This window comes from Muscardinus avellanarius (genome assembly GCF_963383645.1).
Source record: "Muscardinus avellanarius genome assembly, chromosome: 16".
NCBI lineage: Eukaryota > Metazoa > Chordata > Mammalia > Rodentia > Gliridae > Muscardinus > Muscardinus avellanarius.
In genome coordinates this window covers 68,426,096-68,566,427 of record NC_137802.1, presented here as the reverse complement: position 1 = coordinate 68,566,427, position 140,332 = coordinate 68,426,096, and the positions used below count along the sequence as shown (strand labels likewise).

The window sequence follows — 140,332 nt, the reverse complement described above, 5'->3', positions numbered from 1 at the left end:
TTCCTAGCTGGTTGGGCGGTGACCCTCTCCTCTCCCTTTAAGCCACATCATGAACACAGATCTCTGTGACCTCAAAAGGCGTGGGGCCTTCTCCCCACTGAGAGATAAGCCGGCAGTTCTGCAGCAGTGGACACCAGCTCCATGTCCTGTCGCCCTTCCAGTGTGACTCTAGGGACCTGGTGACGGTGTCAGGTCCACACATGGAGGACTTAGTCCCCAGCACTGCCCCTCTCACCTCAGATCGCAGGGTTTCTTGTGGTACTAGGGATTGAACCCAGGGGAGTTCTACTCCTGGTTACAACCCCGGCCCTTTTATTTTTTGTTTTGAAAGAGGGTCTCCCTAAATCGCTGAGTCTTGCTATGCTGCTGAGGCTGTCCTTGAACCTGTCTCAGCCTCCCCAGCACTGGGATTTACAGGCGTGTGCCAGCACACCGTGTGCTTCCGGGTGACTGGACAGAAGTCAGGGTTCCCACAACTGCCCCTGGTTTGATTAATTTCCTTAGAAAAGATCACGAGACTCAGGAAAACTCTGACTTACATTTGCTGGCTTATTATGAAGGCTCCTCCAAAGGTACAGATGAAGAGGTGCTGCGGGCGCGGCATGGGAGAAGGGGTGCTGAGCCTCGGTCCTCCTAGGGCCTGCCCTCCCCCGCGGGGACCTCCAGGGTTTCAGCTCTGGGAGCTTGCTGAACTGCCCTGTTTGGTTTCATGGAGATGTCGTCGCAAAGCCATGATTGATGCGTGGACAGCTGGGTTAAAATGTGAATGGACAAAACAGGTTTCGTCTAATGCTCGAAGCCTGTCTACTTCAGCAGGTTTTTGTGTGTGTGTTGGTGTATGGTACTGGGGATCGAACCCAGGGGGATTCTACCACCAAGCTACACCCCCTGCCCTATATATATATTTTTTTTTTTTTTTTTTTTTTGCGGGTCTGGGGATGGAACCCAGGGGCATTTGACCTTCGAGCTACACCCCCTGCCCTATTTTTTATTTTTTATTTTGAAACCAGGTCTCACTGAGTTGCAGAGGGCCCCACTAAGTAGCTAAGGCTGTTTGACAACCCTAATCCTCCTGTCTCAGCTTCCCGAATGCTGGGATTACAAGCATGTGTCACCACGCCCGGCTCCTGCCGTATTTTTTGTTCTTTATTTTGAAACAGGGTCTCACTAAGTTGCGGAGGGCCTCACTAAGCAGCTGAGGCTGTCTGCGAACCACGATCCTCTGGTCTCAGCCTCCCAAATGCTGGGATTACAAGCGTGCGCCACCACGCCCGGCTTAGTATATGGTATCTTAACCTCCTGCTTTGAATGTATACCAGGAGGAGGTCCTTGCCCTTTCCCATCGGCCCCTGTCTTTGGGGTGGGGGAGGGGAGCGTGAGTGGATGAACAAAATGAAATGAAGGGGGTTGGAAGGTATTTCATCTAGGCAGTGTTGTGTGATCTGAAATGGACCTTTGGCCATTATTTCTAGGGTCTTGCGGCCTCCGGGTGGTGGATCCAATTTTTCCTTAGGCTTCGATGAACCCACAGAGCAGCCTGTGAGGAAGAATAAAATGGCCTCGACCATCTTTGGGACACCTGAAGAGAACCCCCCCTCCTGGGCCAAGTCAGCAGGTACTGCTTCCCCTGGTCCCCTGGTCCCCGCTCCGCACGGGCTGGGCCCCGCAGACGCGCAGGCGCACACCAGCACAGCTGGCTCCGCGCTGCCTAAGTGCAACCAAGGAAATAAGGCAAGGGAGACGGGACAGGCGTCTACATGGTGGCTCCGAACAGGGACCCAAGGTCAACTGGGATTTTAGGGCCCTTTGAAGAACTTCCCAGTGTCTTGCTTTAGGCATTTCTGTTCAGCTCCTCGAGAACGTATGTTTTGGTTTCTAGGTGCCAAATCCAGTGGTGGCAGGGAAGATTCGGAGTCCTCTGGCCCACAGAGACTGAACTCCTCCGAAGCAAGCTCCGGCGACTTCTTGGATCTGAAGGTCAGCGTGGCCGCCAGGAGAGGCAGGCCGAGGGCTGGGTGGTTGGCGGTTAAACTGCCCGCGTCTAAACTGCCCGCGTCTATTCGGAGTTTCAGTTCAGCCGCTGGAATCTCACATCTCAGTACTTAAGGAAGAGACTGAAGCCGGGCTTGGAGGCGCACTCCTGTAATCTCAGGGCTCAGGAGGCTGAGACGGGGCGGGGGGGGGGGGGTGGCAGGTTCAAGGCCAGCCTCAGCAATTTATCAAAATCCTGTTTCAGATTCAGAGGGGCGGAGCCGGGCATGGTGGTTCATACATTCTATCCCAGTACTTGAGAGGCTGAGACAGGAGACTGGGATTCTCTGCCAGCCTCAGCTACTTAGTGAGGCCCTCTGCAACTTAGTAAGACTCTGTTTCAAAATAAAGAATTAAAAATAGGGCTGAGGGGTGTATCTTGGAGGTAGAGTGCCCCTAGATTCAGATTCAGTCCTTGGTAGAGCTGGGCATGGTGGCGCACGCTTGTAATCCCCGCGCTTGGGAGGCTGAGACAAGAGGATCGCACAGGTTCGAAGCCAGCCTCAGCTACTTAGTGAGGCTCTCAGCAACTCAGTGGGACCCTGTTTCCAAATAAAGTATAAAATAGGCCTGGAAGTATAGCCCGGAGGTAGAAAAGCCCCTGGGTGCTACCCCCAGTACCACAAAAATAAATAGACCTCTGTCGTTGTCTGGGGGGGGGGGGCCTTGATTACGAGTAGAGAATGGAAAAATAGATTTGTCCATTCTCTATTGTAAGGAAAGACCCTTTAACATGTTAATTGCTTTAGGTCATCACAGTGTGTTTTGGTTGGTTCGGGCACTGGAGTGATTATTGATTGATTGATTGATTGATTGATTTGGTGGTACTGGGGATGGAACCCTTCTACCTCCGGGCTACACTCCCAGACCTATTTTTATACTTTTTTATTTGGAAACAGAGTCTCCTAAGCCAGCGCGGCTGGCTTGGAACCTGCGCAATCCTCCTGTCTCCGCCTCCCGAGCGCGGGGATGACAAGCGTGCGCCACCACGCCCGGCCTGGGGTCATTTTTTATAGCAGTGTTGTACGGCGTTACCCCACGTTGGATAGTGAGTACTCCCTGCCCCCCAGCACCTGAGTGTACCAGAAGGCAATTTTACATTTAATTTCAAATAGCTGGTAGCCACTCAGCACTGTGACTGTTTCTGTGTGTTGCACAATTACAACAGGAAGTCAGTAAATGTATAATTTCTTTCTTTTTCAGGGCGAAGGCGACATTCATGGTGAGTACGTCTGAGGCTGGATTGCTGGCTCTGTAAGTGCTGTTAGGACAGAACCGGAATTTTAATTCACAGCAGCATGTCTTGGTGCAAGAGTCCTGGCTGGGCCCCGAGCACCAGCATTCTCTGAGTGGAAAGAGAAAGAGAAAGAAAAGTGAAAGTAGGAAGTTACTAAATGTGGCCACATTTTAAATATCCCAGCAATGCCGTGAATGTCAGAAATGCATTGGAAAGGAAACCGAAGAATCTTAAAAATAATCACGAGCCGGGCGTGGGGGCGCACGCTTGTAATTCCCGTGCTTGGGAGGCTGAGACAGGAGGATCGCGCAGGTTCGAAGCCAGCCTCAGCTACTTAGTGAGGCTCTCGGCAACTCAGTGAGACCCTGTTTCCAAATAAAATATAAAATAGGTCTGGGAGTGTAGCCCGGAAGCAGGAGCCCCCTGGGTTCCATTCCCAGGACCACCCAAAAAAAAAAAAAAAATAATAATAATCACGATCAGCCCAGCATTTGGGAGGGTGACCAGATGGTTTGCAGGCAGCCTCAGCACTATGTGAGGCCCTGTGCAACTCAGTGAGACCCTGTTTCAAAATAAAGAATGAAAGTTAGGGCTGGGGTGCACGCAGCTCAGAGGTAGAATGCCCTGGGTTCTAGCCCTAGTTCCACAAAAAAACCAAAAACCAAGAAAACCAACTCTGTGTGTCCATGAACGTGCGATCCTTCTGTGTCAGCCTCCACACTAAGGTTACAGGAGCGTGCCACTGTACCCAGGTTAATTTTAATTTTCTTTTCAAGGGGGTTCTTGGCTTCACCCCGGGCGCGCTCCCTCTGAGCTAGAGCCCAGGTCTGTTTTGTTTTATTATTCTGAAGCAGGGTCTCAGGGCATCGCGGAGGGTCTCGCTCAGTTACTGAGACCACCTTCAAACCCGCGGCCTCCAGTGTCAGCCTCCCAAGTCCTGGGAGTGCAGGCGTGGCCCCATGCCTGGCCAGCCCTTCTTTATTTTTATTTATTTATTCATTTACTTATTTATTTATTTTGTAGTACTAGGGGTGGGACCCAGAGGCTCTTCTACCTCCGGGCTATACTCCCAGACCTATTTTATATTTTACTTGGAAACAGGGTCTCACTAAGTTGCCGAGAGCCTCACTAAGTAGCCGAGGCTGGCTTAGAACCCGTGCGATCCTCCTGTCTCAGCCTCCCAAGCGCGGGGATTACAAGCGTGCGCCACCACACCTGGCTCTTATTTTATTTTTTGTATCGGGGATTGAATGAACCCAGAGGCATTCTATCTATGAGCTACACCCCCAGCCCTTCAAATTTTTATTTTGAAACAGGGTCTCACTAAATTGGGAGGCCGGCTTCAAACCTGTGATCCTCCTGTCTCAGCCCCTCAAGTGCTGGAATTACAGGTGTTCACCACTGCACCTGGCTATTGAGAGGTTTTTAATAATAGGCCCTGGTGTTTCGTGCTTAGCTCCCAGCATTCAACTTACAAAGTTCATTTGATTTTTATACTGTAGCGCTCATAAGACACTGGCTAACCCTCTGGGTGATTTTGTAAACAATTTCGAGGGCAGCTGTAAATTTCCAGTTAGCCATCCACATTGCCAATTAGAGGTGGAAATGAGCTGTAATCATTTACTTAATTATTTTAAATCACTGAAGTATTTATTGGCACTTCTTTCAACAAGTGCCAGAGACGTGCTGCTGAGCACAGTGCGTGGCTTGGCCAGGAGTCTCGGGCCTGGTAGCAGGCAGCCGTCAGACCCTGCAGCCTGGAGGGCAGAGGCTGCTTCCTCGGAGCTTTGCGTGTGGTGCCGGGGCTGACCCCAGGGCCATTCTACCTCCCAGCTGCACCCCCAGCCCTATTTTATAGTTGGGTTTGAAACAGGGTCTCCATAAACTTCTGAGTCTGGTCTCAAACCCGCAGTCCTCCTTTCTCGGCCTCTCCAGTGCTGGATTAACTGGAGTGCGCCCCTGCGCCTGGCCGCTCATAGCCCTTTCTTACCATTCTGCTTAATGATACCCAGTGCGTAAGAAATCAGATGTGTTCTGCCCTCTGACTTTCCAGACGGGATGTGGTGGGAGGAGACGGAGACGCCCCAGCGCTGGCTGGGCACAACTCAGGGTTTACCAGGCTGCAGACGTCCTAATTACCGTTTGTGGCCAGTTTGCGCCATTCAGAAAGGCTGTTCTGGAGGTGAGTTCTCGTAGGCTTTTATCTCCCCAGTACGTCCGCTGCTGCATTGTATTTAACAGAATCACCTCATCTCTTCCCCTTGTTTTGTTGTAGTGTTGGGGATGGAAGCCAGGCGTGCTCGGCAGGCACTCCATCACCGAGCTGGCCCTCCGCCTCAGAGTCAGCCGGTCCTTATTCACATCCTTATTCACGGGCTTAAGTCCATGGTTGTAATTAAAGATTTGAGGCTTGCCATGGCGATGCATTCCTGTAATCCCAGCTGCTCTGCAGGCTGAGACAGGAGGGTCACAAGTTCAAGGCCGGCCTGGGAAACTTAAGATCCTGTCTGTCTTAAAGTTTACCAAAAAAAGGCTGAGGATGTAGCACTGGGGCGGAGAGCTGACCGGCATGTGTGCGGGATTCAGTCCCCACTATGGGGACAGAAAACATCTGGGGAAAGTGGACAAGGGAGGGAGCCCTCAGGAAGACCCAAGCGATGTGTGTTATTAGTCTCACTGGAGGGTTAGTAATTGTCTTTGCTGGGCTCTCTTCCCCAGCTCAGTATATTATAGATTCTTGAGGTAAATTACATATTGAATTTGTGCTATGAGAAATCCTTCCATTCTTTTTCTTTTTAAAATGATCACCAGTAAGCCGAGCGTGGTGGCACACGCTTGTAATCCCAGCATTCGGGAGGCTGAGACTAGAGGACCGCGGTTCGCGGACAGCCTCAGCTACTTAGTGAGGCTCTCTGCAACTCAGTGAGACCCTGTTTCAAAATAAAGAATAAAAAATAGGGCGGGGGTGTAGCTCAGAGGTCAAATGTCTCTGGGTTCTATCCCCAGACCCGCAAAAAGAAAAAGGGCTGGGAGTGTAGCTCAGAGATAGAATACTCCTGGGTTCCTCCCCAGGACCGCCAAAAAAAAAAAAAAAAAAAAAAGTGGTCACCATTAGCCAGGCATAGTGGCACATTCCTATAATCCCAGTACTTGGGAGGCTGAGACAGGGAGGATCACGGGTTGGAGGACAGCCTCAGCAAGTAGTGAAACTTTCACCAACCTAGCAAGACTGTGTTTCAAAATAAAAAATAAAATAGGGCTGGAGGTGTAGCTCGAAGGTAGAATGCCCTGGTTTCCAGCCTTAGCAACACACACACACACACGTCACTGTTACTGTGACCTGTTAGCCTGCGTTCCTGATTGCTCTGACTTTTAGCTCATTTGTCATAGAGTGACAGAGGCACGATAATCCAAGATGCATGTGGTGGGTTAAAGGTCAACCCCGGGCGGGGTGCGGTGGGAGGGACGGGCTGTGCGCACGGACGTCCCCATCACATCTCCATCACGCTGAACTACTTTATGATGTGAGCTTGCAAGGCACCAGTAAACGTATATTAAGAAACAGCTGGGTGTGGTTGGGGCACGCCTACAATCCCGGCATCTGGGAGGCTAAGATAGGAGGACCGTGATTTGTGGACAGGCTCAACTTTCAAAAAAGAAAGCCGGGCATGGTGGTGCATGCTTGTAATCTCAGTACTTGGCTGACTGAGACAGGATCTGGGTTCGAGGCCAGCCTCAGCTACTACTTAGTGAGGCCCTTTGCAACTCAGTGAGACCCTGTTTCAAAGTAAAGAATATAGGGTAGGGGTGTAGCTCAGAGGTGGAAAGCCCTGGGTTCCATCCCTAGTACTGCAAAAAAAAAAAAAAAAAAAAAGCATCCTTTACCTTTATTTTTTTATTCTACCCCTGAGCCACACCCCCAGCCCATTTTTATTTTTATTTGGAAACAGGGTCTTCCTAGGTCGATGAGAGTCAGTACTAGCTGGTTCCGGCTGCAGAACTGTGATCCTCCTGCCTCAGGTTCCCATGGGCTGGGATCACAGGAGTAGCCACCGGCCTAGCTACCTTCACCTTTTGCTTAATGAAACATAGGAATGGTTACGTGAAGGATCGAAGAAATCTCTAAGACAAATGAGAGACAAAATCTAGGAATTTAGCAGAAGTCTGTCTGTCCCTGTTATCAAGCAAGCTAGATGCTGTGCTATATTTGTTACTTTATGATTCTTTGATCCTTACAATGAATCACTTTTTCTGTTCAGACATAGGTGTCTTTGTTCAGTTATCTCTTTTTTTTTTTTTTTTTTTTTGTGGCACTGGGGGTGGAACCCAGAGGCTTTCTTTCTACCTCCGGGCTATATTCCCAGACCTTTTTTAATATTTTATTTGGAAACAGGGTCTTCCTAAGTTGCTGAGAGCCTCACTGAGTAGCTGAGGCTGGCTTTGAACCCGTGCGATCCTCCTGTCTCAGCCTCCCAAGCGCGGGGATTGCAAGCGTGTGCCACCATGCCCGGCTCAGTTATCTCGTTTTATTTTGGAGTCAGGATTGAGGCGTGGGCCTGGTACATGCTGGCCAAGTAACCTCTGAGCTATATTCCTGGCCCTTTTTTTTTTTTTTTTTTTGCTGTTCTCTGAATGGAACCCAGAGACACTTGACCTCGGAGCTACATCCCCTGACTAATATTTTATTCTTTATTTCGAAACAGGGTCTCACTGAGTTGCAGAGGGCCTCATTAAGTAGCTGAGGCTGTCCGCGAACCGCGATCCTCCCGTCTGAGCTTCCCGAATGCTGGGATTACAAGCGTGCCCACCATGCCCGGCTCCCTTTTATTTTGGTATAGGGTCTCACTACGTTGACCACCCTGGCTTCAAACTTGAAATCCTTTTGTTTCTGCCTCCAACGTAGCTATGATTACAGGTGTGTGCCACTATACTTGGTTCAGTTACCATATTAATGTGCCCAAAAAAAGACAAATCAGGAGTATATAAGCTGAATGTCAAGCCAGGCATGGTGGCGCATGCCTATAATCCCAGTACTTGGGAGGCTGAAACAGGAGGATCGCAGGTTTAACGACAGCCTCAGCAAGTAGTGAGACCCTGTTTTAAATAAATTAAGAAAAAAATAGGGCTGGGGTGAAGCTGAGAGGTCGAATTCCTCTGGGTTCAATCCCTAATACAACATAAATAAACTTCATCTATTCAGGGAAGGAAATGTTACCAAATAATGTTATATGCATATTTGAGTGGATTGCTATGAGACTCGCCATCATGTACAGTTACAATACACCAATAAAAATTAAACTGTAGCCGAGCGTGGTGGCGCACGCTTGTAATCCCGGTACTCGGGAGGCTGAGACGAGGATCTGGGCTTGTGGCCAGCCTCAGCTCTCAGTGAGGCCCTTGGCAACTTAGTGAGACCATGTTTCAAAAGAATAAAAAAGAGGGCTGTGGATGCTGCTCAGAGGTAGATACCCCTGGGTTCAATCTATAGTACCACACACACGCACACACACACACAATTATATATTTTGATGATCAAGGCTCTGGGTATTATCCCGGGCACTGTAATCAGTCAATAGGATGTGTAATAGGGAAAATGTATTTTCCTTTGTCTATATATAGTTTTTGGCCCGGGCGTGGTGACGTACACTTGTCATCCCAGCATTTGGGAGGCTGAGACAGGAGGATCACGGTTCAAGGACAGCCTCAGATACTTAGGCACTTTGCAACTCAGTGAGACCTTGTTCCAAAGTAAAGAATAAAAAATAGAGCTGGGGGTGTCTTAAAGTCTGTGTTTTAATATTAAAATGATTAGATTCAGCCGGGCGTGGTAGCACAAGCTTGTAATCCCAATACTTGGGAGGGGGAGACAGGAGGGAGGAGGATCACAAGCGTGTGTCCAGCCTCAGCTACCTAATGAGACCCTGTTTCTAGATAAAGGCTGTAGCTCCGAGGTAGAATGCAGCCGAGTTCCATCCTCAGGTCCGCAAAAACAAAACCAGATTAGATTGAACAGACCCAAGCAATCTCTATCAACTGGATGTACGTACAAGTGTCTAAAGCTTACTCTCAGTTCCTGTATTTACAGACTAACAAGCCGGCGGCCGCGGCCACCGCCATCCGACCCGGCAAGCCCTGGGATGAGGCCGCTGCTCTTGTTCCGCCTCCGCGGGGCCTTTATCTCGGTTTCTGTTTTACCATGTTGTTACCTGTGTGAAATGGTTCATTAATGCTGTAAGACACAATTACAAGATTTGTGAGGAATGCGCTGGATTCCTCTGAAGAATATTTGATGAAAATTCCCTGTGTCGCTAGAGCCATGGAATAACTACTGTTCAGCCAGACAGTGGGAAACCTGATGGATCCTGTGTCTCTAGAGGCCGGGGCTGAGCGCAGGGGTGAAGCAGCCTGAGTTTATCGACTGCTTCAGGCTGAGTTTATGGTCTGGCACTCACTGTCTTCCTCCCTCTCAGTCTCTCTTTCTCTCTCTCTCTCTCTCTCTCTCTCTCTCTCTCTCTCTCTCTCTCTCTCTTTCCTTTCCTTTCCTTTTTTTCTTCTTCTTTTGCGGTACTGGGAATGGGACCCAGAGACGTTTCTGCCTCTGAGCTACACCCCCAGCCCTAATTTTTATTCTTTATTTAGAAGCAGGGTCTCACTGAGTTGCAAAGGGCCTCACTAAGTAGCGGAGGCTGCAAATCCGGATCTTCCTGCTTCCTGTCCCACTATGTCTGGCTTCTCTCTCTTTCTCTTTTCTTTTTCTTTTCTTGTTTTTGGTGGTGCTGGGATTGAACCCAGGAGCACCATTCTGTTTTATTTACCATTTGGAAACAGAGTCTTGCTAAGCTGCTGGGAGCCTCAGTAAGTTTCCGAGGCTGGCTTCGAACCTGCCATTCTCTTGTCTCAGCCTCCCAAGTCCTGGTGCCAAGTTTGTTTGTTTGTTTGTTTGTTTGTTTGTTCTTGGTACCAGGACACTCTACTCTTAGCTACACCCCAGCTCTTTGTGTGTTAGTGTGTTACTAGGGATTAAATCTGTAGGCATTCTACCTCTGAGCCACACCCAACCCCTATTTTTTTATTTTGAAACAAGGTTTTGCTAAATTTTAAATTGCTGGGGCGGGCTTTGAAACCTCCTTCCTCCCGAGCAAGTGCTTTAGCATCTATTCTGTTACTACTGCCACTCAGTCTGGACTCTGGGCACGCCCTACATGCAGTTATCTAAATGTTAGATTGCTGGGCATCGTGGCACATACGTATAATCCCAGTACTTGGGAGGCCAAGACAGAAGGATGGTGCGGCCCAAGATCAGCCTCAGGAATTTTTTTTTTTTTTTTTTTCAGTACTGAGGACGGGAACCAGGGACATTCTACCTCCAAGCTCCACCCCCAGCCCTATTGTTTATTCTTTGTTTTGAAACAGGGTCTCACTGAATTGCAGAGGGCCTCACTAAGTAGCTGAGGCTGTCCGCGAACCACGGTCCTCCTGTCTCGGCCTCCCAAATGCTGGGATTGCAAGTGTGTGCCACCACGCCCAGCTAGCTTCAGCAATTTAATGAAACCCTCAGCAATTTAGCAAGATTGTATTTCAAAAAACAACAACAAAAATGTCTGCTGTTGGTGTGTCTTTAAGGTAGAATGCCCCTGGGTTGGATCCTTGGTACCATAAAAACAAACTTCAGGGATTAACTAAAAGTAAAAATTCACTTGCATGCCGGGCGTTGTGGCGCACACTTGTAATCCCAGCATTGGGGAGGCTGAGACCGGAGGATCACGGTTCGCGGACAGCCTCAGCTACTTAGGCCCTCTGCAACTCAGTGAGACCCGGTTTCAAAAAATGAAGAGAGCCGGGCGTGGTGGCGCACGCTTGTAATCCCCGCGCTTGGGAGGCGGAGACAGGAGGATGGCGCAGGTTCAAAGCCAGCCGCGTGCGCTGGCTTAGGAGACCCTGTTTCCAAATAAAAACGTAAGAATAGGTCTGAGAGTGTAGCCTGGAGGTAGAAGGGCTTCCAGGAACCCCAGTACCACCCAAAAAAAAAAAAGAAGAAGAAGAGAATAAGAAATAGGGCTGGGGTGTAGCTCGGAGGCACAATGCCCCTGGTTTCCATCCCCAGTTCTGCAACAACAACAAAAAAATATGTTCACTTGCACTGGCCACACTTCATGGGTCCTGCAGCCACGTGTGCCGGGAGCTACCATGTTGGGCTGCAGGGAAGGTTATAGTCTGATAAGCCTGTCATCGTATGTGGAAAATAGAACTTGAGAATGAGCCTAACCTACCGGACACATCGCTTAGCAGCAGAACACACTGTGGTGCCGGTTTACCCTAACAATGGCGTCTCCCTGGGAGCCACGGCGCATCAGGAAGCATGACACAAGCCGGGCGCGATGGCGCACTCCTGGAGTCCCAGAACTTGGGAGGCTGAGACAGGAGGATCCCAGGCGTGAGGATGCCTCCGCAAGTACTGAGGCTCTTCTCCACCTAGCGAGACTGTTTCCAAAGAAAAAAAATAAAGTCCAGCTCAAATATAGGATGCCTGTGGGTTCAGTCACCAGTACCACACCAAAAACAGCAGCAGCAGCAGCGGGGGATGTAGCCAGCACCACTAAAGCAGAGATAAGGCGAAACATGAACAGTAGTTGGCTTTGGGCAGTGGGAACATGATTGGTCATATTTTTTTTTTCTTCCAGTTCTGGGGATGAAGCCCAGGGGCATTCTACCTCCTAGCAACAGCCCCAGCCCTGGGGGCATTCTACCTCCTAGCAACAGCCCCAGCCCTGATTTTTATTCTTTATTTTGAAACCAGGTCTCACTGAGTTGCAAAGGGCCTCACTAAGTAGCCGAGGCTGGCCGCAAACCTGCTATCCTCCTGTTTCAGCCTCCCTAGTCCTGGGATTACAAGCGTGCACCACCACTCCTGGCTTCCCAGTTCTATTTTTTATTTTGAACCAGGCTCTCACTAAGTTGTGGAAGGCCTCACTGTGTTCGCTACTGTGAACCTGCGATCCTCCTGTCTCAACCTCCCAAGTCCTGGGATTGCAAGCATGTGCCACCATGCCCAGCTTTTTTTTTTTTTTTTTTTTGTGGTACTGGGGGTGGAACCCAGAGGCTTCCTACCTCCGGGCTATACTCCCAGACCTTTTTTATATTTTATTTGGAAACAGGGTCTCACTAAGTTGCTGAGAGCCTCACTAAGTAGCTGAGGCTGGCTTCGAACCCATGCTCCTGTCTCAGCCTCCCAAGCATGGGGATTACAAGCGTGCGCCACGACGCCCAGCTCCATGCCCAGCTTTAACACTTGTTTTTTTTGTACTAGGGATGGAACCCAGAGGCATTCTACCTCTGAGTTATAGCCTCAGTCCTACTTTTTATTTCATTTAGTTTTCTGCGGGTTTGGGGATGGAAACCAGGGGCATTCAACCTCCAAGCTACACCCCCTGCCCTATTTTTTATTCTTTACTTTGAAACAGGGGCTCACTAAGTAGCTGAGGCTGTCCGCGAACTATGATCCTCCTGTCTCATGAGGCCTCCCAAGTCCTGGGATGACAAGCGTGCGCCACCACGCCCGGCCCAACACTCTTAATCTTAAGCAGAAAGAGTTAGCAGGTCATTTCTATTCTGTCTTCCTAGAAAACGTGGACACAGACTTGCAAGCCAGCCTGGGGCAGAACGAGGAGAAGCCGGTGCCCGCCGCGCCCGTGCCCAGCCCCGTGGCCCCGGCCCCCGTGCCATCCAGAAGAAACCCTCCCGGCGGCAAGTCCAGCCTGGTGCTGGGCTAGCTCTGCCGCCCGCTGTCGTTTTGTTCGTTTGTGTGTTCTCTCTGCTTGTGAGCTGCACAACTTGAGCCTGACTGTACATCTTTGGGATTTGTTTCATTAAAAAAGAAGCACTTTATGTACTGCTGTCTTTTTTCCCCCCCTTTTTCTTCCTCTGTTTTTGTTTTTAAAGAACAGGTTTCTTTCTCTGCCTCCGGGGTTGGTTTGTGGGCTGTGGCATGAGTGTGCCCTAGTACTAGGCCGGAGGGAAAGCTTTGTGACACTTAGTACCGTGTTTCCAGAACAGACGACTTGGTTCCCGATGTGTCCGGCTCCTTTGTACTGAGGTTTTGACACTGTACGTGGGTTTCCCGGGATTGGACGGCACCAGGCTGTTCTCATGCAAAGCTCCTCCCCTATCCTTGGCGATCCTTGGCGGTGTCTCTGCTAAGCACACCTTCCTGTGCGGCACAGAACAGCCGCCTGCAGAGAGAGCCGGCCTTTGATTTCATCTCAAGTGCACCGGGCGCCGTCCTGACTGGCCACCGATGCGCAGGGAAGGACCCGGAGGCCCCGTCGAGCCGGCTGGAATTGCAGCGCGGCCAGCCGGAGGTGAGCCGCCGGGGCCATCCTCGAGCCCGTCCCACGGGGCACTGTTCTTACTCAGTAACGTGACGCTGTGTGCATGATGCCGGTGCTTGACCACGAAGGGGAGCCTCATCTCTGAAATGTGTGTTGTACTTCCGTCCTGGACCCTTGCTTAAAGTAAACAATACCCACATTTTGAAACACGTGTCCTGTGTCTTCTTTTCTTGACATTGTTTCAGTGCTCTCCCTGTGGCTTTTTTTTTTTTAATTACTTTATCTATTTATTCTTTTTTTTGCGGATCTGGGGATGGAACCCAGGGGCAACTGACCTCTGAGCTACACCCCCTGCCCTATTTTTTATTATTTTAGTTTGTAACAGGGTCTCTCTAAGTTGCAGAGGGCCTAAGTAGCTGAGGCTGGGCGATCCTCCTGTCTCAGCCTCCCGAATGCTGGGATTACAAGCGTGCGCCACCACACCCGGCTCCCCAGCTCCTGTTTCTAAATAAAAAATTTAAAAATAGGGCTGAGGATGTAGCCTGGAGCTAAGATGCCCCTGGTTCAATCCCCAGTTTAAAAATAAAAAGAGGGCCTGGATAAATTACTGAGTGTGTTGCAAAGTTGCTGAGCCTGTCTCCTCCTCCCAAGTATTGAAATTACAGGCCCCCCCATGCCCAGCTCTTCATTCTGAGACATTGCCCTACACTGCTAAGGCTGGCCCCAGATAAATGGTCAATGCTGCCTCTAACTTCCCAAATCACTGGGATTATGGGAATACATCACCATACCCAGGAAACGTAGAATACCGTTTACTCTTTTTATATTGGGCAGTTACATTTAAAATTTTTAAGTTTTAGGTGGGCATGGTGGCTTATAAGCCTGTAACCCCGGTATTTGGGAGTCTAAGATGAGAATTGCAGATCTGAGGCCAGCCTCGGTGAGAGAGAAGTCACACTCAGCAACGGAGTGAGACTTTAAAAATAATAACCCGAGTGTGGTGGTGCATGCCTGTAATCCAGTGCTTGGGAGGCTGAGACAGGAGGCTCCCCAGTTCCAATCCAGCCTCAGCAATTTAGTGAGGCTCTCCACCTAGGGAGAACCTGTTTTCAAATAAAACTGGTCTGGGTGCCGGGCGTGGTAGCACATGCTTGTAGTCCTGGTACTTTGGGAGGCTCTGGGAGAAGAATTACAGGTTTGAGGACAGCCTCAGCAAGTAGTGAGACTCCCAGCAACCTAGTGAGATCCCGTTTCAAAGCAAAAAACTAAATAAAGGGCTGGAGGTATAGCTTGGAGGCCGAATCCCTTTGGGTTCAATCTCTAGTACTGTTAGGATCCGAGAGTTGCCCCCTTACCCAAATAACGAAGAACTCACCAAGGATGTAAATCACACGCAGGGTTTATGTGCTGCAGCTCCTACTGGCAAGCCAGTGGTCGGAACTCTTTCACAAGCCTAACTGTCCTTAAAGGAACTGGCCGAGCCAATGTCCAGCCTTACTGACAGAAGGATGTGGTCAGAGTCCGCCCAGAGCTTACTTCAGGGTCCAAATTTATAGCCCCAGAAGGGAGTGGTCACACATGTCACGGCCCGCCCAAATTAGGATACAACCAATCAAATAAGAAGGTAAACAAGTACAACCAATGATTTTAAAAGCAAGCACACACACACTTGAATCACAGCAAATGGTTTTAAAGGACAGCCGGTCTACCAGGAATGACCATCTCCCTCGTGCAGGGTGTGTGCGCAGTTACTATGGTAACCTCTAGCCCAGGCTACGAACCCGCCAGATGTTTGCTTGCAGATAAAACTGTGGCAGGCTCAGAACTTATTTCCAAGAAAACTAGCTTTACGTTCTAAAACATTTTTAAAATACATCAGAAATATTTCAAACTTTAAAGAAACGGCTAACTTAACATCAAGACAAGAATCTTAAAAGACAGGTTTAACCTTAAAACAATACTTAACAGCAAACCAGGCTCTTAGATTAAAACTACTTTTAACATTAAGGTAAATGGGGCATAAGCAAGCAGTTTTACAGAGGCCAGAACTCGAGCAGGCAGTTATCAGAAGCAGGAACTTGCAAGTTTATTCTAACTAAATTCTAAATCCAAACATCTTAATTCTCAAAAACAACTCTTAACATTACTAACATTACTCCATCTTCATTCTGTATCTTAACTCTATGTCCTAATATCTTAATTCGATAAGGGGAGAGGGATTCCCCTAACAATTCTATAAAGGGAGGGGGATGTCTTTCACAGCATTCTTACAGTACCCCTCCCCACAAATATCTAAATAGAACTAAACATTTACTTATTTATAAAGGGCTGGGGGGCAACAGTTAAGAGTGTCCCTGGGCCCAGTCCCCAGTATGCCCCCCCTACACGCACAGTTGAAGCAGCTGTTCCGTGAATCCTCCCAATGTTACTGAAACAGCTTTGCCCTATAAATAGCCACACGGGTTCTACTGGCCTGAGTTATGGTCTCTACCAAGCATGTCGTGGGAGGGGACAGGTACCTTTTCAGCCTGTTAGCAAGGTGGGGATCCTGCAGGAAGGAAGGCCGTGGTTTGTGTCACTACTTGGTAGTTGGTGCTTATACTTGTCTGAAGGTAAGTGCCTAATTGAAATGAAAGCTGTTGTCATTTTGTCATTGAAGCAAAGTTTAGAAACGTGCTGAAGGATGGGTTTGCAAATACTAGAGGCAGATAACCCGGGATCTCACGGGCATGGTGGCCCAGGTCCCTAGTTCCAAGCTTGTAATCCCAGCACTTGGGCGGCTGAGACAGGAGGAAGGCGGTGTGCGGACGGCCTCAGCTACTACTTACGTAAGACCCTTTTCAACTCAGTGAGACCCTGTTTCAAAATAAAGAATAAGCCGGGCGTGGTGGCGCATGCACGCTGTAATCCCCGCGCTTGGGAGGCTGAGACAGGAAGTTCGCACAGGTTCGAAGCCAGCTTCAGTTCCTTAGTGAGGCTCTCAGCAACTTAGACCCTGTTTTCAAATAAAGTATAAAACAGGTCTGGGAGTTTAGCCCAGAGGCAGAAAAGGCCCTGGGTTCCATCCCCAATACCACCAACAAAACGAAAACCCAGAAAATAAACAAAAAATAAAATAAAAAATAGGTCAGCCGGGTGAGGTGGCGCACGCTTGTAATCCCCGCGCTTGGGAGGCTGAGACAGGAGGATCGCGCGGGTTCGAAGCCAGCCTCAGCTACTTAGGCTCTCAGCAACTTAGTGAGACCCTGTTTCCAAATAAATATAAAATAGGTCTAGGAGTATAGCCCGGAGGTAGAAAGCCTCTGGGTTCCACCCCCAGTACCACCAAAAAATAAATAATTAAATAAATAATAAAAAATAGGTCTAGGGTTGTAGCTCGGAGGTAGAATGCCCCTGGGTTCCATCTCCAGTACAGCAAAACAAAAATAAAAACAAAAACCAGCCCCACAAGTTTATTTGAAGAGCCTTGACCCCCGAGATGCTCCCCAGTATTTTAGATCGTCCCCTTGCAGGGCCCCTGGAAGGCCGGCCTCCTGGTAACTCCTGGTACATCTGAGCCCAAGCGGCCGCAGCTGGGAAGCGCAGGGTGGGTCCCGAGGAAGCAGAGACCACGCCCCTCGCCCCGCCCACCAGCACGCCGGCCCCGCTCCGGAAGCCGCGCCTCCGCTTCCGCCCCGCTTCCGCCCGCGCCGCTCCCGACCGCGGCCGCCATCCATGGGCGCGCGGCGCGTGCGCGTGCTGGTGGACGTGGACGGCGTGCTGGCCGACTTCGAGGCCGGCCTCCTGCGGGGCTTCCGCCGCCGCTTCCCCGCGGAGCCGCACGTGCCGCTGGAGCAGCGCCGCGGCTTCCTGGCCCGGGAGCAGTACGGCGCCCTGCGGCCCGACCTGGCGGTAGGAGGCGGGGGCCCCCGGCGCCCGGGCTCCCCCTGCCGGGGGCGCCGGCCGGGACCCAGAACTCTGCCTTGCAGGACAAGGTGGCCAGTGTGTACGAAGCCCCGGGCTTTTTCCTGGACCTGGAGCCCATCCCGGGAGCCCTGGAAGCCGTGCGGGAGATGAGCGCCATGGAGGGGTGAGGGGCGCGGCGGCCGGGCCGGGCGGGGCGGGGGGCGGCGGGGCGCGCCCCTCTCACTGGCCCCTTTCTCCGCAGCGTCGAGGTCTTCATCTGCTCCAGCCCTCTGCTCAAGTACGACCATTGTGTGGGTGAGAAGGTGTGGCCACCTGAGCAAATTTAGCTTTCCAGGTCGTGCTTTTAAAAAAATCACAAAGATAATCCCAGCTTTCGGGAGGCTGAGACCCGAGGTTCGCGGACAGCCTCAGCTACTTAGTGAGGCCCTCCTTCAAAATAAAGAATAAAAAATAGGGCAGGGGGTGTAGCTCGGAGGTAGAATGCCCCTGGGTTCCATCCCCAGACCCGCAATAAATAAATAAATAAATTTAAAAATCACAAAGAAACACAGAAAGTAGGGGTTGAAGGAAGGGAACACGGCGTCCGCGGACTCCCGCTGCCCCTGCACTGACAGGCCGGGTCTCTTGCGCAGTACCGCTGGGTCGAGCGGCACCTGGGGCCCCAGTTTGTGGAACGCATTATCCTGACCAGGGACAAGACGCTGGTCTTGGGGGACCTGCTCATTGACGACAAGGACACCATTCAAGGTGGGACCCGTTATGCTTGGCGACCGCCGGGCACCTGCGCCCGGGATTAGGCAGAGTAAAAATAAGCTGATTACAGATTACATGCCTCGTGCCTTTCCTGTCCTAGGCCGAGAGGAGACCCCGAGCTGGGAGCACATCTTGTTCACCTGCTGCCACAATCGCCACCTGGCCCTGCGCCCGCCTCGCAGGCGGCTGCTGTCCTGGAGTGACAACTGGAGGGGGATCCTGGAGAGCAAGCGGGCCGCGGGGCTGGCCGAGTGAGCGCCGCTGGCTGGGGACCCGCCCGGTGTCAGGAGCCTCTGCACAGCCAGCCATCTGGCACCTCTACAGGTGGCTGTACCCTGAGTGTGGCTGGCATGAAGTCCAGAGTGTCAGGACCTTTTAATAAACAGCTGTGGCGTTCAGTCTTTAACACCCTTTATTCAGGAAAGGAAAGAGACAGGAGCCTTCCCTCCCCACCTTTCTTAGCCCTGTGGCCCGCAGTCTTCTAGTACTACGGCCTTTCTTTGGGAATCTAAGGGGCCATCCTTAAGGTAGGCCGTGAGCCTCCCCCCCCCAATTTTCCATCAGGTCCCACACTTGTTTGTAGTTCTGGGAATTGAACCCAGAGGCATTCTACCTTTGAGCTACAACCCCAGCCCCATTTTCTTATGTGGAAACAGGGCCTCCCTAGGTTGGTGAGTCTCTACTTGCTGAGGCTGGCCTTGAAGCTGTGATCCTCCTGTTTCTCCCTCCCAAGTACTGGGACTAAAGGCCTGCGCCCCTCTCCCGGCTCCACCTTCATTTCCTCAGGTCAGACACCTCGGGAGCCTGAGTCCCAGCTCTGCTCACAGCATGCCTTTGTGCTGTGTCTAGATACGGGACCGGCACTCTGACACCAGGGTGTGAGGTGCCGTGTGCTGAGCGCCAGCCCCAAAAGCGGCTCCAGCTGGCTTGCTCCTCCACGGTTCCTGGAGGCTGGCTTCCTGGCCTAACGCCTTTCCATCACAGCACGACACCTGTAGCGCTGAGAACGCTCACTGTAAGCCAGCCCAAGCACCACTTCGAAGTGTCCCTCTGCCTCCCCATGGTGGGGGTCTCCGGCAGTGAGCGTGCCAGGCCTGGGAGTCTCCTGGCTCAGGGCTGCTGGGGGGCCTCGGTCGGCGGCAGCGGGATGCCCAGGGCAGAGTGGGCCTGCCGGCTGCGGGCTTCAGCCACCTGCCCCGGGGAACAGAAGTCCTCCAGGAAGATGTGGGCCAGGTTCCGGAGCCGGGCGCTGGCGGACAGGGAGAAGCGTAGCATGCACTGCACCACGGGCGAGGGCTGCGGGGCGGGCCGGCGGCCGGGGCTGGGCCAGCTCAGGTACATAAGCGTGGTGACTGCGGACAGCACGGTCTCCTCGTTGGGGCTGGACAGGCAGCTGGTGATGAGCGGGAGGCCCCCCGCCTGTAGGATGTACTCCTTGTTGGTCCTGTCTGCGCACAGGTTACAGAGTCCCCCTGTGGGGAGAAGCCCCATGGGCCTTCAAGCGCAGCCCTGGCTCCGCCCCACTCCCAGGAAGACCTGGAGCCATCAGGACAGGGGTGCAAGGTGCAGTGTGACCCCAGCCCCCTCAAGGTTCCAGAAAGGCCCACGTGCTTGCTATTGCCTGGACTTCCAGAAGTGAGCACAAACCCCTCTCCCTCTTGGTGCAACCAGTTTAAGAATTTAAGGGCTGCTTCATTATTTTTCTCTTTTTTTGTGGTACTAGGTATTGAACCCTGGGGAATTCTACCACTGCTACACCCCAGCTCTATTTTTTTTTTTTTTTGTGGTACTGGAGATGGAACCTAGGGGCATTCTACCTCCGAGCTACACCCCCAGCCCAATTTTGGAACAGAGTCTAAGTTGCAGAGGGCATCGCTAACTAGGTGAGGCTGCCTATGAGGCTGGGACCTTCCTGTCTCAGCCTCCCAAGTACACGGATTACAAGCGTGCGCCCCTGTACCTGGGTTTATTTTTGTTTGTTTTTTTGGTGGTACTGGGGGTGGAACCCTTCTACCTCTGGGCTACATTCCCAGATCTATTTTTCTATTTTTTAATATGGAAACAGGGTCTCTTAAGCCAGCGAGGCTGGCTTTGAACCTACGCGATCCTCCTGTCTCCGCCTCCCAAGCACCGGGATTACAAGTGTGTGCCACCACGCCCGGCTATTTTTTTATTTTGTAACAGGCTCTCAGTAGGTTGCTGAGTCTTGCTATTGCTGAGGCTGGCCTCAAACTTGTGATCTTGTCTCAGTTTCCCAAGTACTGGGACTACAGGCTTACACCACTACGCCCGGCATCACCCCTGTTGTGGGCAGCTGCCAGGCTCCCTGCGGGGACAAGTGGAAAGGCTCTGCGGGCCTCTGGTTCTCAGACACACCTGTGCTACCTCTGCACCTAGTGGTGACCCAGCCTGCTGCTGCACTGAGGACTGAAGTGGGTAGGGCCCTGCGGCTTATCTCAGTGAAGAGACTGATTAGACCAGGCCTGAGTCCTCCAGTTGGGCGAGTCCTCCTCACACCCAGGCGTGCCTGGGCAGAGACAAGCAGGCGCCAGTGCTGGAGGGTGGGGCCGAGGCCGCAGGGCAGGGCTGCACTGCTCCCCACGGAGGCCTGGGGAAGCTCCTGGGTGGGCAGGTGCCCTCCGGAGCTGACCAGCTGCTTGCACCCAACGTGGCGAACTCTGCCTGGTGGGTAGCACGTCCTGGTGTTGAAGAGGGGAGAAAAGACTGGGAAGGAGAGAGCTTGGGGGCGAGAAGGCTGGGCTGGAGCAGCAGGCAGGCGGCAGAGGGCCCAGGAGAGGCCGTCCTCAGTCCACTCTGAACCTGACTGGAAAGCCTGAGGCGGCTGGGGGCCAGAGGACGCAGCACGGGGTGTAGCTCGGTGGGAGAGGGCTTGCCTAGCCTAGGTGAGGCCCTGGGGTCAACCCCCAGGACAAGAAGAAAAGGACAGGAAGTGGGCATGGCGGGTAATCCTAGTATTTGGGAGGCTGGGACAGGAGGATCCCAGGTTCGCGGCCAGCCTCAGCTACCTAAGTGAGACCCTGTTTCAAAACAATGAATAAAAAAATAGAGCCGGGCATGGTGGCGCACGCTTGTAATCCCTGCACTTGGGAGGCTGAGACAGGAGGATCGCACAGGTTCGAAGCCAGCCTCAGCTACTTAGTGAGGCTCTCAGGAACTTAGTGAGACCCTGTTTCCAAATAAAATATTAAAAAAAGGTCTGGGAGTATAGCCCGGAGGTAGAAAGCCTCCGGGTTCCACTCCCAGTACCACAAAAAAAAAAAAAAAAAAAAAAAAAAAAAAGAGCCGGGTGTGGAGGCGCACACTTGTAATCTCAGTGCTTGGGAGACTGAGACAGGAGGATGGGGGTTACAGAACAGCCTCAGCTACTTAGGCCCTCCACAACTTAGATCCTGTTTCCAAATAAAGAATAAAAAATAGGGCTGGGGGTGTAGCTTGGAGAGAGAATGCCTCTGGGTTCCATCCCCAGTACCGCCACACACTCGCGCATGTCACCTGCCTAGAACTGAGGGGATGGGCCATCGGTGTCTGTGTCACACGGGGACGGCCGAGGAAGCCTTCCGAGCTGGCAAAGGAGGCTGGAGACAAGCGGGGGAGAGGAATGGAGAGACACATCAACTTCCACTTTTCTATGAACACTGGGTTTTCCAAACCGATCCATCGTGGAGGGCGGTTACGTAGCAGCCTATATTTAAGCACTGCTACCACCTGGTGGCGGTAGCACGTATCACAGGAAGTGGGACACGGGAAAGCCATTTAACCTGGATCCTGGGAGGCCGCTCAAGTCCTGCTTCAGTAACAAAACTGCCAGGTATTCTGTAATGTTCTAGGATTCGGTTTATATACTGGGAGAAAAGATTTCTCTCCTGATTCCCTTGTGTCTGCAGATAGCATCGCGGGTGCTTTAGGTGTGTAGGGCACCTGAGTGCCAACCAGCGGAGCTCTGAGCAAACATTCCCAAATTAACACCAAAAGGCACCAATGTTTTTAATTAGGCCTTCTGCTCAGAAGTCTTTCATTCAACAAGTTATTTATTTTTGGTACTGGGGACTAAACCTAGGGGCATTCTACCTCTGAAACAGGGTCTCACTAAGTTGTGGAGGGCCTCACTAAACTGCTAAGGCTGTCTGCAGCCCTATGATCCTTCTGCCTCAGCCTCCCAAGTACTAAGATTACAGGGGTACACCACTACTTCAGGCTAGCATACCTACTTTTAAAAAATTGTGATCTGCGATGCATGGTGGTGCATGCCTGTAATCTCAGTACTTGGTCTGAGAAAGGAGGATCTCAGGTTCGAGGACAGCCTCAGCATGTAGTGAGACTCTCACCCACCTAGGGAAACCCTGTTTCAAAATAAAAATAGAGCCGGGCGTGGTGGCGCACGCTTGTAATCCCAGCATTCGGGAGGCTGAGACCAGAGGATCGCTGTTCGCGGACAGCCTCAGCTACTTAGTGAGGCCCTCTGCAACTCAGTGAGACCCGGTTTCAAATAAAGAATAAAAAATAGGTCAGGAGGTGTAGCTTGGAGGTCAAATGTCCCTGGGTTCCATCCCCAGACCCCCCCCCCAAAAAAAAAGAATAAAATATAGGGCTGGGGTTGCAGCTTGGAAGTAGAATGCCCTTGGGTTCCATCCCCAGTACTGGGGGGGGGGGCAGAGCTGGGGGTATAGCTCAGAAGTAAAATGACTTTGGGTTCAATTCCTCAGTAATACACACAAAATCAAAATTAAAATATATTAATAGCCGGGCGTGGTGGCGTACGCTTGTAATCCCCGCACTTGGGAGGCTGAGACAGGAGGATCACACAGGTTCTAAGCCAGCCTCAGCTACTTAGTGAGGCTCTCAGCAACTTAGTGAGACCCTGTTTCCAAATAAAGTATAAAATAGGTCTGGGAGTATAGCCCGGAGGTAGAAAGCCTCTGGGTTCCACCCCAGTACCACCAAAAAAATAAAACAAAATATATTAATAATAATTATTATTTGGTACTGGGTCTGCCCTTGCAGCCCAGGGATTGTCTAAGAGCTTCCTTTGCCAAGGGCTTTTCTCACCCAGCTCCTCTGGGATCTGAGGGACCAGTCCCACTCTTACCCATGGCGAACTCCACCAGGGTCTCATTCTCTTCCGACAGCGAGTCGAGGAACAAATCCAGAACCTGCAGTTGCCGCAGGTACTGGTAGTTGCCCGGGTCGTAGGCGAAGTTGGCAAGGTTGGCGAGAACTTGCTCCTTGGCGTCTGCAACGGGAAAGCGGCCCTGGAGCCAGGTTCGGGATCGGTCGCCGCCGCAGCCCGGTCGGGTCCCCTCGCCCACTCCAAGCACCTCACCTCGGCTCTCGGTCTCCTGGAATTCCGTGACCAGCGCCTGCAGATACCCCAGCCGCCCGACGTGGGGGTCTACCTTCGGCTTCTGGGCCATGGTCGTGGCGGCAGGGGGCTTCTGGGAGACAGGTGGGAGAGAGGGCCAGGAGAGCAGGGAAAGAACCCCAACTGGCCCTCGACCTGTCCAGGCCGGGAAGCACGGGCGGCAAACCCAGAATCCCAAGGTTCAGAATCTGCAGTAATTTGTAGCTGGGAATTGGACGTGGGGGTTGAAGATGGACCTCAGGATCGAAAATCCAAATTGGGGCGCTGCAGTAACCGGGGCGCGCAGTGCAGCCCGAGGCGAGGTGCAGCCACCAGCCAGCGACTTCCGGGAGCGCGCGGAAGCCGCCCTCGCCCCGCCCCTACAGAGCGGAAGGGGCGTGGCTGGGAAATGGCTTATATGTGTGGGCGTGGCTTGAGCGGGGCGGGGCCGTCGCTGAGCTCGGCGCCCTGCGCATGCGCGGCGTACTTTCCGCTCCAGCGTGGTCCGTGCAGTGGTTGCTGCCTGGGGCAGGGATGGAGGACTTCTCCAGGGGAACTTGGGGGCCTCAGAGGAGTCGCGGGGAGCCCAGGTGGAGAGCCGTGGCGGCATGAGCACCTCCAGACGTCCTCTCTCTGAACCCCATGTCTTCTGCTCCTACTGTTTGGATGGTCCAACTTTCCCCCAAACTGGGCTACTCCGACACCCCTTCCACCCTAATCCCGAGCTAGACCCTCTCCCTATCTCTGGTCCGAAATCCCGGAGATTAGTTAGGCGTGGTGGCGCAGCCGGTAATCCCAGTAGTATGTGGGAGGCTGAGACAGGACGATCGCAGGTTCTAGGACAGCCTTCACAAGTAGTAAGACTCATCAACCTAGCAATGTTCTGTTTAAAAATAAAATAGGGGCCGAGCGTGGTGGCGCACGCTTGTAATCCCAGCATCAGGGAGGCTGAGACAGGAGGATCGCACAGGTTGGAAGCCAGCCTCAGCTACTTAGTGAGGCCCTCAGCAATTTAGTGAGACCCTGTTTCCAAATAAAGTATAAAAAATAGGTCTGGGAGTATAGCCCTGAGGTAGAAAGCCTCTGGGTTCCATCCCCAGTATCACACACACACACACACACACACACTAGGGCTGGGGGTGTAACTCAGATAGAATATCCCTTAGTTCAATCCCTTGTACCTCCCTCAACCTCCCCACCAAATACAAAAAGAAGACAGAAATCCCAGGGCCCGAGTCAGTGGCTCTGGAGGTCCCCAGGCAGCAGCGATGCGCCTCAGTTGCCGCGGGGTACTGCCCAGGGGCTTCCTGGATCGCAGAGCCCTGGATGCTGCAGGCCCTCATCCTGATCCTTGGCGGGGCCTCAGGGACCCAGCTTGTTGGGGAAGAATTCTCGGTCCTTGGTTTTGTGCCGAGAACATAACTAGGTCTCACTCTTCTCTCTGCCCAGCCCCTGGCACATGATAGATTCTCAATAAATATTCGTTGCAGGAATTCTACCCATAGATCCCACACACCCCTGCTGAGGGCAAATAAGGTCAACATTTCTCATGCTAAAGATTCACCAAGCCAGGTGTGGTGGTGCACACCTGTAATCCCAGGATTATTTGGGAGGCTGAGACAGAAGGATCACAGGTTCGTGACCAGCCTCAGCTACTTAGTGAGGTACTCAGCAACGTACTGAGACCCTGTTTCAAAAACAATAAATAGGGCTGGGGGGTCACCCAGACGTAGAATGCCCCTGGGTTCCATCCCCAGTACCACACACACACACACACACACACACGAATAAAAAATAGGGCTGGGGATTTAGCTCAGAGGTAGAATGCTCCTGGGTTTAATCCCAGTACCAGAAATAAATAAATAAATAAATAAATAAATAAATAAATAAATAAATAAATAGGTTCACCAACATCTTGTTCCTTAAGTATTTTCAAAGAAGTGGGTCATTTTATTTTTATTTACTTATTTATTTTTTGCAGTACTAGGGATGGAACCCAGGGGCATTCTACCTCTGAGCTGCGCTCCCAGCCCTATTTTTTATTCTTTGTTTTATTTATTTATTTATTTATTTATTTATTTATTTATTTGGGTGGTACTGGGTGTAGAACCCAGAGGCTTTCTACTTCCAGGCTATACTCTCAGACCTATTTTTTATACTTTATTTGGAAACAGGGTCTCACTAAGTTGCTGAAAGCCTCATTAAGTAGCTGAGGCTGGCTTCGAACCTTTGTGATCCTCCTGTCTCAGCCTCCCAAGCGTGGGGATTACAAGCGTGCGCCACCACGCCGGGCTTTTATTCTTTATTTTGAAACCGGGTCTCACTGAGTCGCAAAGGAGCTCACTAAGTAGCTGAGGCTGGCCGCGAACCGCGACCCTCCTGTGTCAGCCTCCCATATGCTGGGGTTACAAGCATGCGCCACCACGCCCGGCTCGAAGTGGGACACTTTAGAGGGTTCACAGCATCTCAAAGCCTGGTGGATACCAGCACCCAAAGCATGGTCCTACCAGCCCCATGGCTTCCTTTTTCATTCAGTTGAGATGGGGAAATGGTGTCCGCCGTTTTTCCTTGAGAACACCTGAGCTCCTGGCCAGCTCAGGTCTGGGTAGAAAACAAAAAGACATGGAGTAATGGGTGTCTTCAGGATACTCAAGAGACTTTTCAAAGTGGAAGAGACTTGAGCTCATCCCATACACGCATGGTTCAGGGATGAAGCGATTTGCCCAAAGCCACACTGCAGTGTGGCAGTCAACTCAGGTTGTCTTCACCCCAGCCCAGAGCCCTTTGGCTGCCCTCTGCACTGCCTAGTTTTGCCATAAGGGGGCGCTCGTGGCCGGATCCTGGAGGAAACAGCACCAGGGATGCTTAGTCAACCAGCGGGAGGAGGGGAGGCTGGCATCAGGTCATGAAAATAAAATCATTCCCCCGATAAGGTTTTCTTGCTGGAGCCTGGTTTGAGCCTGAATCAGCAAACAAGGTCCCGAGCCTGAGCAGCCCCTGGCAAACTGGGAGGGAGGAAGAGGGAGGGGGAAACTTACCCCAGACCTGTTTTCTGCCTTTATTAGTTCAGAGTTTATGACCCGCTGCAGGGAATGTTTTTTGTGTATAATTCAACAAACTGTTTTGCTACTCCCTGGGGTTCTCTGCTGGGACAAGCCTAGGCTGATGACGGCCAGTCCGGCCGATGACCTCAGAGAAGGGCACCAAGGGAGCGTGCGAGGTGGGCTGGAGAGCAGGGGCTTCCCGTGAGAGTGCAGCCCACGATGGCTCTCAGGCTGCCCAGCGCGCGGTCCCCTCCCCAGCCAGTCGGGTGTCCACTGAGGATGACCTCAGCACTAATCTTCCCCACCGGGGATACAGGGTGGGGCAAAGGGTCGAGGAAGGCCCTTTCCTGATTCTGGCATCCACAGCAGGGGCTCCGCTCTTGACTTCCGTACAGGTGTCTGGATGGAGTCCATCCAACCTTTTTATTTTTTGTACTGGAGATTGAAACTCAGGGGCATTCTACCTCTAGACTACAGTCCCAGCCCTATTTTAGTTTTTATTTGGAAATAGGGTCTCGCTAGGTTGATGAGAATGTCATTACTTGCTGCGGTTGTCCTCAAACCTGCGATCCTCCTGTCTCAGCCTCCCAAGTACTGAGATTACAGGTGTGCACCACCACGCCCAGCTTTTTTTTTTTTTTTTTGCGGGTCTGGGGATGGAGCCCAGAGGCATTTGACCTCCGAGCTACACCCTCTACCCAATTTTTTATTCTTTGTTTTGAAACAGGGTCTCACTGAGTTGCGGAGGGCCTCACGTAGTAGCTGAGGCTGTCCGCGAACCGCGTCCACCGGTCTCAGCCTCCCAAATGCTGGGATTACAGGTGTGCGCCGCCATGCCCGACTCCCAGCTTAATTTCTTTGGTTTTGAAACAGGGTCTCACTAGGTTGCTGAGAGTCTTGGTAAATTGTCGAGGTTGGTCTTGAACCTGTGATCCTTCTGTCTCAACTTCTCAAGTACTGGAATTAAAGGTGTGCATCACCACTCCTGGTTTGTTTGTTTGTTTATTTATTTATACCGGGGATAGAATCCAGGGCATTCTACCTCTGAGCTATACCCCTAATCACATTTTATTTTTTTATTTGGAAACAGTGTCTCACTAAGAGGCTGAAGGCCTCACAAAGTTGCTGAGGCTGACCTTGTACCTGTGATCCTCCTCTATCAGCCTCCCAAGTACTGCGATTACAGGTGTTCGCCACCGTGCCCAGCTTAGTTTTCATTCTGAGAGCCTTGCTCAGTTGCTGAGGCTGGCCTTGAGCCTGAGCGCCTCCAATTTAGCCTCCCAAGCACTGGGCTTACAGGCATGCGGCAGTGCAGCTGGCTTCCACCGAAACTTTCATCTGTCCGCATCCTGCATCTCGGTCAGCTCCTTGGCCTGACTCTCCACAGTCTTCTCCCCCAGGGTTCCAGTTACGTTGAGGCCCAGGTGGTCATGGGGAGGCAGCCACTCCTCATTCCTAGCGTCTCTGGATTCTCCTGGCTGGAAGGAACTTTGAATCTTCAGAGGCTAGCCTCCAGTGGAGTCCCAACATTAGAGCCTAAACAGCCTTTGGCGCCAGCTTCTCGAACTGCCGTGACGAGTCCCCGTGGAAGCGGCTGGGGGTCCTATTGTCGGCCTGAGAAAGTGCTCACTCGCTGAGCTCAGGGCTCAGACGCTGGCTACACAGGCGACTCCTGGGGCTCAGACGCTGGTCACATACATGACCTCCACCGACAGATTCTTCTTGAAACCATCCTTGCCTTCCAGCATAAGACTCTGTACCAGGGAGGGGTCTGCGCCGGCCCCTTCTGCCTGGGCCGGCCTGTCGCCCTTCTCCTTCTTCTGCAGGACATAGAAGCTGCCACCCATGAAGAGGGCAGCTGAGATGAGGAAGAAGCTTGACATATAGAAAACATAGACGAAGCTGTCGGTGGTGTCCAGGAGGAACCCTGGGGATAGAGAGCGGGTTAGGGCAACCGGGCTTTGCCCCGTAACGGCAGAGATTTTATTTCTCACTCTGAGTGACATGGCTCGCACCCAATAGGCAGCCAGTAGATATTTATCTACTATTTATTTTGTGGTACTGGGAATTGAACCCAGGGAGGCTTTACCAGTGAGCTAATTCCCCGGCTCTTTTTTCTTTTTCTTTTTCTATTTTTAAGGGTCTGTGGATGGAACCCAGAGGGCATTTGACCTCCAAGCTACATCCCCTGCCCAATATATATATATATATATATTTATTTATTTATTTATTTATTTATTTATTTATTTATTTATTTTGCGGGTCTGGGGGTGGAAGCCAGCCTCAGCTACTTAGTGAGGCTCTCAGCAACTTAGTGAGACCCTGTTTCCAAATAAAAAATATAAAATGGGTCTGGGAGTATAGCCCGGAGGTAGAAAGCCTCTGGGTTCCACCCCCAGTGCCACCCACCCCCCCAAAAAAAAATGATCAGGAGGAGAAGGAAGCCAAAGAGAAAGGCAGCTGGGTTCTGCTGAAGCGCCAGCCTGCTTCCCTCGAGAGGCACGCTGTGAGAGCCAACGGGAAGGAGCCTGAGCTTCTGGAACCTATTTCCTATGAGTTGGTGGCATAATAAGTGTAAAATAAATAAATACATAATTCCGGGTGTGGTGGCACATGCTTGTAATCCCAGCATTCAGGAGGCTGAGACCGAAGGATGGCGGTTCGTGGCCAGCCTCAGCTACTTAGTGAGGCCCTCTGCGACTCAGTGAGACCCGGTTTCCAAATAAAAACAAGCTGGGCGTGGTGGCGCACGCTTGTAATCTCCACGCTTGGGAGGCTGAGACAGGAGGATCGCTCAGGTTCGAAGTCAGACTCAGCTACTTACTGAGGCCCTCCGGAACTCAGTGAGATCCTGTTACCAAATTAAAAAAATATATAAAATAGGTCTGGAGTATAGCCCAGAGGTAGAAAGCCCCTGGGTTCCACCTCCAGTACCACCAAACACACACACACACACACACACACACACACACACACACACACACAATAGGGCAGGGGGTGTAGCTTGGAGGTCAAATGCCTCTGGGTTCCATCCCCAGACCCACAAAAATAAATAAATACATAATACCCCTGGGCTGTAAAAATGAAGAAAAAAAAAAAAGAAATATGGAGCGGGGGTTGGTGGCACACAACTGTAATCCTAGTACTTGGGAGGCTGAGACAGGAGGATCTGGGTTCACAGCCAGCCTCAGCTACTTAGTGAGGCCCTCTTTAAGTTGGTGAGACCCTGTTTCAAAATAAAGAATAAAAGCCGGATGTGGTGGTACACGCTTGTAATCCCAGGCTGACAGGAGGATCACACAGGTTCAAAGCCAGCCTCAGTTACTTAGTGAGGCTTTCAGCAACTTAGTGAGACCCTGTTTCCAAATATAAAATATGTCTGGGATTATAGTCTGGAGATAGAAAGCCCCTGGGTTCCACCCCCGGTACCACCAAAATAAAGAATAAAAAATCGGGCTGGGAGTGGAGCTCAGAGGTAGAAGTCCCCGGGTTCTATCCCCGGTAACACACACACATACACACACACACACACACACACACACACACACACACACACACAAATACAGTTTCGCTAGGTTGCTGAGGCTGGTCTCGAACCTGCAATCCTCTTGTCTTAGCCTCCCAAGAACTGGGGTTACAGGTGTGTGCCACCACACCCTGCTCCGCGTTGGTTTTGAGACCAGCCTGGCTGAGTTGTGCTTCCGGGTCCTCAGTAGATGTTACAGGACTGCTCTGGCCTGGGCAGGAGTCCTCAGACTGGAAGAGAACGTAGTCGTGACTCCCTTACCCTTGAGCGGGGACAAGGCGCCAGAGCCAGCAGAGCCCAAGGTATTTGCTTAGTCATCTCCTGCGTCCCACCCCGGCTTCCTCCACAGGACTCTCTGCGCCTATGTGCAGGGAGAACTCCCTGGGAAGCTGAGACCTTCACTGTGTTCACAAAGGTCCTGCTGGGCTGGAGTTGACTTCCTAGGCTTTTTTTTTTGCACTGGGGATTGAATCCAGAGGCATTTGACCTCCGAGCTACACCCCCTGCCCTATTTTTTATTCTTTATTTTGAAACTGGGTCTCACTGAGTTGCAGAGGGCCTAAGTAGCTGAGGCTGTCCACGAACCGCGATCCTCTGGTCTCAGCCTCCTGGATGCTGGGATTACAAGCGTGCGCCACCACGCCCGGCTTATTCTCTCTTTTGATACCAGTCTCACTGAGTTGCAAAGGGTCTCACTAAGTAGCTGAGACTGTCTGCAAACCATGATCCTACTGTCTCAGCCTCTCAAATGCTGGGATTATAAGTGTGTGCCAAAGAAGAAATAAAATCAGGTGGGGAGTGAAACTCAGAGGTAGAATGACCTTGACTTCAATTGCCAGTACCACAAATAAGAAAACAGAGGAAGCCGGGCCTGGTGGCGCACTCTTGTAATCCCAGCACTTGGGAGGCTGAGACAGGAGGATCGCGCAGGTTTGAAGCCAGCCTCAGCTACTTAGTGAGGCTCTCAGCAACTTAGTGAGACCCTGTTCCCAAGTAAATTGAAAATAGGTCTGGGAGTATAGCCCAGAAGTAGAAAGCCTCTGGGTTCCATCCCCAGGACCAAAAAAAAAAAAAAAAAAAAAAAAAAAAAGAAAAGAAAACAGAGAGATACAAACTGGAGGATGAAGGACTGAGGAAGGTCTGGTGTGCAGACCCCTATTTTGCGCCCTGAGTGCTAGGTGAGGGACCGGCATTAGCACAGTCCCTGGGGTACCTGGGAAAATCATGGCTTCTGAGTCCCTACCCCTGGACAGGACACTGGACAAGGTCCCAGTCTGTCTGTTCCCTTCCCTTCCCCCTACCCCCTGCTCACCAGGCCCCACCGGGCGGCTCCCGGCCCTCCTCGGCAGAGACTCACCAGCCAGTGGCGGGGAGATGAGAGACACGACCCCATTCAAGATGGAGAAGAGGCCCAGGGCCCTGGAGAACTGCTCCATGGGGACGATGTCCATGAGGATCTGGAAAATGAGGGTGCCGATTCCGCACATGGACACGCTGTACACCAGGCAGTAGCCCACCAGCACCCAGAAGTCGGCCGACAGCGTGCACACCAGGTTGGTGAGCCCGTTCAGCAGGATGGCCAGGCTGAACAGGTACTTCCGAGAGCTGGCAAGGCTCGGCCGGCTGCTCACCAGCCCCGCCACCGGCCGCAGGAAGATGTTGCAAAAGCCCACGATGGACATGAGCAGGGCCGCCCGATGCTCCTCGACGCCATGACGCCTGGCGTAGGGCACCAGGAAGAAGTGCGGTATTGAGAAGCCCAGGGCCATCCACGACACGCCCAGCGTGTACACGCAGTAGCCCAGGTTGTGCCACAGGATGTCAAAGGCCAGGTGGTGGCGGATGGAGCGGAAGCACGTTGCTAGGCAACCGCGGGCAGGTGTCTTGGAAGGCGCGGCCGGGGCCTGACTGGTCTCAGGGGCCGGGCTGGTGGCCACGGGCCTCAGGATGGCCCCGGAGACACAGCAGTGGAGGAGCACCCCGCCGAACACAAGGAAGGTACCCCGCCAGCCCAGCTTCTCCAGGAGGTACTGGGACAAGAATGGCCAGAGCGTGACGCCCAGGGAGACGCCCATGGAGGACAGCGCGTTGGCCAGCACCCGCCGGCGGATGAAGTAGAAGCCCAGCACCGTGAGGCTCGACTGGAAGGCGAAACACATGCCCAGACCTGCGGCGAGAGGGGAGAGAGCAGCTCAGGACGTTCTGGGGCCTCGCAGCTGCGCCCGAGGCCTGGCCATGCCAGCCTCCTTTCGCTGTAGGCCAGGCCCACCTCCAATTCCTCATGAATCCAAGATGGCGTCTTCCCTAGCCCCCACTGCCATCCCTCCCCTCAGATCTGCCCTCCCCAGGCTGCCAGGGGCACCCAGAGCCCCTGGGCACAGTGCCAGAATGACATTTTTTTTTTTTTTTTTTTTGGTGTTACTGGAGGTGGAACCCAGAGGCTTTCTACCTCCGGGCTATACTCCCAGACCTATTATTTTATTTGCAAACAGGGTCTCACTAAGTTGCTGAGAGCCTCACTAAGCAGCTGAGGCTGGCTTCCAACCTGTGCGATCTTCCTGTCTCAGCCTCCGAAGCGCGGGGATTACAAGCGTGCACCACCATGCCTGGATGACATTTTTCATTTTTTTCTTTTCTTGTGGTACTGGGGATGGAACCCAAGGGCATTCTACCCCCAAGCTTCCTCCCTCTGCCCTATTTTTTATTCTTTAGTTTAAAACAGAGTCTCACTGAGTTGCAAAGGGCCTCACTAAGTAGCTGAGGCTGTCCATGAACTGCGATCCTCCCATCTCAGCCTTCCAAATGCTGGGATTACAAGCGTGCATCACCAGGCCCAGCTCAGAGTGACCTTTAAAACCCCACTTTAGCCGGGCGTGGTGGTGCACGCTTGTAATCTTTTATAAAAATAAAAACCAGGTGTGGCGGTGCACGCTTGTAATCCCAGTACTTGGGAGGCTAAGACAGGAGGATCACAGGTTCAAGGACAGCCTCAGAAAGAAAGGGGACTCATCAACCTATCGAGACCCTGTTTCCAATAAAAAATAAAATTGGGCCAGGCGTGGTGGCGCACATTTGTAATCCCAGCATTTGGGAGGCTGAGACTGGAGGATCGCAGTTCGTGGAAGCCTCAACTATTTAGTGAGACCCTCCAAACTTAGACCCTGTTTCAAAATAAAGAATAAAAAATAGGGCAGGGGGTGTAGCTTGGAGGTAGAATGCCCCTGGGTTCCATCCCCAGACCTGCAAAAAATAAAATAAAATAAAATAAAATTGGGTTAGGGATGCACCTCGGAGGGAGAATGCTTCTGGGTTCAGTCCCCAGTCTACACACACACACAAAGGGTTGGGGGTGTAGCTCAGAGGTAGAATGTTCCTGGGCTCAATCTCCAGGACCAAAAAAATAAAACAACCTTTTACGCTTTCCGAGAGCTTCCTGTCACACTTGGGCAACATCCAAGCATTTGGAGGACTCTGTACACTGTGCCCTGCCCACCTCGCCGATGCCGCCTCTGGCCACACCAGGGTTCAGCCTGGTGAGCTTGCCTCTCTCCCTCTGCCCAAGCTGTCCCTACCGCAGGACCCTTGCAGGTGCCCTTTCCTCTGCCTGGAGCATGCTTTACTCAGACCATCCACTCTCGCCCCACTTTCCAAGCTCCTGACCCATCCTGCACCTGCTCAGGAGGACAAAGGAATGTCGCCCGGCCCCGTGGACCCCTCGGGCTGCCTCTGGTGCCTCCACGGACCCCTTGGCCCTCCGCTGGCCTGCTCCCTCGTGGCCATCCAGGCACCCCAACACCTCTTCCCTGTCCTCAGCTCAGCTGCCCACCTGGGTGCTGGCTCCGCCCATGCACACAGAGGCTCCTGTACTTTTTTTGCGGGTCTGGGGATGGAACCCAGGGGCATTCTACCTCCAACTACACCCCAAGCCCTATTTTTTATTCTTTATTTTGAAACAGGGTCTCACTGAGTTGCGGAGGTCCTCACCTAAGGAGCTGAGGCTGTCTGCAAACCCAAAGCCTCCTGTCTCAGCCTCCCAAATGCTGGGATTACAAGTGTGTGCCACCACGCCCGGCTTAGCTCCTTTACGTCTTCTTTCATTTTTTTTAGTGCTCGTGATCCAGCACCAAAATAACCCAGGGACATCCTACCTCCAAGCTTTTTTTGGTACTGGGGATTGGCACCAGGGGCATTCTACTTCCAAGCTATACCCAGCCCCATTTGATTTTGTTTTATTCTTTCTTTTCTTTCTTTGCAGTACTGGGGATAGAACCCAGGAGCATTCTATCTCTGAGCTACACCTCCAGACCTATTTTATGTTTTATTTGGAAACAGGGTCTCACTAAGTTGCTGAGAGCCTCACTAAGCTACTGAGGCTGGCTTCGAACCTGTGATACCCCTGTCAACCCCCTCTCCCAAGTACTGGGATTAGAAGCGTGCACCACCACACCTGGCTGTTTTATTTTTATTATTATTTATTTATTTATTTTTTTGGTGGTACTGGGGGTGGCACCCAGAGGTTTTCTATCTCCGGGCTATACTCCCAGGCCCATTTTTTATATTTTATTTGGAAACAGGGTCTCACTAAGTTGCTGAGAGCCTCACTAAGTAGCTGAGGCTGGCTTCGAACCCGCGCGATCCTCCTGTCTCAGCCTCCCAAGTGCGGGAATTACAAGCGTGCACCACCACGCCCGGCTTGGCTGTTTTATTTTTGAAACAGGGTCATGCTAGGTTGATGAGAAGTCTCACTATCATTGAGGCTGTTCTTGAACCTGTGATCTTCCCGTCTCAGCCTCCCAAATTCTGGGATTACAGGCATGTGCCACCATGCTCTGCAGACCAGCTCTTATTTGCCGAGGCCACACTGTTAAGGGACGAACCTGAACCTGGCCCTCATCTCTCCTGATCCGTCAGCAGCAGCTAGACCATTTATAACTCTTTCTTTTCTTCCTTTTTTTTTCTTTTTTGGTGGTCCTGGGGGTGGAACCCAGAGGCTTTCTACCTCCAGGCTATACTCCCAGACCTATTATATACTTTATTTGGAAACAGGGTCTCACTAAGTTGCTGAGAGCCTCACTCAGTAGCTGAGGCTGGCTTCGAGCCTGTGCGATCCTCCTGTCTCAGCTTCCCTAGCGTTGGGATTACAGGCATGCGCCACCACGCCTGGCACTATTCTTTATTTTGAAACAGGGTCTCACTGAGTTGCAGAGGGCCTCACTAAGTAGCTGAGGCTGTCTGGGAACTGTGATCCTCCTGTTTCAGTCTCCCAAGTACTGGGATTACAAGCGTGTGCCACCACGCCTGGCTTATCATTCTTTCTTGAGAGACTCTGCTGGTTCTCCAACCTCTCAGGCCTCTTCCTCTGGTCCAGACCTCTGACCCTGGCGTCGCCAGATTCAGCCCCTTCAGCCGCCACTCTTACGCCCTCGGCGACACCAGGGCGATTCCTCAGCTCGACTGCTCCCAACATCTCGTGACTCCTGACCTGCCTGCTCCAGCTCAGGGTCTGCCCCTGCACCCCAGACTGGATTCACCCAAACCTGGCCTTCCCACCCTCCCCTCCCAGTCTCCCAGATAGCAGATAGCCTTCCAGTGGCTCAAGGCAAAACCTCCCGATGTCACCCTCTTGACTCTTGGAACCGCAAGTCACCCTGGACTTCTTTCTGCACCTCACAAGCAACCTAAGCCTCCTCCTTCCTCATCAGTTCATCTGCCTGGAATACTCCTCCCCAGAGAGCCTCTGACCAGATGTCCTCACCTCCATTAAGTCTCTGCTTGTCTTGCTCTGGATAAGTGTTTCCCCAAAGGCTCATGTGTTAAAGGCTGGTCCCCAGCTATTGGGGATGGTGGGACCTTTAAGAGGCGGGGCTTGGTGGGAGGGCTTTGGGTAATTGGGAGCCTGCCCTCAAAGGTGATAAGTGGTTCCCAGCCCCTTCCTGTTTCTCTGTTTCTCCCTGACCACGAGGTGTGTGGTTTTGCTCTGCCACATGCTGCCTCACCAAGAGGCCTCAAAGCAACAGGGCCCACTGATCATGGACTAAAATCTCTGAAAATGTGAGCCCAAACGAGCTTTTCCTCTTTGTTTTTTTGTTTTGTTTTGTTTTTGGTGTGGTACTAGGGATGGAACCCAGGGAGATTCTACCTCTGAGCTACACCTCCAGCCTTATTTATTTATTTATTTATTTATTTATTTATTTATTGGTGGTACTGGGGTTCCCAGAAGCCCTTTTACCTCTGGGCTACACTCCCAGACCTGTTTTATTTTTGGAAACAGGGTCTCTTATGCCAGCGGGGTTGGCTTCGAACCTGCGCGATCCTCCTGTCTCCACCTCCCAAGCGCGGGGATTACAAGTGTGCGCCACCACGCCCGGCTATTTTATAGTTTTTTAAAATTTGGAAACGGTCTTTTAAGCCAGCAAGGCTGGCTTTGAACCTGTGCGATCCTCCTGTCTCCGTCTCCCAAGCACGGGGATTACAAGCGTGCGCCACCACACCTGGCTCCAGCCTTATTTTTTATTTTGAGACAGGGATCTCAGTAAGTTGCAAAGGGCCTCACAAGTTCCTGAAGCTGGCCACAAACCTGCAATCTTCCTGTTTCAGCCTCCCAAGTACTGAGGTTACAAGTGTGTGTCACCACACCCAGCTCCCAATCCTATTTCCTTCCTTCCTTCCTTCCTTCCTTCCTTCCTTCCTTCCTTCCTTTCTCCCTCCCTCCCTCCCTCCCTCCCTCCCTCCCTCCCCCCTCCTCCCTCCCTCCCTCCCCCCCTCTCTGTCTCTCTCTCTCTGTCTCTCTCTCTCTTTTCTTTTATGGTAGTAAGAATAGAACTCAGAGGCATTCTACCCCCCAATCTCCACCCTCAGCCCTATTTTTTATTCTTTATTTTGAAATAGGGTCTCATTGAGTTGCAAAGGGCCTCACTAAGTAGCTGAGGCTGGCCACGAACTGCGATCCTCTTGTCTCAGCCTCCCAAATGCTGGGATTACAAGTGTGTACCCAGCTATTTTATTTTTCTTATTTGGAAACAGGGTCTCACAAAGTTGCTGACAGCTTCACTAAGTTCCCGAGACTGGCTTTGAACCTGCAACTCTCCTGTCTCAGCCTCCCAAATACTGGGATAATAAGCATAGGCCACTACTCCTGGTTTGAACCTTTCCTCTTAATAAGTTATCTCAGGTATTTGTTATAGTAATGGAAAGCTGACTAATATTCTAAATAAACATCACCTTCTCTCTGAGGCCCTTCCTGGCTGCCCTAGCCAGAGAAGCAAATTCCCCCAGGCCAGTTTCATTTTTACTGAGTGTCCTAGGTATTTACTTGTGTGTGTGTGCGTGTGTGTGTGTGTGTGTGTGTGTGTGTGTGTGGTACTAGGGATTGAACCCAGGAGTATTCTACCTCTGAGCTACATTCCAAGCCCTTTTTATTTTTTGTTTTGAAACAGGGTCTCCCTAGGTCGCTCAGAGTCTCGCTAAGTAACCGAAGCTGTCCTCGAACCTGCGACCCTCCTGTCTCAGCCTCCCAAGTCTGGGATTCTAGGCACGCGCCACCACACTCAGCTCCTGCCTGCCACTTCAGATGGAATGACAGTTACCTGTGATCAGTCCCGCCGTGAGGTAGAGCTGGCTGAGGGTGCGGGAGAAGGAGCCGGCCACCATGCCCAGGCTGGCCAGCACGCCCCCCAGCATCATGGTCACGCGGCAGCCGAAGTGTCCCACCAGCATGCTGCACAGGGGTCCTGCGGGGGGTGTGGGGAACCGTCAACAGGTTGCAGCTGAGCAAGGAGGCCTGGGGGTGGGGTGGGGGTGGGATGGGGGTGGGGGAGCTTTCCAGCAGGGTCGAGCTGGGGGGCTCCAAGTGCCTGCCCGAGTTCCCTGGCCTAGGATCCGCCAATGATCCATCGATCCTGTGGCCCGAGCGAGGCTTGATCTTTCTCCATGCCTCAGCTTCCTTCCCCACAGAGTGAGGGTCAGATTAGATGATGTTTAGCCCCCACCAGAATCCCCAGAGGGGTCAACCGAGTCCCTGCGGTGCTTTGTTGAACGGAGGCCGATTCCATCTGGGGAAATAAAACTGATTAAAGGTCTGTGTCGACACCCTCACTTAGGGGCTGCTCTGGGGGGGCCCAGGGCCTCTAAGTCATGGTAAGCACCCCCAGCCCTCCATTCGACCCTTCCCCATCCTCCCTCCACTTTCCAACCTGTACAGCTGGGTAGGGCCCTGGACCACCTGGTACCTCTTTGCTCTGGTCTCTAGAATATTCTGGAGAAAAATCAGGCCAGGTTCTTTCTCCCCTCTCTCATCATTTTCGACCAGCTCCAAAAATCTACACCAGGGCTAGGGGTATGGTTCAGGGAGAGTGTGTTTAGCGTGCAGGAGACCCGGGGTCCAGTTTCCAGCACCAAAACCCTCCACCTTTCCAGTTGGGCGTGGTGGTGCACACTTGTAATCCTAGTATGTGGGGAGCTGAGACAGGAGGATTGCAGGTTCAGGGCCAGCTTTAGCAATGTAGCGAGACTCAGTAACTTAGCAAGACCCTGTAATAAAATTTTAAAAAAGCCGAGCATGGTGGCTTATGCTTGTAATCCCCGCGCTTGGGAGGCTGAGATAGGAGGATCGCACAGGTTCGAAGCCAGTCTCAGCTACTTAGTGAGGGGCTCTCAGCAATTTAGTGAGACCCTGTTTCCAAATAAAATATAAAATAGGTCTGGGAGTGTAGCCCAGAGGTAGAAAGTCCCTGGGCTCCAAACTCAGCACCGCAAAAATAAATAAATAAATTAATTAAAAATATAAAAAATTAAATTAAAATTAAATAAAAATAAATAAATTAAATAAAATAAAAATAAAATAGGGGTGTAGCTTGGAGATAGAATGCCCCTGAGTTCAGTCTCCAGTAACACACACACACACACACACACACACACACACACACACACCCCTTTCCTAATCCACACCTAGACCTTTGTGGGTGAAGAAGGGCCTGCTGCTCTCTTGCCAGCCCACAGTTTGACAAGGAGAAACCAGCTTGTCCAGCCAGTTGCTCCTGGACACCAGGCAGGAGCCACGTTTAACTGAGTGCCCTGCCCCCAGCCACACAGAATGGGGCTTCTCCAAGTATCAGTCCCTGCAGCCGGAGGGAGAGGGAGCGAGTGCTGCGTGTGCCTGTGCGTGCCTGCGGTGGAAAGCCGAGCCGAGCACATAAGAAGCTCTGCGGAGGGAGTGAGCAGCCCATCCGCAGAGGCCATCAAGCTGAAGCTGAGGAGGGTCATTCCAGCTGCCGTGGGAGAGGCAGGGCTTTGGGTGGGGTGTGGCTGCTGGTCCACGCTTTCCCCACCCCAGAGACTTCGGCCTGACAGGGGAAAGGTGGTGTTGGGGAAAAGCCTGACTCACGGAGTTGGGCCGGGTGGGGCTGCGGAGGCTGGGCTTCCTGCTGCGGAGGCTGTCCCGGGCTCGGCAGGCTGTAAGCTCACTCTCCTTGGCTGCTTGACGGGATCAATGGTGCTTTCTTTTTTTATGTGCACAGCACCGGGGAGGGACCCCAGGGGCGTTGTACCTGGCCGAGCCTGCCATCCTCCTGTCTCAGCCTCCCACATACTGGGATTGCAAGCGTGCGCCACCGCGCCCAGCTCTAAGCAATGCTTTCAAGTTTAAATTTTCTACACTACTCTGAATGAGCTTGCGCTAAAAGCAGGGCAGAGAGAGAGAGAGAGAGAGAGAGAGAGAGAGAGAGGGAGGAGTCTCACACTGATGGAGATGTTGTGTGCCTGCTCTGATGGACATGTTGTGTGCCTGCTCTGGAGCGGAGCACCCAAGGCTGGCTTGTGTGTGGGGGTCCCCATGGGCTGCTCCATTCCAGCCCCGGGCCCAGGCCCCTCTGGCTGCATGAGAGAGATTCCCACTGTCCGCCCCACTGAACACTTAGCAAAGAAACCAGACAACCTGGACCCTTTCCCCTGAGCCCAAGCCCATGGCCACAGATTCAAGAGTGATCCCAGTGAGTAGAAAACTCTCCCAGTCTCCTTCACCGCGCGAGGGAGAGGGAGGGATCTGGAATAACAAGCTGGCTGCTGTGCCCATGGAGACAGTGTCAGAGAGGCAGCCAGAGAGCCGCTGGGAGCGCCAACATGCTCTGTGGCGGCTCAGGTCTGGCCCAGTGTCCCCGGAGGGCACAGTGGGTGGCGTCTCCCCAAGAGATCCCAGGAGCTGAGGGTGGTACCCGCACCATGGCCTGACCCCATCGCCCGGGGTCAAGGTGAGGCAGGCACATTCCTGGAGGTGCCAACCAGGTGCCAGGCAAGAGGTAAGACAGCGAGGAGAGGAGGAGACTGGCCGTCTTCCCTCCGCCCCAGTAGGATGGGTTCTTGTCCTGCCATGTCTAGTTCCTTCCTTCCCCACCCTACAGCCCTGATGAGGTCTCTAACGCCTCTAATACATACATTTGTGTGGTGCTGGAGATTGAACCCAGGGGCATCCTGCTTCCGAGCTGTACCCCAGCCCTTTTTTTTTTTTTTTTTGAAACAGGGTCTCGATAGGTTGCTAAGAGTCTCAGTAAGTTGCTGAGGCTGCCCTCGAACCTGTGATCCTCTTGTCTCAGCCCCTCAAGTACTGGGATTATAGTCGTGGACCACCACGCCTGTTTTCCTCAGCCCTATTTTATTTTATTTTATTTAGTTTTGGAGGTACTGGGGATTGAACTCATGAACCTTTTACCTCTGGGCTACTCCCCCAGGCTTATTTTATTGTTTTGTGGTACTTGGGATGGAACCCAGAAGCCTTCTACCTGTGGGGTACACTCCTAGACCTATTTTATTTTTTATTTTATTTTATTTTATTTATTTATTTATTTTTTATTTTTTGGTGGTACTGGGGGTGGAACCCAGAGGCTTTCTTCCTCCAGGCTATACTCCCAGACCTTTTTTTATATTTTATTTGGAAACAGGGTCTCACTAAGTTGCTGAGAGCCTCACTAAGTAGCTGAGGATGGCTTCGAACCTGTGCGATCCTCCTGTCTCAGCCTCCCAAGCGCGGGGATTACAAGCGTGCGCCACCACGCCCGGCTAATTTTACTTTATTTTATTTTATTTTATTTATTTTTTTATTTTTTTTTTGCGGGTCTGGGGATGGAACTCAGGGGTATTCTACCTCCGAGCTACACCCCCTGCCCTATTTTTTATTCTTTATTTTGAAACCGGGTCTCACTGAGTTGCAGAGGGCCTCACTACATAGCTGAGGCTGTCCGCGAACCGCGATCCTCCGGTCTCAGCCTCCCGAATGCTGGGATTACAAGCATGAGCCACCACGCCCGGCTTACTTTATTTTAATTTAATTTTTTTTTTGTGTGTGTGGGTCTGGGATGGAACCCAGGGGCATTCTACCTCCGAGCTACACCCCCTGCCCTATTTTTTATTCTTTATTTTGAAACTGGGTCTCACCAAGTTGCAGAGGGCCTCACTAAGTAGCTGAGGCTGGTCACAAACCTACGATCCTCCTGTCTTGGCCTCCCAAGTACTAGGATTACAAGGGTGCACCACCATGCTTGACTTATTCTTTTATTTTTTATTTGGAAACAGGTTCTAGCTAAATTGCTGAGAGCCTAAGTTGCTATGACTGGCTTTGAACCTGCACCATCCTTCTGTCTCCGCCTCCCAAGCGCTGGGATTACAGGAGTGTCATACCCAGCTCCACTAGCCCTATTTTATTTTTTATTTTTTTGCGGTACCAAGGATGGAACCAAGGGACATTCTACCTTCGAGCTCTATTTTTTCTTTTTTTTTTTTTTTTCTTTTTCCGAAACCCTTCTCCAGGCTACACTCCCAGACCTATTTTTTATATTTTTATTTGGAAACAGGGTCTCTTAAACAAGCGAGGGGCTTCGAACCTGCGTGATCCTCCTGTCTCTGCCTCCCAAGCGCAGGGATTACAAGCGTGCGCCACCACACCCGGCTGTTTTTTTTCTTTTTTCCTTCTTCCTTCCTTTCCTCCTTCCTTCCTTTTCTTTCTTTCTTTCTTTCTTTCTTTCTTTCTTTCTTTCTTTCTTTCTTTCTTTCTTACTTTCTTTCTTTCTGTGTGTGGTCCTGAGGATGGAATCCAGGGGCATTCTACCCCCAAGCTACACCCTCAACACTGTTTTTTATTATTTATTTATTTTTGTGGTACTGGGGATGGAACCCAAGGGTATTCTACCTCCCAACTATACGCCCAGCCCTATTTTTTTATTCTTTATTTCGAAACAGGGTCTCACTGAGTTGCAAAGGGCCTCACTAAGTAGCTGAGGCTGGCTGCAAACCGCGATCCTCCTGTCTCAGCCTCCCGCATGCTGGGATTACAAGTGTGCGCCACCACACCCGGCTTTATTTTTTATTTTGAGGCAGGGCCTCACTAGGTTACCACATACTGGCCTTGAACCTACAGCCCTGTCGCCACCTCTCAAATACTGGGATTACAGGCTTGTGCCACCGTGCCCATCTGAGGGTCTCTAAAACAGGAATAATTCCCAGCCTCATTTATTTCCCAGGCCCACCCGGTCTTCTCATCCATCCCACATGGGAGCTGGGCAGGAGCAGAGTGTCACCTCCATATTGCAGAAGAAGAAGAGTGTTCCCAAGAGATGGCCCAACTGGCAAGCAGTAGAACTGGGTCAGGGGCCCACTGAGCCCGGGCCGAGCACCCCTGTGAGCCTGCAGCCTGGCATTCCCCCGGGCTCTTACCTGACTTTGCACCCGAGGTGGGTCCCTGCTCTCCCCATCCCCTGACCCAGCCCAGCCTCCCGGGGACAGGACCCTGTCCCGCTGGATTCCAGCCAGGGGTGACCCTGCTGGAAGCCGGCACAATCTTAGGAATGTACCGGGAAAAGCCTGCGCCTCAGGGTCCATCGGGTCCCAGAAGGCCAGAGAGGTTGTACCCCCCCCCCTTCCTCCGCTCCACCGCACCCTGTCCCCAGGCCTCTTACCCCCCGCGTTGAGCATCATGCCCAGGATGGAGGGGAACCAGGAGGTCTCACTGTTGCTGGCCTGGAAGTCATGCTGCAGATCGGTGAAGAATACGCCGATGCAGGGAGGGAAGCCCAGGCTGAGGGCCTGGGCGGCCAGGGACGCCAGCAGCACCATCCAGGCCCAGCTGCCGTCGGGAGGCTCGGGCGCCTGGCGCATCCTCCGCAGCCAGTGCTGCCGGGCGACGGCCACCTAGAGAGGGAACAGGATGGAGCCTGGTGGCCCTTCCCCGGCCACTGCCACCTTCTCCCGGTGGCTGAAACTGTCTTTTCCTCATGCCTCGGTGCCAGGTATCACAGAGGGGCACCGCCCCCTGGGAGGTGGCTAGCCGCCTGGGCATGGGCCTCGGCACCTCCTTTCACCCACTTCTCACAGTCAGACTGGCAGGAGGTGGCCGGAAGGGCTGCGGGGGTGGGGCAGGCAGTGACCAATGGTACCAGGCAGGTGTGTGGAATTCTTTCTAGTTGTTACCACCTGGCGGTCAGCCGGTGGAAGCTCCTGGGATACTCAGCAATGCTCATAGAGCCGGACATGGTGGTGACCACTAGTCACCTCAGTGCTCAGGAGGCTGAGACAGGAGGATCGCAGGTTCGAGATCAGCCTCAGAAACTTAGTGAGATCCTGTTTTTTTTTTTTTTTTTTTTTTGCGGGTCTAGGCATGGAACCCAGGGGCATTTGACCTCCGTGCTACACCCCCTGCCCAATTTTTTATTCTTTATTTTGAAACAGGGTCTCACTGAGTTGCAGAGGGCCTCACTAAGTAGCTGAGGCTGTCCGCGAACTGCGATCCTCCAGGTCTCAGCCTCCCAAATGCTGGGATTACAAGCGTGCGCCACCACGCCCGGCTGAGGCCCTGTTTTGACATAAAAAATAATATAGGAGCCGGGAGTGGTGGCACACACCTGTAATTCCGGTACTTGGGAGGCTGAGACAGGAGGATCGCAGGTTCGAGGACAGTCTCAGCAAGTAGTGAGACTCTCATTAACCTAGCAAGACCCTGTTTGCAAATAAGAAATAAAATCAGGTTGGGGGTGTAGCTCAAGGGTAGATTGCCTCTGGGTTCAATCCCTAGTATCACAAAAAAATTAAAAGTAAAAAAGTGGGGTGTGATGGCATATGATTATAATCCTAGCATTCGGGAGGCTGAGACAGGAGGATCGCAGTTCTTGGACAGCCTCAGCTACTTAATGAGGCCTTCTGTAACTCAGTGAGACCCTGTTTAAAATAAATTAAAAAATAGCCGGGCGTGGTGGCGCACGCTTGTAATCCCCGCGCTTGGGAGGCGGAGACAGGAGGATCGCGCAGGTTCGAAGCCAGCCGCGTGCGCTGGCTTAAGAGACCCTGTTTCCAAATAAAAAATATAAAAATAGGTCTGGGAGTGTAGCCCGGGGGTAGAAGGGCTTCCAGGAACCCCAGTACCACCAAAAAAAAAAAAAAAAAACAACAACAACAACAAAAAAAAAACCCCAAAAAACAAAATAATAAAAAATAGGGTTGGGAGTGTAGCCTGGAGGTAGAAAGCCCCTGGGTCCAATCCCCAGAACCATGTACACACACACACACACACACACACACACAAGGTACTTATAGAATACAGCAGTCCTGGGGCCATAAATCCCCGTGTCCCAAGGGCACACGTGGCCGCATCTCACAGCCAGGCTTCCTGCACGACAGACTTTCACACAGGCACATAAATAACTGACTCGCCCAAGTTCACTGTGAGCCCTGCTGAGAAGGCCGGGGTGAGGCAGTGGACAGCGAGTACTGGCAAGGACGGCACGCCGGCTTAATGACTTGACCTGCGGCTTTCAAAGATAAGGCCACCCAAGCCCAGGCACGCCTCCGCCTCCTCGGAGCCGGCCAGGAGTCAAGTTCCAGGATCTGGCTGAGGAATGAATGGCTGCCACCTGCAAGGCCCTCTCCACACTTGCACACACATGTGCTGTGTGTCAGGCGTGGACACACCCAGCCACACACCGCGCATACACAGACACACACAGGTGCACCTGCTCAAATGGAGTCACACACAGGGAAGAGCCCAGAGACACAGGCACACACCTCCCTGACAGACACGCGCGGACACAGTCACGCACTTTGCAGTCGTACACACTTATGCACAGGCCCACAAGCGGTCACATGCGCACACTGTTACATACAAAAACATACACTCAGATACATACGTAGATACACGCTTACATAAGTACCTGCAGACAGGCCCAAAGACACACAGGCTACACAGACACACACGTACCACACATGTACATATATATAGTGCTGCGGATTAAACCAGGGGCATTCTACCCTGAGCTATACCCCTAGCCAGTTTTAGTTTCTATTTGTGTGTGCGTGTGCACGCACAAGCGTGTATTTGGTACTGGGGATTGAACTCAGGGGAGCTACACCCCTATCCCTATTTTATTTTTATTTAGAAACAGGGTCTCACTAGGTTGCCAAGAGTCTCACACTACTTGCTGAGGCTGTCCTCACACGTGTGATCCTCTTGTCTCAGCCTCCCAAGTACTGAGATTACAAGTGTGTGCCACCACGCCTGACCCAAGTTTTATTTATTATTATTATTATTATTATTATTATTATTATTAATTATTTTGGTGGTACTTTGGGTAGAACCCAGGGGCTCTCTACCTCTGGGTTATACTCCCAGACCTATTTTATATTTTTATTTGGAAACAGGGTCTCACTGAGTTGCTGAGAGCCTCACCCAGTAGCTGAGGCTGGCTTCGAACCTGTGCTTTCCTCCCGTCTCAGCCGCCCAAGTGCGCGGATTACAAGTGTGGGCCACCACGCCCGGCTTAGTTTTTATTTTGAAAAAGGGTCCTACAAGGTAGCTGAAGTTCTTGCTAAACTGCTGAGGCCAGCCTTGAACCTGTGATCTTCCTATCTCAGCTTCTGTACTAGGTTTACAGACATGCATCACCAAGCCGGGCATGCATCACCATGCCTCACTACAAGTTTATCTTTACTGAGAAAACTAAAACCAGAGATGGGTGTGGTGGCGCACACTTGTAATCCCAGTACTTGGAGGCTGAGACAGGAGGATCGCGGTTTGTGGCCAGCCTTAGCTCCTTAGTGAGGCCCTCCACAACTTAGTGAGACCCCGTTTCCAAATAAAGAATAAAAAAATGGTCTGGGTGTGGTGGCTTACACTTTTAATCCCAGGATATGGAAGGCTGAGACAGGAGGATCGAAGTTCACGGACAGCCTCAGCTACTTAGCGAGGCCCTCTGCAACTCAATGAGACACTGTTTCAAAATAAAGAATAAAAAATAGGGCAGGGGGTGTAGCTCAGAGGTCGAATGCCCCTGGGTTCCATCCCCAACACCCAAAAAAAAAAAAAAATTGGGGCTGGGGCTATAGCATGAGAGTCGAATTTAAAACACACACACACACACACACACACACACACACACACACACACACACACACACAGAAAAGCCAGGTACATATCTCAGTTCAGCACTAACACCCAAGCCCGTCACAAAACTTCTGAAGTTCCAAGTTCCACGCCCCAAATTCAGAGTCCTCTTCCAGCTCCCTCTACTCCTAGTTCACCTCCTGCTCCCAGACCCCCCTCCCCAGCCCCCTCCCTCACCCGGGCAGCCGCCACATACATCTGAGTGGGCCACAGACCCCACGGGCTCCTACCGGCCCCTCCCTAGCCCCAGGTCCTGGGAAGACCTCTGAAAATTTTAGAATCTACCAGAAATATGAGGTCTCCTCTTCCCGCTCAGCACCCACCCCACATCTCTCTACTAAAGAAGATATTCTTTCTTTCTTTCTTTCTTCTTTCTTTCTTTCTTTCTTTCTTTCTTTCTTTCTTTCTCTTTCTTTTTTTTTTGTGGTACTGGGGATGGAACCCAGGGGCATTCTACCCCCGAACTACACCCCCAGCCCTATTTTTAATTCTTTATTTTGAAACAGGGTCTCACTGAGTTGCAGAGGGCCTCACTAAGTAGCCGAGGCTGGCCACGAACGTTGATCCTTCTGTGTCAGCCTCCCAAACCCTGGGATTACCAGCATGGGCCACCACGCGTGCTCCTAACTTTTCTTTTTGAAGTTCAGAACCTCCTCCCTCCCAGAGGCGCCGGGAGCCCTGCCCGGGTGAGCATCCCCGCCACAGCCTCAGGTGGACCGAGGGTGTGCGGGAGCCTGTGCGGGGCTCCTGTAGGGGACACGGCCCCAGGCGTCCGGTCCTGTCGGGCAGGGGCGGGCTACCTGACACACTCCCCAGTTCACAGGTCCCAGCCTCTTCCAATTCTTATTCCTTGGCAAATGAGAAGGTCGCCGGAGCGGCTGGACACTCTGTGCTGTCCACGCCCTTCTCCACAGCCTCCGGGGCCCTCAGCCTGCACGACTGCCACCTTCCCCAGCGCCACCAGTCTCCCCACTTCCTCCCGCCCTCCCCGGGGCCCTCTCCCCACTGACCTGCGCAGCCCCTTCCTGTCCGTCCTCTTTGTCAGGCCCCGTTGGCAGCCAAAGTCTCCTTTAGTGCCCTTATCAACCGGCTGCTTCCCCGAGAGGCTTTTTGGGGACTTTGCCCGCACTCCCGTGAACTTTCCTTGGAACCCCTTCCTGTACCTTTCAGTGGGTGCGGCTGGCTCTTCCCTGGCATCTCCTCTGACCCAGCCCCAGCGGGCTGCAGAGCCTGGGCTGCCCACACCTCCAGGGCAGTCGGAGCCAGGGAATGCTGCACCTTTGCCCTGTCTGCACCCACAGGCTCCGAGGACCCCCACCCCGCTGGGAGGACCCTCCCGCCGCATTCGAGTTCACTGGGTCCTCTGGCTCGGCTCCCTCAGCCAGCTGGTCCCCACGTTGGTGGCTGTGGTGTGGAAACCTATAGCCAGAGAGAAGCCTGGCTGGTCCTACCAGGGGCACCTGCCCCACCCAGGGGGCCAGGCCCCTCCTGGTTACTGTCCTTGGTTTTGTTTTGTTTTGTTTCCAGTAATGGGGGCTGACCCCAGGGGCATTCTACCTCGAGATACATACCCAGCCCTATTTTGTATTCTTTTTCTTTTTTCTTTTCTTTTTGTAGTACTGGAGGTAGAACCCAGGGGCTTTCTACCTCCGGGCTATACTCCCAGACCTATTTTTTATATTTTATTTGGAAACAGGGTCTCACTGAGTTGCTGATGGCCTCACTCAGTAGCTGAGGCTGGCTTCGAACCTGCGCCATCCTCCTGTTGCAGCTTCCTAAACTCTGGGATTATAAACGTGTGCCACCACGCCCCGGCTCTATTTTGTATTTTTTCTTTATTATTTTTATTTCTTGCCACTGGGGATGGAGCCCAAGGGGCATTCTACCTCTGAGCTACACTTTTAGTTTTTGAAACAGGGTCTTACTGAGTTGCGGAGGGGCTCACTAAGTAGCTGAACCGCGATCCTCCCGTTTCAGTCTCCCAAGTACTGAGATTACAAGCATGCGCCACCATGCCCGGCTCTGTATCCTTCCTCCCTCCCTCCCTCCCTCCCTTCCTTCCTTCCTTCCTTCCTTCCTTCCTTCCTCTTTCTCTTTCTTTCTTTCTTTCTTTCTTTCTTTCTTTCTTTCTTTCTTTCTTTCTTTCTTTCTTTCTTTCTTTCTTTCGATGGAACCCAGAGGCTTTTTACCCCAGGCTACACTTTCTATACTCCCAGCCCTATTTTATAATTTATTTGGAAACAGGGTCTCACTAAGTTGCCGACAGCCTCACTAAGTAGCTGAGGCTGGCTTCGAACCCGTGCGATCCTCCTGTCTCAGCCTCCCAAGTCCTGGGATTATAAGTGTGCGCCACCACGCCCGGCTCTGTATCTATCCATCCATCCTTCCTTCCTTCCTTCCTTTCTCTTTCTTTCTTCTTTCTTTCTCTCTCTCTCCCTTTCTCTCTCTTCTCTCTCTCTCCCTTTCTTTCTTTCCTTTCTTTCTTTCTTTCTTTCTTTCTTTCTTTCTTTCTTTCTTTCTTTCTTCCTTTCTTTCTTTCTTTCTTTCTTTCGATGGAACCCAGAGGCTTTTTACCCCCAGGCTACACTTTCTATACTCCCAGACCTATTTTTTTAATATTTTATTTGGAAACAGGGTCTCACTAAGTTGCTGAGAGCCTCACTTAGTAGCTGAGGCTGGCTTCGAACCTGTGCGATCCTCCTGTCCCGGCCTCCCAAGCGCGGGGATTCCAAGCAACCCAGCCTTGGTATGCTTTTGTTTTTGTTTGTATGTTTGTTTCTTTTGATACTAGGAATTGAACCCAGGGACATTCTACTTCTGAGATACACCAAAAGACCTATTTTTATTTAATTGGCACTAGGGGTTGAATCCAGGGTCATTCTACTTCCCAGCTACAACCCCAGGTCTTTTTATGTTGAAATGGGGTCCCAGCCAGGTGTGGTGATGCACGCCTGTAATCTCAGTACTTGGGAGGCTGAGATAAAAGGATCTCAGGTTCAAGACTAGCTTCAGCAAGAAGTGAGACTCTCATCAACCTAGTGAGACTCTGCTTCTGTGTGTGTGTGTGTGTGTGTGTGTGTGTGTGTGTGTGCGCGCGCGCGCAAAACTGGGGACAGAACCCAGGGGCATTCTACCTCTGAGCTACTTCTTCAGCCTATTTTTTATTCTTTATTTTGAAACAGGGTCTCACTGGGTTGTAAAGGCCTCACTACGTAGCTGAGGCTGTCCATGAACCACGATCCTCCTGTCTCGGCCTCGCAAGCGCTGGGATTACAAGCATGCACCACCATGCACGGCTTATTTTTTTCATTTTTAAATGGTACTTAGGCTGCTGGGCGTGATGGCGCACACTTGTAATCCCAGCATTCGGGAGGCTGAGACCTGGAGGATCACGGTTCGCGGACAGCCTCAGCTACTAAGTGAGGCCCTCTGCAACTCAGTGAGACCCGGTTTCAAAATAAAGAATAAAAAATAGGGCAGGGGGTATCGCTTGGAGGTCAAATGCCCCTGGGTTCTATCCCCAGACCCACATATAGAAAAATAAATAAATAAATAAATAAATAAATAAATAAATAAATGGGATTTAGGCTGCCGGGCATGGTGGCGGATGCTTGTAATCCCTGCACTTGGGAGGCTGAGACAGGAGGATCGCGCAGGTTCGAAGCCAGCCTCAGCTACTTAGTGAGGCTGTCAGCAACTCAGTGAGACCCTGTTTCCAAATAAAATATAAAAAAGGTCTGGGAGTACCCCAGTACCACACACACACACACACACACACACACACAAAAGGGACTTACGCTAAATTACTGAGGCTGTCCTTGAACTTGTGATTCAACAGTCTCATCCTCCCAAGAACTGGAATTACAGGCATGGGCCCCCACCCTGGTTATCTTTTCATTTTGAGACAGTGTCTCACTAAATTGCTGAAGCTGGCCTCGCAGCCCGTCACAGTGATCACCACCACTCCAAGACCACCACTCCACCCCACACCACCCCGCTTCAGTTTGCCAGAATGGAGGGGCCCTTCAAGAAGCGGGTCACCCGGGGTCCTGGGCTAGCCTGTCCGGTAGGAAACGTGAATGGGCCACATCAACACTATCTTTTGTGCTGGGCCGGAGCCTGGGCAGGTGGCGTGCACAGGGAAGAGTAGGGTGCTGATGAACGAGGGAAAGACCCCCCAATGTGGTGTGGTGATCACTGTGACGGGCTGCGAGGCCAGCTTCAGCAATTTAGTGAGACACTGTCTCAAAATGAAAAGATAACCAGGGTGGGGGCCCATGCCTGTAATTCCAGTTCTTGGGAGGATGAGACTGTTGAATCACAAGTTCAAGGACAGCCTCAGTAATTTAGCGTAAGTCCCTTTTGTGTGTGTGTGTGTGTGTGTGTGTGTGGTACTGGGGTACTCCCAGACCTTTTTTATATTTTATTTGGAAACAGGGTCTCACTGAGTTGCTGACAGCCTCACTAAGTAGCTGAGGCTGGCTTCGAACCTGCGCGATCCTCCTGTCTCAGCCTCCCAAGTGCAGGGATTACAAGCATCCGCCACCATGCCCGGCAGCCTAAATCCCATTTATTTATTTATTTATTTATTTATTTATTTATTTATTTTTCTATATGTGGGTCTGGGGATAGAACCCAGGGGCATTTGACCTCCAAGCGATACCCCCTGCCCTATTTTTTATTCTTTATTTTGAAACCGGGTCTCACTGAGTTGCAGAGGGCCTCACTTAGTAGCTGAGGCTGTCCGCGAACCGTGATCCTCCAGGTCTCAGCCTCCCGAATGCTGGGATTACAAGTGTGCGCCATCACGCCCAGCAGCCTAAGTACCATTTAAAAATGAAAAAAATAAGCCGTGCATGGTGGTGCATGCTTGTAATCCCAGCGCTTGCGAGGCCGAGACAGGAGGATCGTGGTTCATGGACAGCCTCAGCTACGTAGTGAGGCCTTTACAACCCAGTGAGACCCTGTTTCAAAATAAAGAATAAAAAATAGGCTGAAGAAGTAGCTCAGAGGTAGAATGCCCCTGGGTTCTGTCCCCAGTTTTGCGCGCGCGCGCACACACACACACACACACACACACACACACACACACAGAAGCAGAGTCTCACTAGGTTGATGAGAGTCTCACTTCTTGCTGAAGCTAGTCTTGAACCTGAGATCCTTTTATCTCAGCCTCCCAAGTACTGAGATTACAGGTGTGCACCACCACAACTGGCTGGGACCCTATTTCAACATAAAAAGACCTGGGGTTGTAGCTGGGAAGTAGAATGACCCTGGATTCAACCCCTAGTGCCAATTAAATAAAAATAGGTCTTTTGGTGTATCTCAGAAGTAGAATGTCCCTGGGTTCAATTCCTAGTATCAAAAGAAACAAACATACAAACAAAAACAAAAGCATACCAAGGCTGGGTTGCTTGGAATCCCCGCGCTTGGGAGGCTGGGACAGGAGGATCGCACAGGTTTGAAGCCAGCCTCAGCTACTAAGTGAGGCTCTCAGCAACTTAGTGAGACCCTGTTTCCAAATAAAATATTAAAAAATAGGTCTGGGAGTATAGAAAGTGTAGCCTGGGGGTAAAAAGCCTCTGGGTTCCATCGAAAGAAAGAAAGAAAGAAAGAAAGAAAGAAAGAAAGAAAGAAAGAAGAAGAAGAAAGAAAGGAAGGAGAAAGGGAGAGAGAGAGAAGAGAGAGAAAGGGAGAGAGAGAGAAAGAAAGAAGAAAGAAAGAGAAAGGAAGGAAGGAAGGAAGGATGGATGGATAGATACAGAGCCGGGCGTGGTGGCGCACACTTATAATCCCAGGACTTGGGAGGCTGAGACAGGAGGATCGCACGGGTTCGAAGCCAGCCTCAGCTACTTAGTGAGGCTGTCGGCAACTTAGTGAGACCCTGTTTCCAAATAAAATATAAAAAAGGTCTGGGAGTACCCCAGTACCACACACACACACACACACACAAAAGGGACTTACGCTAAATTACTGAGGCTGTCCTTGAACTTGTGATTCAACAGTCTCATCCTCCCAAGAACTGGAATTACAGGCATGGGCCCCCACCCTGGTTATCTTTTCATTTTGAGACAGTGTCTCACTAAATTGCTGAAGCTGGCCTCGCAGCCCGTCACAGTGATCACCACACCACATTGGGGGGTCTTTCCCTCGTTCATCAGCACCCTACTCTTCCCTGTGCACGCCACCTGCCCAGGCTCCGGCCCAGCACAAAAGATAGTGTTGATGTGGCCCATTCACGTTTCCTACCGGACAGGCTAGCCCAGGACCCCGGGTGACCCGCTTCCTGAAGGGCCCCTCCATTCTGGCAAACTGAAGCGGGGTGGTGTGGGGTGGAGTGGTGGTCTTGCCTCTCCCCGCAGTGAGGCAGCCTTTCCTTTGTACTGGGAACCAAGAGCCCTGACGCTGCTTTGGGGTGTGCCTGGAGACGAGGCTGTGATTCGCTCTCACCTTCTGTGAGCAGAGATACGGCTGGGTCTTGCAGCTGCCAGGAAACCCCCAGTCCGGTAAGACCAACTTTCTGCCAGGCATGATGGCGCGTTTGGGAGGCTGAGACGGCAGGATCGTGGTTCAAAGACAGCCTCAGCTACTTAGTGAGGCCCTTTGCAACTCAGTGAGATCCTGTTTCAAAATAAAGAATAAAAAATAGAAGCTTGTAATCCCAGCGCTTGGGAGGCTGAGACAGGAGGATTGCGCAGGTTCAAAGCCAGCCTCAGCTGCTTAGTGAAGCTCTCAGAAACTTAGTGAGACTTTGTTTTCCTTTTTTTTTTTTTTTTTTTTTTTTTTTTTGTGATACTGAGGGTTGAATCCAGGGGGCATTATACCTCTGAGCTACACCCCCTGCCCTATTTTTTTTTTTTTTTGAAACAAGGTCTCACTAAGTTGCAGAGGGCCTCACTGAGTAGCTGAGGCTGTCGGAGAACCGCGATCCTCTGGTCTCAGCCTCCCGAGTGCTGGGATAACAAGTGTGTGCCACCACGCCCAGCTCTTTTATGGATTCTTGAGGTGTGCTAGGGCCTGGCTGATCATTATCTCGATTCTGATTTTTCCTGGTGGCTCTGGAGAAGTCCTTATCACTCGAGGGGTAATTTCCACTTGCTGCTCAGGAGATCGTCAGTGAGACCTGTGATCCTGGGAGGGAGCAATTGAGGGGTTCCCATGGGCACTGGGCTCCTGCTCAAGGGGCAGTCTCACCGCCAGGGGTCTGCCTGCCTCCCGCCGCTTCTGCAATGACTGGAGATCTCCAGGGGTCACTCCAGGGGTCTGGATATCCTGCATTTAGCCCGGCGTGGTGGCCCACGCTTGTAATCCCCGCGCACTTGTAATCCCAGCACTTGTGAGGCTGAGACAGGAGGATCACAGGTTCCAAGCCAGCCTCAGCAACTTAGCAAGGTTCTCAGCAACCTAGTGAGACTCCAAATAAGAAATAAAATTGAGCTGGTGGGGGGTGTGGCTTGGATGTAGGATGCCTCTGGATTCAATCTCAGGAGACCCAGAAAAGTGCTAGTTGAATATTCCTGCAAATGTTGAAATACCTTGGTAGGTTAAGTAAATGTAGGACTATTTATTTATTTATTTATTTATTTATTTATTTATTTCTGGTGGTACTGGGGTTCCTGGAAGCCCTTCTACCTCTGGACTACACTCCCAGACTTATTTTTTTATATTTTTATTTGGAAACAGGGTCTCTTAAGCCAGCGCGGCTGGCTTCGAACCTGCGCGATCCTCCTGTCTCCGCCTCCCAAGCACGGGGATTACAAGCGTGCGCCACCACGCCCGGCTATTCTTTTTTTTTTTTTTTTTTTTTTTGAAACAGGTCTCACTAAGTTGCAGAGGGCCTCACTAAGTAGCTGAGGCTGTCCGCCAACTGCGATCCTCTGGTTTCAGCATCCCGAATGCTGGGGTTACAAGTGTGTGCCACCACGCCCAGCTTTGAACTGTCTGTCTGTCTGTCTGTCTATCTATCATCTATTTATTTATTTATTGTGGTACTGGGTTGAGCCCAGGGGCATTATACCCCAAGTTACACCCCCAGCCTTATTTTATTTTTATTTAGAAACAGGGTCTCGCTAGATTGATGAGCAGCTCACTGCTTTCTGGGGCTGGCTGCAAACCTGAAATCCTCTCTCAGCCTCCCAAGGACTGGGATCACAGGTGTGAGCCGCCGCGCTGGGCTCATAGGGAATGTGTGGACAGAGGCCATCCCTGTTCTTTCTTTTGGTTCTAGTGTTGCTCCCCTGTTTTTTGGGGTTTTGTTTGTTTGTTTGGTAGTACTGGGCAGGGAATCCAGCTACACATGCGAGGGAAACATTCTACACTGAACTATACTCTCAGACCTTTTAATTAATTAATTAATTAATTTATTTATTTATTTATTTATTGGTGGTACTGAGGGTGGAACCCAGAGGCTTTCTACCTCCGGGCTATACTCCCAGACCTATTTTCTATTTTATTTGGAAACGGGGTCTCACTAAGTTGCCGAGAGCCTCACTAAGTAGCTGAGGCTGGCTTCGAACCCGTGCGATCCTCCTGTCTCAGCCTCCCAAGCGCGGGGATTACAAGCGTGCGCCGCCACACCCGGCTGTCCTTTTAATTTTTATTTTGAGACAGGATCTTGTTAAATTTCCCAGGCTGGCCTCAAACTTGTGATTTTTCTGCCTCCACCTCCTGAGTCCTATGCCACTGTAGCTGGCTGGCTTGCCTTCATTTTTGCGCAGGAACTGGGGTGGGAGGTGGTGTACTGGAGTTTGAAACCAGAGGCATTTTACCTCCAAGCTACACCCCAGCCCTATTTTATTTCTTATTTTATTTCTTATTATTATTATTATTATTATTATTATTATTATTATTATTTTGTGGTACTGGGGGTGGACCCAGGGGCCTTTCTACCTCCAGGCTATACTCCCAGGCCTATTTTATACTTTATTTGGAAACAGAGTCTCACTAAGTTGCTGAGAGCCTAAGTAGCTGAGGCTGGCTTCGATTGTGTGCAATCCTCCTGTCTTAGCCTCCCAAGCGCTGGGATTACAAGTGTGAGCCACCACGCCCAGCTTATTTCTTATTTTAAAACAGGGTCTTGCTAAGTTTGCTGAGGGACCTTGTTAGGTTGTAGAGGCTAGCCTCAATCATGCAATCTTCCTTGTTTCAGCCTCCTAAGGACTGGAATGATAGGCTAAGGACTGAATTTACAGGCATGTGATACCACGCCTTGCTCTTCTGCCTTTTTTCTTTTCTTTTTTTTTTTCTTTTTTTTTTTTTTTTTTGCCGTACTGGGGATGGTGCCCAGGGGCATTGTACCTCGGAGGTACATCCCCAGCCCTGTTTTTTAGTCTTTTTATTTTTGAAATAAAGTAGCTGAGGCTGTCTGCGAACCAGGTTTCCCCGGTCTCCGCTTCCTGAATGCTGGGATTACAAGCGTGCACCACCATGTCTGGTTTATTCCTGGCTTTTAACAGGCCTGGGGCCTTTGCATTAAGCTCCAGATAGGTTCCCTTCCCACAGCTCTGCAACTCTGGGCCTCGGGCTGTGACCCTGTGGTGTCCTTGTCACGGCCAGGGTGCCCTCTGCTGGGATGTCGGGGATACAGTCTGTCCAGGCTTTGATGCTACCAAATGTCTGAGGTTCCCTCAATGCCTAAGTGTGGGCCCCTTCTCTCTGTGCCTGCTTCTGCGACAGCTTCTCTGTCCTTTCTTTCTTATTTATGTATTTATTTATTATATCAAACCCAGAGGTTAACTCTGAACTACACCCTCAGCCTGATTTTTTTATTCTTTGTTTGGAAACAGGGTCTCACTAAGTAGCTGAGGCTGGCCATGAACCTGCAATCCTCCTGTCTCAGCCTCCCAAGTACTGGGATTACAAGCATGTGCCACCACACCCGGCTTCTTTTTTTGTCTGTTTTCATATTAAGTACTGAACTCAGGGATTCTGCCCCTTCCCTTCGTACTGTTCTCACACGATGCTGATGACATTCCTTCGCCAGCCTCTAATGATTTGGATTTCCCCTCTGGTTCTGACCATTCTCATTCTGATCTTTTACAATATCTACATTCCTTATTTCATTCAAACCCACAAAGCCTTGAGTTATTCCTACAATCGTTCTTTGTTCTCACACCCAAGGACAAAAATTCCTTCATCAGATTATATCTAATTGTATCGACCCAACCACTCCCCTTAGACCTAACCCAACAACTCCCCTTAGACCTAACCCAACCACTCCCCTTAGACCTCAGGCCTTTCTGGCCCACCAGGCGAGGGGACATACTCCAGCTGCTGATTGGCAAGTAGATTATACCAATATGCCCAGGGTTAAGAGATTCAAATACCTTCTCGTCTTCCTCGACACTTTTCTCGGGACTAATCGAGGCCTTCCCAACCTCCAATAAAAGGGCCTCTATGGGGCCAGGCGCGGTGGCGCACGCTTGTAATCCCCGCGCTTGGGAGGCAGAGACAGGAGGATCGCGCAGGTTCGAAGCCAGCCGCGCGCGCTGGCGTAGGAGACCCTGTTTCCAAATAAAAATGTAAAAATAGGTCTGGGAGTGTAGCCCGGAGGTAGAAGGGCTTCCAGGAACCCCAGTACCACCAAAAAAATAAAAAAAAAGGGCCTCTATGGTCTCTGATCTCCTAATTTCTCAAATTATCCCCCACTTTGGCATGCCTTCCTCTTTACAATCTGTTAATGGCCCTGAGTTCACTTCTCAAATAACTCAATCTGTAGCCCAAACTTTATCTCTGCCTTGGCATTTTCATTGCCCATCCCGTCCTCAAGCATCAGCAAAAGTAGAACAAAATTACTTCCCCTGGCTCTTTTATGTGTTCCAGCCTTACCAAAAAACCCTCCCTTTTATCTCCCTTTGAGATTACTACAAAGCTGTCTTTAGAAATACATTTAGATTGAGCCGGGTGTGGAGGCGCACGCTTGTCATCCCCGCGCTTGGGAGGCTGAGACAGGAGGATCACGCTGGTTCGAAGCCAGCCTCAGCTACTTAGTGAGGCTGTCAGCAACTTAGTGAGACCCTGTTTCTAAATAAAATATAAAATGGGTCTGGGAGTATAGCCCGGAGGTAGAAAGCCTCTGGGTTCCACCCCCAGTACCACCAATAAATAAATAAATAAATAAATAATAAATAGAAATACATTTAGATTGGATAAAATTACTTCCCCTGGCTCTTTTATGTGTTCAAGCCTTACCAAAAAACCCTTCCTTTTATCTCCCTTTGAGATTATGTTTGGGCGCCCCTTATTCCCCCCAGGAATTTCTCCTCATTCCAATGTCTTTCCTCCACAAATAGCCTTTCTTTCATCTCTTATCCCATCTCAGATCAGAACTCTGGAAATATCAAGACTGACTACTCCCTGACCCCAAGAAGACCCCTACCATTTCCTCTTTAACCATAGGACAACAGGTCTATTTCAACCCCCCGGGAGACAAACCTACCTCACAATCAAAATGGGATGGCCTGGCTCAGGTTATCCTAGGTACTCCTACTGCTGCAAAACTTAATTTAAATAATAACCAATATACTCCCTGGATTCATATTTCTAGGCTCAAACCGGCTCCAGAACATATCCAACCACCTGATTCAGCAGCTTCACAAAAAACCCGGACGCCTCAAGATAATAGACCAACTTATATGTCTACTCTCTCTCGCCCCATAATCCTCTAAAACTCCAAATATCTCGACTTTGCTTGGATTCTCCCATACCTGAAAATGAATTTATATTCACTAGTTTCATATGCTTTTCCGTAACCTTTTCCTCCCCTTTTGTCTGGAGATTCTAGGTTCAGCAAACCTACATCGAAGACAATACAATAGTCACCAAACTAGCTGCAACGGCTGATTGCCCCCGATGGGATGTTCTCAGAGTTTACAACTAGCCTTCCCTCCTACCATTAAGCTGTTTCATCAAGCTATCTGCCCTTACCTTTGTTTTCTTTTTGACCAAACAAAGTTTCTGTTGCAACCCAAATTGGGATAATGTATATGGCAGATGCCCATACTGGTCACGCAAAATCCACGATGCCTATCTAGGACAACTAGTGTCAGGAAATTTTAAATTCAATTCCAAAACTAAAACCTACCTCTAACTATTCCTGACCCATGGGATCCAAGATGGGCTTCTGGAGTCACAGCCAAGGTTTACTGTAACGGATCTGCCTCTATCCTTTGCAGTTCACTTTATTTCTTCTGTGAATATATATCCACTGGCACCCAAATCTCACAAGGTTCCACGGATATCCAACACTCAGCTCAGGCGGTACTTAACTCTCTCCGAAAAGTCTCTAACTCAGCTCTGTTTTTTTCTGCATATACGTGGTTTCAACTGATTGCCAAAACTCTGTCAGTTCTGATTCTCATCTCTCCCACCTTGAGCCCCTCAAACTGTTTCCTGTACACATGGCTTTCCCAGCCCTTGTGAGCTGCAGTGCCTATAAACGCCTCTCAGTGTGCCTTCGCCTCTCAAACAAATTCATTTCATATTCTCCAAAATGTTCCCTTATGGAAACCCAAAGAAGACAATATCACCCAGCCAAACAGAGTTTACGTTTTTGTGACATCACCTTCCTCCTGAGATCCCACTTGTCCAAGCGCTATCATTCTTGCCAGTCCCAGTTACACCCAACGGGGACATTTCTTCTGGTGCAATGGGACCCTCAACAAAGTCATATATCCCAGCTCCACCACTCCCTGTTTCTTGGTCACGGTGGTCTCACACCTGACTCCCTACAGCTATGCCCAACTACAATATCTGATTACCCCACCCAAGCTTACAAAAAGGGTTGCTTTTCTCCCTATTCTGGTTGGAATATCCTCAACCTCCTCCTTCATCAGAAACAAACTTTCAGGAGGGACTCTGGGCTATGACTCTTGGGCCACTGATGATTCAGGCAGCAAACTTGAAAGTGCCCTCACATCAACTGCCGAATCACTCTCAGCATTACAGAAACAGGTTACGTCCCTGGCCCAAGTCTTGACAGCTGAAAAGGGTGGAACCTGTGTTTTCCTACAGGAAGAGTGTTGCTATTATGTTAATGAATCAGGCATAGTAGAGCAAAATATACTCAGGCTTAAAAGGTCTCAAAAAAAATCCCTTTCCACATGGTTTCAGGCCCTGATACTTGCATGGATATGGCCCATCCTGGGTCCACTTTTTATTATATTTGTTGCCTGCATGTTCTTACCCTGCGTAACTAAGCTCATACAAAATCAGGTAAATAAAATATCTAATCAGACTTTTAACCAGCTTCTCCTTAGAAACTACCAGCTTTGAAACTCGGAAGATGCCGATTCCCAGGGACGACTGACAGCATACAGAGACGGATCCCTTCCTGATGGAGACTCGTGATACCAGCCCTCCTGGAAGGCAGCTGGATGGTACCTCCTATCCACCATCCTGACGCCCGCCTCGTGTCTTTGTGGGATCTGAATCTTCAGGGAACATTCGCCAACTTTCGCCCCGACGACATTTACTTTTTATGGCCTGGACTTGGGGGCTGCTTTCCCTACTCCTCCCGACCCCTTCCCATCGCCGCCCCCTCTCAGCAGGAAGTAGTCAGAACGATCCGACGCCCCCCGCCCCTAAAAAAACAAAAAGGGAGGAATGTTAGGATATGCAGCCCAGTCATGCCAAAGATGGCGCCTCTCCGGCTTCGTTTCCGGATTGTGCTGATTACCTCATAGCCAGCCAAAGGGGCCACGGGATGCCCAACAACCAGTCCCCTGATAACACACCCACTGGGGTATGAGCCACCCAATCAGTAAACGCCCCGCACTTTGTGCAATCTTCCGCTGTGAGCGGAAGCCCCCTCCTCCCAGCTGCCTGATATAAAAGGGAGCTGGGCTGTCTTAATAAAGCTTTTGCTTGCTTGCTTATCTCCGATGTCTGGCCTTGGGTCTTTCCTGCGCCGACCCCCCTTCATTGGTCCCGAAGACCCCCGGCCCCCTTCAGTTCCCCCTCTCCTAGCACCTGCCACACACCCATCAGTCCATCTCCTCGACCACCCATGGCTCTGCCCTTACCCTGCAGCCTGCACCCTGCATCAGCTCCGACGCCCTCCCCCTGCCGCACACAGGCTGTGCTCCCCGCTCTAGCCGCTTCCCTGCCGCCCCACAGCTTGCCAAAGCCAGGGGCCATCCGCAGCACTTGCCGAAGGGCCTCCGTCCATGGTACTCCCGCCCCTTGCCTGATGCCTGTCCCTCTTCACATGAGTGCCACCTCCTCTGGGGAGCCCTCCCTGGTGACCGCTGATGTCCGAGTCCAAGGGCCTGGGGGCTTATCTGCCCTGGCATCTCCAGCGCCTGGCTGAGCACAGGACTCCTGACACATGACAGCTGCTGTATTGGTTTTCTGGTGTTTCCATAACAAAGTACCAAAGAGGTGGGTGACTTAGAGCAAGCACAATTTATTTATTTATCTCAAAAAGTCGTCATCTCACTGGGCCCAGATGGACCTGAGTTTATTGAAATGCCAAATTCAAAATGGTGTTCATGAAGCCGGGCGTGGTGGTGCACGCTTGTAATCCCAGGACTTTGGAGGTTGAGACAGGAGGATTGCAGGTCTTGACCAGCCTCAGCTACTTAGTGAGGCCCTCTACAACTTAGAGAGACCCTGTTTCAATAATAATAATAATAATAATAATAATAATAATAATAATAATAATAAAGGACTAGAGGTGTAGTTTGAAGGTAGAATGCCCCTGGCTGGTTCAGTCCCCAGTACTGTAAAAAAAAAAAAAATCAACAGGTGAATGAATTACAAATGCATGGGATATAGACACTATGGATTTCTCAGCAATCAAGAAGAACAAAAATAGTCGGACATAGCCAGGCATGGTGGTGCACGCTTGTAATCCCCGCGCTTGGGAGGCAGAGACAGGAGGATCGCACAGGTTCGAAGCCAGCCGCGCGCGCTGGCTTAGGAGACCCTGTTTCCAAATAAAAATGTAAAAACAGGTCTGGGAGTGTAGCCTGGAGGTAGAAGGGTTTCCAGGAACCCCAGTACCACCAAAAAATAAAAAATAAAAAAATAAAAAATAAAAATAAAATAAAAATAGTCGGACATGATGGCACACACTTGTAATCTCAGTACTTGGGAAACTGAGACAGGAAGATCGCAGATTCAAAGCCAATCTTGGCAATTTAGCGAGGATCTCGGCAACCTAGTGGGACCTTGTTTCCAAATAAGAAATAACATCTGAGAGCCGGGTGTGGTGGCGCATGCTTGTAATCCCAGCATTTGGGAGGCTGAGACCGGAGGATCGCGGTTCGCAGACAGCCTCAGCTATTTAGTGAGGCCCTCTGCAACTCAGTGAGACCTGGTTTCAAAAAAAAAAAAAAAATTGGGCAGGGGGTGTAGCTCAGAGGTTGAATGCCCTTGGGTTCCATCCCCAGACCCGCAAAAAAAAAAAAAAAAAAAAGAAATAACATCTGAGCTGAGTGTGGTATAATCCCCACACTTGAGAGGCGGAGACAGGAGGATCGCACAGGTTTGAAGCCAGCCTCGCTCGCTTAAGCGACCCTGTTTCAAAAAAAAAAAAAAATATATATATATATATATATATATATATATATATATATGATGGGTCTGGAAGTGGAAGTGTAGCCCAGAGGTAGAAGGGTTTCCAGGAACCCCAGTACCACCAAAGAAGAAAAGAAAAGAAAAAGAAATAACATCTGGCTGAGGTGTAGCTTGGAGGTAGAATGCCTCTGGGTTCAATCTCCTGTGCCACACACACACACACACCACAAAATGGCTGGACGTGGAGAACATCGTGGTAATGAGATTAGCCAGTCACAGACCTGAAGGGTCCTAAGTTTTCTCTCATATGCAGATGCGAGGGAGTCACTGGGATGCCAGAGGGACTCCAGATAACGGAGGAGAAACTCCAGGGGAGAAGGGAGGTGGCCGAGGGGAAGGTGGAGGAGCGGGAGGATCCTCGAAGGAGTCACTTCCACGGACATCATGTACAAATGTGAGAATACCATGTCAATCTCCATACTCTGTATGGGGAGGGGTCGGGGGAGCTGTGGAAAGTCCAGCAAGGGCTGTGCGCATGTGTGTAACCACCTTATCATGTAAGACTACAATGCACCAATAAGAGCTGGGCGTGGTGGCGCACGCTTGTAATCCCCGGGCTCGGGAGGCGGAGACAGGAGGATCGAACGGGTTCGAAGCCAGACTCAGCTACTTAGTGAGGCTCTCAGCAATTTAGTGGGACCCTGTTTCCAAATAAAGTATAAAATAAGTCTGGGAAGCCGGGCATGGTAGCGCACGCTTATAATCCCAGCATTTGGGGCCTGAGACTGGAGGATAGTGGTTCGTAGACAGCCTCAGCTGCTTAGTAAGACCCTCGGCAACTTAGTGAGACCCTGCTTCAAAATAAAGAATAAAAAATAGGGCAGGGGGTGTAGCTCAGAGGTCAAATGCCTCTAGGTTTCATTCCCAGACCCGCAAAAAAAAAAAAAAAAAAAAAAAGTAGGTCTAGGAGTATACCCCAGAGGTAGAAAAGCCCCTGGGTTCCACCGCCAGTACCACAAAAATAAATAAATAAAATATTTTAAAAAATAGGTCTGGGAGTATAGCCTAGAGGTAGAAAAACTACTGGATTCCACCCCCAGTACCACAAAATTAATTAATTAATTAATTAAATTAAATAACAAGAATTGGGGGAGAGGGCACCAAGCACAGTCAGAATGTATGCCATTTTCAATATGACCCACATAAAAATAAATAAATAAAAATAAAATAGGTCTAGGGTCATAGCTCGGAGGTAGAATGCCCCTGGGTTCAATCCCAAGTAACACACACACACACACAAATACATCAATAAAAGTATAATATAGTAGTAGTAGGAGGAGGAGGAGGAGGAGGAAGAGGAGGAGGAGGAGGCAGAGGAGGAGGAGGAGAAGGAGGAGGAGGAGTAGGATGTATGTGTCAGACACTTCAGGCAGAAGAGGACTGTTTCCACTGCATGTGGCTTCTCTGGGGCGACCAGAAGGGGCAGCAGCTCAGCACTAGGGGGACACAGGCGGGAGGTGTCAGCCCTTTTTTTAAAAATTTTATTTATTTTGTGGTACTGTGGGTGGAACCCAGGGGCATTCTACCTCCGAGCTACACCCACAACTGTTCTGTTTATTATTATTATTATTTTTTTTTTTTTTTTTGGTGGTAATGGGGTTCCTGGAAGCCCTTCTACCTCCGGGCTACACTCCCAGACCTATTTTTACATTTTCATTTGGAAACAGGGTCTCCTAAGCCAGTGTGCGCGGCTGACTTTGAACCTGCGCGATCCTCCTGTCTCTGCCTCCTAAGGCGGGGATTACAAGCGTGCGCCACCACGCCCGGCATTCTGTTATTATTTTGAAACAGGGTCTCACTAAGTTGTGTAGGGCCTAAGTCACTGAGGTTGGCCACAAACCTGTGATCCTCCTGTCTCAGCCTCCCGAGTACTGAGATTACAAGTGTGCACCACCACACCTGGCTTTATATTTCTTTTTGAAACAGATCTCATTGTGTTGATGAAAGTCTCTCTACTTGCTCAGGCTGTCCTCGAACCATTGATCCTCCTGTCTCAGCCCCTAGATTCTATCCCCAGTACCCCTACACACATACAGGCAGGTGACCTGTCCCAGGTCATACAGTTAGAAGTGACGGAGCCATGATTTGAACAAGGTATTCTGGTTTGGGGGACCATATGCTTATCCTCCATCTCTCCTCCCAATAACTGGGACATCCTCCAAGTCTCAGGTCCACTCCAGTTTTGAAAAAGAAAAAGTCTTCCTGGCCGCCTGTGGTGGACGGCCCTTGGTCATCTCTCCCCATCAGTCTTCTCTCCATGTGCGTCTCAGTGCGGCGACCACCGTGTTGGCTCTGTCCTCCATCCCCTGAGCTGTCCTGTCCCGGTCCTGGGACTGAGTCTATCCTGCTTCCCACCACATCCCGTGCCTAGCCTTGTGCCACTCTGGGAAGATGGAGCCAGGAGCCCTCAGAGGACCCGTGTGGAGCACTGGAGCGAACTGGGCAGAAATCGAGTCACCAGTGCCATCCCCAGCCACGTGGGAAACCCAGAAGCAACAAGCCCTCGTCCTCAGGCAGAAGCAGCTGTAACCGCAAATGAGGGAGACGCAGCTTCCGGAAACACCTGGCAGGACGCCAGGGGCTTCTGAACCGGGGCCCTTGGGCTCCTGTGTCGACTACTATTTATTTTGGCAAACAGGAACGCTAAACGGAGCTTACTTAATGTTTCATCTGGAGTATCAGTGTACACACATATACTGACGTCGGGTCACTCTCCACGTCGGGTGACTTCTGAGTGACCCAGATTCAGCATCCCTGATGCCTGTCCTTACCCAGCACTAAATTCCTGAGGGCCTTCCTGACCTGTATCACATCCAGCTAGGGAGAGGTGATGAAGCCATTTGCCTGGAGCTCACACTTTAAGGGATGCCAGCCGGGCGCGGTGGCGCACCCTGTAATCCCAGCATTCGGGAGGCTGAGACCGGAGGACCGCGGTTCGCGGACAGCCTCAGCTACTAAGTGAGGCCCTCTGCAACTCAGTGAGAGACCCTGTTTCAAAATAAAGAATAAAAAATAGGGCAGGGGGTGTAGCTCGGAGGTCGAATGCCCCTGCGTTCCATCCCAAGACCCACACACAAAAATATTAAAAAATTAAGTCAGGCATGGTGGCGCACACTTGTAATCCCCGCGCTTGGGAGGCTGAGACAGGAGGATCGCACAGGTTCCAAGCCAGCCTCAGCTACTTAGTGAGGCTCTCGGCAACTTAGTGAGACCCTGTTTCCAAATAAAGTATAAAATAGGTCTGGGAGTGTAGCCCAGAGGTAGAATGCCCCTGCGTTCTACCCCAGTACCACAAAAATAAAATAAAATAAAAAATTAAAGAACTGATGTGCCAGGTTCACCTGGAGTCTAAAAATTTGAGAGAGCTCCCATTGGCCAGTTTCTGGCTTTGGGGGTGGGTTTAAGCCTCCACCCTGCAAGGTGTGGTGGGAAGGAGAACAAAGAGCCCTACACCACCCCAGATTTAATATGCACAAGAAGGGAGGTGCCTGCCTCTGCCCCCGGAAGAGGCAAGAGGCCCCTCCCCCAGGTGACTGTTCTAATGCTGTAGATCCAGCTCAAAAATATTCCTAAGTTTAAATGTTTCTTATGAAATTCTGTAAGATAATTCTATTTTCTAACGCGATTTATTCTTTTATACTCTAAAAGCCAATTTTAAGATTATAAAAAGAAGAAAGCCGGGCGTGGTGGGGCACCGTTGTCATCCCAGCATTCGGGAGGCTGAGACCTGAGGATCGCGGTTCGTGGCCAGCCTCAGCTACTTAGTGAGGCCCTGTGCAACTCAGTGAGACCTGGTTTCAAAATAAAGAATAAAAAATAGGGCAGGGGGTATAGCTCAGAGGTAGGATGCCCCTGGGTTCCATCCCCAGACCCACAAAAAGAAAGGAAGAAAGAAAGAAAGAAAGAAAGGAAGAAAATAGAGCAGGGGGTGTAGCTTGGAGGTAGAATGCCCCTGGGTTTCATCCCCAGACAGCAAATAAATAAATAAATAAATAAATAAATAAATAAATAAACAAACTCATATTCCTGTACCCTCTGCTAGTCCTTGGACTTCATTCATCAAGATCAGTGGATCTATTAAGTGGGTTTCTATTAAGAGGAAACCCCCCATTTCAATAAGACTTAGATCTAAGCCCTGAGGATTCAGGGGCAGTAGTGTCTCTCTTCCAAGCACTCCATCTCTTTTTTTCTCTTCTTGGCAGTACTGGAGATGAAACCCAGGGGCATTCTACCTCGGAGCTACACCCTCATTCCTATTTTTTTATTCTTTATTTTGAAACAGTCTCACTACTTTGCAAAGGGCCTCACTAAGTAGCTGTCTGCGAACCTCAATCCTCCCATCTCTGCCTCCCAAGCATGGGGATTACAAGCGTGCGCCGCCGCCACGCCCGGCTTGTTTTTTTTTTTTTTTTTGAAACAGAGTCTTACTAAGTTGCTGAGGGTCGTTGTGAAGCTGGCCTAAAACCTGAAATCCTGCTGTTTCAGCCTCTTAAATACTGGATTTACAGGTGTGCACCGGCATGCTCGGCTTATTTGAATGAGCTGATACCTTGCCTTGTCTCAGGCTTTGCCCAAAGCACGTCTCTGTTTCCCAACTGCCTGATCTGAGAAGCCCTGATAACCTACAATCCTGAGAAAATATAAATGGGCTCCCTATGCATACCATTTTCCCATACTGTACTTTGGAAGAAGTCCATCTCTTCTCTTACACTAGCCGGAGGGGCCTCAGCCTTGGAGAATGTGTGCATATGTGTGTGTGTGTGTGTGTGTGTGTGCGTGCGCGCGCACGCAGGTGCATTTCCGCTCAAGATTGAACCCAGGGCAGGCTACCTCTGAGTTACACCCTAGCCCAATTTTATTTGGAAACAGAGTCTTGCTAGGTTACCAGGAGCCTCGATACGTTTCTGAGGCAAGCTTCAAACCTGTGATCGTCTTGTCTCAGCCTCCCAAGTGCTGGGACTGGAGGTGCGCACCACCACGCCTGGACGCATGCCTTCAGGTTACAGGTGGAAATGGAGAAGACAGGGAGACACAGGCAGGCCCTGGTCTTAGCTTCAGGAGAAGGGGTGGTGAAGGCGGAGGAAGCGGGGAGTGCCGTTCGCGGGCCCCTCACATCCAGCCTTACCTGAGCCAGGAGAGGGAGATTCCTTAGATCCTTGGGTTGGGTCAGCTCTTACTGGAGACAGAGACGCAGTGCCCAGCCGAGTCTGAGGGTGAATTCACTCAAGAGCCCGCCACAACGTGGGTGCCAAGACAGACACCTAAAGGAGGGACACACCCGGCTCGGGGAGGGCACAGTTCGAGACTGGTTTTTCCTGGAACTGGCTTCCTGAAGGAGCCAAGTCTTAAGAAATGAGTTCGGGAGGAGGACGGGGCAGGGGTGGGTATGGGTGTGAGTTCCAGGCTGGGAGCCATGCTGCTCCCAGGGTAGAATGGAGTCGGGATCTGTGGGGCCACTGGAGGCCCCTGTGTGGGCAGGGAGCTGGGGGTGGAGGGAGGCAGAGTCTGGGCCAGCAGGTGTGCTGACGATGGCCCAGACCAGAGCTGCTGGGTGGTCCCGATGCCTTCCTCCTGGGAAGAACACAGAGGTGAGTTTGTGCTGTTTTGGGAGAGGTGCCCCTGAGAGTGATGCCAGTCTGTCCCACTGGGCCAGACAGGGCCTCCGAGATGAAGCTCGAGGAGGGAAGGCTACGGGTCCTTCCCCAGGCTCTTGCCACCCCGAACCCCCCATGGGGACGGGATGAGGAGATGCTGCCAGCAGCAAAGGGATCGAAGCAATCTTTATGGCTTTGGCTAGGTTGCTTCTTGCCACCAGGGAAGAAGTTAAAGATTAAATGATAGGACTCCTCAGTAGAATGTTAATACGGTATATCCTACAAATCATTAAACCATTATGGTGGCCCATGCCTGGAATCCCAGGATTTAGGAGGCTGACACAGGAGGATTGAAGGTTTGGGGCCAGCCTCAGCAAGGCCCTCAGCAACTCAGTGAGACTGTTTCAAATGAAAAATATAAAAAATAAAAAAGGAGCTGGGTCGGGCATGGTGGCGTATACTTGTACTCCCGGTACTTGGGAGGCTGAGACAGGAGGATCGCGAGTTCTCGGCCAGCCTTAGATACTTAGTGAGGTCTTCTGCAATTTAGTGAGATCCTGTTTCAAAATAAAGAATAAAAAATAGAGCTGAGAGCCGGGCGTGGTGGCGCACGCTTGTAATCCCCGCGCTTGGGAGGCAGAGACAGGAGGATCGCGCAGGTTCGAAGCCAGCCGCACGCGCTGGCTTGGGAGACCCTGTTTCCAAATAAAAATGTAAAAATGGGTCTGGGAGTGTAGCCCGGAGGTAGAAGGGCTTCCAGGAACCCCAGTACCACCAAAAAAATAAAAAATAAAAAGAGCTGAGGTGTAGCTCGGAGGTAGAATGCCCCCGAGTTCAATCCCCATTAACACACACACACACACACACACTAAAAAAAGATTTAAAAAAAGGGCTAGCCGGGTGTGGTGGTGCACGCTTGTAATCCCAGCATTCGGGAGGCTGAGACCAGAGGATCGCGGTTCGCAGACAGCCTCAGCTACTTAGTGAGGCCCTCTGTAACTCAGTGAGACCTGGTTTCAAAATAAAGAATAAAAAATAGGGCAGGGGGTGTAGCTCGGAGGTTGAATGACCCTGGGTTCCATCCCAGACCCACACACACAAAAAAAGGGCTAAAGGGCTGGGGCTTTTAAAATTTCTTTTATTTCACTAAAAGAAATAATAGTCTGGGCATGGTGATGCATGCCTGTAACTTCAGTGGTTGGCTAAGAAGCTGAGACAGGAGGACCACAAGTTGTAGGCTGGCCTTAGCAACATAGCAAGGTTCTCAGCAACCTAGTGAGACCCTGCTTCAGAAATAAAATAGGACTGAGGATGTAGCTTGAAGGAAGAATGCCCCTGGTTTCAATCCCCAGGACCACATAAAATAAAGGAAATTAAAAAATAAAAGGGCTGGAGGTGTAGAGCGGTAGCAAAGCACACTGAGGGTGAGGTGGCCTTCCAGGACAGCCCTTGTCCTGTCCTTTGTATGGGACGGGATGGAGAGGAGTAGGGTTTACTGTCTTGGATTATCCCAGAGCACTGGCTGACCTTACCATTTCTCAACTTGGAGAGGCTCTCAGCAACTTAGTCCCCGTTTCAAAATAAAAAAAAAATCAAAGGGGCTGGGGCAGACACGGTTTCTCATACCTGCCATTTCAGTACTCGGGAGGCTGAGACAGGAGGAGCACAGGGTGGAGGCCAGCCTCAGCTACTTAGTGAAACCCTCTGCAACTTTAGTGAGACCCTGTTTCCAAACAAAGCATAAAAAAAAATCAGAGGTAGAATGTCCCTGGGTTCAATCCCCAGTACTGCAAAAATAAATAAATAAATAAATAAATAAATAAATAAATAAATAGAAATCACTAGACCTGGAGCTGAGTTAATGCTTCAGGGAGAAAGGTCACCATGAGGTCACTGCCAGGGCTTGCACAAAAAAGCTAGGACTGAGCCGGGCGTGGTGGCGCACGCTTGTAATCCCCGCGCTTGGGAGGCTGAGACAGGAGGATCGCACAGGTTCGAAGCCAGCCTCAGCTACTTAGTGAGGCTCTCGGCAACTTAGTGAGACCCTGTTTCCAAATAAAAATATAAAATAGGTCTAGGAGTGTAGCCCAGAGGTAGAAAGCCCCTGGGTTCCATCCCTAGTACCATTAAAAAAAAAAAAAAAAAAACTAGGACTGTGCCCCCAAGAGACCTTCAGGGCACCCCCTTCCTGCCTTCCAAAATGAGTGCCCAAGAGAAAAGCAGGTCATTAAAGTCTCCAGGAGCCGGGCAGGGCAGGGCGGGTTCAGCAACCCTCATGGGTGTCATTTGACTTGATTGCCCACTGTTTTGCCCTAGGGATATTTTCCCTCCTGACCGTATCATTTCCTCCTCAAAGTCAATCATTAACTCTCCAGAGGGCCCTGACTTCGGAACCCACAGGACCTGGGGGCTGGTTGAGGCCGGAAAATACCAAGGTAGTTTCCTTGCTGGGCCGGGAACCCTTCAGCTTCCAGGGGCGGGTGGGGGTGGGGCCGAGACCCCAGTCACAGCCCGGCCAGGGTCCCCAGACAGAGGCCAGGCCTGGATCCCGCCTCTCCGCAGAGTCTAGCTGTGCTCGGCGCCGGGTGGAGCGGGCTGGTGGCTGGGCTGGAGTGCTGCTGTCAGGAGCCTTAGGTAGGCCGGAGGGTGGCAGAACGGTCCCCACCCAGCAGGGCATCTACCCATCTTCAGGCTAGACCCCGATGGGGGAAGAGGCCCTGCGGTGCGCCATGGGGTCAGCCCCGGCCTCGGCCCAGTCCTCCATGCTCAGCCTACCCGTTTGCATCTGAAGTAGGCCTGGGTTTCTCCAGACTTTGCCTAACTACCAACTAAGCCGAAACTCAGATGACCTCTCTCCCGCTCTGCCTGAGGCTCAGGCAGCAAGGCACTTGGGGACAGCCCCCGCCATGCCTCGTGACAAGGGCCAGGGGCTTGTGTCCACGTGGGGCCGGGCCCTGGGCCGGACATCGGGGGCAGGACAGTCCCCACCCCCAGGGTGGGGGACTCCGGCCTGGTTCAGGCCCTCCTGTGGCTGTGTCCAGGCAGGGCTCATCCCGTCTGGAATTCCTGGCAGGCCTGCAGGTGGCCGGGGAGCCGGCCGCCACCCTGGGCACAGGGGACCGCGGGGGTTGGCCGCCCTCCCACGCCCCTGCCCAGCCAGCGCTTCGAGTCCACCTTTATTGGCGTCCACCCTGAGCCGGCCAAGGGCCACCTAGACGTCGGGGCGCTGCTTGAGCGTGACAGAGGCGCCGCTGCTGACCATGACGGCCGGGTAGAGCGGCTCCAGGAAGGAGGCGAGGAAGCGGTAGAGGAGGCTCAGGCCGCCCGCCACGCCGTAGAAGGACAGGCAGCCGGCCGCGCAGTCGAGCGCCACGCCCAGCGTGCGGTGGTAGGCGCCGTGCAGCACCGTCTGGGCATTGTTGTGCCACACCGAGAACTTGAGCGAGTCCCACTCCAGGCACCACGAGTAGGGGTTGCGGCCCAGCAGGTGGACGATGCTGCGGCGCGGGCGGCCTCCCAGGGGCGCGCTGCGGCGGTAGGTGACCCCCAGGCACATCCACGAGTTGGACACCTCGGCCTCCCAGTAGTGCCGGCCCTCGGACAGCGCCGGGGAGCACAGCACCTGCGGCCACTGCGTGAAGCCCGGGAAGGGGCCGCCCCCGGCCGCGGGCTCCAGGAGGATGCCCAAGTTGAGCACCGAGTGGGTCTCCTTGAACAGGAACAGCTCTTCGCTGGCCGTGGAGGGGTCGAAGTTCAAGTTGCAGTAACCTAGCCAGGGCCAGAGCCCGAGGGTATAGAAGGCACTGATTGCTCCCCACCCGGGCTCCTGGGGGTGGCCCTTCTCCCCCGCCCCTCTATGTGTGACTGGGGATGGGATCCAGGGGTGTTCTACCTCCAAGCTACAACCCCAGACTTGAATTATTATTATTTTGAGGTAGCAGGGATGGAACCCAGGGGCATTCTACCTCCGAGCTACACCCCCAGCCCTATTTTTTATTTTGAAACAGGGTCTCACTGAGTTGCAAAGGGCCTCATAAGTAGTAGCTGAGGCTGTCTTTGAACAGCCATCCTCCTGTCTCAGCCTCCCGAATGCTGGGATGACAAGCGTACGCCACCACGCCCGGCTTATTTTGAAGTGGGATCTCACTAAGTTGCTGAGTGGCCCAGGTTGGTCTTGAACCTATGATCCTCCTGTTTCAGCCTCCCAATTACAGGTTTGCACCACCACACTCAGCTACCCACCCCCTTTATATCCTCAACTCCAACTGGGCTGCTGCAGACGCCTCTGGAGGCAGGTCGAGTGGGTTGCTGTCAGTACTTTCCCTTGTCGGAGAGGCTTGGGACCAGGAGATTCCCAGTGCATCCTAACATAAGGTCCCTTTTTCTTTGCTGGGGACACAGGGCTGAGTGGGCATGAGGAAGAGTGAAGGGGCCCTGGAGGAGGTGGCCCACGGGGGAACAGCAAGAGGCGGCAAGGAGCTCAGAGAAGCCCAGGGGCTTTGGCAGGGGGCCAGCCTGAGAGAGGGGCTGCAGGGACACACAGTGATTGGGGAGTTGGTGTCTGACAAGGAAACGAACAGAGCTCATCCAGGCTGGCTTGGCTAGCGCCCCAGGGAAGCTGGCAGGCGCCCTGAGGGCAGAGGTCATGCCACTCAATGTCCAGGAAGCTACCGCAGAGTTGGCTGGGAGGCAGGATGGCACAGGGTCTCCTCCCCTTCCTACCAGGGTGGAGGGGCCCAGGCCAAGTCCTTCCAAGGTCTTTGGAGTAAGAAAGCTGGCATCGTGTGCCCTGGAGGCCCTGGCCTGCTTCAGGCGGGACTGGGGATGTGAAGGCATCAGAGGCCCTGGCCCTTTCCTTCTCCCCACCCTAGGGTGGGCCCCAGTCACAAGGACTCACTCTGAAGGAGCGTTTTCCTGTCCGCAGCTGGGGGCAGCACCTCATAGCAGTTCATCCTAATGCCTGGGGGAGACGAAGAGGCTTTGCTGAGGACCCTCGCACAGCTCAGCATCCAGGAAGCCCATCACCTGGGGAGGGAGCTCGGCAGGCAGGACCCCATGACCATAGCCCTGGCAGGCGGCCCCACCTCCCAGAATGCAGGCCCCGGGCGGCCCCCAGGGACTGACCCTTCATCAGGAGCTGGTTCACGAAGCTGAGACCCAAGTCCACCAGCCGGGTCCGGAGCTCCGCCAAGGTCTCTGGCAGCTGGAGGAAGCTCTGCGTCTCCTCACAGTTGGTGCCCATCAGGGGTTCCATGCCGGCTGGGAAGTGCTTCAGCTTGGGGAACTCCTGGCAAGTGGGGAGGGGTAGGTGGTACCACCGTTAGCCAAGGTCTATCAGATGCCCTGGGCTCCCGCTTACGCCAGGGGCCCAGTGGTTCCCCAGAACCAGAGGCAGGTAGAGGAGAAGTTGCCTTTTATCAAACCTGGACATCTCTCTCCTCTCTTCCTAGTTCTTTGGACATCTTAGGTTAGGATTCTGCCAAAGGCCTGGCCACTCTGGCTAAGCTACATAAATTTATTATTTATTTACTTATTTTTTGCAGTACTGGGGATGAAACCCAGGGGCACTTTACCTCTGAGATACACCTCCAGCTATATTTTTTATTCTTTATTTTGAAACAGGGTCTCACTGAGTTGCAAAGGGCCTCACTAAGTAGCTGAGGCTGTTGAGAATCACGATCCTCTGGTCCCAGCCTCCGGAATGCTGGGATTACAAGTGTGTGCCACCACGCCTTGCTAAGTGTTTGTGTGTGTGTGTGTTTGTTTGTTTTGTTTTTGTTTGTTTTTGGTACTGGGGATGGAACCCAGGGGCTTTTCTACCTCTGGGCTATACCCCCAGACCTATTTTATATTTTATTTGGAAACAGGGTCTCACTGAAGTTGCTGAGAGCCTCACTAAGCAGCTGAGGCTGGCTTCAAACTTGTGCGATCCTCCCGTCTCAGCCTCCCAAGCGCTGGGATTACAAGCGTGCGCCTCCATGCTTGGCTTAAGTGACAGATTTTTTTTTTAGAAAACCATTGGAGGGTTCGGTGGAGCCTTGAATTCCTCACTGAAAACCATCACCAAATGCATCTAGACACACGGGGAGGAGCAATGTTAGAAATCTGCCCAGGTAAACCGGGTGTGGTGGCGCACGCTTGTAATCCCCGCGCTTGGGAGGCTGAGACAGGAGGATCGCATGAGTTTGAGGCCAGCCTCAGCTACTTAGTGAGGCTCTCAGAAACTTAGTGAGACCCTGTTTCCAAATAAAAATATAAAACAGGGCTGGGAGTATAGCCCGGAGGTAGAAAGCCTCTGGGTTCCACCCCCAGTACCACCAAAAAAAAAAAAAAAAGAAATCTGCTCAGGTGTGCTATGGCAGCTGAAGAAAGGAAGTCAGGGGCAGGAGACGGAGCTCAGTGGTGGAGAGGTAGCATGCAAGAGGCCCTAGGTTCAATCCCCAGCACCAGCAGCCTCACCAAAAAGGTCGCACTCACAGAGAAGACTGCCCCCATCTCCTGGCCCGACTGACCCCACACCAGACTGGCTGGGAGGAAAAGGGATTTTTTTTCTTTTTCTTTGTACTGGGATGGAACCCAGGGACATTCTATCTCTGAGCTACACCCCCAGCCCAGTGTTTTATTCTTTATTTTGAAACAGCATCTCATTAAGTTGCAGAGGGCCTCACTAATTGCTGAGGCTGGCTGTGAACCTGGGTCGTCCTCCTGTCTCAGCCTCCCAAGTACTGGGATTACAAGGGTATGCCATCAGCCTGGCAAAATTAATTCTTTTTCTTTTTTTTTTTCATATTGGGAATTGAACCTATAGGCATTCTACCTCCAAGCTACACTCCCAGCCCGATTTTATTTCCTATTTGGAAATAGGGTCCCACTAGGTTACCTAAAGTCTGGCTAAATTGCCAAGGTTAGGTTCGAACCTGTGATCCTCCTGTCTCAGCCTCTCAAGCCCTGGGATTACAAGCATGAGCCACCATACTTGGATTGGAAAAGGGATTTGATATGTAGATTGTTCTGGTCTCAGTTCTGGCACTGGTCTGGGGGAATCTGGAGAAACTTGGACTGTGTCTGATTCCTAGAATCCCAGGGCAGGCCCCATCAGTTCCAGGGAATTTTGTAGTACTGGGGATGGAATTCAGGGGCATTCTACCTCTGAGTCACAACCCCAGCCCTATTTTTTATTCTTTATTTTTGAAACAGAGTGTCACTGAGTTGCAAAGGGCCTCACTAAGTAGCAGCTGAGGCTATTGACAAACCGCAATCCTCCTGTCTCAGCCTCCCAAATGCTGGGAGTACAAGTGTGCACCACCACGCTAATTCTTTTATTTTGAAACAGAGTCTCACTAAGTTGCAGAGGGCCTCACTACTAACTGAGGCTGACTGTGAACCTGTGATCCTCCTGTCAGCCTCTCAAGTACTGGCATTACAAACATGAGCCACCACGCCCAGCAGTTCCAGGGAACTGAAAACAGAAAAGGAAGCTGGGCGTGGTGGCGCACACTCGTAATCCCAGCATTTGAGAGGCTGAGACAGGAGGATCGTGAGGCCCTTTGCAACTCAGTGAGACCGTTTCAAAATAAATAATAAAAAATAGGACTAGGGGTGTAGCTCGGAGGTAGAATGCCCCTAGGTTTCCAAAAGAAAACAAAATGCTAAGGCTGAGAGCAGAGGTGTATGCTGGAGAAGCTAGCCCCACACGCCCATCCCTGTGTCTGCGTCTGGGCAGCTCCAGCAGACAGTGGCCAGGATCGAGGGGTCTTGCCTGCAGGAACTGCTCGTCGCTCTGGTTGGTGAGCAAGGTGCGGAGCCAGACGCTGTCCCCCTCCAGCTTCAGCAGCCGGCTGTGGCTCTGCTGGATGGAGCTGCCCAGCTTCCCCAGGGCGGCCGCCTCCTCTTTCTCCACGAAGTCCAAGACCTTTATCTGCAGCTGTTTGACCTCATGGACGATCTCCGAGAAGCAGGTGTTGACTTGATCGCGTATTGTCTGGATCAGTTTCTGGCGTGGGTGTGTAGAGAGGTATCTCTGAGCCCCGCTCCTGGATCCCACTCTCATGACCCAGAGCTACCCAGGCGCCCTGTGCCTCTGTCTACCTGCCCCTCCTCCAGGTCCTGATGGTGGCCCTGAGCCCGGTGCCGGACCTTACCGAGAGAAAGGCTACCCGCCCCCGGTGTTTCTGGCTGTCGGAGGCGATGATCAACATCTGGTTCTCCACGTTGGCCTGGACCTTCCGGACCTCTACCTGGGGAGTGGGTGGAGGAGGAGGGGGCCTCTGATTCAGAGATGGAGGCTCCAACGAGCCCTGCTGCAAACAGTCTTGGCCAAGCCCAGAAGAGACAGACCTCTTGTTCTTACCCGCTCTGCTCTATTTGTGTGTGTGTGTGTGTGTGTGTGTGTGTGTGTGTCTGTGTGTGTGTGTGTGTATGTGACTGAAGAATGAACTCAGAGGCATTTTTACCTCTGAGCTAAACCCCCAACTTGATTTTATTTTTTATTTGGAAACAGAGTCTCACTGAATTGCAGAGGGTCTTACTGGTAGCTGAGGCTGTCTGCTAACTGCGATCCTTCTGTCTCAGCCTCCCAAATGCTGGGATTACAAGCGTGCACCACCACGCCAGGCCTATTTTTTATTTTTATTTTTTTGCGGTACTGGGGATGGAACCCAGAGGCATTCTACCTTTGAGCTACACCTCCAGCCCTATTTTTTATTCTTTATTCTCAGGGTCTCACTGAGTTGCAAAGGGCCTCATTAAGTAGCTGAGGCTGTCCACGAACTGCTGGGATTACAAGCGTGCGCCACCATTCCCGGCTTTTTTTTTTTTTTTTTTGGTGGTACTGGGGATGGAAACCACGGGCCTTCTACCTCTGGGCTACACTCCCAGACCTATTTTATATTTTATTTGGAAACAGGGTCTCTTAAGCCAGTTGAGGCTGGCTTCGAACCTGCACGATCCTCCTGTCTCAGCCACCCAAGCGCGGGGATTACAAGCGTGCACCACCACATCCGGCTTTTATTATTATTTTTTGAAACAGGATCTCGCTAGGTTGCTAAGAGTCTCACTATTTGCCGAGGCTGTCCTTAAACCTGTGATCCTCCTGTCTCAGCCTCCCACGTACTGCGATCACAGGCATGCTCTGCCATGGCCCTGTCGACCTGCATAATTTTCCTCTGAGGCAATGGGACAGACCCCAGGTCGGGTCCCGCCACCCGCTCACCTCCTTGCGGGCCCTCTCCTCCTTCAGCGGGGCGGTGTCGTGGTTCTTGTGCTCCTCCAGCAGGCAGGCCCCGCACATGCTATAGCCCTCCGTGCGGCAGTACAGCTGGCGCAGCTGGCGGTGCTTCCGGCACAGCCGCGTCTTCAGGTCCCGCACGGGCTCCAGCAGCTGGTGGTCCTGGAACACCTTGTCCTCAAGGTGGCTGCGCACGTGCTTCTCGCACAGGGAGGCCGCGCACTGCAGGCACGACTTGACAGACCGCAGCTTCTGCGGGGAGCAGAAGTCGCAGGGCACGTCCCTGGGCCCCGCCAGGTTCCACAGGGACCCCAGGGCCTGGCCCTTGGCCTGGCTGAGGCAGGCCACCATCTCCCCCAGGGTGACATTCTTGCAGAGCCGGGGCCGGGAGGGGAAGCTCTCTCTGCACTGGGGGCAGTAGTGGGTCTCGCCCATGGCGGCCTGGTGGTCCCAGAAACTTTGGAGGCAGGTCATGCAGAAGTTGTGGCCGCAGGCGGTGGTGACCGGGCTGCGCAACACCTCCAGGCAGATGGGACAGAGGATTTGGTCCTCAAATAGGCGGAGACTGCTGTTGTTACCCATCAGGAGCTGGCCTTGGGGAGGTCTCAAAGGCTGGACGGGGAGCTGTGGGGCTGGGGCACGGTCCTGGGTTGGCCCTGGGAAGACAGAAAAGCCATGCTTCAGGGGTACGCGCGCAGCCGGGCGTGGTGGCGCACGCTTGTAATCCCCGCGCTTGGGAGGCTGAGACAGGAGGATCGCACGGGTTCGATGCCAGCCTCAGCTACTTAGTGAGGCTCTCAGCAACTTAGTGAGACCCTGTTTCCAAATAAAGTATAAAAAAGGTCTGGGAGTATAGCCCAGAGGTAGAAAGCCTCTGGGTTCCACCCCTAGTACCACAAAAAAAAGGGGTACATGCGCCCTTTCTCTTGGAAGCCACATGGGACTGTGGCATTAGCCAACCCCCATGGGAGCAGCAGGACTCTCCTCCTCCTCCTCTTCCTCTTCCTCCTCCTCCTCCTCCTCCTCCTCCTCCTCCTCCTCCTCCAGTACTGGCATTGAACCCAAGGGCATTCTACCTCCAAGCTACACTCCTAGCCCTATTTTATTTATTTAATTTTATATACATATATGTACATACATATATATATACACACACACATATGTATGTGTATATATATACAGTGTGTGTGTATATATATATATATATATGCAAATGTATTTATATGTATATATTTATTTGTGGTACTAGGGATTTAACCTAAGGACATTCTACCTCTGACCTGCACCCCTAGCCCTATTTTTTGTTTTTTACTTGGAAACAGGGTCTCACTAAGTTGCAGAGGGCCTCAGTAAGTAGCTGAGGTTGGCCTTGAACCTTTGGTCCTCCTGTCTCAGCCTCCCAAGTCCTGGGATTACAGGCGCGCACCACCATGGCCGACTGCTGGAAGGAGTCGCTTTGTTGGTTGGCACTTGGAGGCAAGGTGGGGGCACAAGGACTTACGTGAGACCTGCTGCATGTCGGGGAGAGCCAGGAATGCCGCTGCCCTGTGCGGAGGAGAGAAGGACCCTGGGGACTCGGCTCCAGGCCCCAGCCCCAGCACCCCATGCGCGGAGAGCCCCCAGTCTCTGTGTCTGACGCTGCCCTCACCTTCCTTCTGGCTGCTGTTTGCGCTGCCCCGCTCAGGCGGCTCCCTCCTGGAGACTGGCCCACTGTGCTCCCTGAGGTCATAATTCCAGGGCCCCACCCTGCATCCTCCTTGTGATGTCAATGGGGCGGGAGGAGGGGTGCGCCGGCGGACATGCCCTCCGAGGGCAGCCTTTACCCCAGAACCTTCGTTCCAGGAGGCAGAGTGGCCACTGGCACCTGGGGCCACTGCAGAAGGTCTGACAGCTGCTCACTTCTTACCAGAGAGGCGTAAAGGCAGCAAAAGACGGAACCCAGTGACTTGCTACCTCTAAGCTACACTGCTAGCCCTTTTTTTTCTTTTTTTTTTCTTGTTTTTGCGGGTCTGGGGATAAAACCCAGGGGTGTTCAACCTCCAAGCTATACCCCCTGCCCTATTTTTTATTCTTTATTTTGAAACAGGTTCTCATTAAGTTGTGGAGAGCCTAAGTAGCTGAGGCTGTCCGTGAATCACCATCCTCCGGTCTCAGCCTCCCGAATGCTGGGATTACAAGCATAAGCCACCATGCCCGGCTTATATCTTATTTTGAGATAGAGTCTTGAGCCAGATGTCGTGGCACACACCTGGCTGTTATGATAAAAATGTTGTTGCTTTTTTTTAGCCAGGAATGGTGGTGTACACTTGTAATACCAGTAGTTGGGAGGCTGAGACAGGAGGATGGCAGATTCACAGCCAGCCTCAGCTACTTAGTGAGGCCCTCCACAGCTTAGTAAGACCCTGTTTCCAAATAAAGAATAAAATTGGGTTGGAGGCATAGCTTGAAGGTAGAATGTCTCTGTGTTCAATTCTAGTACTAGAAACAAGAAAGAAATCGAGGAACTATACTGACTTAATGGAGTAACAGCTCACTCTAGGGGACAGTTATATGATGAAAAATCTTTGTGGTGTTGTGACCCTTATTAAAAATTTAGCTCTGTGTGCAGATTCAGTAATCCTTGAATTGTTGGGTGCAAAAGCTAACACTCTGAGAGCCTTTGGCATGCCCCAACTGGACGCTCACCACTTGGAACTCCTGGGGTTTGGAGTAGGTCCGGGCCCTTGGCAGAGAACTATTCCCCCTTTGAGAAACCGCTCCTGCCTTGCTCCGGAGACCTGGTGGATGAGGAACGCCTAACCATGAAGCATCAGGTGACCACGTGGCCCAGGCCGCCATCAACTGGGCGTTGTCTGACCCACGAAGCCAACTATGGAGCCCAGAGGTAGGTAGACGACTCTCAGGGGTGCAGTAAGTTGGCACCGTCTCATTTTGGAGAGGGTGGGTGCTTTGTTTGTAGAAAAGATAGTTATATCATGTTCTATAGAGGCATAAGATTGTTTCTTCTTTTCTTTTCTTTTCTTTTTTTTTTTTTTTTTTGGTACTGGTGATGGAACCCAGGGGCATGCTACCTCTGAGCTACACCCTCAGCCCTATTCTTTTTTTTTGCGGGGCTGGGGGTGGAACCCAGGGGCATTTGACCTCCCAGCTACACCCCCTGTCCTATTTATTCTTTATTTTGAAACCGGGTCTCACTGAGTTGCAGAGGGCCTCATTAAGTAGCTGAGGCTGTCCATGAACCGCAATCCTCCGGTCTCAGCCTCCCGAATGCTGGGATTACAAGCGTGCGCCACCACGCCCGGCTTATCAGCCCTATTTAAAAAAATTTTTTTACTTTATTTTATTTTAGTACTGGGGATTGAACCTAGAGGCATTCTACCTCACAGCTATGTCCCCAGCCTGATTTTATTTCTTTATTTGGAAACAAGTTTTCACTAGGTTTTCGAGAGCCTTGCTACATTGCCCAAGCTGGCTTCGAACCTGCGAATCTCCTGTCTCAGCCTCCTAAGAGCTGGGATTACACATGTGTGCTGTCACTCCCAGCAAAAATTTTTATTTTGAAACAGGGTCTTGCTAGGTTGATGAGAAGCTCACCGTTTGCTGAGGCTGCCCTTAGGCCTGTTTTAGCCTCCCAAGTAAGTACTGGGATTACAGGCGTGCACCACCATACCTGGCATAAAATTATTTTACCATTGTAAAACATAAAAAAATAAAAACATAAACAAAAATAATACATAAAAAATAAAACAAAAAATATATTTATTGTATTGGAGTTCAAGTGTGTGTAGACACAGTATTTATTTATTTATTTTATTTTTTTGCAGTACTGGGGATTGGAACCCAGGGGCATTTGACCTTCGAGCTACACCCCCTGCCCTATTTTTTATTCTTTATTTTGAAACCAGGTCTCTCTAAGTTGCAAAGAGCCTCACTAAGTAGCTGAGGCTGTCTGCAAACCGTGATCCTCCAGTCTCAGCTTCCCAAATACTGGGATTACAAGAGTGGGCCACCACGCCCGGCTTAGACACAAGTATTTATGAGCTGAGCTGCTGAGAAGGTGTGCTGAGTAGGTTATGTTGTTACTGTCTTTCAACCCCCAAACTCACCTCCATACTCTTCTCTGAGAAGCTGGGGCTGAAATGCTTCAATGTTTTTGCTCTCTGACAGCTCTGAGACAGCCAGCGAGGAGAGGAAACTGGAGCCAGGGGTGGTGCTGCAGACCTGTAATCCTAGAACTTGGGAGTTGAGACCAAAAGATCACAAGTTTGAGGCCAGCTTCAGCCACTTAGAGACCCTATTTCAACATAAAAACAAAAACAGGGTGGGGGGAGCCAAGCGTGGTAGCAGATGTTTATAATCCCAGTATTTGGGAGGCTGAGACAGGAGGATCGCGGTTCACGAACAGCCTCAGCTACTTAGTGAGACCCTGTTTCAAAACAATGAATAAAAGCTGGGCGTGGTGGCGCACGCTTGTAATCCCAGCATTTGGGAGGCTGAAACCGGAGGATCACGGTTCATAGACAGCCTCAGCTACTTAGTGAGGCCCTTTGCAACTCAGTGAGACCCTGTTTCAAAATAAAGAATAAAAAATAGGGCTGGGGGTGTAGCTCAGAGGTAGAATGCCCCTGGGTTCCATCCCTAGTACTGCAAAATAAAAGAAAAAGAAAAAGAAAAAAACGGGTCTGGGGGTGAGGGTGTGGTTTGGAGGTGGAATGCTCCCGGGTTCGATCCCCAGTACTATACACACACACAGGGCAGGGGTGGGGGACGAAACTCAGAGTTAGAACGCCCACCCCTGGGTTCAACCCCCAGTAAGCCCCCTCCACAAGAAGGAACGCCCACCCTCCTTTACCAGGGACCCACAGCTACTCAGCCACTCTCCCAGCACAGCCACTTGTGGGAGAGTCTTAGCTTGGGTTCCTTGCAGCCCCCAGTCTCCAGAGCAGGCTTCCTCGGCCACAGCCCTGCAGGCCCAGCTGGCCAGCCGCCCTCTCCATGGCCCCATCCCACCCCACTGCGCTGCCACTGTCTCCAGGATCTCCAGGGTGCACTGATTCAGACCCATGTCTGCCTATTCACCAGTCTGCGTGCAGCCCCGCGCCCTCGCTAGGAGGGACCATCTGAGGCCTTTTTGTATTTGTTTTTTGTGGTACTGGGGATTGAACTCAGGGGCATTCTACCTCCGAGCTACACCTTCAGCCCTATTTTTATTTTTATGCTTTTTTTTGTGTGTGGTACTGGGAATTAAACCCAGAGGCATTCTTCTGAGCTACAACTCCAGCCCTATTTTTTTATTCTTTTTTTTTTTTTTTGGTGGGTCTGGGATGGAACCCAAGCAAATTCTACCTTCGAGCTACATTGCTGCCCTGTTCTTTATTCTTTATTTTGAAAGAGGGTCTCACTAAGTTGTGCAGGGTTTCACTAAGTAGCTGAGGCTGTCCGCGAACCACAATCCTCTGGTCTCAGCCTCCCGAATGCTGGGATGACAAGAGTGTGCCACCACGCTTGGCTTTTTATTCTTAATTTTGAAGAAGATTTCACTAAGTGTGGAGGGCCTAAGTCGCCAAGGCTGGCCGCGATCCTCCTGTCTCAGCCTCCCAAGTCCTGGGATTATAAGCGTGCGCCTCCACGCCTGGCTTATTTTTAATTTGAAAAAAGGGTCTAAGTTGCAGAGGCCTAAGTAGCTGAGGCTGGCCGCGAACCTGTGATCCTCCTGTCTCAGCCTCCCAAGTCCTGGGATTACAAGTGCGCTTCATCTGAGGCTGTTTAAGGGCCCCCCACAGTTGATACTGAGCGGTCAATATGCGTTGGTCAATTGCTTCCTTGCAGAGAAAATGGGCCCAGTCATTTCTCTTCCAGGAGGCATTTTTCCTTAAAACTGCAGTGAAAAGCCTGGGATGGTGGTGCACGCCTGTTATCCCAGTCCTAGGGAGGCTGAAATAGGAGGACTCAATGTTTGAGGACAGCTTCTGTGAGTATGAAACTCTTAGCAACCTAGCAAGACCCTATGTAAAATAAAAATAAAATAGGGATGGGTGTGGCTTGGAGGTAGAACGCCCTTGGGTTCCTTCCCCAGTGCCACACACACACACACACGCACACGCACGCACGCGCTCTCACACACGTGCACACACACGCAGCTGTGTTCTCCCCTTGTCCTCCCGGCACCCTGGTGGGCAGCCATCTGTCCCCACCTTCTGTTCCCAGCATTCTCCGCACCTCAAATTCAGCCAAAGGAGAGGAGGTGGGAGCGAGCTCCCTCTCAGGCAGAAATGATCTCTCCTGTCAGGTGCCCTTGAGGCCGCCACGCCTCATCAACAGCGAGGGTAGCGAGGGCGCGTGCGCCAGAGGCCGAGCCTCACAGGCTTGTTTCAGATCTTTATTGACAAAAAAAGTCACAGCATTTCAGCCTTTGTTCAGATACAGAAATGGTAACTGGTCCCAAAGGTCCAGACCAAAGGCCATGCTGAGGGCGTGGGAGTCCCCTCGCCCTCCTCCCTCAGCCTGCGCCTCCTGCTGCGCCTCGCTGACACCCAAGCAGCCAGGACTGTGCAGAACAGTCGCTGGGAGGAGGCCGCCACCTCACTACCATGGAAAGACCAGGTGGAGCATAGGACGAAGCCGGCGACCTCAGCCCGCAGGTGGTGGAGTTCCTAGGGGCCTGTAGCATCATACTTGAGGCCAAGAAAGGGGCAGAAAGACCTTCCCCAGCCCTGGGCGCAAGGGAGTGTGGGCCATGGCTCATGGGGCACCCCACACTGCCTGGCAGGCCTCCCTCCAGCGATCAGACTCTGCAGGGGAGAGGTGTTCAATTCAAGCAGGAACCCCAGCCCTCCAGACAGCAGAAAAACCATGTCCACAGAGGGCTGGCGCCAGGCCTGACTGGCACAGGTGACGGCGGCATGTCCCGGGAGAGCAGGGACGGGCCCAGGGCCGCGGTGGCAGAAGCCCTGATGTGCTGCCGCCCCTCCGCCAGTCTGACGTCACTCACGCTTGGCCAAAGGCTTCTCTTCCAAAGCCTGCTGGCTTCCGCCGGCGTCAACTACAGCCCGGTCTCCTTGTATTTTCCCCAACACACGTGACAGGAGGGACACTTGTGACCCTTTGGAAGAAGAGGCGTCTACTTTTCCTACAGTAGAAGTTCGTCTAACACATCACAGCTATAAAAACGCGAGGCACAGCCAGGCCTCCAAGGCCGACACACACTCACGCTGGCACCCACACAGGTGCCGGCAGGAACCCGTAAGCACAACTCTATGCTATTCTACAGAGAAACGACGAAAGCAAGACTCCTGGAGAAGCTAAGCCAGCGGGCACGGGCAGGGGCGCCACTGGCCTTCCCAGAAACCAACAACCTTGAGCCCGGCAAGCAGCCTGCAGCGCCGAGGAGCCGGGCCTGAGGCCCAGCGGCACCCTCCCGTCTAAACACGGGCCAGGCTGTTGAGTTGTCCAGCGAAAACGTCGGCTTCTCCGGCCCCTCTGCCTTCCACCAGTGCTCACGGGGACTGGAAAGTTCAGACAGGAGGTGCAGATACAAGCTCTGTGCTCACAGCCCAAACGAGGGCTCTGTGGCACCCCAGCACGACGAGCACTGTGTCCTCGCCAAGGTGGCGCTCCCAGGAAGAAGTGACGGAGTCCTAGAGCGCCCCAGCGCACGCGCTGCTGGAGACCACGCTGGAGGCAGGTCTGCAAGGTGAGAGCCACGGAGGAACTTGAGTACCGCATGTTTGGTCAGGGCATTTTCAAGAGACAGTCACAGAAACAACACCACTTTTAAAAGGGACAACACGACACATTTGGCAACTTTCAAAGAAATAGTCTTCCCTAGCCCAAGCCCTCAAAAGCCCACAAAGTCCTTTATCTTTGGTCCTGTTTCAAAGGCCAGGGAAGGACGGCAGGGTGGACGGGGTAAGGAGAGGCTACAGGAGCAGTCGTACGACGCCTGGTGCTCCTCTGTCAATGCAGTGCAGGACGCCACCGCCTGGAACCTCCTCCGGGGACAGGCAGGCCAGGGGAGGCGAGCTGCTGGAGCCAGACCACAAGAGCCACTCGGGCCTGGGCCGGCTGTGTGCCGACCCCACCAAGCACAGGACTCTTCCTCCCTGCTCACAGGAATGTGGTCCCCAGCAATCCTATCCTCTGTCCAAACCACAGCTGCACACACTGAAGCTAGAACCTTCTGCATCTCGTCGAGGTTGCCCCGCTTGGGACAGTCCTCCTTCCTCTGCTCCGGCTTCTGTGACGTCTAGGCCATTTCCAAGAAGCAAGGCCGTTCTAGGCCTTTTCCCAGATCCCCAAAAGGCTCCAAGTGGGGACCATCCCGGCTGCTGCTGCAAAGATCTGTCATAATACTGGCTAGGGAAACAAAAGCGGGTTTCTGAAGGGTGGTCTGCAGCCAGAGGTGCGGCCGCCTGCGGAGTCCGGGGCGGGGCTTCAGCCGTGGCCGACGCCCTCACTGCCAGGCTGGCTGGGCTGCGCAGCAGTAGCTCGATACTGTACAGGTGCAGGGCTGACGTGGAGCCGCTCTGCCGCATCGGCCTCCTGCCCTCAGGATTCTGGAACTTCAGAGCGTCAGTTACATCCGAGAGCCTCTCTCCTGAAGAATCTGAAAGCGGAAGATGGGGGAGGAGGCTGAGGCTGCTGCGCAGGCTGCCGAGGGAAGGACAGACCCCCAGGGCCTGGCGTTTAGCTCAGTGGTCGAGCATGTGCTTAGCATGCACCAGGCCCGGCTTCAACCCCCAAAATAAATAAAGGATTGGAATTGGCGTAGCGGGGTGGCGGCACATGCTTGTAATCCCAGTTCTTGTGAGACTGAGACAGGAGAATCCCTGGGTTCCTGGCCAGCAGTAGCAATTTAGCGAGGCCCTCTGCAACAAATAAGAGCCAGGTGTGGTGGCGCACACCTGCCATCCCAGGACTTGGAAGGCTGAGACAGGAGGATCGCAGGATCAAGGACAGCCTCAGCAAACAGGCTCTCATCAACCTACGGGGACCCTGTTTCAAGGAAAAAAAAAAGGGCTGGAAGCTGGGCAAGGTGGCACACATTTGTAATCCTAGTTTGGGGGAGGCTGAAAGAAGACGGTCGCAGGTTCAAGGACAGCCTCAGCAATTTGGTGAGACTCAGCGACTTAGTGAGACGCTGTTTCCAAATAAGACATAAAATAGGTCTGGGGGTGTAGCTTATGGTAGAATGCCTCTGGGTTCAATCCTCAGTGCCACACACACACACACAAAAATAGAGCTGGGGGTATAGCTCAGAGGAACAATGCCCTGGGTTCAATTCCCAGTACCACTAAATAAATAAATAAATAAATAAATAAGACAACATATGTAAATAAATAGAACTGGGGTAGAATGCCCCTGGGGTCAATCCCTAGTATTACAAAAACATAAAAAATAAAAATAAGCCAGGCACAGTGGCTCACACTTGTAATCCCAGCACATGGGAAGCTGAGACAGAGGGGTCTCAGATTTGTGACCATCCTCAGGCTCTCTACAACTTAGTGATCTTGTTTCAAAAAGAATAAATTTGGGCTGGGCATAAAGCTTGGAGGTAAAATGCCCCTGGGTTCTATCTCCAGTACCACACACGCAAAAATAAATAAATAAACAAATAAATAAAGTTGGGTGTGGTGGTACACACCTGTAACCCCAGTACTTGGGAGACTGAGACGGGAGGGTCACAGCTTCAAGGACGGCCTCAGCAGTAGTGAGACTCTGATCAATCTAATAAGACACTGTTTCCAAATAAATAAAATCGGGCTGGGGGTGCAGCTCAAAGGTAGAATGCCTTTGGGTTCAAGCTCCAGTACCACACACACAAAATAAGTAAAATAAATAAAAGTCAGGCGTGGTGAGGCACGCTTGTAATCCCAGCATTTGGGAGTCTGAGAGAAGAGAATCATGGTTCGTGGACAGCCTCAGCTACTTAGTGAGGCCCTCTGCTACTCGGTGAGACCCTATTTCAAAATAAAGAATAAAAGCTGGGCGTGGTGGCGCACGCTTGTAATCCCAGCATTAGGGAGGCTGAGACAGGAGGATGGCAGTTCACGGCCAGCCTCAACTACTTAGTGAGGCCCTCTGCAACTCAGTGAGACCCTGTTTCAAAATAAAGAATAAAAAATAGGGCTGGGGGTGTAGCTCAGGTAGAATGCCCCTGGGTTCCATCCCCAGACCCGCAACAATAACTACATAAATACATAAATAAAGTAAACTTGGCAGCAAGAGCACAAGAGGGAAGACGCAGGGCCGGCTGCAGGAGGGAGGCAGCGTGCACTGAGCGAGGCCTGAGGCTGCCCGCGGGCCTGGCGCGCAGCTGCGGACGCTTCCTCACCTTCGCCTTTTCGCTCGGCTCTATGACGATGCCGTTGGTAGAATTATTCAGCTCTCTGGAGACGACGCAGAGGAACTCTGCCTGGTCCTCGTTTCCATAGTTGTAGGAAGACCCAATGCTGATTAGCTGGAAAACAAGGAGACGCGAGCGCGGGATGCTTGATGGTGAAGCCCAGGACACCCCGGAGCCACCTCCTGTCTGCACTCGCCTGTCTGACTTCTCAAAGGATCAAGAACTCTCGGGACGACCGATGTCCTGGGGACAGCGGGTCTGAGGACATCACCAGGGAAGCTTCCCAAGAAGAAAAGAGCCTGGGAAGCACCAAGCACGGCGCTGCCAGCTCCCGAAGGCCAGCGCTGCCGAGACCGCCAACAACCGCACTTAGGATTTAAAAACATTTTTGTGTGTGGTACTGGGGGATTGAACCCAGCGGTGTCCTATCTCCAGGCTACACCTCCAGCCTGTGTGTGTGTGGCACTAGGGGCTTCTACCTCCGCGCTACGCTCCCAACCTACTTTTCACTTTTATGTTGAAAGGCTCTCACTAGGTCACCGAGAGTCACACTGCTTGCTGAGGCTGTCCTCAAACCTGTGATCGCCTGTCTCAGTGTCCTAAGTATTGGGATCACAGGCACGTGCCACCACACTCGGCCAAGACTTAATTCTAAATAGGAAACACACATGTAGCATGTAGAGGGAGGAGCGGAGCCAGGGGTGGGGCACCTCACCAGCACCCAGGCATCACGCTGAGACAGGCCTGCTCTGAACAGGGCAGGGCCCTCAGCACCCAGGGCCCAGCTGCTTTTCCCACACTTTGGAGTCAAGGAGCAAAGCTGTAGGAAGCAACATGAGAAACGATCCATTACCTTCACAAAGAATACTCATTTGTTTGTCAGAAATAATATCCTAGCCAGCTATGTTTGCAAACACCTATAATCCCAGTACTTGGAGGCTGAGACTGGAGGACTGCGGGTTCAAGGCCAGCCTCTGCTAGGAGTTATACTCTTGTCAACTTAACAAGACTCTGTTTCAAAATAGAAATAAAATAGGGCTGGAGGTTTAGCTAGGAGGTAGAATGCCCTTGGGTAGCTGGGTGTGGTGGTGCACACTTGCAATCCCAGTACTTGGGAGGTTGACAGCAGGTTCGAAGCCAGCCTTGGCAACGTATCGAGGTCCTCCACAACTTAGTGAGACCTGTTTCCAAATAAGAAACAAAATTGGGTTGGGGGTTGGGGTATAACTTGGAGGTAGGATGCCTCTAGGTTCAATTCTGAGTACCAAAAAAAAAGAACGCCCCTGAGTATCACAGAAACCTTTGCGGAGGACTCTGTGTGAGGGTAAATACTTCTCGGGTGGAGAACAGTGCGGCCTGGCAGCATCGGGCTCCCCGCACCCGCGCAGGAGCTGGGCTGGCGCGCAGCAGGGCCCGCTGCATGGTGGGCAAGGGAGGAATGGATGCCCCCGCGCTGGCTCTGAAGACAGATGCGGCTCTGCATCTGGCCTGTAGCCCGACCCGCCGACACAGGCCCCAGCTTACATTTTAGCAGGTGAGCTACACTGACAGCTCAGCTGGCTTCCTTAACTCAACAAAAAACAGATGGGATCCATAGAAAATTAAATTCCTTCTATTCACCCTCAACCTTCCTGGGTTTCGAAGGCAACAGCAGAATTAAGTCGATTCTGCCATCTAGTGGAAGAAAAGGGTACAACCCCGGCTCTCGGGAGCTTTGTTCTGATGCTTCGGCCATTAGCACAAAAATAAAGCAGCGGGGAGGACGGGGCTTGAGTGAGCCTCCCGGCTCCCTGCGTGTCGTCCTCCCCGGAGGACTCTGTCTACACATTCAGGACTGGAACGGTCTAAACCCGGAAGAAGACAGGCGTATTGTTGAATCCCAGTTTTCTTTAGGGACTCACTATAGAATATGTCAAGAGGGCACTTTTGAGAGGAATCCCAAGGGAAGAAACACTAAGGGAGGGGTTTTAAGCCTAGACAAGCTCGCTGGCTCCCCTGGCGCTGCAGACGCAAGCCAGGCACGTGCCGCTCTCCCGGCCCATCGTCTCGCTGAGTAAGGAGTTCGTATCAACGACTCTCCTTCTCCACGTTCGAGGCGGGATCACCCTCCGTCCTCCCCGTATCCCGGGGCGATTCACTGGCTGGCGGGCTGGCAACTGAGGAGCTGTGGCCCTGGGATGGGTGTCAGGCTTGCTACTCTTCAGGAACACACCTGTTCAAACTTCCAGCCATCGGACATGGTGGAGACCATCTGCGTGAGCTCTTCCTCTTGGCACTGCAGGACTCTGTACACGTGCTTCACGGGGCCCTGCAATGACCAGGCAGGCTGAGAGAGGCCAACAAGGATGCCATTTGTGGCTACCTAGAGACCCCACCACCACCACCACCCACCACCCCCTTTTACAAAGAGCAGGCTGGTTTCCAGTTAAAAACTTAGGCAAGAGCCAGGCGTGGTGGCGCATGCTTGTAATCCCAGCACTTGGGAGGCTGAGACCGGAGGATCGTGGACAGCCTCAGCTACTTAGTGAGGCCCTCCGCAACTCAGTGAGACCTTGTTTCAAAATAAAGAATAAAAAATTGGTCAGGGGGTGTAGCTCAGAGGTTAAATGCCCCTGGGTTCCATCCCCAGACCCCAAAAAAACCCCAAAAAACAAACAAAAACCACTTAGGCAAGCTGGGCATGGTGGTATACGCTTGTAACTCAGTACTTGAGAGGCTGAGATAGGAGGATCCCTGGTTCAAGGCCTATTGTAGCAATTTAGTGAGGCCCTAAGCAACACAGTGAGACCCTGTTTCAAAATAAAACACAAAGGCTGGGCATGGTGGTGCACGCTTGTAACCCCAGCATTCGGGAGGCTGAGACTGGAGGATCCCGGTTCTCGGACAGCCTCAGCTACTTAGTGAGGCTCCCTGCAACTCAGTGAGACCTTGTTTCAAAATAAAGAATAAAAAATAAGCCGGGCGTGGTGGCGCACGCTTGTAATCCCCGCGCTTGGGAGGCGGAGACAGGAGGATCGCGCAGGTTCAAAGCCAGCGCGCTGGCTTAGGAGACCCTGTTTCCAAATAAAAATGTAAAAATTGGTCTGGGAGTGTAGCCCGGAGGCAGAAGAGCTCCCAGGAACCCCAGTACCACCAAAAAAAAAAAAAAAAAAAAAAGAATAAAAAATAGGGCAGGGGTTGTAGCTCGGAGGTTGAATGTCCCGAGTCCCATCCTCAGACCTGCAAATAAATTAAAAAAAAAAAAAAAAAACACATAAAAGGCTGGAGATGTAGAATGCTAATAAACTTGGGTTTCATTCATTTTCCTATTTATGTTGCACAAGAAAGTTAATTTTTTCTGGAAGTGGTTTATATCTGATGTATATGCAAAAATACCATTTTTTGATTTATTCAGACCTGATATAGGTGGATTAAAAAGTATATATATATATATATGTGTGTGTGTGTACATATATATATATATATATATATATATATATATATATATATATATATATATATTCTGGGCGTGGTGGCGCACGCTTGTAATCCCCGCGCTTGGGAGACTGAGACAGGAGGATCGCACGGGTTCGAAGCCAGCCTCAGCTACTTAGTGAGGCTCTCAGCAACTTAGTGAGACCCTGTTTCCAAATAAAATTTTACACACACACACACACACACACACACACACACACACACACACACACACACTGTGTGTGTGTGTACATCTGGATGTGTGTGGTTCTGGGGACTGAATCCAGCAACATTCTACCTCCAAACTCTAGGCCCAGCCTTTTTATTTTACTTTATTTTTTTGCAGTCTGGGGATGGAACCCAGCGGCATTCTACCTCCAGGCTATACTCCAGCCCTATTTTATAATTTATTTGGAAACAGGGTCTCACTAAGTTGCTGAGAGCCTCACTAAGCAGCTGAGGCTGGCTTCGAACCTGTGCAATCCTCCTGTCTCAGCCTCCCAAGCGCTGGGATTACAAGCGTGTGCCACCATGTCCAGCTAGCCTTTTTATTTTCTAGTTTGAAACAGGGTCTGATTAGATTGTTGAGTCTCACTATGTTGTTGAGGCTGGTCTTGAACCTGCGATCCTCCTGTCTCAGCCTCCCAAGTACTGGGATTAGAGGCGTATGACACCATGCCTAGTATTATGGGAATGTGCCGTCATGCCTGGCCAGATATTTTAGATGAGAACATCTAGAGCATCACAAAAGATCCATTAAGCAGGCCACAGTTGTCAAAATCCTATGTATTTAAGATGCCATCATAGCGCCTCTTTGTTTTCTTCCTCTGAAGTAAACCACTGGTGCTCCAAAAAAAAGCAAATTAGGCCGGGCACGGGGGAGCACACCTGTGATCCCATAGGTGGAAGCGGAGACAGCAAGACTGCAGGTTCGAGGACAGTCTCAGAAAATTGTAAGGTTCTCAGCAAATTAAGGAGACCCTGTTTTCAAATAAACAATTAAAAAAAATACTTCTGGGGGGTATACCTCAGAGGTAGAATGTCCCTGGGTTCAATCCCCAGCACCACAAAATCAAAACATAAAACTAAGCCAGGCGTGGTGGCGCACACTTGTGATCCCAGCATTCGGGAGGCTGAGACAGGAGGATCACGGTTCAAGGCCAGCCTCAGCTGCTTAGTGAGGCCCTTTGCAACTCAGTGAGACCCTGTTTCAAAATAAAGAATAAAATGTAGGTCTAGGGATGTAGCTCAGCGGTAGAATGCCCCTGGCTTCCATCCCCAGTACCTCAAAATAAATAAATAAATAAAATAAAAATCAAGCCAGGTGTGGTGGCACACGCCTGTAATCCTGTTACTTGGGAGGCTGAGACAGGAGGATCGCAGTTCGTGGACAGCCTCAGCTACTTAGTGAGCACCTTTCCAACTTAGTGAGAGCCTATTTCAAAATAAAGAATAAGCTGGGCGTGGTGGTGCATGCTTGTAATCCTAGTACCTGGGAGGCTAAGACAAGAGGATCAGGGTTTGGGGTCAGCCTAAGCTACTTAGTGAGGCCCTTTGCAACTTAATGCGACTAGAAATAAAAAATAAAGCCGGGCGTGGTGGCGCACACTTGTAATCCCAGCACTTGGGAGACTGAGACGGGAGGTTCGCGCAGGTTCGAAGCCAGCCTCAGCTACTTAGTGAGGCTCTCAGGAACTTAGTGAGGCCCTGTTTTAAAATAAAATAGGAAACAGGGAGTGTAGCCTGAAGGTAAAAAGCCTCTGGGTTCCATCTCCAGCACCACAAAAAAAAAAAAAAAAAAAAAAAAAAAAAAAAAATTAAAAATAGGGCTGGGGGTGTAGCTCAGAAGTAGAACGTCCCTGGGTTCAATTCCTAGCACCACAAAAATAGATAAATAAATAAATCAAGCAGTAAAGAATAAAAAGTAAGCCGGGATAGTGGCACATGCTTGTAACCCCAGCATTCGGGAGGCTGAGACAGGAGCTACAGACTGAGGAACCTAGAGAGGCCTCTGCAACTCAGTGAGACCCTGTTTCAAAATAAAAGAATAAAAAATGGCTCAGAGGTCAAATGCCTCTGGGGTTCCATCCCCAAACCTGCAAAAAAAAAAAAAAAAAAAAAAAAAAAAAAAAAAAAAAAAAGAATAAAAAGTGGGGCTGGGTATTTATCTTGGAAGTAAGTAGAATGCCCCTGGGTTCAATCCCCAGTACTGCTGCAAAAAGCAAAAAAGCAAAAAAAAAAAAAAAATTAATTAAATTAATAGCCTACAAAAATATTATTAGAGACGATGAGACAGTTAAAATGGCGGCAATCAGTAAGAGAGATAAGCGGGCGGGGCATGGCAGCACATGCCTATAATCAGGAACTTGGGAGGCCGAGACAGGAGGATCACAGATCTGAGACCAGCCTCAGCAATGCAGGAAGACTCAGCAACCTAGCAAGATCCTGGTTCAGAAACAAAAAATAAACTAGGGCTGTGGGTGTACCTCAGAGGCAGAATGGCTCTGGGTTCCATCCCCAGGACTGGTGACACCGCCTGGGACTCACAGCCTGTGCTTTGTGAGAAACTGCCCTAGCCAGAGACGACGGCGAGACAACCTCTTGAAAAACACACACAGTCAACTTCCACTCAGAAACGTGCGAGGAAAGCAAAAGAGGGTGCTTCTGAACAACATCAAATTTCTCAGTTTCACTAAGTACAAAGGACAGATGAAAAGATCAATTAACATCAAAAAGGTCTTGACATTTGTAGAACAAAACAGCTTCCAACTGGGTATAAATCCATAAGCCTTCAGGATCTAGGGGACTAATTAACTGCTGTCATCAAAAAGGAACTTTTATAATGATCTCAAGGAATTAGCTAATGGCAAAGAGAACAGAGATGTTCTTTAAAACCATGAAAGATAGGCCGGGCGTGGTGGCGCACGCTTGTCATCCCCGCGCTTGGGAGGCTGAGACAGGAGGATCACACAGGTTCAAAGCCAGCCTCAGCTACTGAGTGAGGCTCTCGGCAACTTAGTGAGACCCTGTTTCCAAATAAAATATAAAAAAGGTCTGGGAGTATAGCCCGGAGGTAGAAAGCCTCTGGGTTCCACCCCCAGTACCACCAAAAACAAAAACAAAACCATGAAAGACTTCAAGTGATGGTACCATCAACACATAATTCATGGTACTATCACAATTCTTACTAAGCCATGGGGGTGTACACCTGTAATTCTAGTACTTGGGAAATTGAAAAGGAAAAAAGAAAATCCACTAAGCCATCAAGCTTCTTTTTCTTTTTTTGTGGTACTGGGAATGGAACCCAGGGGCGTTCTACCTCTGAGCTACACCCCCAGCCCTATTTTATTCTTTTTCTTTTTTTTTGAAAAAGGGTCTTGCTAAGTTGCAAATGGCCTAAGATACTGAGGCTGTCTTTTTTTTTCTTTTTTTTTTTTGAGGGTTTGGGGATGGAACCCAGGGGCATTTGACCTCTGAGCTCTATCCCCTGCACTATTTTTTATTCTTTATTTTGAAACAGGGTCTCACTGAGTTGCAGAGGGCCTCACTAAGCTGAGGCTGTCCACGAACCGCGATCCTCCGGTCTTGGCGCCCCAAATGCCTTTTTTTTTTTTTTTGGTGATACTGGGGTTCTTGGAAGCCAGGCTACACTCCCAGACCTATTTTATACTTTTTATTTAGAAACAGGGTCTCTTAAGCCAGCGCAGCTGGCTTCGAACCTGTGCGATCCTCCTGTCTCTGCCTCCCAAGCGCAAGGATTACAAGCGTGCGCCACCACGCCCAGCTCCAAATGCCTATTTTTTATTCTTTATTTTGAAACAGGGTCTCACAGAGTTGCAAAGGACCTCACTAAGTATCTGAGGCTGTCCACGAACCTCGATCCTGTCTCAGCCTCTCAAATGCTGGGATTACAAACATGCGCCACCATACCCAGCTTCCATTCTCTTTAACTGCTTCCTTGGTTACTCTATTGAGTTTAAATATCCATACATGCTGGGCGTGGTGGTGCACACTTGCAGTCCCAGCATTTGGGAGGCTGAGACCAGAGGATCACAGTTTGCAGACAGCCTCAGCTACTTAGCAAGGCCCTTTGCAACTCAGTGAGATCCTGTTTCAAAAATAAAAAGACTTGGCGGGTGTGGTGGCACACGCTTGTAATCCCAGTGCTTGGGAGGCTGAGATAGGAGGATCGCACAGGTTTAAAGCCAGCCTCGGCTACTTAGTGAGGCTCTCAGCAACTTAGTGAGACCCTGTTTTCCAAATAAAATAGAAAACAGGTCTGGGAGTATAGCCCGGAGGTAGAAAGCCTCTGGGTTCCACCCCCAGTATCACACACACACACACAAAAATGATGCTGGGCATGGTGGCACACGCTTGTAATCCTACCATTTGGGAGGCTGACTGCCTCAGCTACTTAGTGAGGCCCTCTGCAACTCAGTGAGACCCTGTTTCAAAATAAAAAAATAAAAATTAAGGCAGGGAGTGTAGCTCGGAGGTTGAATACCCCTGGGTTCCACCCCCAGACCCACAAAAAAAAAAAAAAAAAAGACTAAAAAATAGGGCTTGGGGGTGTAGATCAGAGATACAATGCCCCTGGGTTCCATCCCCTGTACCGCAATAAATAAATAAATAAATAAATAAATACCCACACATGATAAAGAGAAGCTTGGAGTCAGGCGTGGTGGCGCACGCTTGTAATTCCAGCATTCAGGAGGCTGAGACTGGAGGATCGCGGTTCGCGGACAGCCTCAGCTACTTTGTGAGGCCCTCCACAACTTAGTGAGACCCAGTTTCAAATTAAAGAATAAAAACTAGGGCAGGGAGTACAGCTTGGAGGTCGAATGCCCCTGGGCTTGACATGATTTTCTTGAACGCATGATTGGCAGCTGATTTCGAGTGACTTGCAGGAGCCGAGCGCGACACTGCAGCTCATTAATGAGCCAACAGACAGAAGCGAGACCCGCCCGGGCGCTGGTCCCGAAGTGTGCTCAGAGAAAACGGGCTTTGGACCTACAGCGGCCAGGGCCCCTCCCACTGCCACTGGGTGAGCAGCGACACTCTCTCTCCTCCAGGGACATGGGGCTGTTCTATTTTCTTGGTTATTTCTCCTTCTCCATTTCCTTGTTCTGAATGACTCTGGCTAAGTATATGCCATCTGCATGGCAGATGGGTGGTGTTCTACACAACCTCCAACTCTCAAGGGAAAGGCAACCTTTTTTTCCTTTTTTTTTTTGCAGTACTGGGGATGGAACCCAGGGGCATTCTACCTCCAAGCTCCACCCCCAGCCCTAATTTTTTTTTATTATTCTTAATTTTGAAACAGGGTCTCACTGAGTTGCAAAAGGCCTCACTAAGTAGCTGAGGCTGTTCTTGAACTGCGATCCTCCTTTTTCAGCCTCTTAATGCTGGGATTAGAAGCATGCACTACCATGCCCGGCTTGAAAGGCACCCTTTTCAAACCACACCAAGAAGCCCAGTGTGGTGATGCACGACTGCAATCCCAGTCTTTGGGAGACTGAGACAGGAGGACTGCAGGTTTGTGTCCAGCCTCAGCAACCTGGTCAGGCCCTGTATCAATAAAAAAATAAAACAGGGCTGGGGTGGAGCTCAGAGGTAGAATGCCCTAGGTTCCATTCCCAGGACCACATTGAAAAAGATCATAGCTGGGCACAGTGGCACACGCTTGTAATCCCCGTGCTTGGGAGGCGGAGACAGGAGGATCGCGCAGGTTCGAAGCCAGCCGCGCTGGCTTAAGAGACCCTGTTTCCAAAAAAAAGAAACAGGTCTGGGAGTGCAGCCCGGAGGTAGAAGGGCTTCCAGGAACCCCAGTACTACCAAAAAAAAAAAAAAATAAATTAAAAAAAAAAATAAATAAAATAAAAATAAAAAATAAATAAATAAAAAAAGAGATCATCACAGCAAGACACAAAGACACAGAGAGCCACTGGGGGGCTTTTCCTTAAAAGTTCAGAGCACCTTACTTGTGAAGTTCTGCTCTCATTGTCTCGGATCCTTTCCTTAACCAGCCGCACAAGAGACGCGATGTTGTAGAACTCTGCTTCCTCCAGCACGCCTAGAACAAGGACCAGACTGCAGTCGGATGCACGGAACTCACCAGGAAAACAGCAGGAAGAGGCTTGCTAAAAACCGCAGTCTTCAGCCGGGCATGGTGGCGCACGCTTGTCATCCCAGCACTCGGGAGGCTGAGACAGGAGGATTGTGGGATGGCAGTCGCCCCCGCTGCTCAGTGAGGCCCTTTGTAACTTAGTGAGACCCTGTTTCAAAATAAAGAAAGAAAACTAGGGCTGGGGGTGTAGCTCAGAGGTAGAATGTCCCCGGGCTCAATCTCTGGTAACACAGTAACACACACACACACACACACACACACACACACACACACACACACACGGCAGTTTTCCCAACACAGAAGCACGTCTCTTCCTCAGCCGAGGACACACACACACACACACACACACACACACACACACACACACACGGCAGTTTTCCCAACAGAGAATCATGTCTCCTCCTCAGCCGAGGACACACACACACACACACACACACACACACACACACACACGGCAGTTTTCCCAACAGAGAATCACGTCTCCTCCTCAGCCGAGGACACACACACACACACACACACACACACACACACACACGGCAGTTTTCCCAACACAGAAGCACGTCTCCTCCTCAGCCGAGGACTCTCTCTGCTGTCCAAGACGCCCAGGACGCTCCCATCTTGAGGAGCACCACTCTGCCCAGTTTCCTCCTGCACCTGCCTGGTAGCTGCAGGACACCTTTCCCATCTGTCACTTAGCTCCGGGAACTAGTCACAGGGGCACCTCCTCAGCTTGTCATTTTGACCCGGCCTTTTAAAAGGGACTGGTGGATTGGCATGTGTCAATTTATGTGGCTCGGATTTAAAAGAATGCTTAATACTTGAATAATATAAAAGGCAATTGCTGAAAGGCTTCATGCAAAGCCGGCGTGGTGGGCACGCTTGTCATCCCAGCATTCGGGAGGCGGAGACCAGAGGCTCGCGGTTCATGGACAGCCTCAGCTACTTAGCGAGGCCCTTGGTAACTCAGTGAGACCCTGTTTCAAAATAAAGAATAAAAAATAGGGTTGGGGAAGTAGCTTGGAGGTCAAATGCCCCTGGGTTCCATCCCCAGTATACTGCAAAAAATAAAACTTTTTTTTTTTTTTTTTTTTGTGGTACTGGGGATGGAACCCAGGGACATTCTACCTCTGACCTACACACCTAACTTTATTATTATTTTTTTTTTGCCTTTTTATTTTGAAACCGGGTCTCACTGAGTTGTGGAGTACCTCGCCAAGTAGCTGAGGCTGTCCTCGAACCACGATCCTCCTGTCTCAGCCTCCGGAATGCTGGGATTACAAACGTGCACCACCATGCCCAGCAAAAAAAACCCTTTATTAATGGCATTAGAAAAGGTCATCCATGAGTTGATAACTGTTGAAGATGGATAGTAAGTGCATGAAACTAATTACATATTCCGATTACTTTTGTATGAGCTTGAAATTTTTTAAAAAAAGAACATAAAAGAAAAAAATGGAAGAAACTATATCCAAAATGTCCCTCCTCTCAAAAAAGAGAAAGAGCGATTATTCTTTTTACTGGCTGTAATAGATTTGTTTTGCAATCGCTATGTTAACAAATACAGCCACTGTAAACTTTCTTATTCAGAGCTAAAGCCCCCAGACCAGGCTGTCCCAGATTTAAGAAAAGGCCCCCCACCTTCCACTGAACGCCTCCAGTGAGACCAAGCCTCGCCTTTTAGAAGAGAGCTAGACCCACTTACAGTCTAAATGCCCTACATCCAAAAAGACAACCCATGATACACCTAACAGTGCGCTGGAGAATGAATTAGGTCAGCCGCAGAAATTGTCGGCGAAGCCTGAGACCCGTGTCTTCAAAAGAAATGAGGCCAAGCCTTTAGTATTTCTTTTTTTTTTTACAGCTGCAAGTTCAAACTGAAATTGAAAATATAAATAACTGTCAGAGACTTACTGCTTTAGGCTACGGACATTTATCGCCAGTACATAAATAAAGGCAAAAAGGCGTTGGGATAATTCCGCAGGTTCAGAAAAGAACTTGGAAGGCCGCCTGCAAAGCTGAGCTACTGATCTTCCTTCTCACTGAGAAAGCGGAACAGGGCCGGGCGTGGTGGCGCACGCTTGTAATCCCAGCACTTGGGAGGCTGAGACAGGAGGACTGCACAGGTTCGAAGCCAGCCTCAGCTACTTAATGAGACCCTGTTTCCAAAGAAATTATAAATAGGTCTGGGAGTAGAGCCCGGAGGTAGAAATGTCTCTGGGTTCCACCCAGTACCACACACACAAAAAAAAAAAGAAAGAAAGAAAGCTGAACAGAGACCAGATTCTCTCAGACAAGACTAGGTAACGGGAGGCCTCCTGCTCATCTTGTAAGCCTGTACCACACCTGCACGTAAGCCCGGTGCAAACCTCAAACACACTCATGTCTGTTAAACAGTAAACAGCTTTGATGGACCTGAACTGTTGAGATGCCCGATGCAAACAGAGCTCTTACCTTCTTCTGCCAGCTCCTTAGTGATGATGAGTTTCCCATGGCGGAGGTAGTTGAGGATAGGACCAAAGTAGGTGGGGTCTCTGTCAATCAGGTAGGCTCCTGTCTCATCCTGCCAACCACGCACAAAGTATCACTGTGGAGTTGTTTGGGGACTGGGGATTGAACTCAGGGGCATTCTACCTTGGAGCTATGCCAACTCTTTTATTCATTTTTTATTTTGAAACAGGGTCTCCCTAAGTTGCTGAGACTGGCCTCAAACCTGCAATCTTCCTCTCAGCCTCCCAAGTACTGGGATTATAGGTGTGCACCATCATACCCAGCAATTGTTTTTTTTTTTTTTTTTTTTTGCGGGCCTGGAGATGGAACCCAGGGGTATTCGACCTACGAGCTACACCCCTGCCTTTTTTTTTTTAATTCTTTATTTTTTTTTTTTTTTTTTGTGGTACTGGGGTTCCTGGAAACCCTTCTACCTCCAGGCTACACTCCCAGATCTATTTTATGTTTTTTGTTTGTTTGTTTTGTTTTATTTGGGAACAGGGTCTCTTAAGCCAGAGAGGCTGGCTTCGAATTTATTCTTTATTTTGAAACAGGGTCTCACTGAGTTGCAAAGGGCCTCACTAAGTAGCTGAGGCTGTCCGTGAACCGTGATCCTCCAGTCTCAGCTTCCCCAATGCTGGGATTACAAGTGTACACCATCACGCCCGGCTCAGCAATTGTGTTTTCAGGAGCAATTTATTTATCTATTTATTTATTGTGGTACTGGAAATGGAATGCAGGAGCATTCTACCTCCAAGCCTCACTCCCGGCCTTATTTTTTATTCTTTATTTTTTAATTTAATTGTATTTTTTTGGTGGTACTGGGGGTGGAACCCAGAGGCTTTCTACCTCCGGGTTATACTCCCAGACCTATTTTATACTTTATTTGGAGATAGGGTCTCACTAAGTTGCTGAGAACCTCACTAGGTAGCTGAGACTGGCTTCGAACCTATGCGATCCTCCTGTCTCAGCCTCCCAAGTGTGGGGATTACAAGCGTGCGCCACCACGCCTGGCGTCTGACAGGAATATTTTAAACTGAGAATTTTCCTCTTATTTGCAGCATCCTAAGACAATTCATCCCATCAGCTAAAACTTTTCTAGAGATGGCAGGTTTTGCTAGATATTTGCTTACTACATAAAACTGGCCCACTGACTTCCTGGATCTATGCCTTAAGTTCGTGTCAGGTCAGGTGTCTCCGATGCACGGTCATACCCATCACCTCGTGTTTATTTACCGGCTCCATCTCCTACAGTCTTTGCTCGGACAATCACCAGCACTCATGTATGGGGTATTGGTTACAAGGAAGGAAAAAACACCAGAGCTGTCTCACTGAAATCTTTGCTTGACATGGACAGTTTTGACTTCTCCGTTGCCCCTAAACCACATTCCTAATTCTAAGAACACCTCTGTTCATTTGGCAGTGCTGCTGAGCTCCAGGCCAACATCAACAGGAGTCTGCGTTGCCAGCTGTAATCTCACTCACCCCAGCACTATGCCCAGTGGAAGCGTGGTACTGCCAGGACTTGGCTCTGAGCAGCTCAAATCCTACTCATCTTTACAGTAAAAGGAACAAGAAGGAACTGGCTCATACACACATATGGAAGATGAAGGGTATATAAAAATAATTCTTTATAAACAAGAGTTAGGGCAGAGCTGGGTGTGGTGGTGTAAGCCTGTAATCTCAGTACTTGGGAGGCTGAGACAGGAGGATCGCAGGTTCGAGGACACCTCTGCAAGTAGTGAGACTCTCATGAACCTAGTGGGGCCCTGTTTCCAAATAAAAATAAAATAGGGCTGGGGGTGTAGCTTGGAGGTAGAATGCCCCTGGGTTCAATCCCCAGTACCGAATAAATAAATAATTCGGGCAGGATAGATACCAATCAATTTGATATTAGAGGAAAGGATGAGATAGTTAGTAAATGCTTATGCAACCCCAACTCTTTTACAAGGTAACCAAGTGCCATACGGGGTAAACGGTGGTGTAAACTACCTCAGTGGCTTTAAACTGGGAACTCCAGGCGACCCAGTCAAAGTTAACTCTCTGGTTAGCAGCCATGCACCTTGCCCAACAGCACCCCTATTTTCCCGGCAGCGTTTACCGGTCAGTTTAGATTTACACAAACAAACGCGCCCTCTTTTCAGGAATGTATTGGATCTCAGATACGGACCTAAACAGTGATTATTATTACCAGATACAAGTCTGGGGGCCAGGACCTCAGGGACACGATGCCAGCTAACAAGAAGCGCTTCCTGCAGCGGTGGAAGCCATTGTCAGACCTCCCTCGGCTTCTACCCAACTTGGCAGAGAGGTCTGAGAGGAAATACGAGAAAGCTACAAAGATGCCTTCGCTCACCCTGACCCAGTTCTGGATGCACTGGCATCGGGGTGAGGGGTGGGAAGGGGAGCCAGGGAAGAACTCATGCAGATCCGAGGGGCCCGGGGAGGAGGGCCAGAGAATAAAGGTGCGGGTGGGCAGTGGGTAAGGGGCGGTGAGAAGCAGGGCGGGGTCGGCGGGAAAGCCGGGGTGTGCCCGAGGATGGCGGGGTGCAGTGGGGAGGGGGCTCCTTCTGAGGGTCCCAGGGTTGGTCTGGGGGGAGAGGCGATGGGTACCGGCCTGAGGGGCCTGCCTGTGAGGAGCGCGTCCCTGGAGTCGGGAGACGAGCTGGCAGGAGAGAGGGTGCCAAAGGCCCGGGGGTGCGCCCGAGGGCGGGGCGCACCTTGTCCGAGTCCAGCTCCGGGTCCTCCTGGCAGCAGAGGCGGCAGAGGAAAGACTTGGGCTCCCGGCCTAGGGTCTGCCTGGTGGTCACGAAGTAGGTGCCGCCCACGTTGAGCCGGACCCAGCGGGCCGCGCCGCCGCCCCCCGTCCGCTCGGGCGGCCCAGGACCCGGCTCCAGCGGCTGCGCCGCGGCGGCGGGCGGGCGGGCGTGCCCGCGGGGCGTGGGGCCAGCCGGGCGGGGGCTGGGGGGCCCGCGGCCCGAGCCGCCCGCGTCGCCCACCCCGCTGCCGCCACCCCCTCCCAGCCCCGCCATCGCCGGGTCCAGCTGCAGCTCCGCCATCTTGGGCCGCCGCCGCCGCCGCCGCTGCCCGCGCGCCGCCGGGCCGGCCCATTTCTCGGCAGGGAGAGCCGGGCCGGCCCATCGGCGGGGGTGGGGCAGGGGGAAGGGACGGGAGCGCCCCCGACCAGCGGGGACCCGGGCGGCGCAGGCGCCCCGGGAGCGGCACTTCCGGATCCAGCCTGGTTTCTATTGGCCGACGTGTGAGTCAAGGCCCGCCCTCTTGGCTTTGTGATTGGCTGAGGGGAGGCCTTCCGGTGACCCACTTCCGCTGTTTGCTGCTGGGGCCTGCGTTTGCCCCGGGTCGGTGAAGGTGAGTGCCGCCCTGGGCGTCGGGCGCCAGCCGCTGCGGGATCCTCCGCGCTGCGTCCTGCAGACCGCGTCCCAACCCCGGTGCATCCCTGCCGAAGAGGCCGGACCCTCGGGGTGCCCGGTCGGCACAGCGCCTGGGGTATAGCTACCCTCTACCCCTCCTGTCCCCTCCCCGGCGCGCGAGGTCGCGGGGCCTGGCTGTGATCCCGCCGCCGCCGATTTAGGCGCTGCCACTAACTTTGCCTGGTTCTTCCCGCCGCCGGCGCGGCGACCTCAGTGGTGCAGTTGTAGGGCTGGGGAAACCTTCCACCGAGGTTAACTTGCTTAGGCACAGTCGGCCACCTGCGGAGCTGTGCCTTCCTGGGGGGTTCCTGGGTTCCAGCGTGTGCAGTGTTCAGGGCTCATTATTTACCTGTTGAACTAATAGTCTTTGATTGATCACCCCCTGTGTGTGTGAGACCTGTTCTAGGCGCTAGGGAATAAGTGAACAAAAAGGGGAGCCCCTCTGACGTCTGCCTTCTACTGGTGCTTGGTGAAGACCCTGTAAGGGCCTTGCTTCGCTGGCATCTTTAGCCGTTACCTGCCTTAACTCCTCCCCTCTTCTCCTCTTCCAAAGACAGAAGCAGTTCTGAGACGGAAAGAGACAAGTGTTTGACACTTTTTAAGCTCCCGAAGAGGCTTTCTTCTGCTCCCTTGAGTCCACTCCTCAGTTTGAAGAGATCTTTGGTCTTGGAGTCTTCTGATGTCTGACTTTGATTCTTATTTAAGTGGACTGTTTGCCCGTGTTTGACTAGGTTTAAAGCAGGCAGAACCAGCTTTCGTCTTCTCTCGCATTCGCCTCTGTCGAATGCCTCTTAAAATACGGGGCATGTACTGCTGTTGTGGAGGAGTAATCAGACACGGAGCAGATGTGACTGATCTCGGAGGGATAGGGTAGAGAGCCCGTTAAGTTTGTGTAAGACTCACCACCAAGTGGATGCGCACAATTAATTTGTCGTTTGTAGTGCTGGGGATTGAACCCAGGGCCTCCTGCTTGCTAGAGAAATGTTCTGCCCTTGAGCTCCAGTGCAGCGATGCAAGCCTTTTAAATTTTATTCTGAAACAGGGTCTTGCTAAGGTGCCCAGGCAGGCCCTGAATTTTTGGTCCTGCTAAGCCTCCCAGGTAGCTGGGATTGCTGGAATGTACAACCACACCCGACTGAGAGCTGGGCTTTTAAGGATGAGTAGGAGTTGGGGCATGGAGGGAAGGCAATCTCATGGGAGTGCCAGGTCACATAACTTGAATTTGAAAAAGTAAACTGGAGGCCGGGCATGGTGGCGCACGCTTGTAATCCCTGCGTTTGGGAGGCTGAGACAGGAGGATCGCACAGGTTTGAAGCCAGCCTCAGCTACTTAGTGAGGCTCTCAGCAACTTAGTGAGACCCTGTTTCCAAATAAAATATAAAAGAAGGTCTGGGAGTATAGTCCAGAGGTAGAAAGCCTCTGGGTTCCACCCCCAGTACCACCAAAAAAAAAAAGAAAAAGTAAGCTGGTTTTCTGACATAATCCTGATTCTTCTGATTTTTTAAATAGACCCACCAAGCATGCAAAGGATGCTGGCTGATCTACTTCTTAAAGATTTGCATGTTTCTAAGATGCCCTTCTTTTAAAGGATTCTCTATGCCGGGCGTGGTGGCGCACGCTTGTAATCCCCACGCTTGGGAGGCAGAGACAGGAGGATGAAGCCAGTCGCGCTGGCTTAAGAGACCCTGTTTCCAAATAAAAAAATAATATAAAATAGGTCTGGGAGTGTAGCCCGGAAATAGAAGGGCTTTCAGGAACCCCAGTACCACCAAAAAATAAAAAGTAAAAAAAAAAAATAAAGGATTCTCTACAACAGCACTATTTTGATCTGACCTATTTTCCAGGATTCCAAGATGGCCGGGCGCAAACTTGCTCTGAAAACCATTGACTGGGTTGCTTTTGGGCAGATCATACCCCAAAACCAAAAAGCTATTGCTAACGCCCTGAAGTCCTGGAACGAGACCCTTACTTCCAGGTTTGTATATTTCGGAGATGGAGCTCTGTACTTACCACAGAATCTAGAAGCAATGTTTTGGGATTATGAATTTCTGATACTGTTCTGACAAAGGAATAAAGAAAAATGTGCATCTTCCAAGTAAAAGTATTTTTTGGCATTGTTCATGATGCCCCTTACAAGAGAAAAGTACGATGAAACTCCAGGCCATGGGAATAAGGAACAGGCAGATGACTGCGTGGCTGCTGCCCAGGGAACAATCCTGACTTCTGCTTTCTCGCGTGAGCAGGTTGGCCTCGCTACCTGAGAAACCACCGGCTATCGACTGGGCTTACTACAAGGCTAACGTGGCCAAGGCAGGCTTGGTGGATGACTTTGAAAAGAAGGTGAGACGTCAGAGAACCAGATTAACTGATCCGGTCATGCCGGGGAAGGTAGATGGGCCTGTGCGAGGTGACAGCCAGGAAGGAGGAGGAGGTTAACACTCAGATCCTAAAGGAAGTTTAGGGAAGATGTGTGTGGCTGCAGGCTTCGCGGGAGTAGATTGAAATGGCCGGGAGGCACAGAGAATTCAGGGCCTGTTCAGTTAACAGTATAGGATATGACCTTGTTGCCAGGAGCCTAAGGACTGGTGAAGTTTCTGTTCACCTCTTCCGGAGTTCCTTTTTAGCCTCTAGTCAATCTCTCTCTGATACATACTAACACCTTTTATACTCTTTTACCATTTTCCTTCTTTCCTGGTGGGTGTATATATATGTTACTGGGGATTGAACCCAGGGGCATTTTCCCTCTGGGCTACACCCCCAGCCCTGTTTTATTTATTTATTTATGGTACTGGGGGCTTTTCTACCTCTGGGCTATACTCCCAGGCCTATTTTCTATTTTATTTGGAAACAGGGTCTCACTGAGTTGCTGAGAGCCTCACTAAGTAGCTGAGGCTGGCTTTGAACCTGTGCGATCCTCCTGTCTCAGCCTCTCAAGCGTTGGGGTTACAAGCGTGCGCCACCACGCCCAGCTATTTTATTTACTATTTTGAAGCAAGGTCTCATTAAGTTGCTGAGGCTGTCTTCATATCTATGAACCTCCTGTGTCAGCCTTCCGGTTACTGGGATTATAAGTATGCGCCTCTATGCCCATCTTTTTTTAACAGGGTCTCACTAAGTTGCTGAGGCTGGCCGTGAACTGTGAGCCTCCCAAGTACTAGGATTGCAGGCGTGCATCTCCAGCAGCCCAGGCTCTGCTGTCTTTTTACTGTCCCTTACAGCTGGAATTTCTCACCCACCTATCTTCTTGGATATTTCCACATTAAGTCACAATATCCAAAGCTCTTTTGTGGTTTCATTCAGAGGTACTTGTGGAAGGCTTGCTTGGTGCCAGGCAGTGTTAAGTACTAGGCTGTGACACCAAGCGGCCTTATAAAGACCATTCCTGTCTCCATGATGCAAACATTACTTTTATTTATATACACACACACACACACACACACACACACACACACGGATTGAACCCAGGGGAATTCTATTATTTATTTATTTATTTATTTATCTATTTATTTTTGTGGTACTGGGAATGGATCCCAGGGCTATACTCCCAGACCTATTTTATGTTTTATTTGGAAACAGGGTCTCACTGAGTTGCTGAGAGCCTCACTCACTAAGTAGCTGAGGCTGGCTTCGAACCTGCACGATCCTCCCGTCTCAGCCTCCCAAGTACTAGGATTACAAGCGTGCGCCACCACACCCGGCTTCTTAGTTCTTTATTATTGTTTATTTATTTACTTATTTATTTTTGGCGGTACTGGGGATGGAACCCAGGGGCATTCTACCTCCGAGCGAAGCCCCCCGCCCGATTTTTTATTCTCCTTTTGGAAACGGTCTCACTGAGTTGCAGAGGGCCTCACTAAGTAGTAGCTGAGGCTGTCCGCGAACTCAGATCCTCCCGTCTCAGCCTCCCGAATGCTGGGATTACAAGAGTGCGCCACCACGCCCGGCTCTATATTTTACTTTTTACTTTGAAAGAGAGTCTCACTAAGTTGCTAAAGCTGGCCTCCCAACCTGTGATCTTCCTGTCTCGGCTTCTCGAGTAGCGGGATTATAGGTGTGTGTCACCGCATCTACCTGATGCAAACGTTACTTCTGCCGTTCAGACCTGTGGGGTTTTAGAGTGCAACATACCTAAGAGGCTGTGGCCCTCGGCATCAAGTCCACTTGTCCTTTCTGCATGAGGAGACTCAAGCTCATAGGAAGAAAGAATTGTCCGGGGCTGGGGACAGAGCTCAGCGCTAAAGGCCTGTCTGGCATGCCGTGGCCCTGGCTCAGTCCCCGGAACCTCCTTAAAAAATCAGATTTATCTGGGCATGGTGACTCATGCTTGTAATCCCGGTACTTGGAAGGCTGAGACAGGGGATTACAGGTTCACAGCCAGCCTCAGCCACTTAGCGAGGCCCTCTGCAACCTAGTGAGACCCTATTTCTAAATAAAAAATAGGGCTAAGGGTATAGCTCGGAGGTAGAATGCCCCTGGGTTCAATTCCCAGTACCACACAGACACACACAAGAAAATCTAAATTTATCCAAAGTCCCCAATTAACTAGTGACAAGCCTGAGAAACCCCTGAACTCCTCTTCCCAGTAAAATACTCTTTTTTTAAAAACACCCGAAATGCATACTGGTTTCCTCTTGGGTGGAGAATGTGTTTTAATATGTTCTCCAAGGAATAGTAGCTTTGTGCCCCTTCTTTGGGTTCTTGGGTATATTGATGATAACTCACTGTTCCTGTTTGTAGTTTAATGCCCTGAAGGTTCCTGTGCCAGAGGATAAATATACTGCCCTGGTGGATGCTGAAGAAAAGGAAGATGTAAGTAGTGGATATTCTGATTGATTGATTGATTGATTGATTGTGGTACTAGGGGTTGAACCCAGGGGCATTCTACCTCCCAGCTACACCTTCAGTCCTGTGGTGTTTTTTTTTTTTTTTTTTGCAGGTCTGGGGGTGGAACCCAAGGGCATTCGACCTCCAAGCTATACCCCCTGCCCTATTTCTTATTTTTTATTTTGAAACAGGGCCTCACTAAGTAGCTGAGACTGTCCATGACCTGTGATTCTCCGGTCTCAGTCTCCCAAATGCTGGGATTACAAGCATGTACCACCACGCCCCACTAGTCCTGTTTTATTTTTTTTATTTGGAAACAGGATCTCACTAGGTTGATGAGAGCCTCACTATTTGCAGAGGCTGTCCTCGAACCAGCAATCCTCCTGTCTCAGCCTCCCAAGTACTGGGATTACAAGCACGTGCCATCACATCTGGCTGTCTCATTTATTCTAAAAGTCTCTTAACTCGTTATGTCCCAGCATTTCAAACATAAGACACCTATTAAAAACTTGAGCATAAGGGGTTAATAGTAACAGTTCTCTTTCTTAGAAGCTAGGGTAAGGTTTAGCAAATTAATCTGAAAATTAGGAAGTTAAATTTGTAGCGGATGCTCCTAGCCACGGAGGTGCATGGGTGTTCGCCCGGGAACAGGAGGGAGGGGTGATCGATACCTTCACTGTTTGGAGGTGCCGGTGATTTCACAGGTGGATACAGACATCAAATGATGCTCTTCAGTGCGTGTCTTACTCGTGTCAGTTACACCTCAACCAAGCTGTTAAGAAATGAAATAGAGTTGGAATGAGGTAGAAGGTGGGTCTGGGTGGTATTCAGACACCTCACTCTGCTTGGAAGCGCCAAGGGCCCAGTGTTGGGCCCTGAGCTCACCCAGAAGTCTGGCTTGGAGGTCAAGGAGGCTGGCCTGGCTGTTGGAGACCAGCCCTCCCGAGCTGTCTTCCTGCCTGGTCTCTTTGTGGGTGTTAGCAAAAGCTGTGATTCGCCTCCCAGAGGAAGAACTCCCCCTCGCCGGGGCGGCCCCGCCTCCTCCATGGGGCAGAGCGGGTGTGAGCAGGCGCGGGCCCTCGGGCTTTGGGAAACTGGAGGTCAGACACATCTTGGTTTCAGAACAGACTTTCTTTCTTCTCTTAAAGGTGAAAAGTTGTGCTGAATTCGTGTCGCTCTCAAAGGCCAGGATCGAGGAATACGAGAGGCAGGTGAGGAGGACCTCGGCTTTGCCTGCGGTGTATTTCATCTCGCTCGTGGCCACACGACTTTTACCTAGTGGCAGCAGCCTGCTCTGGGGTTTTTTTTTGTGTGTTTTTATTTTTTCTTCTCCTTTTTGTGGTACAGGGGACTGAACCCAGGGGCATTCTACCTCTGGACTATACCCCAGCCTTATTTTTTATTTTATTTATTTATTGATTGATTGATTGATTGATTGATGCCACTGGGGATTGAGCCCAGAGGCAATCTGCCTCTGAGCTAAACTCCCAGCCCGGTTTTATTTCTTATTTGGAAATAGGGTCTCACTAAGTTGCGAGGGCCTTGCTAAGGTGTCGAGGCTGGCTTCTAACCTACAATCCTCCTGTCTTGGCCTCCCAAGTACTCAGATTACAAGCGTGCACTACCACGCCCAGCTCTTTATTTTTGTTTTTGAAACAGGGTCTCCCTGGGTTGATGACAGTCTCACTCCTTGCAGAGGCTTTGCTGAAACTTGTCATTCCCCTCCCGAGCGCTGGGATTGCAGTTATGGGCTACCGCGCCTGGCCAGATTCTTAGTGTACATCTCTGTAGCCCCGTCTTCCTTAACACATTTCCTTTCTTTTCTTCAGGTGGAGAAAATGAAGAACATAATTCCATTTGATCAGATGACCGTCGAGGACTTGAACGAAGTCTTCCCAGAAACCAAACTGGACAAGAAGAAATATCCCTATTGGCCTCACCAGCCAATTGAGAATTTGTAAAAATGAGCCCCGGAGGAAGGTTTGGCTCTTGTTTAACAGGCTCTAGACATTAAAAAATAAAAATAATCGTATAGTTCAGAGTGTGTTGTCTCTGTTGCGTAGATATTCAAGCCTCCCCTCTGAAGTAGCCTCCCTGGAAAAGTAGAAAGATGAGCCGGGCATGGTGTCTCACACCTGTAATCCTAGTACTTGGGAGGCTGAGACAGGAGGATTGCAGGTTTGTGGCCAGCCTCAACTTGATGAGACTCTGTTTCAAAATAAAAATAAATCCTGGCACCGCAGTAAATAAATAGGGCTGGCGGTGTAGCGCAGGTAGAATGCCCCTGCGTTCAATCCCCAGTACCACAAAAAGAAAAGTTGGGCTATGTGGCTCATAACTGTAGTCCTTGTCACTCAAGAGACAGGGCTGGAGGACCACTTGACCTCACAATTTGAGACCAGCCTGAGCCACACAGATCCAATCTTGACAAGAAGATCCTAAATTGTTATCTATGGTTGGCAGAACTCTGAAATCTGGGTGGTTGACAGATCCAGACTCAGTCCGTAATCCCAGTTCTTGGGAGGCAGACAGGAGAATTGCAGCGTTGAGTGCTGGGAGCCTGGTTCACCAGCTTTGAGCTCACCTTGGTGGAGGGGCACAAACTGCCCACCCAAGTGGAGATTTCTGCACACAGAGAATCCCCAAGGACCAGATGAGACCCGCACGGCACGCAGAGATAAGCAGAGACAACTTCCTTGTTTTCCAGAATTTTACCCTTTCATTCCCTGACTCATCCATGACCTTGACGGTTTCCCCTGGCTCACCCCATGAGTGCTCTGCTGTCTTCTGTGATGATAATGTTTTGGTTAAAACTCTCAATAAAAGCAACAGCCAGACCTGCTATGCACGCTTGTCATCCCAGCACTTGGGAGGCTGAGACAGGAGGATCACCGATTTGTAGCCTCGGCTACTTAGGCCCTCTGCAACCGTGCCAGGCCCAGTGCACCTGATTGCTGCCAAAGGGCATTTCGTAAAAGCAAAACAGCCGGGCGTGGTGGGCACGCTTGTCATCCCAGCATTCGGGAGGCTGAGGCCGGAGGATCGCGGCTCGTGGCCAGCCTCAGCTACTTAGGCCCTCTGCAACTCAGTGAGACCCTGTTTCAAAATTAAGAATAAAAAACAGGGCAGGGGGTGTAGCTCGGAGATCAAATACCCCTGGGTTCCATCCCCAAACCCGCAAAAGAAAAGCAAAACTGTCATTTTATTCCTCTGCTTAAAACCATCATCTAGGCCTGGCTGGGTGGCGTGCATTTGTAATCCTAGTTTGAGGCCAGCGTGTGAGGACTTATCAAGACCCTATTTCAAAATAAAATGGGGAGCCGGGCGTGGTGGCGCACGCTTGTAATCCCAGCATTCAGGAGGCTGAGACCGGAGGATCACGGTTCGCGGACAGCCTCAGCTACTTAGACCTCTGCAACTCAGTGAGACCCGGTTTCAAAATAAAGAATAAAAAATAGGGCAGGGGGTGTGGCTCGGAGGTCGAATGCCTCTGGTTTCCATCCCCAGACCCATACACACACAAAAAAATCAAATGGGGAAGGGGTGGAGCTCAGAGGTAGAACACCCCTCCGTTCAGTCCCAGCTCCCCAAACACAAATATATCCTTGGTCAGATTAGTTCACTTAAAAAAAATAAACACTTTTACTAAAGGATAATACGTACACAGGCAGGAAAGAACATCACAAGCACATGCCTCCATTTCTCACATACCGTTGCAGCTATTCAGATAAAAACCAGACCAGACCATTGCTGGCTCCCTGGAGCCTCTTGTCTGAAGCCATTGCTAGACCCCGCCCAGGGTAACAGTATTTTTTTTATTTTTTATTTTTTTGGTGGTACTTGGGGTGGAACCCAGAGGCTTTCTACCTCCGGGCTATACTCCCAGACCTATTTTCTATTTTATTTGGAAACAGGGTCTCACTAAGTTGCTGAGAGCCTCACTAAGTAGCTGAGGCTGGCTTTGAACCTGTGTGATCCTCCTGTCTCAGCCTCCCAAGCGCTGGGATTACAAGCCTGCGCCACCACAACCGGCCAGGGTAACAGTATTTTGACTTCCACAACAGAGATACTACGTTTCGCCTACTTTTATTTTTCCCCCTCCCTTCCTCCCTCCTTTCCATCTGCCATCCTGCTACCTACAGGGCTGTTGTGGGGCTGTGCTAGGAGCAGAGGGAAGGTTTCTGGAAACCCCGCCGGCCAGGCACGCTCAAGTGGCCCCAGGTGTCTTTCCTTTGACCCCAGACCTCCTCTGCTGCACCCCCTGCGCCCCTGCGCTGGGACCTGCCCAGGGGGCTTCAGCAGGAATGCTCCAAAGCCCCAAAGGAATGGGGTTCATTTGGAACATGGGGGCCATGTGTTGACACCCTCCTCCCTGTGATACTGAGCTGGAGGCAGATCTCTGCATTCCTCATACTGGGAGTTGAGCCCAGAGGCATTCTACCCCAAGCCATTGTCATGGTTGTTATTATTATTATTATTATTATTATTATTATTAGTAGTAGTAGTAGTAGTAGTAGTAGTAGTAGTAGAAGGGATGGAACCCAGGGGACATTCTACCTGCAAGCTACACCCCCAGCCCTATTTTTCATTCTTTATTTTGAAACGGTCTCACTGAGTTGCAGAGGGCCTCACTAAGTAGCCTAGACTATCAGCGAAATGCAATCCTCCTGTCTCAGCCTCCCAAATGCTGGGATTACAAGCGTGAGTCACCATGCCTCGCTCCCCTCCTCCTCCTCCTCCTCCTCCTCCTCCTCCTCCTCCTCCTCCTCCTCCTCCTCCTTTTTTGCGGCACTGGGGATATAACTCAGAGGCATTCTACTTCCGAGCTATACCCACAGCCCTATTTTTTATTCCTTTTAGTTTGAAACAGGGTCTCACTGGCTGCAAACGGCCTCACTAAGTAGTAGCTGAGACTATCCTTGAACCCAGATCCTCCTGTCTCAGCCTCCCAAATGCTGTGCCACCATGCCCAGCTCCGGCTCTTCTGATTATTTTTTATCAGACCTATTGTATTATTATTTTTATTTGGGAACAGGGTCTCACTAAGTTGCTGCGGCTGAAGCCTGCCTCGAACCTGCGATCCTCCTGTCTCAGCCTCCCAAGTACTGGGACTACAGGTGTGCACTGTCCCGTTGGCGACCTGACCTCTCCTAGCCTGGTCTCCAGGTTCTAGGGATGGCTTCCTCCCTTCCGCTTCAGCCCAGCGCAGCTGTAGGCGCCCTCAGGCTTCCTTAAATAAGGCTTCTCAGATTTCCGAGTAGGGTGCGCTGGCTTTTTCCTGCCAGATTGACCCGTTCTAGAGATGGGAGGCTCTCAGGTTCACAGCCAGCCTCAGCAATTTAGCGAGGTCTTCACCAACTTAGTGAGACCCTGCTTCAAAATAAAAATAAGTAAATAAAATAGGGCTGGGGGTGGGGTGGAGTTCGGAGATAGAACGCCCCTGGGTGCACTCTCCAGTACCAGCAAAATTAAAAAATAAAGGGATGGGCGTTTATCAGGCCTAGCATCTGGACCAGGCGAACGTTTGCTCGCACCCCTGCACCCGGGCCCAGGGCGATGGGCGGCATCTCCCCGCGGGCGGGGCCCCAGCAGGCCAGGGCGGGCAGCACCCCACCCTACTGCCGCTGGGGTGGGGGCCGGGCTCTGCCGGGTGCACTCACCCGTGGCTTTCTGTTCGGCAAAGCACTCAGGAGCCCAGTGCTTGGGGGCTGAACTCGTTCTGGGCGCCAGCGCAGAGAGGCAAGAAATAAGGCCCCGCTTGCTTAGGTACGATTTGCCTTTCCATGCGGAGTCCGCTTAATCAAGAAGAAAGCGAACTGCAAAAGCAACATAGCTAAATGTTACCAAAAGAGTATCTGGCAACATCCAGACCAGCTCACCCCAGATGGGACTCGAACCCACAATCCCTGGCTTAGGAGGCCAGTGCCTTATCCATTAGGCCACTGGGGCTTCACGTAAGGGGCGCGCGGTCACATGCCTCTTCAATGGTGACGCTGCGGGCTGCGTAATTACGTCACGTCCGGAGCACACAGCCACAAAACAGGACCTGACTCCGGGCTCAGAGACGTAGGAGCGAGAGCGGAGGGGTCAAGAGCCTTTTCTAGGCCTAAAACAAGGGTATAAAAGCAGGGACTCGAGTGCAGGACAGCCATTGGCGTTAAAATGTTTCGACCACGAAGGGACTCGAACCCTCAATCTTCTGATCCGAAGTCAGACGCCTTATCCATTAGGCCACGCGGTCTACGCTGGCGGCTCCTTTGAGAGAGGGTGGTATTTGGTGGCCGGTGGCGGCAGCCGCGCCATGGCGCGCCCGGGATCCTGACTGCTGTTGTCGCCCCGGCCGCACCCCAGGCCCGCACCTCGCTCCAGCGCTGCCCGATTGCCGCGGCCGTGTGGCCGTCGGGTAAGGCGCCCGGCTCCGGCCGAGGGCGTCCAGGCCCCGAGCCCCCTCTGGGAGCGCTCGTCGCGGCCCCGCCGGCTTCGATCCTTGGCTGCCCAGGGCACGCGGAAGCCGCCTTTTGCCGCTGCCCAGTAGCCTAATGGAGAGGGCACTGGACTCTAACGCCAGGAACCTGGGTTCGAGTCCCATCTCGGTGTCCCGCGGGGCCGGACAGTGCGCCTGTCGCCTTCTCTTGGGGCTGCGTGGTTTTTCTACAGCAGCATCTTGACTGGACGGCTCAGGACGGTCAGCGGGAGCGAGGATGTTGGGAAGTCTGGCCGCTTTAAACCTCCACCTTAGCCCGGCCCGTGCTCGACCTGCGGGCTGTGCAGAGTCTGGAGCCGCCTGGAAGCAACCTTTGCCCTCACTTGACTCGCTCTTGGCTCTTGGGGTCCTTATGCTGATCCCCCAAGAGATCACGCCCGCACGGGGAACAAAAGGTAGCAGCCTGTACCCCAGGTGGGACTCGAACCCACAATCCCTGGCTTAGGAGGCCAGTGCCTTATCCATTAGGCCACTGGGGCTGATGGCGTGTCTCCTTTTTGCCTCTTCTCTCTTAATGGATGGCCAGATGTGTTTCCGCTGAAGCACTTGGCTGAGTCGCCAAACTAGCCCCCAGCCCAGGTGCACAATGGGGCCGCCTCGAGGCTCCCCGGATACCCGGCTACTAAATGCAGGAAGAAGGAGGTTCCTCGGGGCCATCTTGTTTACCTCTAAAGAAATGCCGGGAAGGCAGTTGCCATCGTTTTCTCGGAGTTTCTGTCTCCTTGCCAGCGCCTCCCGATGGCCTCGCAAAACCCGCTGTCCGCGGCGCGCAAAGGAGCCGAGCCCGGCCGAGGCGCAGCCCGGGGCCTGTGGGCAAGAGGCTACAGCAGGAGCTGATGACCCTCATGATGTCTGGTGACAACGGAATTTCTGCCTTCCCAGAATCAGACAACCTTTTCAAATGGGTAGGGACCATCCATGGCGCAGCTGGCACAGTATATGAAGATCTCAGGTATAAGCTCTCCTTAGAGTTCCCCAGCGGCTACCCTTACAACGCACCCACGGTCAAGTTTCTCACACCCTGCTGCCACCCAAACGTGGACACCCAGGGTAACATCTGCCTGGACATCCTCAAGGACAAGTGGTCTGCCCTGTATGACGTCAGGACCATCTTGCTTTCCGTCCAGAGCCTGCTGGGAGAACCCAACATCGATAGCCCTTTGAACACACATGCTGCTGAGCTCTGGAAAAGCCCCACCGCTTTTAAGTACCTGCAAGAAACCTGCTCCAGCCAAGAGCCCTGAGCCCACCTGCCAGCCTCTCCCCGTGTCGTTTTTTTTTTTTCCTTTACCTGTCCTTTTCTTGATTTCTGTATAGGACTCTGTATCCTGAGCTGTGGTATTATTGTTTTGTTTCTGTCTTTTAAATTAAGTCTGGTTGAGCCCTTGCAATGTATATTAAATAAGTATGTTTTGGTTGTTTATGTACAAAAAAAAAAAAAAAAAAGAAAAGAAATGATGGGAAATCCAAGAATTTCGGGAAAAAGTACCGGAGAAGAGACACCTGCGTGGTGGCGCAGGCTTTGCAATGCCAGTACTTGGGAGGCTGAGACAGGAGGGTTGCAGGTTCACGGCCAGCCTCAGCAATTTAGTAAGACCCGGTTTCAAAATACAGAATAAAAATAGGGATGGGATGCCAGGCCTGGTGGCTCACTCTTGTAATCCCAGTATTCGGGAGGATGATGCCAGAGGATCGTGATTTGGGGACAGCCTCAGCTACTTACTGAGGCCCTCCACAACTTAGTGAGACCCTGTTTCAAAATAAAGAATAGGAGCCGGGCATGGTGGCTCACGCTTGTAATCCCCGCGCTTGGGAGGCTGAGACAGGAGGATCGCATGGGTTCGAAGCCAGCCTCAGTTACTGAGTGAGGCTCTCAGCAACTTAGTGAGACCCTGTTTCCAAATCAAATATAAAAAAGGTCTGGGAGTATAGCCCGGAGGTAGAAAGCCTCTGGGTTCCACACCAAGTACCACCAAAAAAATAAAAAATAAATAAAGAATAGGGCAGGGGGCATAGCTCAGAAGTCAAATGCCCATGGGTTCTGTCCCCAGACCTGCAACAAACAAACAAACAAACAAACAGCTGGCTGTTGTGGCACACACTTGCAATCCCAGCATTTGGGAGGATTGTGATTTGCAGACAACCTCGGCTACTTAGTGAGGCCCTTTGTAACTCAGTGAAATGCTATTTCAAAATAAAAAATTAAAAAATGGGACTAGGGCCAGGCGTGGTGACACACGCTTGTAATCCCCTTGCTTGGGAGGCTGAGACAGGAGGATCGCACAGGTTCGAAGCCAGCCTCAGCTACTTAGTGAGACCCTATTTCCAAATAAAAATATAAAATAGGTCTGGGAGTCAAGCCCAGAGTAGAAAAGCCCCTGGGTTCCACCCTCAGTACCACACACACACACACAAAATTGGACTGGGGTGTAGCTTGGAGGTAGACTGCCTCTGGCTCCCATCTCCAGTACTGCAAAAACAAACAAACAAATACATACATAAATGTGGGCAGTATACTTTGTCCCCAACCTGTTTTCTCTCCATCACTCTCTTCCTGTGTGTCTCGATACATTTCCAGGTGCCTTCCCCTGCCACAGGCTTCTGAGGGCCTCTCTGGCTGGGCACTGTGCTCCAGGGTCAACCAGAACAGAAGGGACTTCTCTCTGCTTCCCCTCTGCCCCGTCTAGCCAATCATTGGCAGGCTGTGCGGGGCCTCACTCTTCAGCTGCTCTTGTCTAGTCCCAAGATTCTGTGTGCACGTCCACCTAGTCCCAGGTCACGGCCTCTGAGCTCCAGGGCTCCATCCCCTCTTGGCCTCTCTGCCTCTGGCTGCCCTGCTCTGGAGGTCCCTGCAGTGGACTCCTGAGGCCAAGCCCGCTCCTCTGGCCATCCCCCCAGCCTGCCCCTCCTGACTCTGCTCCCCCCAGCCTGCTCCCTTTCCGACTCTGCTCCCCGTCCACAGATCACTCTGGTTATTTCCTCTCCATTTCTCCCTGCTGCCAATGGCTGTCTGCGCCTCTCAGTGGGCCAATACTCGGCCGCTTCCCTCGTCTCTTCTCCTGTCCCAGGCAGCGTAGCCGGCCCCCATAGCCTCTGCAGGGGAAGTCTGAGCGTCTTGCTCCTGCTCCCGCCTGGAATCCGGCTGTCAATCCGAGAACCTGCTCTGCGCTAAGCTCATCCGTTCAGTTCATTTGCATCCCGCGGCGACCCTATGAGGAGGTGCTAATAACATCAGCCTGGGAGCTCAGCGTCCCCGCTGCAGGCAGGCCCAGGAGCAGCCTCAGCCCTGCGGCCTCAGTGACGGCCCTCAGCTTGCTGCCTGGCTGTGCAGAGCAGGACCTGTCTCCTGTCTACACTTTCAGTCATGCTCCTCTAGGAGGAGACCATCTTTCTTCTCAGCTTTTATTGCTGTGGTGTCTCGGGTTCCTCCCCCTCCTAGGTGTGCCTCAGGGCTGCATTACTGTGAACTAAAGGTTGTCACAGTCCTGTGGATGAGCCTCGCCCCTCTAGGCTGAGTTCCCGGGGCCGGAAACCGTCTTCCATCTGTATTTTGCCAAAGTCACTTATAAATGATCTTTTACTTTTTTTTTGTGGGTCTGGGGATGGAACCCAGGGGCATTCGAGCTGTGAGCTACACCCCCTGCCCTAATTTTTATTCTTTATTTTGAAACAGGATCTCACTGAGTTACGGAGGGCCTCACTAAGTAGCTGAGGCTGTCCGCGAACTGGGATCCTCCGGTCTCAGCCTCCCGAATGCTGGGTTTTTTTACTTTTTTGTTTTAATGCTGGGGGTTGAACTCAGGAGCATTCTATGTCCAAGCCACACCCCCAGCCCTATTTTATTTTATTATGATTTTTTACAGTACTGGGGACTAAATCCAGGGCTATTCTACTGCTAGGCTACACCCCCAGCCCTATTTTATTTATTTGGAAACAGGGTCTCACTAGGCCAAGAGCCTTGCTAAATTGCTGAGGCTGGCTACAAACCTGCAATTCTCCTATCTCAGCCTTCCTAGTGCTAGGATTACAGGTGTGTATTAACATGCCCTGCTTTATTTATTTTGTGGTACTAGGGGTTGAGCCCAGGGTATTCTACCTCTGAGCTATACCCCCAGTCCTATTTTATTCTTTATTGTGAAACAGAGTCTCACTAGGTTGCAGAGGGCCTCACAAGTTGCTGAGGCCGCCTGCAAACCTGCGATCCTCCTGACTCAGCCTCCCAAATACTGGGATTACAGGAATGCACCACTATGCCTGGTTATTTCTTATTTTGAAATAGGGTCTCATTGAGCCGGGCGTGGTGGCGCACGCTTCTAATCCCCGTGCTTGGGAGGCGGAGACAGGAGGATCGCGCAGGTTTGAAGCCAGCCGCGCGTGCTGGCTTAGGAGACCCTGTTTCTAAATAAAAATGTAAAAATAGGTCTGGGAGTGTAGCCCGGAGGTAGAAGGGCTTCCAGGAACCCCAGTACCACCAAAAAAAAAAAAAAAAAAAAAAAAAAAGAAAGAAATAGGGTCTCACTAAATTGTGGAGGGCTTCTCCAAATTGCTGAGGCTAACTACGTACCTGCAATCCTCCTGTCTCAGCCTCCCAAGTACTGGGATTTTAGGTGTGTGCCGCCACATCTGCAGCTATTTTTACATGGAAACAGGATCTCACTAAGTTGCTGAGACCGGTTTGAACCTGTGATCCTCCTAAATCTTCCAAGTACTGGGATTACAAGCATGCACCGTCATGCCCAGTTTACTAATGACTTTTATCCCTTGTCTGTACTCACCTGCACAATGAGATCCCTGCTCCAGGGTACATACTGCGAAAGCTCACCGTCTTGCATTTGCAGCATCACAATGTGGTATTATCAAATGAGAACAAAATAATATAAACATCCTAAGACCTTCTTATGTAGCCTGGCGTGGTTGCACATGCCTATAATCCCAGTAGTTAAGAGGCTGAGACATGATTGCGAATTCTAGGCCAGTTTAAGCAACCTAGCAAGACCCTTAGCCATTTAATGAAAGCAGAATCTATGGTGCTGCGAGCCTCACTACGTTGCTGAGGCTGGTCACAAACCTATGATACTCTTGAGCCAGTCTCCCAAGTACTGGGATGACAGGGGTGGGCCATCATAACTGGCTACCTATGTTTCTTTTCTTCTTTTCTTTTTTTCTTGTGGAAATGGGGATTACAAGTGTGCACCACCACGCCTGGCTCCATTTCTTAAAATCCAAACTTTTTACCTTGGCTGGACACAACAGCACAGCCCTGTAATCTTAGCTATTCAAGAGGCTAAAACAGGGGGATTTCAAGTTTGAGGCTAGCCTCAGCAGTTTAGTGAGTCTCTCTCTCTCAAAAATTAATTAAAATAAAAAGAAGCCGGATATGGTGGTGCACGCTTGTAATTCCAATACTTGGGAGGCTGAGACAAGAGGATCAGGGGTTCAAAGCCAGCCTCAGCTACTTAGTGAGGCCCTCTGCAACTTAGTGAGACCTTGTTTCAAAATAAAGAAGAAAAAATAAGTCTAGGGGAGGAGCTCGGAGGTAGAACTGCAGGAAAAATAAATAAATAAATAAATAAATAAAAAGAGATGGGGATACGGCTCAGTGGTAAAATGCCTCTGGGTTCAATCACCAGCCCCGGGATGAGCAAATGAGTAGAGCCCTTTACCTTGATCGCGGCTCTCACAAGGAGCCTGCCCACCTCTGGGCCACGCATGCCCCCACGAGTCCCTGCACAACATGCTGCTCGGCCTCGTCCCTCCTGCACTCCAGCCTCCTTCTCTCTCCTGTGTTCACTGTTTCCTTTCAAGAGCATGTCCCCCTCCCCTCTCCACTGCTTAAAAATCAGTTCCTTCTTCAAGGCCCACGTCAAAGGCCTGCTCATCGTCTCAGCCCTCCTGCCTGGCTGTGGCCCTAGAGCGCAGCCCCAGGTCCCTGTGTCTCCGGCACCGCGCCGTGACACAGACGTCAGTGCGAGGCAGAGTCCAGAGGGCAGAGGCAGCCATTCTGTTCCGAAGCACTGACTGAGAGGCGAGGCCTTCTGAGCGTATGAGTTTATTGCAGCTCACGCTACGGTCAATGGAAAGCCAAGGTTCGGCAACATGGTGACCTGTGGCCAGTGCCTGCACCCCTCATTCCAAAGGCCCATTCTCATGACTGTGCCAGTGTCACAAACAAGCACAAACAGCAAAACATAAAATAAAGAGAAACATCCTGTGGTGCTGCGGGTCCCTGAGCTGCAGCCGCCCGGCGCCCTGAGGAGTGGTCCTCGCCGGCCGCGCGGGCAGACTTCATTCCACATCCGCCCTCCTGCTTGTCTTGATGGCGGAACTTATTCTCTTTTGTTTCAGTCTTTCCCGATTCATGTTCTCTATCCTGCAAACAAAAAGACTGCAATGAGGCAGATGCCCAGCGGGTGCTCTGGGGTGCTGAGAGTGCCCGGCGGAGCAGCCGGCAGCAGCGCCGACTCGCCTCCCGCAGGCCGGGGTCCTGCGCTTCCTGCAGCTTTCCCACAGGCCTGCTGGGGCTCGGACTTTACCCGCTGCCTTCTTCCCTGTGCAGCCCTTGTCCCATGTAGTGCCTTGGGAACAGAATGCCCGCCCCTCATGGAAACAAGGGAGCAATGCTGGAAGCAGGGCTTGACTGTAATTTCAGCCATGGAGAACTCCACTGCAATGGGCTCATCTGGGTGGTGGTCAGGCTGGTAGGGTGTGGGGGGAAAGTGGGTCCCTGGGGCTGCTGTCTTGGGATTAGTCATGGTTCCTCCTCCCTTCTTCAGCAATGACTCGGGTCTCCATGGTATGAGGAGCACAGCCTTGTGCTCTCCCTTGCTCTGCTTCCTGCCACCGCCCTGCCCGGAGATCTATGGTCCCCGGCCTCACCTGGGCTAAACCCAAATCCCCACAGAAACAGGAGCAAAGGAATCTTCCTTCCTCTGAATTACATGGCCGGGTCTTTGGGTTCTAGCAACGAGTGCCGGCCTGGACATCCACACAAGTCACTCTACGCAGCCTAGGAGACCTGTGGTACCTGAGTCTCCGAAGCTGAGCATCTTCTTTGGATGGCTCTTTGGGAGTCTGGCTCGCCTCGGCAATCATGTCTCGAATTTTCTGTAGGCAATCTGCCAGATTCCGCATCTGATAGCGACTGATTTCAGAGGTGAGTATCAGCTCCCCTGACCTGTTGATCTTATTTTTGTGCTGCAAGAACAAAAAGAAAATGTGGAGTCCTATAAAGGTTTAAAAGCCACTGGAGAATGTGTAGGGAAAGAAAGGGAGGCTGGTTACCACGAGGGCGATCTTCTGCCTCACGGGCTCTGCAATCCAGTCAGCGGTGGCCAAATGGAACCTGACTTCAGCCTTGGAGTTCACTGTGGATGAAAGGAGAAGGGGCCCTGATCACCGAGAGACCCGGGACGTGCGGCGCCCAGGGCACCAGCGGCCACCCTCCACCAAGGGACAGCACTCAGCCGTGCGCCATCTAGCCTGTGTTGGAGCTGGCCACGGAACAAGCCTGCGAACAGTGAGGCTCTTCAGGATAAAAATAGACGGGTAACCAAACATGCAGTGCTTCTCTTACAGTTTTACTGGTTTCTGAAATAAAGAGGGACTTGGTCCCACAAGAATGAAGGAACCTGTTCTTGGAGCTGGCTGCCGGCTCGCACTGTGAGTTCTCTTTGTTTAGCCTCACAAGCCAATCCTAGTCCTAGCAACCCACAGCTGAGCGCCTAAGAATCAGACACATTCAAAAGAATAAAGAGGATTATTATAAGCTGTCGGTATTTGAGCTCTTGCTGAAAAAAATCCCTTTATTCCACATGAACATAAACACAGCGCTTCCTCCTCAGACCCCTCTCCCAGCTAAGTTTTAGAGCAAAAGAAAAGACCAAGGTACCTTTGTTAACATTCTGCCCCCCAGGACCACTACTCCGACAGTACGATATTGTCAAGCGATCTGTAAAATGGAAAACGCACAATGATTACCCCATGGCCAGATGTGCGAACTGCTCACTTATTATCAACATGCCGATTACACTTCTCACTTTTACTTGTGCGCCCATGCACATACACACATGTGCACACACAGAAATGGAACCTGCAGGTCAGTAAAACTATTAACAGGTGTCAAAACTGAAATCAAGGGCAAGTGAAACCACAAGGTTTCACAGACAGCAGGGGAAGTAAAAGTACGACTGAGGCCGGGCGTGGTGGCGCACGCTTGTAATCCCCGCGCTTGGGAGGCAGAGACAGGAGGATCGCACAGGTTCGAAGCCAGCCGTGCGCGCTGGCTTATGAGACCCTGTTTCCAAATAAAAAAGTATAAAAAATAGGTCTGGGAGTGTAGCCCGGAGGTAGAAGGGCTTCCAGGAACCCCAGTACCACCAAAAAAAAAAAAAAAAAAAAAAAAAGTACGACTGAGTTGTCTGCTTCTCATCTAGCCTATTCTACCAGATCCTTCTGTCATGGCTGACTGCTGGTTGTTTTTTTTTCAGTACTAGGGACAGAACCCAGGGGCATTCAACCTCTGAGTGAGCTATATCCCCAGCCCTATATTTTATCCTTTATTTGAAACAGGGTCAAGCCGGGCGTGGTGGCGCACGCTTGTAATCCCCACGCTTGGGAGGCAGAGACAGGAGGATCGCGCAGGTTCGAAGCCAGCCGCGCGCGCTGGCTTAGGAGACCCTGTTTCCAAATAAAAAATATAAAAATAGGTCTGTGAGTGTAGCCCGGAGGTAGAAGGGCTTCCAGGAACCCCAGTACCACCAAAAAAAAAAAAAAAAAAGAAAGAAAGAAAAGAAAGAAACAGGGTCTAACTGAGTTGCAAAAAGCCCCACTAAATTGCTGAGGCTGACTGCAAACCTTTGATCCTCCTGTCTCAGCCTCCTAGGTCCTAGGATTACAAGCGTGTGCCACCAGGCCCAGCTTGCTGTCTTCAAGCAAAGACTCTTTCAAAAACTCAAACTAACAGAGTCAATTTAATGGACAGTGTGGTAAACATAAAACCCCCATGGACTGTAAGCTCCAAGAAGGCAGGACCATGTGTGATTCATCCTGTGTTCTCAGACCTTAGTTCACCATCAATGATAAAACCATTGCAGACGCTGGGCATGGTGAAGGACCTCTGTAATCTCAGTATATGGGAAGCTGAATGAGACAGAAGGATTGAAGGCTTAAGGCCAGTCTTTGCAATTTAGCAAGACTCTGTTTCTTGTTTTTTTTTTTTTTTTTTTTTTTTTGGTGGTACTGGGGGTGGAACCCAGAGGCTTTCTACCTCCGGGCTATACTCCCAGACCTATTTTATATTTTATTGGAACAGGGTCTCACTAAGTTGCTGAGAGCCTCACTAAGTAGCTGAGGCTGGTTTCGAACCTGTGCGATCCTCATGTCTCAGCCTCCCAAGCACGGGGATTACAAGCGTGCGCCACCACACTCAAGACTCTGTTTCAAAAATTAAAAATAAACCAGGTGTGGTGATGCATACTTGTAATCCCAGTACTTGAGAGGCTGAAACAGGAGGATCCCGGGCCATGGCCAGCTTCAGCTACTTAGTGAGGCCCTCCACAACTTAGTGAGACCCTGTTTCAAAATAAAGAATAAAAAATAAGGTTAGGAGTAGTATATACCTATAACTCCAGTACTTGGGAGGGTGAGACAGGAGGATTACAGGTTCTAGGCCAGTCTCAAAAATTAATGAGATCCTATTTCAAAATAAAAACTACAGAGCTGGGTGTGGTAGCGCACACTTATTATCCTTGCATTTGGGAGGCTGAGACAAGAGGATCGCAGGTTGGAACCAGCCTCAGCTACTTAGTGAGGCCCTTTGCAATTTAGACCCTGTTTCAAAATAAAGAATAAAAAGTAGGGCTGGGAGTGTAGCTCAGAGGTAGAATGTCCTTGGGTTCCATCCACAGTACCACACACACAAAAATAAATAAATAAAAATAAAATAGAGCTGGGGAAAGTGCGGTAGCACACTCATGTAATCCCAGTACTTGGGAGGCTGAGACCAGAGGATCACGGTCCTCAGCGGACAGTCTCAGCTACTTGGTGAGGCTCTCCACAACTTAGTGAGATCCTGTTTAAAAATAGAGATTAAGCCAGGCTTGGTGGCACATGCTTGTAATCCCTGAGCTTGGGAGGCTGAGACAGGAGGATCGCACAGGTTCTCAGCCAGCCTCAGTTACTTAGTGAAGCTCCCAGAAACTTAGTGAGACCCTGTTTCCAAATAAATTATAAAATTAGTCTGGGAGTATAGCCCGGAGATAGAAAGCCCCTGGGTTCCTGGGTTCCACCCCCAGTACCATCAAAAAAATAAAAAATAACAAAAAAAATAAGAGATCCAAGTATGGTGGCACACGCTTGTAATCCCTGCACTTGGGAGACAGAGACAGGAGGATCGCGCAGGTTCAAAGCCAGCCATGCTGGCTTAGGAGACCCTGTTTCCAAATAAAAAGGTAAAAATAGGTTTCTGGGAGTGTAGCCCGGAGGTAGGAGGGTTTCCAGGAACTCCAGTACCACCAAAAAAAAAAAAAAAGAGAGAGAGAGAGAGAGAGAGAATTAAAAATAGGGCTGGGGGTGTAGCTTGGAGGCAGAATGTCCCTGGGTTCAATACCCAGTTCTTTTTTTTGTGGGTCTGGGGATGGAAACCAGGGGCATTTGATCTCTGAGCTACACCCCTGCGCTGTTTTTTTATTCTTTATTTTGAAACAGGGTCTCACTAAGTTGCAGAGAGCCTCACTAAGTAGGTGAGGCTGTCCACAAACCGTGATCCTCCGGTCTCAGCCTCCCAAATGCTGGGATTACAAGTGTGCGCCACCACGCCCGGCTCAATACCCAGTTCTACAAAAAAACAAAAAACAAAAGACAAAACAAAACAATAAAAAAAACCCAAACCAAAACCAAAACCAAAAAAACCTCCCCAAAATAAAATAGAGCTGGGAAAGCCAGGAATGGTCATATGGCAGTACTCGAAAGGGCTGGGGCTGCATCTTGGATGTAGACTCCGGGTTCAATCCCCAGTAACGACGGCAAACATGTCGGCTAAGTGAGGGCCTGACCTGGCCTGGAAGGCCCCTGCTCTGCGCACTGGCGCAGCCACGTCTAGGGACAAGAATGAGGAACTGCTCCATGTAAACCATTGCATAACTTTAGCATTCTCTACCTGTCACTGCCGAGGTGTGACCTCGGCAGTGCTCCCTCCTTCAGTGGGTCTCAGCTGTGTTTATTTTTAGTCTGGAAAATGAGGTTTCATCCTTCCATTTTTGTAATTAGTAAAACTTAGCTTGGTAGAGTCTAAGTAGGGAAGGCCTGGTAGTGGGACAATTTTTTTTTTTTTTTTTTTTTGGTGGTACTGGGGGTGGAACCCAGGAGCTTTTCTACCTCCGGGCTATACTCCCAGACCCATTTTATATTTATTTGGAAACGGTCTCACTAAGTTGCTGAGCGCCTCACTAAGTAGCTGAGGCTGGCTTTGAACCGGTGCGATCCTATCTCAGCCTCCCAAGCCTGGGAATTACAAGTGTGCGCCACCACGCCTGACTAGTGGGACAATTTTAGAAGACCAGGTGGCGAACCCTAAGAAGCCTGGGCTGCGAAGCCTTGTGGCACTCTGGTGGTGGGACGGGTCCTCAGTGGGCAGTGGTCTCCCATCTGAGAAGTGCTTCTGCAAGGCCTTCTTCCTGTGGAAAAACCCAACAGAATCCCTCTTCTGACCAGGTAACAAATGTCCTTGGTACTGCAGGGGAAACGTCCCAGCACGCTGCCCTGGCAACCCTGCAGGTAACCAGGCCGGCCATGCGGGCCCGACTGCAGCTGAGCCCGCTGCCTGCTCAGCCATGCCTTCTCTCCCTCCCTGGGGGGTGCCAGACGTTCACTAGAGTTCTGGAGATAGGAGGCTTTCTGCCTCTTCCCTCCCCATGCGCCCTTTAGGACATGCAGCGATGGCAGAAGGGCTTCGCTGCGGCCCTCCTTGGCCCCTGAGCCGCAGGGCGCCCACCGCCTGTGCCCGAGCACCTGGCCTCGGTTTGGGTGTCACCTGAGCAAGGGCCCGGGAGCTGGCACCTTTGGCTACGCTCCCTTTCACATCTATAGAAGTCATAACTCTCTGACTGTAAAAAGGGCTCATTGCCCCAGGGTCCCTCGAGGGCCACGGCACACCTGTCAGGCCTCGTCTGTGCTTGACAGGTAGAGAATGCTAAAGTTATGCAAATGGTTTACATGGAGCAGTCCCTCATTCTTGTCCCTAGACACTAAATCTGACTTGGGGGGGGCACTGGGAATTGGCCCCCGAGGTGTTCTACCCCAAACTACACCCCCAGGCCTATTATATTTTTATTTTGAAACAGGGTCTCACTAGGTGGCTGAGTCTCACCATTAGCTGAGGCTGTCCTTGAACCTGCACTCCTCTGGTTTCAGCCTCCCACATACTGGGATTACAGGTGTGCACTAGCACGCCCAACTCAAATCTGTCTTGTCTTTCTGCTCCCTGAGGCGGTCACTATATCCAGGGTTCTTTGTTGTTTTCTTCTTCAGTTTTTTTATTTTCGCAGTGCTGGGGATTAAACCCAGGGCCTCATGGGAGTGCTCTACCACTGAGCCAAAAGCCTGGCCCGGCATCCAGGTTTCTTTACATCTTTTCATAAATTAACAGGTACAGATAAGTGGGTACGGATATATAGAAATATAAATCTCGTGCCGGGCGTGGTGGCGCACGCTTGTAATCCCCGCGCTTGGGAGGCAGAGACAGGAGGATCGCGCAGGTTCGAAGCCAGCCGCGCGCGCTGGCTTAGGAGACCCTGTTTCCAAATAAAAATGTAAAAATGGGTCTGGGAGTGTAGCCCGGAGGTAGAAGGGCTTCCAGGAACCCCAGGACCACCAAAAATAAAATAAAATAAACTACAAGTCAAATGCATATGTGTGTGAAGCACAAATGGTAGCTTATCTCTTCTGTACCTTCTCTTTTCTCCGACGGTCAGTGCCTCTATTGTGCAGGTGGCCACGGCACCAGCACGCCAAGAGCTCTATTTTTGTGGCACACTGCCGTATCTCACAAGTGGCTGTGACATCATTTATTTGCTATTCTTTTTTCTTTCTTTCTTGAGGTACTGGGGATTGAACCCACAGGCCGTTCTACTTGGAGCTACTGCCCCAGGCCGAGTTTTTATACTTTACTTTGAAACAGGGCCTCACTAAATAGCTGAGGCTGGCCGCAAACCCACGATTCTCCTGTCTCAGCCTCGCAGGTACTGGGGTAGCAAGCGTGCGCCACCACGCCCAGCTATTTGCTATTCTAAACTAGGCTGCAAAGAATCCACTTTTACATGCTCAGAGATGGCTCCTGTCATTGGAGTGATCTAGAAGAAGCATAGAAGCAGTAGGAAGTGGATGATTCGTGTGTGTGTGTGTGTGTGTGTGTGTGTGTGTGTGTGTGTGTGTGTTTTGCTGGGGATCATACCCGGGGCCTCACATATGCTGGGCCAGTGTTGTACCACTGAGCGACATATCCAGCCTGAAATGACTGGACTGGGGGTGTGTACGTGCACACACACACAGCACTGGCCATTAAATCCAGGCCTTCACACATGCTTGGCTGTATCCCTAGCTCATTTCACTTTTTAGTTTCCAGACAGATAAAAGCCTAAAAGCCCTCAAACTTGTGATGGTTCTGCCTCAGCCTTGTGAGGAGCTGGGATTACAGGCATGTGCCATCAAGCCCAGCTTGAAATGGCGGGTTTTTATTGAAATCACTTACCCAGAGGGATGTCGTTGCCAGCCTGCTTTGCATCCTCCTGTGATAACATAAACATGTCAAGTAAGTATAACCGGATGGTGACTCCTAACTTTACAACAAAAGTAGTGGCCACAACACAAATGTAATGACTATTTCCAGGTCCCCAGCAAAACCAACATATCAGAGTGACAGAAGAACTATCCCCTGGACTCTCGGGGCAGTACTACTTCCGAAAGACTGCTAGGAAGACAGACGTGAGATCTCCAGGGGTCCCTAGTGTGTTGGCCAGTGTCTCGCACCATCAGAGGCCTGGCTCCTGGCTGTGTTGACAGGAGCCACAGTAGGTATGTATCAGGGAGACTCCCAAAGTAACGCCCTCAGCCAACCTGGAATGACAAGCCTCACGGGCCACTCTGCTCCTTGTAGGGCCATACAAGACTAGCAGGTACGAGGGTCTGCCTTGAACAAACCTCGTTTATCTGCCCTGAAGGTTCAGAGCAAAATGAACTAATTGCCCCCAGCCTCGCCGCCTCGGCAGCTCTCCCGGAGCTCTCTGCCTGGCAGCAATACCATTCAGCCTTAAATCCTTGTGAGCACGGGCACAGACGCCACCCCCGCTGAGGCTTTCTGGCCCTGCAAGCCCGAAGCATCCTCATCTACAGCCCTCTGGCTCCCTTTATGCCTTTTATCTTGGAGTTATTTGGAAGTGAAATCCCATCCTGCTCACCTCAGCTCTGAAGATCATGGAACACACCTTTCCTGAAGCTGGCTCTCCTTCCTCCATGCTGCCCTCTCCAGCTTTTCTTCTCATTTTTTTTTCCCCTCCAGTAATGGGAATGGAATCCAGGGGCATTCTACCTCCGAGCTACATCCCCAGCTCTTTTTTGTATTCTTTATTTTGAAACAGGGTCTCATTGAGTTGCAGAGGGCCTCACTAAGTAGCCGAGGCCGTCTGCAAACAGCGGTCCTCCTGTCTCAGCCTCCCGAGTGCTGGGGTTATAGCGTGCGCCGCCACACCGGCTCTGGTTACTCCTTCTGCCTTTAAATGCCTCTTTCTCACTCTCCTTTGCTAGCTCTTTGCAATTTTTTTCTCTTTTTTGGCAGTACTGGGGATTAAACCCAGGGACATTCTACCTCCGTGCTATACGCCTGGCCCTATTTTTATTTTGAAACAGGGTTTCGCTCGGTTGCTGAGTCTCACTACTTGCTGAGGCTGTCCTTGAACCTGTGATTCTCCTGTCTCAGCCTCCCAAGTATTGGGATTACAAGTGTGTGCCACCTCGCTCGGCTTTCTCTGTGATCTTTCAATGCTGACATGCCTCTGTCTTCTTTCCCTAGAACACTTCATCAGCTATGCTAATGAAAATACCGCCTATGTTGCTGACTCCTAACTTTCTGGCTCAAACAAGCCTCTTTGTTCAACTCCAGTCCCACATAACTAGCTGCTACCCAATGTCCCTTCTCAGATGCCCAATGGACACCTCACACTTCAGGCCCTTTTACAGGCTACTTCCCCCCAACCACAGGAAGCAGCTCCAAGTATTCTCTACCACAGCCTCCCGGCCAGTTCGCTGCAGGCTTCTCACCACCCGATGTCTTCCCATTTGTTAGCTGTCTGCTCCTTCCACTGGAACACAGCCTCTGTGAAGCAGGGATCCTGTGTTTGCCTATCAGGGCTGTATCTGCTATGCGTCAAACAGTGCCTGACGCAGGAAGTACATAATCAGCTTTTGCTGAATGAATAAACAGACAAGTGAATGTTCTCACCACTCTTATCTTAATGAATGGCAACTCAATCCTTCCATTGCTTGAGGCCTTAGACTTTTTAAAAAAATTTTTCCCGGTACTGGGGAAGGAACCCAGGGGCAGTTTACCTCCGAGCTACACCCCCTGCTCTATTTTTTATTCTTTATTTTGAAACAAGGTCTCACTAAGTTGTGGAGGGCCTCACTAAGTAGCTGATGCTGTCCTCGAACCACGATCCTCCTGTCTCAGCCTCTTGAATGCTGGGGTTACAAGTGTGTGCTGCCACACCCAGCTCAAGGCCTTAGACTTTAACTCCACTCTTACCGTCACTGTTCATATCCAATCCATTAGCAAATTCTCTAGGCTTTCTCTTCAAAACCCGTCTAGGATCTGACGGAGTCCGGAGTCCTAATGCTTCTGCCCTGCTTATCCTTTCTTGCTGATGACTGCAGTCTCCTAACTTGCCTCCCTGCCAGTCTCTGTAAAAGTGATCCTGTAAAACTAAACTGCACCAGTCCACCCTTCTGCCTCATATCCTCCAAAAGGGCTTATTGCATTCAGAAGACTGATGAGAGGCCAGAAGGCCCTATGAACAGGCTCCACCCCTCTCTCTAGCTCCACCTCCTCTGCCTGCCCTGCTGGGCCACACCTACCAGCACATTACTGCCTTGAGGTAGCTGCACTTGTGGTCGGTCCCTCTGGTAGGCTGTCCTCTCTAGCATTCTTATGGCTCATTGTCTGCTCCTTCCAAGTCTTTACTGAGGGCTCCCCAGACCACCTATTTAAAACAGCAACTCTAGCTAGGCATGGTAGCCCATGCTTGTAAACCTAGTACTCGGGAGGCTGAGACAGGAGGATCGCAGGTTCATGGTCAGCCTCAGCTACTTAGTGGGGCACTCTGTGACTTAGTGAGACCCTGTCTCAAAATAAAGAATAAAAAAATAGGGCTGGAGCCGGGCATGGTGGCACACGCTTGTAATCCCAGTATTCGGGAGGCTGAGACCAGAGGATTGAGGTTCGCTGACAGCCTCGGCTACTTAGTAAGGCCCTTTGCAACTCAGTGAGACCTGGTTTCAAAATAAAGAATAAAAAATAGGGCTGGGCGTTGTTGTTTGGAGGTAGAATGTCCCTGGGTTCCATCCCCTTTACTGGGAAAAAAAAATATATAGGGCTGGCAATGTAGCTCAGAGAAAAGCCTCTGGGTTCAACGCCCAGTTCCACAAAAACAAAAACTGCAACTTTATCCTCTACCTCTAGAACTCCTTTTTTCCTTCTGGGCTATTTTTTATTTTATTTTCTCCAAAGTACTACTATTTTTTTTTTTTTTTTTTTTTTGGTACTGAGGATAGAACCCTGGGGCAGTCTATCTCCGAGCTACAGCCCCAGCCCTACTTCTTTCTTTCTATCTATCTATCTATCTATCTATCATCTATCTGTTTATTTTTATTTTTGTGGTACTGGGGATGGAACCCAGAGGCATTCTATCTCCGGGCTACACCCCCAGCCCTACATTTATTTATTTATTTATTTATTTATTTATTTAGTGTGTGTGGTACTGAGGATAAAACCCAGGGGCATTCTACCTCCAGGCTACACTCCCACACCTATTTTATATTTTATTTTGAAACAGGGTCTCACTGAGTTGCAAAGGGCCTCACTAAGTAGCTGAGGCTGCCTGTGAACCATGATCCTCCGGTCTCAGCCTCCCGAATGCTGGGATTACAAGCGTGGGCCACCACACCTGGCTTCCAAAGTGCTATTTCACACATTCTCCTTTATCTATTTTATTTTTGCCCAGTGGAGTACAAGTTCCACAGCATTAAGATTTTTGCTTTGTTCTCCATTCTCTATCTCCACTCAACACAATGCCGCATGCTCTCAATACGTTTGTTGAACGAACAGTTGAGTGAAGCCCGGAGTGGTGGCGCACACTTGTAATCCCAGCTTTTGGGAGGCTGAGGCTGGAGGATCGCGGTTCGCAGTCAGCCTCTGCTACTTAGTGAGGCTCTCTGCAACTTAGTGAGACCCTGTTTCAAAATAAAGACTAAAAAGCAGGGCAAGGGATGTAGATCGGGGGTCAAATGTCTCTGAGTTCCATCCCCAGAGCCGCAAAAAATAAGAAAAAAAAAAAAAGTTGAGTGAGCAAATGAATGAATGCGGCACTATCTACTAGTCCTGTAGGTGCAAGCTCAACAGAAGGGGTGGGTTCTATCTCCACAGGGGGGCTACACAGCAGCAACTTCAGGCATCAAGAAGCCCCGTTTTCTCTGACGAGCTGGAGTTAGTAGAGGCGTGAGACCGCGTAACGTTTCAAATAGCAGCAGACAATATGCCTGTCTTTGTCTTTACCGTTCACTCTGGAGATCCAGAATGCCCACATGTTCCCTTATGCAAGAATTTGGGCCCGGGGCCCAGGAGACAAATGTGGAAAGGCTGGTAGTCTTAGCTTATTTTTTTATTCTTTTTTCAGGGGGTCTCTTTTTGGAACCGAGGATGAACCCAGAGCACCGCACCTGCAAAGCGGGCGCTTTGCCACCGAGCCACCTGGCCCGTGGCCGGTGGTCTTGTAAGAAGCCTGCGTAGCCGGCCGTCGGCGCCCGGCCACCTCGGGCCACACCGGGCGCCACAATATCCCTGCGATCGCAACCCGGGACGGCCGGCTCTCTCCCGCCAAGCGCGGCCAGGGGGGCCCCGGCTTCCTGACAGCGCCCAGCCGCGGAGGGAACGCCCCTTCCGTCCCGCCCGCCCGCTCACCGGGACCTTCCAGGCGGTGTCGGAGCCCTTGGACTCGGGGTAGAGCTTGTCCAGGCTGTAGATGCTCTGGAACTCCGTGCTGTCTACCTGCTTGTGCAGGGCCCGGGGAGCGCAGCGCGCGGGCGGTGCGAGCAGCGAGGCTCCAGTTCGGCGGAGGGCCCAGCGCAGGCACCAGGGGGCCGCCATCTTTGGCCTCTGCGCACTTCCGGCGCGCACGCTCTCTTCGCGGTCCAGAAGGTCCCGCTGCCCTTGGGACTTTGGTTCCGCGCTTTTCCAGGGCCCACCTGAGGGCTGCGAGCAGCGAGCGTTCTCAGTTTTGCTCTCGGGTCCGCCGCTTCGAGGGAGGCCTGATTGGCATGGGGCAGAAGGTGGACAGTCAGCGAGTCCCAGCGGAGCCTCCCAGCGAGAAGAACCCCCAATCCCTTGTCCCCCAGAAACACCACTTGTCACCATCTCCCATTCTGCCCTCCCCCTTCTAGGTTCTTTTCCAATGCCCCAAATCAAACAGGGAGGCCTGTCCCGCCCTGCCTGGGTCATTTCCCACCAGCCGGCTCCGGGCTCCTCGGCCTCTTTATTCTGCTCTGCCTTACTTTTTTTGGGGGGGGGGATTTGTTTTGTCTTTTAACGCACCCAACTTTATTTTTCTGTCTGTCTCAGCCCGAATGTAAGGTCCAGGAGGGCACCTGCTGCCGGCTATATTCCAAGCCTCCAGAACATGGCACTTTCTGGGTCCCCAAAGAATATTGATCAAATGAATTCTGTGCAAATGTGTTTTTGAAGGTTAGGTTCAGGTCGTTTTAGGACTTCAGGTTTGTTTATTTATTTATTATTTATTTTTACCAGACAGTCAATAAGCAAACCCCTCTGATCATGAGCATTAGTAGTGATGGCTTATACCCAGAGACTGAGCAAGCATGGGAGGCAGGCACAGAAAGAAACATTTTCCTAAACGTGACCCCAGTCTTCCTCCAGCTTTAGGGAGCATGATGGGGTTTCTTCCAGCCAGGAGCTAAGGAGTGGCGAGGTAGGTGGAGAATTCAGAGGACTGCAGGCGCATGCAGAGCCGGTTACTGCTGTTGAACTCCAGAACTGAGCAGTTCCAGTTCTGAAAAAGTTCAAAGTAGAGCCAGCAGCATTTGAAAACAGATAATTCTAACTTAAGTGACTTTAGTTGAGAGGCAACGTGTGAACGAAAAGAGCTCAATAAATGTTAGTAGTTGTTAGTAATACTTGTGGAAAAGGCATAATCACCTTGCAAAATATGCCTCTGGTCCATTTTTTTAAGCTTTTCTACATCCGGGCCACACTCCCATACCTGTTTTATACTTTATTTGGAAACAGGGTCTCACTAACTTGCTGAGAGCCTCACTCAGGTCTCACTAAGTAGCTGAGGTCTCACTAAATAGCTGAGGCTGGCTTCAAACCTGTACGATCCTCCTGTCTCAACCTCCCAAGCGCTGGGATTACAAGCGTGCACCACCACGCCTGGCTCTCTGGTCCATTTTATTTTATTTTTTATTTTATTTTATTTATTTATTTATTTTTTGGTGGTACTGGGGTTCCTGGAAGCCCTTCTACCTCCGGGCTACACTCCCAGACCTATTTTTACATTTTTATTTGGAAACAGGGTCTCCTAAGCCAGTGCGCGCGGCTGGCTTTGAACCTGTGCGATCCTCCTGTCTCTGCCTCCCAAGCGCGGGGATTACAAGCGTGCGCCACCACGCCCGGCTCTCTGGTCCATTTTAAATGTCTCCTGTAAGATGCTGGCGGATTGAGACATGAGACTCATCAAGACTACCATCTCAGCATCATTGGATTCAAGCATTTTGCAGGCATTGCCTTCGGAGCACAAACATCGAAGGACTGACGATCGGCATATTCCTTTTGGGCTCTACACTGAGAGTCTCCTGGGTCCCTCCCTGTTTGACTTAGCCCCAGGACCCCAGAGGAAACCGAGATGTCTCCATGGTGACCGGAGCAAAGCCAGACACCCAGTCGGGTCTAGGGCTAAGGGTTATGAGTAACAAAAGTCAGAGCTGTTCCATGACTTCTTTGCTCTAAGGCTGGGCTCCAGCCTGCACCTGACTCACAGCCAGAGGAAAAGGAAGTTGCAGGTTTCCATGGCCCCAAATAAACACAGTCTGCTCCGGCCATCTGGTGGCCTGGATTCTGGGAGAAGTGAGGGTGGAGGACAGAAGGAGACAAGCTGCCCTGGGGTCGAGGGGAGCAGCTGGGAAGCTCCTCTCACCTGCTGCCGCTGGGAATCATCCAGCAGGGGGGCCTTCCTGGAGAAATGGGACTGAGTGAAGCAGAATAGAAAAGATAAGGCTGGCTAGGAAGGAAGTAACAGGAAAGGGGAAAGAAACTATAGCAGAGGGCACAGTGGCTCTCAGGGGTCATCCAGCTACTCAGGAGGGAGAGGCAGGAGGACCAAAAGTTCCAAGCTACCATAAGCAATAAATAAATAAATAAATAAATAAATAAATAAATAAAAGTGCTGGGGGTTGGGGGTATCTCAGGAGTAAAGCCACTCCTGGGTACAATCCCTGGTACTGCAAAAAAAGAAAGAAAGAAAGCTGGGCGTGGTGGCACATGCTTGTAATCCCTGCACTTGGGATGTGGAAACAGGAGGATCGCGCTGGTTTGGAGCCAGCCTTGCTGGCTTAAGAGACCCTGTTTCCAAATTTAAAAAATTAATAAAATAGGTCTGGGAGTGTAGCCCAGAGCTTCCAGGAACCCCAGTACCACCAAAAAAAGAAAAAAGAAAAGAAAGAAAGAAAAAGAACTGTAACATTATTATTATTATTATTATTATTAGTAGTAGTAGTAGTAGTAGTAGTAGTATTGTGTGTGTTACTGGGGATTGAACTCAGTAGTGTTCTATTGAACTGTGATCCTTCTGTCTCAGCCTCTCAAGTGCTGGGATTACAGGCATGCACCACTCACTGCCTCTGGGTGGGAGAAATATTTTTCTTTTTGGTGGTACTGGGAATTGAACCAACAGGCATTTTACCTCTGAGCTACACCCCCCAGCTCTTTTCTTTTCTCTTTCTTTCTTTCTTTCTTTCCTTCCTTCCTTCCTTCCTTCCTTCCTTCTTTCTTTCTTTCTTTCTTTCTTTCTTTCTTTCTTTCTTTCTTTCTTTCTTTCTTTCTTTCTTTCTTGGTAGTGGGGATTGACTTCAAGGGCATTCTACCTCTGACCTGTACCTGAAGCCCTATTTTTCTTTTCTTTCTTTTTTTTTTTTTTGCGGGTCTGGAACCCAAGAGCATTGACCTTTGAGCTACATCCCCTGCCCTGTTTTTTATTCTTTATTTTGAAACAGGGTCTCACTAAGTTGCGGAGGGCCTAAATAGCTGAGGCTGTCCACAAACCATGATCCTCCAGTCTCAGCCTCCCAAATGCTGGGATTACAAGTGTGCGGCACCATGCCCAGCTTTCTTTTTCTTCCTCCTCCTCCTCCTCCTCCTCCTCCTCCTCCTCCTCCTCCTCCTCTTCTCCTCCTCTCCTCCTCCTCCTCCTCCTCCTCCTCCTCCTCCTCCTCCTCCTCCTCCTCCTTCTTCTTCTCAGTACTGGGGATTGAACCCAGGAGTGTGCTACCTCCGAGATACACCTCCAGCCCCAGTTTTTTTTTTTTTTTGGTGGTACTGGGGTTCCTGGAAACTCTTCTACCTATGGGCTACACTCCCAGACCTATTTTATATTTTGAAACAGGGTCTCTTAAGCCAGAGTGGCTAGCTTTGAACCTGTGTGATCCTCCTGTCTCTGCCTCCCAAGCGCGGGGATTACAAGCGTGTGCCACCACGCCCGGCACCAGCCCTAATTTTTTTTTTTTTTTTTTTTGGTGGTACTGGCGGTGGAACCCAGAGGCTTTCTACCTCCGGGCTATACTCCCAGACCTTTTTTATATTTTATTTGGAAACAGGGTCTCACTAAGTTGCTGAAAGCCTCACTAAGTAGCTGAGGCTGGCTTTGAACCCGTGCGATCCTCCTGTCTCAGCCTCCCAAGCGCGGGGATTACAAGCATGCGCCACCACGCCCGGCGCCAGCCCTAATTTTTATCCTTAATTTTGAAACAGGGTCTCACTAAGTTATGGAGTACCTAAGAAGCACTAAGTAGTTGAGGCTGGCCGCAAACCTGTGATCCTTGTCTCAGCCTCCTAAGCACTAGGATTACAAGCGTGCACCACCACGCCCGGCTTCTCTTGTTATTCTTGTGACTGTCCTCTGTCCCCAGTGGGTAGCTCCCCACGGGCTGCTCTGCACCCGCCTCCTTCATAACCCCGCCAGGCATCAGTGTAGTTTCTCTACCATTCAGCCTTCAGAAAAGCTTCGGAAACCACAACTGATGTCAACACCAGTAAAACATTTAAAGCCTTGCAACTGGTCTTCAAGGCACTTAGGAGGCCCACCCCGCACGCCTGCCTGCCCCAGGGGCCTGGCCTCAGCTCTCACCTGGCCCAGCGGCTCCCCTGGCCCGGCTGCTCCTTGCTCAGGCTCTTCCCCAGCCTCGGGTCTCCACTCAACCATCGCGCCTGTCAGAGTGAGCCCCTGACCAGGCCTGTTCGCTGTTTCTCAGCTTCCTTTCCCTTTACCACTCCCCTTCCCACCTTGGGTCTACTTACACTTTTCCCCTTGATTGTTCCCTTGTGATTTTTTCTTTTTTTTTTTTTTTTGGTGGTACTGGGGTTCCTGGAAACTCTTCTACCTATGGGCTACACTCCCAGACCTATTTTATATTTTGAAACAGGGTCTCTTAAGCCAGAGTGGCTAGCTTTGAACCTGTGTGATCCTCCTGTCTCTGCCTCCCAAGCGCGGGGATTACAAGCGTGTGCCACCACGCCCGGCACCAGCCCTATTTTTTTTTTTTTTTTTTTTTTGTGGTACTGGGGGTGGAACCCAGAGGCTTTCTACCTCCGGGCTATACTCCCAGACCTTTTTTATATTTTATTTGGAAACAGGGTCTCACTAAGTTGCTGAGAGCCTCACTAAGTAGCTGAGGCTGGCTTCGAACCCGTGCGATCCTCCTGTCTCAGCCTCCCAAGCGCGGGGATTACAAGCGTGCGCCACCACGCCCGGCTATGATTTTTGTTTTTTGATGGTACTGGGGATTAAACTCAGAGGCACTCTGCCTTTGAGCTCCACCCCTAGCCCAATTTCTTATTTGGAAACAGAATCTCCTTAGGTTGATGAGTCTCACTACTTGCTGAGGCCGTCTTCGAACCTGCGATCCTCCCGTCTCAGCCTCCCAAGTACTGGGATTACAGGCGTGCGCCACCACGCCTGGCTGTGAGCTTTTTCTTTATGGTGAAGAAAAAATTGAATCTTTCAAATCAGCCAGCTGGACTCAGTTTAGATGATGCTAATTTTGTTGGCAACAGCCACAACGGCATAATCAGGATCCAGGAGGAGAACATATGAGTTCTTCTCTCCCTCGGGCCTCGCCAGGGTGTGGGCATTGACAGTGGCCACACCAACATCACAGTTTCTTCGTGGCCTTTTTTTTTTTTTTTTTGCATTACCGGGGATGGAACCCAGGGCCATTCTACCTCCAAGCTACACCCCCGGCCCTAATTTTAGTCTTTTTAGTTTTGAAACAGGGTCTCACTGAGTTGCAAAGGACCTCGCTAAGTAGCTGAGGCTGTCCTTGAACTGAGATCCTCCTGTCTCAGCCTCCCCAGTACTAGGACTGCAGGTGTGTGCCACCGTGCCCAGTTTATTTTGTCTTCTTCATGGTCAACTCCATGAGTGAGGAACTTAAGGGTAGTGGTCAAGCTTGTTTCAACAGGGGGTGCCCTTCCAGGGTATCTGGGCTGCTGGAAGGTGGGTGAGACACAGATCTTCTCTTTGTCTTTGTGGCCTCCTTGGTACAGCCTTCTTAAGAGTTCAAACCTGTGCCCTGGCTTCAGCGTTGAGAGGCCAGGAGCTAGCTTCTTCACTTTTGACACCATCATGGTGGAAAGGCTCCCATGAGACTGTGTTTGTGTGTGTCTTACTGGGGATTGAACTGTGTGAGCTACACCTCCAGCCTTTTTTAATTTTGAAACAGGGTCTCACTAAATTGTAGAGGGCCTAAATTGCTGAGGCTGGCTGAGAACCTGCGATCCTCCTGTCTCAGCCTCCCAAGTACTGGGAATACAAGTGTGCGCCACCACACCTGGATCCCTATGAGACTTTAGCACCAATTTTACTGTATAGCTAGCTCTACGTGAACTGTATGTATATATCTACATGGAAGATTATGATTAAAAAACAAATTGTCCACGAGTTTGAGCACACGTGTCTTTCTGCCTTTGAGCACACGTGTCTTTCTGCCTTTGAGCACACGTGTCTTTCTGCCTTTGAGCACACGTGTCTTTCTGCCTGCATCTGCCCATCGCCTTTCCTTTGGTTTACTTCAGTTGGAAGAGGGGCCCCGTCTCTCTTGTTCGCCACTGTCTTCCCCAGCATGACTGGCATAGCTGGCTCTCAAGAAACATGGAGCCGGGGGTGGTGAGGCACGCTTGTAATCCCAGCATTTGGGAGACTGAGACAGGAGGATTGTGGTTCGTGGGCAGCCTCAGCTACTTAGTGAGGCCCTTTGCAACTCGGTGAGACCCTGTTTCAAAATAAAAAAAATAAAAAATAAGGCTGGCAGTATGGCTAGGAGGTAGAATGCCCCTGGGTTCCACTCCCAGTATTAAAAAAAAAAAAAAAGAAAAAGAAACAAAGAAAGAAACATGGAAGCCAGGCATGGTGGTGCTGGCCTGTAATCTCTGCTCAGGAGGCTGAGCCAGGAGGATCCCAGGTTTGAGGCCAGCCTCAGCAACTCAGCGAGGCTCTCAGCAACTTAGCAAGATCCTGTTTCCAAATAAAAAAATAATAAAATAGGGCTATAGGGCTTAGAGTATAGTTTGGAAGTAAAGTGCCCCTGGGTCCAATCCCCAGCCTCAATGACAAAATAACTAACAAAACACGAAGACTTTCCGAAATCCTGCTAGTTAGAAATGTTCAGATGCAGGTCACAGAGAGGTGAGCAGGGAGAGGCAGAGAACTCGGTACCCAGTGGCTCTGGAGGACAGGTGGACGGGACAGGGGAGTGCAGTGCAGGTGGTATGTGACAGGTGGGCCTGGCAGACGCACAGAGACTGGACCATGGCTCCAGCGCCATTTCTACTTTTACAATACTGGTGCATTTTTTATTAAAGAAGAGAATAAAGCATTTGTAAATATATTTCTCTCATGAATACTTCAAAGGTGACGCTGGTTGGCTGCTACAGAACAGGGGAGTGAACAGGACAGAGCCCCCCCCCAACACCCTCCTCCCCAAGGTGACAGAGACACATAGGGCTGGGAATTGCCCAGCCCCAGAGGACGAACAGTTCCAAGTTGCATGAACGGAAGGACCCAGCCACCAGCTGGCGGCACAGTGCCACTCGGAGCGAGGTGGCATCTCCAAGGATCTCGGGCATGTTTGTTAAGAAAACCCCTTTACCCCATTAGAAATAATAAGGCATGAAGGTTCCCACTGGGCCCGGCACAGAGGCGAGGGCCGGTGACGTGCGCTGGATTGTATGGCTCCTTCGATTTCTAGGGTCTCAGGAAGGGTGGCAGAAGGAGCCGGAGCCCCGAAGGATTGCTGAGGGCAAGCTGGGGACCTGGGCATCTCTTAGCTAAGCAGAGACTCTCTGAGGTCTTAACCCAAAACACTGGATCCCTGACCCAGCTGGGGCTTCAGAAGCCCCCCTAAAGCTGGAAGGTGAAGAGCAGGCATTTTGTAGGTGGGAGGGAGGGAGCTTACTTCTCATCCCATCCCGATTCAATACTGCTCGATGTGGGCTGAGAGTCTCAGGCAGTCCCCCGTGAAGGAGGACAAGGGAGGACGCCGGGACCACCGGCTGGTGGCGCATGCCCAGGAAGTCAGGGCCGGCCAGGGGGGAGTGCAAAGTGAATGAGACGTCATGGTCCCTGAGATGGGGGCAGA

General features: G+C 51.0%; 9 protein-coding genes across 10 annotated transcripts in view; 4 read left to right on the top strand and 5 right to left on the bottom strand.

Moving 5' to 3' along the window:
* JPT1 (Jupiter microtubule associated homolog 1) overlaps positions 1-13,138 on the top strand; it is a gene marked incomplete at both ends in the record, with an annotated part of 22,408 nt that extends 9,270 nt beyond the window's left edge. The window contains 4 exons of one of the 2 annotated variants that reach the window (XM_080712733.1): positions 1,473-1,615; positions 1,880-1,977; positions 3,235-3,253; positions 12,890-13,038. In XM_080712733.1, the coding sequence (XP_080568859.1) occupies positions 1,473-1,615; positions 1,880-1,977; positions 3,235-3,253; positions 12,890-13,038 (409 nt within the window). Of the gene's footprint in view, positions 1-1,472; positions 1,616-1,879; positions 1,978-3,234; positions 3,254-12,889 lie in introns of both variants that reach the window. The other variant, XM_080712732.1, reaches the window with a different exon arrangement.
* A 4,172-nt stretch (positions 13,139-17,310) lies between these two features.
* NT5C (5', 3'-nucleotidase, cytosolic) lies at positions 17,311-18,510 on the top strand (the record flags this gene model as incomplete). Its single annotated transcript, XM_080714125.1, has 5 exons — positions 17,311-17,487; positions 17,565-17,665; positions 17,744-17,804; positions 18,135-18,249; positions 18,356-18,510. 5 exons carry the CDS (start codon positions 17,311-17,313, stop codon positions 18,508-18,510), a joined length of 609 nt encoding a protein of 202 aa, XP_080570251.1.
* Positions 18,511-19,365: 855 nt separating this feature from the next.
* Positions 19,366-23,687, bottom strand: ARMC7 (armadillo repeat containing 7; the record flags this gene model as incomplete). Its single annotated transcript, XM_080712420.1, has 3 exons — positions 19,366-19,727; positions 23,363-23,506; positions 23,597-23,687. 3 exons carry the CDS (start codon positions 23,685-23,687, stop codon positions 19,366-19,368), a joined length of 597 nt encoding a protein of 198 aa, XP_080568546.1.
* A 4,305-nt stretch (positions 23,688-27,992) lies between these two features.
* On the bottom strand, positions 27,993-43,324 carry SLC16A5 (solute carrier family 16 member 5; the record flags this gene model as incomplete). Its single annotated transcript, XM_080714124.1, has 5 exons — positions 27,993-28,136; positions 28,344-28,585; positions 31,542-32,351; positions 37,771-37,914; positions 43,126-43,324. 5 exons carry the CDS (start codon positions 43,322-43,324, stop codon positions 27,993-27,995), a joined length of 1,539 nt encoding a protein of 512 aa, XP_080570250.1.
* Positions 43,325-70,982: 27,658 nt separating this feature from the next.
* On the bottom strand, positions 70,983-78,514 carry LOC308275771 (E3 ubiquitin-protein ligase TRIM47-like; the record flags this gene model as incomplete). Its single annotated transcript, XM_080714123.1, has 7 exons — positions 70,983-71,539; positions 72,669-72,731; positions 72,896-73,058; positions 75,531-75,764; positions 75,913-76,008; positions 76,983-77,653; positions 78,499-78,514. 7 exons carry the CDS (start codon positions 78,512-78,514, stop codon positions 70,983-70,985), a joined length of 1,800 nt encoding a protein of 599 aa, XP_080570249.1.
* Positions 78,515-85,572: 7,058 nt separating this feature from the next.
* Positions 85,573-102,468, bottom strand: KCTD2 (potassium channel tetramerization domain containing 2; the record flags this gene model as incomplete). The annotated part of the gene is made up of 6 exons (XM_080714255.1): positions 85,573-85,602; positions 87,331-87,456; positions 89,555-89,650; positions 96,777-96,868; positions 99,374-99,482; positions 102,130-102,468. 6 exons carry the CDS (start codon positions 102,466-102,468, stop codon positions 85,573-85,575), a joined length of 792 nt encoding a protein of 263 aa, XP_080570381.1.
* A 301-nt stretch (positions 102,469-102,769) lies between these two features.
* Positions 102,770-109,625, top strand: ATP5PD (ATP synthase peripheral stalk subunit d; the record flags this gene model as incomplete). Its single annotated transcript, XM_080713334.1, has 6 exons — positions 102,770-102,916; positions 104,685-104,815; positions 105,084-105,180; positions 107,578-107,649; positions 108,813-108,875; positions 109,494-109,625. The coding sequence occupies exons 2-6, from the start codon at positions 104,694-104,696 to the stop codon at positions 109,623-109,625; spliced, it is 486 nt and encodes a 161-aa protein (XP_080569460.1). The 5' UTR covers positions 102,770-102,916; positions 104,685-104,693.
* Positions 109,626-114,916: 5,291 nt separating this feature from the next.
* On the top strand, positions 114,917-115,392 carry LOC308274965 (ubiquitin-conjugating enzyme E2 C-like; the record flags this gene model as incomplete). The annotated part of the gene is made up of 1 exon (XM_080712964.1): positions 114,917-115,392. The coding sequence occupies exon 1, from the start codon at positions 114,985-114,987 to the stop codon at positions 115,390-115,392; it is 408 nt and encodes a 135-aa protein (XP_080569090.1). The 5' UTR covers positions 114,917-114,984.
* A 5,041-nt stretch (positions 115,393-120,433) lies between these two features.
* MRPL58 (mitochondrial ribosomal protein L58) lies at positions 120,434-132,557 on the bottom strand (the record flags this gene model as incomplete). The annotated part of the gene is made up of 6 exons (XM_080714122.1): positions 120,434-120,518; positions 121,173-121,342; positions 121,430-121,512; positions 122,037-122,096; positions 127,893-127,929; positions 132,372-132,557. 6 exons carry the CDS (start codon positions 132,555-132,557, stop codon positions 120,434-120,436), a joined length of 621 nt encoding a protein of 206 aa, XP_080570248.1.
* Between the last annotated feature and the right edge of the window lie 7,775 nt (positions 132,558-140,332).